At 50.3% G+C, this 141,990-nt stretch overlaps 3 protein-coding genes and 1 pseudogene across 6 annotated transcripts in view; 1 reads left to right on the forward strand and 3 right to left on the reverse strand.

The window, feature by feature from the left end:
* Nucleotides 1-19,803: 19,803 nt before the first annotated feature.
* Nucleotides 19,804-98,259, forward strand: ABCG1 (ATP binding cassette subfamily G member 1). 4 transcript variants are annotated; one of them, XM_010383190.2, is made up of 15 exons: nucleotides 19,804-19,973; nucleotides 26,327-26,570; nucleotides 65,782-65,899; nucleotides 68,064-68,196; nucleotides 71,682-71,732; nucleotides 77,234-77,379; nucleotides 79,113-79,236; nucleotides 80,262-80,376; nucleotides 82,251-82,435; nucleotides 82,572-82,673; nucleotides 84,422-84,590; nucleotides 85,464-85,564; nucleotides 86,120-86,278; nucleotides 88,468-88,586; nucleotides 90,124-98,259. In XM_010383190.2, exons 1-15 carry the CDS (start codon nucleotides 19,932-19,934, stop codon nucleotides 90,350-90,352), a joined length of 2,037 nt encoding a protein of 678 aa, XP_010381492.1. In that variant the 5' UTR covers nucleotides 19,804-19,931; the 3' UTR covers nucleotides 90,353-98,259. The 4 variants fall into 4 exon arrangements, with proteins under 4 accessions (XP_010381492.1, XP_010381493.1, XP_030770693.1 ...); XM_010383191.2 differs by having other exon boundaries at nucleotides 82,251-82,399; nucleotides 90,124-98,257; XM_030914833.1 differs by lacking the exons at nucleotides 19,804-19,973; nucleotides 26,327-26,570 and adding an exon at nucleotides 35,656-35,832.
* A 5,967-nt stretch (nucleotides 98,260-104,226) lies between these two features.
* LOC104678012 lies at nucleotides 104,227-104,970 on the reverse strand (annotated as a pseudogene).
* A 2,636-nt stretch (nucleotides 104,971-107,606) lies between these two features.
* Nucleotides 107,607-111,654, reverse strand: TFF3 (trefoil factor 3). Its single transcript, XM_010383189.2, is given in 4 exon segments — nucleotides 107,607-107,779; nucleotides 108,985-109,134; nucleotides 111,425-111,563; nucleotides 111,565-111,654. Coding segments are annotated over 4 exon segments (393 nt in total). The 3' UTR covers nucleotides 107,607-107,765.
* A 27,177-nt stretch (nucleotides 111,655-138,831) lies between these two features.
* TFF2 (trefoil factor 2) overlaps nucleotides 138,832-141,990 on the reverse strand; it is a 3,662-nt gene continuing 503 nt past the window's right edge. The window contains exons 2-4 of the mRNA XM_030915546.1: nucleotides 141,391-141,540; nucleotides 139,948-140,094; nucleotides 138,832-139,024 (exon numbers count right to left, since the gene is read on the reverse strand). Of these exons, the coding sequence (XP_030771406.1) occupies nucleotides 139,011-139,024; nucleotides 139,948-140,094; nucleotides 141,391-141,540 (311 nt within the window). The 3' untranslated portion in view covers nucleotides 138,832-139,010. The remainder of the gene's footprint in view (nucleotides 139,025-139,947; nucleotides 140,095-141,390; nucleotides 141,541-141,990) is intronic.

Genomic DNA, 141,990 nt, shown 5'->3' on the forward strand with positions numbered 1-141,990 from the left:
CTCAGCACAGAGCACCTAATACAGCCTCCATCCCATTCGTCCTTGCTTCCAGGTTTCCGCTAAACTCCCTTCCAGGACTGAGATCTCAGTGGCTTCACCAGCTCACTTTCCTCCACGTTGCTGCAATAATCATTGGCTAGAGGTATTGTGATAGGTCATTAAAGTTAATCTAGACAAAAATTTGATTTACCTATAACTATTACACTGTAGACCCAGAGGAATTTCAGTTTTTGCCATAATTGTTTTCAATGTGTGTTATAAAAAATAAATTCCACTGTGTTCACAAATGTAAAACGTATGATCTGACCAAAAGTGAGAGACGGGTAGACTTTCCTACTTGGGTCCCTCTGTAGACAGGCACTAGGTGCTGTTTTACGCCCAGTAACTTGGGAGGAAACAGAACTGCCCTTTAGTAACCCCGCTCACTTCCTGTTTTCTGCAGTAACAATTACATTAGGCAATATTATTACACATGGAATTGCATCATGGTGATTTTAAAACAATCCTCCCTGTAGCATTACACAGACACTGAATCATTTGTAGTTTGGGGGTTTTTACATGCCTGCAGTGGTGAAAACTGAAATTTTGTCCCACTTAGGGGAGTTTCTTCTTCCCTTTATTAATTGCAAAATAAATAAATGTCCCTTCAGAGGGCAGCAGCAGAACTACCTATGTTTGTGGGTGAGCCACTGACAAAATGCTTTCTAGTAAGAAAATATTTTTAAATATAAATGTATGGAAAAAGTGTAATTAACTAGATTTCCATTAAGAAAAATGTAAGCCACGTCTCCTAGTTCAGGCAGCAATCATTTGTGACTTAAACTGTGATGTAAAGTATCTGTGACCTAACCAGTCAGACAGCAAATATTGGTGAACTGCCTGGATTTGGGAGATGCAGTGAGAATAAGTCAGAGTCCAGGACATGAGAGGGAGAAAGGGGGACCCTGAGGACTTGGGCTCTGGTGTGAGGATCCTGCACTCGGTGTCTGTGAGGGTGGGTACAGAGGAGTCACAAGTTCAGGTGAGCCTGCGGCAGGGCTGCCCGTGGTCCCTGGTGAGCGTTTGCAGCCAGCTGGGCCATGGGGGTGAGGCCGGCTTGGTGGCTTGGATTGCCTCCTCCTCTGCAGGGTCCCAGCAGGTTTCTATATCCCTCCAGAGAAACCTCTGGGTACATCCCATGGCTTCCCAGCCTCCCCCTCTCAGCCAGTGGAGAAGAATTCTGATCAAGCATTAGGCATGAATACAGTCTTCCTGGGAAGTGTGGGGCTTCAATTTTCAACCGTTTTACCTGCAGTCTTCGTAGATCAATGACCCCCAAACTTTTTGGCACCAAGGACTGGTTTCATGGAAGACAATTTTTCCATGGTTTGGGGGGTGGGGTGGAGGGATACTTTCAGGATGATTCAAGTGCAATACTTTTATGTTGCCCTTTTTTTTTTTTTTTTAAAGACAGAGTCTCCCTCTGTCACGCTGGAGTGCAGTGGCGTGATCTCAGCTCACTGCAACCTCCGCCTTCTGGGTTCAAGTGATTCTCCTTCCTCAGCCTCCTGAGTAGCTGGGACTACAGGCATGCACCATGGTGCCTGGCTATCTTTGGTAGTTTTAGTAGAGATGGGGCTTCACCATGTTGGCCAGGCTGGTCTCGAACTCCTGACCTCAAGTGATCCACCTGTCTCGACCTCCCAAAGTGCTAGGATTACAGGCATGAGCCACCACGCCCTGCCTATGGTGCTTATTGTATTTTGTTTTATTTCTATTTTATTGTTTTTCACTTTTCTTAAGTCCCGAGGTACATGTGCAGGATATGCAGGTTTGTTACATAGGTAAACGTGTGCCATGGTGGTTTGCTGCATCTATCAATCCACCACCTAGGCACTAAGCCCAGCATATTGTGCTTTTTTTTTTCAACTCACTTGCCACTATAAAGCCTGCCACCAGATGCAGCTTAACTGTCACTTGCCACTCACTGATAGGGTTTTGATATGTGTCTGCAAGCAGTTGATTTATTATGGTTTCTGTGCAGTCAAACCTCTCTGCCAATGTTAATCTGTGTTTGCAGCTGCTCCCCTGCATGAGCACCACCACCTCAGCTCATTAGGCATTAGTTAGATTCTCATAAGAAGTGTGCAACCTAGATCCCTTGAGTGCTCAGTTCACAGGAGGGTTTTCACTCCTATGAGACTCTAATGCCACCACAGATCCGACAGGAGGCAGAGCTCAAGCCATAAAGCTTCCTCATCTGCCGCTCACCTCATGCTGTGCTGCCCCACTCCTAACAGGCCACGGACTGGTCTGCAGCCCTGGGGTTGGGGACTTGTCTTACATGACGGGGTGAGCTACCCTGAGTTAATCTGAGTGAACTCCATTCTGTGGACTTTCTTCCCCTCCACCACAGCGCTACACCAACCTGAACTTCGCTTCCTGAGACCTAAGATTCAGCCCTGTGCTCAGCAGACATTAGGGATCACCTACCCTCTGCCAGGAGCTGTTCTTGATGCTGGCAACGCAGGGGTGGACAAAACAGAGAGAGCCCTGCCCTCAAGTGTGGTCAGAAGAGACATGGAAGGATTTGGAAGCTAAAGCTCAGATCTAGGCTGGGCTTGTTTCAACTCGTTCCATGGGCCTGATGTAGTCTAGAGATGATTCTTGATGTGGGCTGTGGGAGCTCCCGCTGTGTAGTCTGGGGAAGGGCCAGCCCGAGGCAAATAGGGGACCCGCGTCTCCAGCCTTCAGCACGTCTGCCCTTCAGGGTCATCCCTCCAGGCACCCCACCCTGGGGACTTGAACTCTGCCCTTGTCCCCCTAACCACTTCATCCTGATGCTGTGGTTCTCCTGGTCCATGCATGGCGCGGAGTCCTGCTGAGTGTGCCGGTGCCTGTCCCTGCCATCTGCGATGTCAGCTCCACGCGGCAGCAGCGTTTACCCACGGATGGATCCCCACCCCCGAACCGTGCCTGGGGACAGGTTTTGTTCGGGTTGGTCCATTACTGAGTATAGGGGCCAGGGTTCTGCTCCAGGCTTCTCTGACTCCCTCACCAGGCTGTTCCCAGAGACTTGTAAGGGAAGTTGACAATCAATATGTAAATTCAGATGGGTTTCATGTTAGTGAAAACCTGAATATTGAAATATTACAAACCTAGGGTTGAAGATCTCAGGCTGGTGGGAGTGCCTTTGTGCATGCATCCACCTGCTTTTCCTTGCAGAACTTTCTACACAACAGTTCAGCACAGGAAGCATGGAGGAGTAAAGCCATCTGGGGAAAGATGAGCAGTGAAAACTGGGGCCAGCAGGTTAGAGGAGGGGTGTGATCTCAGGGTGCAACGCTGCTGAATGCATGCACGCCTCCCTCCCCCGATCCCTCTCTTGGCAGCTCCCAGGTAACTTAGCCACCCACATCTTAATTTCACTCAACAGCCACAACAGTCTCTCTCCCTTATTTTTTTCGTTTGAGACAAGGTCTCGCTCTGTCATCCAGGCTGAAGTGCAGTGGTGCGATCACAGCTCACTGCAACCTCTGCCTCCCAGGCTCGAGCGATCCTCCCACCTCAGCCACCTGAGTGGTTGAGACTACAGGTGCGCACCACCATGCCTGGCTAATCTTTAAAATTTTTTATAGAGATGAGGTTGCACCCTGTTGCTCAGGCTGGTCTTGAACTCCTGGGCTCAAGCGATCCTCCGGCCTCAGCCTCCCAAAGTGCTGGGATTACAGGTGTGAGCCACAGTGCCCAGACTTCAACAATCACAGCTATCTCTTGGCATAGACTGTTTGCTATTGGCAAAAGGACAGACACAAAGGCCAGTGGCACAGGATAGAAAACCCAGAATCACACCCACTCAAAGGTACAAAGCAAATCAGTGGAGGATGGACGGCTTTTCCAGCAAGCGCTGCTGACGCATTTGGGTATCCATGTGCAGAAAAAAAGAACCTGGACTTAAATGTTCTTGTACCAAAGTTAACTCAAAAATGCATCATAAATGTAGAATATTTGGGAATTTTGAGAGTTCTTCAGGCATTATGGATCCTAATCCTTTGTTGGACATGAGATTTGCAAATATTTTCTCCTGGTCTATTATTAATACTTACCTTTTCATCTTCTTAACAGGATCTTTCTCAGAGTCAACACTTTTCATTTTGATGTAGTCCCATTTATCAATTTTTCATTTTATGGGTCATGCTTTTGGAACTCTTTGGCTCTGGATCCTAAAGATATCCTCCTAATATTTTTTTCCCTGAAAGGTTATTTCACATCTATGATGCACTTTGAGTTAACTTTTATGTAAGAAAATTTAAGTCCAGGTTCATTTTTTCTGCCCATGGATACCCAAATGCGTCAGCAGCTCTTGCTGGAAAAGCTGTCCATCCTCCACTGATTTGCTTTGTACTTTTGAGTGGGTGTAATTCTGGGTTTTCCATTCTGTTCCATTGCTCTTTGTGTCTGTCCTTTTCCCAATAACAAACAGTCTGGATTATTGTAGCTGTAAAATAAGTCTTGACATCAGGTAGACTGATTTCTCCTCCTTTATTCTTCTTTTTCAAAATCGTTTTAACTCTTCTAATTCCTTGGCCTTTTCCTTAAATTTTAGACTACTCTTGTTTATATCTACAGAAAATTTTGCTGAGATTTTAATAACAATTACCTTAAACATGCACATTTTGGTGATCATTGATATATTTATGATGTTAAATCTTCCAGTCTATAAACAGTATTTCCCTCCTTTTTTCTTTAGTTCTTTTTTTACTTCTTTTATCAGGATTTTGTAGGTTTTAGCATACAAGTCCTGTACCTGTTTTGTTAGGTTTACACCTAAGTACTGAATTTTGTTTGAGCAGTTGTGAATGGTATCATGTTTTTAATTCTAGTATCCATATGTGCATTGACAGAGCATAGAAATAAAATTTATTTATGTATGTTTATCTTGTATCCTGCAACCTTGCTTGAACTCACTTATTGTTTCAGGAGTGCTTTTGTAGACAGATTGGGATTTCTTAGGTAGACAATCACGTCATTTGCAAATAGAAACAGTTTTGCTTTTTTTTTCCCTTTCCAACCTGTCTGCCATTTATTTCCTTTTCTTGCTTTACCACACTGGCTAGAAATTCCAGCACCATGTTGAATAAGAGTGGTGAAAGCAAACATCCTTGCATTATGTTTGATATTAAGGAGCAAGCCATTCAGTTTTTCACCATTAATTATATTATTAACTGTAGATTTCTTGTTAATGCTGTTTATCAAGTGGAACTTCTCTATTCCTATTTTTCTGAGTGTTTTAACCATGAATGGGTATAGAATTTTGTCAGGTGCTTTTTCTGTATCAATTGGCGTGATCATGTGACTTTTTCCTCTTTAGTCTGTTAATATGGTGTATTACATTGATTGACTTTCAAATATTGAAAGAGCCTTAACGTCTCTGGAATAAACCCCACTTGAATGCAGTATATAGTTTTAAAAATATATTTCTGAACTCTATCTACTAGCATTTTGTTTGGGTTTTCTGTGTTTATATTCATGAGGGCCATTGATCTGCAGTGCAGTAGTCTTGCTGTGTTGCCCAGGCTGGAGTGCAGTGGCTATTTACAGGCACGAAAATGGTGCACTAAGGCCTCCAACTCCTGGGTTCAAGCAACCCTCTTGCCTCAGCCTGTGATCAACTATAGTATTTTTAAAAAATATTATATTTGTCTGATTTTGATATCAGGGTATACTAACTAAATAAAATGAATTGAGAAGTGTTTCTTCCTCCTCTGTTTTCTGGAGGAGATTGCCTAGAATTGGTGTTAGTTATTTTAAATGTTTGCTAGAATTATCCAGTGATATCATCTGGGCCTGGAGAATTAGGTGTTTTTTGTTTTGTTTTGTTTTGTTTTGAGTTTTCAAAACTAAATTCAATGTTCTTAATAGTTATGAGACTATTAAAATAGTCTGTTTATATCCAGTGAGTTGTAGTTTGTGTCATGTGAGGAACTGGTTCATTTCTTCTAAGTTGTCAAATGCATGATTGCAGAGTTGTTTGTAGTGTTCCCTCATTGTCCTTTGGATGCCTGTGGGATCTGTAGTGATGTCCCTTGCTCCATCCCTAATATCAGTAATTTGTATCTTCTCTGTTTTTCCTTTGCTCATCTTGCTAGAGGTTTGTCAATTTGATTTATTGTGGCCAGGCAAGGTGGCTCACGCCTGTAATCCCAGCACTTTGGGAGGCCGAGGTAGGCAGATTACCTCAGGTCAGGAGTTTGAGACCAGCCTGGCCAACATGGTAAAATCCCGTCTCTACTAAAAATACAAAAATGGGCTGGGTGTGGTGGTGGGCACCTATCATCCCAGTGACTTGGGAAGCTGAAGCAGGAGAATCGCTTGAACCTGGGAGGCGGAGGTTGCAGTGAACCGAGATCGTGACACTGCACTCCACCCTGAGAGACAGAGCAAGACTCCATCTCAGAAAAGAAAAAGAAAGAAAGAAAAAAATGTATTGATTGCTTCGAGAACCAGCTTTGTGTTTCATTGATTTTCTCTACTGGCTTTCTCTTTTCAGTTTCACTGATTTCTGTGATTATCTTTACTATTCATTTTCTTTTCTGACTTTTCTCTCTTTTTTCTACATTCTTGAGGTAAGAGTTTCAGTTATCACTTTGAGAGTTTTCCTCATTTCCAACGTATATGAATTCAGTGCTATAAATTTCCCTCTCCTTACTGTTTTAGTTGTGTCCCACAAATTTTGATATTTTTATTTTCATGTATTTTTATTTTCATTTTCATTCAGGTAAATGTATTTTTATTGCCCTTCAGACACCCTCTTTGCCTCATAAATTATTTTAAAGTATATTGTTTGGATTCTAACTGTTCAGAAGTTTTTCTTATATCTTCCTGTTATTGATTTCTAATTTGATTCCACTTTGATCAGAAAGCACAGTCTGGTGCCAGGCATGGTGGCTCATGCATGTAATCCCAGCACTTTGGGAGGCTGAGGTGGGAGGATCACTTGATACCAGGAGTTAGAGACCAGCATGACAAAACCCCATCTCTATTAAAAGTGCAAGAATTAGCCAGACATGATGGCACAACACCTGTAATCCCAGCTACTCAGGAGGCTGAGACATGAGAATCACTTGAGCCCAGGAGGTTGAGGTTGCAGAGAGCTGAGATCATGCCCCTGCACTCCAGCCTGGGTGACAGAGGGAGACTCTGTCTCAAAAATAAATAAATAAATAAATAAATAAATAAATAAATGCAATCTGTACAATTTGAGTTTGTTGAGGTTTGCTTTGTGGCCCAGAATATGGTCTAACTTGGTATCTGTTTTATGGATACTTGAATGTGCATTCTTCTGTTGTCAGGTGGAGTGTTATATATATATATATAGATAGATTATATAGATTATATATATATTGATTATATATATTGATTATATATTGATATATATTGATTATATATTATATATTGATACGTATTGATTATAATATATATTATATATATTGATTATGATCCTATTGATTAATAGTATCCTTGAGTTCTTCTATATCCTGGTGCTACAGGCATGTGCCACCACATCTGGATAATTTTTAAATTTTTTGTAGACATGGGACCTCACTATGTTGCCCAGGCTGATCTCAAACTCCTGTGCTGAAGCAATTGTCCTGCCTCAGCCTCTCAAAGTGCTGTCCTTCTTGATGTTCAAAGCTTCATTCTTTTACCATTTTATTTATGTTTAAATAACTTCATTTCATCATTCTTTTAGGTTATGTCTACTAGTGACACATTTTCTTAGTTTTTCTTTATCTGAGAATATCTTGATCTCTGGGTGGCCAGTGTTGTTTTTTTTTTTTTTTCTTTCAGGAAATAAAAAATGTTTTGCTAATTCTGTCTTCTTCTATGTTTTCATTGAGAAATATGCTGTCATTTGAATTGCTTTTTCCCCTATGGGTAAGGTATTGTTTCTCTTTCATTCCCTTTACGATCTCTTCTTTGTCTTCAGTTTTCAGAAATTTGACTGTAATGTCTTGGTATAGTTTTATTTGTGTTTATTGTGTTTGGAGTTTGCTAAAGTTCTTGAATCTGTAGGTTTATGTCTTTTGCTAGGTTTGAGAAGTTTTTAGCTGTTATTTCTTTGATTATTTTTTAACCCCTCAGCCCCACTTCTGGGTTTCTGTTAGATCTTTATATACAGTTCTACAGGCCCCTTAAGCTGTATTCATTTTTTTGTTCAGCTTGTTTTTCTCTGTTGTTCAGATTCGATGATTTCTATTGTTCCATTTTCCAGTTTATTGATTCTTTCCTCTGTCCCCTCCATTCTGCTATTAAGCCTGTCTGCTGAGTTTTTAATTTTGGTGGTTTAATTTTTCAATTCTAAACTTTCTATTTTGTTCTTTTTACCTTCTATTTGTTTGGTAAGACTTTCTACTTTCTATTTTATTTTTTCAAATCTGCTCGTAATTGCTCACTGAAGCATTTTTATGATGCCTGTTTGTCAACACTTGTTGGATAATTCTAACACTGCTGTCATCTTTGCGTTGGCATGCATTGATTGGCATCCATCCATTAATTGGCTTATCTGACATCACTCTGGCAGGGGAAGGGGGCACAGCACTGCCACCTTACTACCAGGCAAGGGTACAAGTCCAGGTTCCCTGCTCAGCCTTTGTTGACACCCTAAAGAGGGGTTCCTCATTACTACTGGATGAGTGTTGAAGTTCTGGCTTCCCATTTGGCCTCTACTGATACCTCCCTAGCTGGGGGAGTTAGGAGACCTTACTTCTGTTCCCTACATGGTCTTCATGACATCACAGGGTGATGAGTATCCTTGTTACCCTGGGTGGTGGCGAAAGTCCTGACTCTACTGGGTCTCCTATCGCCACCCCAGCAAGGTGGACGAGGAGCTTCTCATTATTACCCAGTGGGAGCAGAAGTCCCGACTTCCTAATTGGCCTTCTCTGACACATATATTATGGCTAGAGAAGTAGGAGTTGGTTTATGTGCCTAATTACAGCCTGAGGAGGGTGGAAATCTAAGCTCCCCACTCTTTCTTTGCTGGCATGGGTGGACATTTGACCACAGTTTATTCTGGAATGTTTGGTTGAAGCAGAGAAGTTATTGTCGAAAAATTTTCTGTCCTCTAGGTTGCCCCTTTCCTGTTCTTTTGGGTAGAGAAAGCAGCCTTTTGTTGGGACTTTTTTTTTTTTTTTTTTTTTTTTTGGTGCTCATTTGCATTTCCAGGTTCTCAGCTTCTTCAACTCAAAATCTGGGATATATGATGCAAAACAAAAATCCAGGGACCTTACCACAGTGTGGCTCCTTGGGTCCCAAGATCCCTGGATGGTTTGCCTTCCTTTCCCCATCTTCTAGAGTCTCCTTATGTTTGTTTTGTGTAATATCCAAGGTTTTTAATTGTAATTAGAGGGAGGACTAGGGAAAAACATGTCTATTCCATCTTCCCACAAGCCTGTCTTATGACTTTCAACAGATTGAACTTGGGCTTCTTGTAGAAATCTGCCCGTTTGAAATAGGTTTTCCCTCTTCACCCAGTAAATACTTGACAGTAGTGAACACGTGGAAAGATACTTAGCCAGGTGCCAGGAGACCTGGGTCCTTGTCCGGGCTTTATGGCCCTAAGCAGGTTACAAACCTCATGGAGCCTCCATTTTCTTGTTTTCATGTGGCAGAATAATTTACCGAGACAATTTATTAATTTTCTCTGCTCTAGCAATTTTCCCCTCCCTTTAAAAAGTAGTCATGTCTTTTTTTCTTTTTTCTTTTTTTTAAAAGGAGTTGTTTTTCTCCTAAAGCCTTTAGAGAGTTGCAGAACCTGAGGCATAAGTTTCCAGGCATGCAGAAGATAATCTCTCTAATCAAGCCTTTGCTTTTGAAAGCTTAGGCTCCACAAGGTGACTGCCCCAGGCCCTCCTGGAAGAGAGGAATGCAGAGCTGGGGTTCTGGGGGAGGGAGGCAGAGGGGTCAGGAGAAATGTCTCAGAGCCTGGAAAGGGGAGCTATGGAGTCTGCAGCCACCAGGCGAGCTCAGAGGTCTCAGGGAGGCAAGAGGATTTCTGCTCAGGTGATCAGGGGGCTGAGTCCACTGACCACTTGAGCTGTGGCCTTTGGAGCCATGGAGAGTTGATCTGGGCCTGACCTGGGCATGGCATGGAGGAGCTGCTTCTGAGGCACCAGGCACAGATCATCTGACTGACAGAAATAACAAAATGTGGGCTGCCTGGTGACTGGTGTGAAAGTGTAAAACCCCTAGGGTCCAGCAATGGCATCTGCCCTCCTACCCCACAGGGCATTCTGAAGCAAAATGCAATCATGCACATGACAACATTTTCTAAAGCATTCGAGGTTGCCCAAACATAACTCATGGTTTTTATTAAGCACCTATTCCAGCTAGGCTCCATGCGGCGAATGATGTTGGAGCAAAGTAATATTAGTGAGATGCTGGAATTGATCATCTCTTTGGGGAGAAGATGCATGTACTGGGTGATGAAGAAGCTAAGGGTTAGAGGGTCGATCTAGAAACTACTTGTAAGGATTTTCTCATAGAGTGGCTTTGGGCCTCTGACTTTTAACTTCCTTGTCAAACTGATGATCATAACCAAGACTTTTTAGCTGCAAGTGACTGACATCTAATTCATACTAGTTCGGGGTCAGAAGGGAGAGGAGAAGATCCCGTGACAAAGAATAAGAATAAAGAGCACCAGCCTTTATAAGATGCACACTATGTGCCGGCCATGGCTGTCAAATGCTGACTCCTCTAATGCTTGAAACAGTCTTCTGAGGCCGAACAGGATTGATCATCAGCCCACTTAATAGCTGAGGTCACAGGGGCACTGAGAAGAACGAGCTTGTTTAAAGAGCCGCCATCTGGCTCTGGGGCCCAGCACTTATCAAAAGTTAAAAGTGGTTGCCCAGCTGCTTGGGAAGGGCCAACGATGGACAATGGGCGTGAACTCAGGAGGGCAGGATGTCGAGGTTCCAGCGATGAAAAGGCTGCTTAAAGGGCGTTGTCACTTCCTCCATCTCGGCTCTACTTCCCTGGGGGTGTTTACTTAATTCCTAGCCAGACAAACACTCTCCTTATGACTTGTCAATGCCAACAGGGAGCAGGGAAAGAAACCCTCTCCCTCTTAGGGTCCAGGAGGTCCCTGCTAGAACTCTGATGACCCCGCTGGGTTTGTGTGTCTTTTCCAGAACATCAGTAGTGGCCAGAGGGATGGAATGTTCTGGGTGGCTCCGCGGGGCGGGGGAGAGGGGTTGCGTTCTATGGTTGACTACGCGGAGTCAGGGATGGGAGGTTCCCTGGAGGAAACGTGGGGTACACAGTGGTTCCAGTTACTTCCTAGAAGGGATCTGTTATGGGAGTGATGGAAAGCTTTAAATTATTTGTGGGAAGGAGGCCTCTAGTAATATTCCGGTGTCTGTCTCTGAGACTTCTGTCCTAATCTTCAACTTTGAAGGTCATCCTGTGGCCAGATGTTATTTACTCTTTCTTCGTTTGAAGAAATGGTTTCCTAGGTCTTTACCAGCCGCTCTTGGTTCCATGCTAATGGAAGAAAACAAAAGGAATCTATCTGTAATACTTAACTTGTCTTGTCTTAACTAAATCTATGAAATATCTACTTGCAGTTTTTCCCCTGAAACCATCTCTCATCATCTGTCTTGCCACCGTAGCTTCCAGACGTCTGCTGCCCCCACTCCCTCCACCCTGCACCTCCCTCACCTCTTTGGCTTCCCTCATCTCACGGCCGCTCCTTTGCACTGACCTCCCACAGGCTGTGTGTGCTTGGTAAAGAAGGGGTCCTCTCTGGAGCTGGGCTGGCTCACCAGGAAGCAAAAGAGCATATCTGGACACTGGAGACAGAACACCACTGAGGTCAAGAGCACCGCAAAATAGGAAACAAACGGTGGAGATTAAGCATTCTCATTTCTGTTTTTAAAAATTTATTTTATTATTATGATTTTTTTGAGACGAAGTCTTCCCCTGTTGCCCAGACTGGAGTGCAGTGTCGCAATCTTGGCTCACTGCAAACTCTGCCTCCCAGCTTCATGCGATTCTCCTGCCTCAGCCTCTGGAGTAGCTGGGACTACAGGTGCCTACCACCAGACCTAGCTAATTTTTGTATTTTTAGTAGAGACGGGGTTTCACTGTGTTGGCCAGGATGGTCTCAATCTCTTGACCTTGTGATCCGCCTGCCTCGGCCTCCCAAAGTGCTGGGATTACAGGCGTGAGCCACCACGACCGGCCTCAGCATTCCCATTTCTTTCAAATGAACCAACACGCAAAGTTCCTATTTGGTGTATCCAACCAGCCTTACATTGCTGCCCTCCCTGATGACATGGTCTCTGTGTCTGACCCACTTTCCCAGGCTTCCCCTTGAAGGTCTAAGACGTGGTTTTCCTCTGCACCTGTTCTTCCTCCTTTATCCACTCACCTTTCCCTTCCTCCTTCCTTCCTCTCTCTGTCTCTACCTCTCTTCTTTCCTTCCTTTCATTCTCCCTGCTATGACCCAAATATTGGTATCCTCCCCAAATTCATATGTTAGAACCCAATACCCATCATGACAGCATTAAGAGATGCAGTCCTGGGCCCGGCGCGGTAGCTCACGTCTGTAATCCCAGCACTTTGGGAGGCCAAGGTGGGTGGATCACCTGAGGTCAGGAGTCCAAGACCAGACTGGCCAAGATGGCAAAGCCCCGTCTCTATGAAAAATACAAAAAAAAAAAAAAAATTAACTGGGCATGGTGGCATGCACCTGTAATCCCAGCTACCCAGGAGGCTGAGACAGGAGAATTGCTGGAACCTGAGCAACAGAAGCTGCAGTGAGCCGAGATTGTGCCACTGCACTCCAGCCTGGGTGACAGAGCAAGACTGTTAAAAAAATAAGTAAATGAAAACCAACAAAAAAAGAGAGATGTGGTCCTCGGGAAGTGATTAGGCCATGAGGAATGGGATTGACGAATTTATTAAATGGTTTGAAACAGGTTGAAAGGAGCCCCTTTCCTTTCTACCATGGGAGGACACAGAAGGCACATCTGTGAGGAACAGGCCTCCAGACACTGAATTTTCTGGTACCTTGAATTTGGACTTCCCAGCCTCTAGAACTGCGAATAAATTTTTGTTGTTTTTAAGTTACCTAGTCTAAGGTATTTTGTTATAGGAGTCCAAATGGACTGAGACAGAAATTGGTACCAAGAAGCAGAGTGCTGCAGAAACAAAGACCTGCAGATGTGGAAGAGGCTCTGGAACTGGGTAATGGGCAGAGGCTGGACGAGTTTGGAGGAGCAGGCTCAAAAGGCCTGGGCTGCCAAGAGTGAACATAAAGGGTGATCCTGGTGAGGTCTCAGAAGAAGAGATTATGTAAGTGGCTATGATTAGAATGCTGATAGAAGTATGGATGGTAAAGGCCACTCTGTTGAGGTGTCAGACAGAAATGAGGAATGTGTTACTGGAAACGGGAGGAAAGGCCATCCTTGTGACAGATGGCAAAGGACTTGGCTGAACTGTTTGTGTCCTCGTGTTCTGTGAAAGTCAGAGTGGTTGGGGATGAACTTGAATATTTGGTGGAAGAAACACTCTAAACCATGTCTTGAGGACACTGCATAGCTTCTCTCCACTGCTTATGGTAAAATGTGAGAAGGCAAGAAATCAATTAAAGACAGAATTTATAGCCAAAAGGGGAGGCAGAACTTACAGAATATTCTCAGCCTGGCCATACTGTAAAGAAAAAAAAGTATACCTGAAATCGAGGCTGTAGCCAAACTAGTGTTTCAGGCAGAGATTAGCATAGAGAGGCAGAAGCCAGGTGCTGTGCATGAAGATAGTGACGGCATAACGCTGAAGGCGTTTCAGAGGTTACCAGTGCTGCCCTCCCATCACAGGCCCAGAGTGCCGAGGTCTGGGGGAAAGAACTATGCCCACAGAGGCGCCTGGAGTGCCTGCAGAACCTTCGCACCTGCTGCAGTGTGTTCCCCTCAGAGGGCAAAATCAATAAACCTTGGGCATCTGTGCAGGGCCATCTCCATGGGTGTGTAGAGGGTAGGAGCTATGGAGGCATGGTTAACTCCATCTGGATTTCAGAGAATGCTTTGGAGAGCCTTGGGGTCCAGGCAGAGAACTGCCACAGGGGCAGAGCCACTGCAAAGAGCCCCCACCAGGACAATGCCCAGTGGAGCTGTGGGGGCAGGGCCACCTGAAGACCTCAGACTAGCAGAGCCACTGATGTGCACCTCCAGCCTGAGAGAGCCACAGGCAGGGGACTCCATCCCATGAGAGCTGCAGTGTGGGCTGTGCTCAACAAAGCCATGTAGGAGGTGCCACCCAGAGCCCTGGGGGCCCAAGTCCCTCCTTAGAGTGTTCAGAAGATGGGACCGTGGAGTCAAAGAAGATATGATGCTTTTTGCCCTGTTGGGTTTTGGACTTACTTGAGACCCGTTATCCTTTTCTTCTTTCCTATTTTTCTCTTTTTGGATGGAAATGTCTGTCCTGTGCCTGCCCCATCCTTGCATTTTGAAAGCACATAACTTGTTTGCCTTCACAAGTTCACCGCTGAAAGAATTTTCCCCAAGAGGACTTTTACCTTGAGTCCCACTCACATCTGATTTAAATGATGTGTAGCTGGGAATCTGGGCTTTAGACTTTTGATTTGGTGCCGGGAACAATTTAAGACTTTGGCACTATTGAGATGGAATGAACATATTTGGCATGTGAGAAGACTGTGAATTTTGGAGAGCCAGGGGTGGAATGCTATGGTCTGAATATTGGGGTTCCTCCTAAATTTATTTGTTGGGACCTAATGCCCAGTGTGATTAATACTCTGATAGTACTGAGGTGTAGCCTTTGGAAGGTGATTAGGTCATGAAGGCTTTGCCTCATGAATAGGGTGGAACTCTCATAAGACAGGTTGCAGGGACCATCTCTTCCTCTTCCATCATGTGAGGACACAGAGGCGCCATCTATGAGGAACAGGCCCTCACCCGACACTGGAGATGCTGGAGCTCTGACCTTGGACCTCCCAGCTTCTGGTACTGTGAACAATACATTTCTGTAGTTTACAGATTTCCCAGTCTAAGATGTTTGTTACAGCAGCCAGAATGGACTAAGACACACATACACTCTCTCCCTCCCTTGGTCAGAGAAGCCAATAGGGCCGGACCAGGCTGACCAGAAGGGAGGTCTCCAGGCCCAGCCCAGGGCAAGTTCGCCACAGGGATGCCTCTCGAGCATGATCTCCTGTTGTGTCATCTCGGCCCGGGATGCCAAGGGCACGGTGTTCATCCCTGTCTCTCCCTCCTTCACATCGCTCACCAGTGTCGGACAGGATAGCCACAAGCCCCTCTTTCCTGCTTACACTTGGGGCGGCATCTTCTGTTCTTAACTGGCTGGGAACTTTTATCTTCAGAGTCAGAGATTTGGGTTGTGAAAAGCAAGCAAGCAGACAAACACCTCTCTGCATCCTCCTCCCCCTTCTCCTACCCAGTTTCCAGACTTTGGGGGAAAAAAATCCCATAACCTGTCATACTTCATATTGCCAACAGGCAGCAGTGGGCATGGTACAGAGAAGAGCAGGGCAAAGGGGCAGAGGGACAGCCTCCTTTTTTTTTTTTCTGTTTTCCGCCACAAAATGGGGAGGTATGAAGTGAGCGAGATGTGCCCGGCCACACAGTGGAGCACAAAGCAGCCGAAGACACAGCAGGCAGGTCAGGTCTGTGTGCAAATTGGCAGGCTGCGTGCAGGCCGGCCTCGGCCCAGGTGGAGAAGCAGAGAGATCTGCACGGGAACCAGGGATTCAGAGACCTGTTGTTGGTATCCTGCAGAAGATGGGGCAATTTGAGTCACCAAGCCAGTCTCACCCCAGTGCCCGGCTGGTTGGAGAAACTCACCAGGGACAAGGGGTCGCCCCACCACAGGCCCACCTGGACATGTGACTCCCCTGCACCCACCCTCACAAGCACCAAGTGCAGGATCCTCATGCCAAAGACCAAGTCCTCAGGGTGCCCCTTTCTCCCCATGATGTTTGGCCTCAGCAGCTGGAAGTCCACAGAAATAAATCAGACACTCCTAAAATGGGACACCACAGGGAAGGCCAGATGGAATAGGAGTTCTCTTCCCACAGACCTAGACTTCCGTTGACTCCACTCAAAGTCAACTGGGTGATGCTGTTGGCTGCAAGTCAAGGCCAACATGGGCTGTGCTAATAGATGCAGACCCTCCAGAGGGAAGGAACATATCACTCTGGGCTGTTCTGTCCTGATCACACTGAGTAGGTGTTCTTTGGTGGGCTCTGAATTTCACAAGGAACACTGAGGAACTGGCACCCATCCTGAGAAGAGGAAAGTGGGACAAAAGGGTGTCTTCTAGGAAGCCACACTGGAGAGACTGGGGGCGTCTGGTCCAGACAACAAGGGTCTGGAAAGACTATTGGTGCCATCATTGGCTGGCCAGGGCCTACTCTGGGGAGTGACACCATGTTGCTGTGGCACACAGAGCAGTCAGGGTGACAGGGAGTCCGATCAGACACAGGTTCAGTTTGCTAGTGGTGACAACACTTAATAATGGAGTGGGTTGCCTGCTGTGGTAGTGACATGGTTTGGCTGTGTCCCCACCCAAATCTCATCTTGAATTGTAGCTCCCATAATTCCCGCATGTTGTAGGAAGGACCTGGTCACAGATCTTTGAATCATAGGGGCTGGTCTTTTCTGTGCTATTCTCATGATAGTGAATAAGTCTCATGAGCTCTGATGGCTTTATAAAGGGGAGTTTCCCTGCACATGCTCCGTCTCTTGTCTGCCGCCATGTGAGACATGCCTTTCACTTTCTGCCCTGATCATGAGGCTTCCCCAGCCATGTGGAACTGTGAGTCTGTTAAACCTCTTTCCTTTGTAAATTGCCCAGTCTCAGGTATGTCTTTATCAGCAGCGTGAAAACAGACTAATACAGACAGGAAGCGGCTCCCCACTGGAAATTATCGGGCCCAGTAGGACTCGCCTGTCAGCAATGTCTTAGCATAAATTTCTGTTGGGGTTGGGACTAAGCTGGTCCTGTTGAGAGCTCCCCTTGATCCTCAGGGTTCTACTTAGAATGCCTTGAATGGCCTTGGCTGGGCACCCACGCCCAGTCTTTCTGCATGGCCCCATTGGGGCTAACCTTCTCATTTCATCCCATGTGAACCAGGCCAGCCCTATTGGGTTTTGTCAACCTCCTGGTGCAGTGGTTGCTGCTACCTACGGGAGCAAGCGTGTAGCTGCTGGGGGACCATGTGGAGACAGCCTGCCAGAGGGAAGACCACCTGGGGAGGCCAGAGCCGTGGAAAGAGCAAGAGACCAGGGGCTGAGGACAGAGTAGTACAGGTCTTTGATCCCGGCAGGCCTGAAACCAGTGCACTCTGAACCTTTCTGTACTTAGCTTAAGCCACTTGGTGTTTCTGTCCTTTACAACCAAGAGCCTTGATAGGAGCGGCACAGATCTGTGCTGCACTACTGTTGGCTTCTTCCCTGATCAGGCGCTGGAGAGGAACACAGCAAGGACTAGAGTGGGATGCTTGCTCGGTGCTAGGCACGGTGGAAAGCGCTTGCCACACCTTATTTCCCACATGGTGGGGATTTTGACCCTACTGTACAGATGGATAAGTGAGGACCCTTTCACTTATCCTGCAATAGAAAATCCAGCAGCCAAAGCCAACAAGGGCCCGGCATAGTGTCTTCCCTCTCTGACTTCATCCTCATGCTCCACACACCGTCCCCCTGGCCATTCCCAGCAGCCCAGTAAGCACTGCCTCACACTTCCAGTTCTGGACCAGCCACGATGGTCGGGCTGGATGGGAGCCATCGACCAGCTGAAGCCAAATTGCCTATTCTCAAGCTGAAGGTCGATCAATCCCACATAAATCTTGGGGCAGAGAACTGGGGGGAGGTAGAGGAGGGGGAATGTCTAGAAGGAAATTCTGGGCACATTCCTGGAAGTGAGGAGGATGGATATTGGACAGAAATTATGTCGCTGCAGGCACCCAGGCATCCCTCGCTTGCCCTGGTCACATGGGCAGTTCCTCCCTGGTTGTGTTCCATGCCTCCTCTCCTGCTCCAGGGCCTGTCTGTTTCTGGAGCAAGGTGGGTCCCAGGGCTGGGCACCAGTCCCCATCTCCAGCCATGAGGCACCTTCCTCTCTGCATTTTGGCATAAACGCTCCCTAGGTTTGTGGATCTGAATCCTCTTCCCAGCACACTCAGGCTTTGCTGGCCTCCCTGTGGTGTATGTTTAAGGCACCACACAGCTTCCGAGGCCTGGCACCCGGGCAGTAGCACCTGGTAAACACAGCAGTCAGATTTCTTCATCTCAGCCAAGTGTAAAATCAAGGTAACAGATCGACTCTTTTTTTTTTTTTTTTTTGAAATGGAGTCTTGCTCTGTCACCCAGGCTGGAGTGCAGTGGCACCATCTCCACTCACTGCAAGCTCCGCCTCCCGTGTGCACACCATTCTTCTGCCTCAACGTCCCGAGCAGCTGGGACTACAGGCACCCGCCACCTCGCCCGGCTAGTTTTTTGTATTTTTAGTAGAGACGGGGTTTCACCGTGTTAGCCAGGATGGTCTTGATCTCCTGACCTTGTAATCGCCTCAGCCTCCCAAAGTGCTGGGATTACAGGCGTGAGCCACTGTGCTCAGCAGATCGATTATTGAGAAAACACCATTCAGACAAATGCAGGACCTCCCCTTAAACTCATAACCGCGTCTCCTAATTCTCCTCGGATTTGAGGGGCAGAATTTGGTTACCATCATCTGACCTGTGGGTGTGAAGTCCACCTACCTGCCTGGCATAAAAAGCTGTGCCTCCTTTCTAGGTGAGGAGAAAGACAGAGACCTGGCTCATCTGAGGTGTGGTTGGGAGGGGGGGACCCAGGTGTGCTGGAAATGAAAAGAAATGCATTCCTGTTTTTCGTCCCAACTGAACAAAAGCATTAGGGCCTGAGACTGGGAGTAAAGAATACCTTGTCACCATGGCTACCAGGAAATGGCCCCACTTATATATAATAAGGGCTTTAGAGATGCTGGACCATCTGATATTCCAGTCTGGGGCCACATGGGAGGGTGCCCTGGTGTCATTCCTTATACAGTTCCATGAACACGGCTATGGCCAGGTTCTGAACCCAGCTCTGGCAACACCTCTGTCTGTAGAAAATGAGCCTTCTTTTTCTTTGGGGGTGAGCAGAGGGCAGAGGCCTGGCCATCTTCACTCAGCATCCCTTTGTAACCCAGCACTTAGCACCATGGCTGACGCACAGCAATGTCACATGTGTTAGTGCACACCCTGCCTCACTGCCAGGGGTCACCCCATACCAGTGCTGTTGCGGGAGTTGGAGTGGTCATCTTTTCTTTAGTCCTCAAGCTCCTAACTGGCAGAGAGCTGCCCAGCACCGCGGGGGTGGGGGTAGGGGAAAAAGCAGCAGCAAGAAAGAAGCCCCCTTGCCCTCACCCTCCCTCTCTGGACTCTCCCTCTCTGGCCCCATCACGCAGCCGCTTGAGGCTTGGAGGCAGTGGATTTCCCAGCCTGGGAATCCCAGGGTCTGTCGGGTGTCCCGGCAGCCTCACTCGGGCAGTGCAGGCCCAGCCCCCACGAGTTCGGGACCCGGGGTTTCTGGGGTGGCAGGGGTGTCCCATGGCGCCTGCGAGGCCTCTGCTCCGGCGGCTCCCGGAACCTGCGCTTCAGGGGGCCTGGTCCGCGGCCCCCCGCAGGAGCAAAACAAGAGCACGCGCACCTGCCGGCCTGCCCGCCCCCTCGGTGCCAACCAATCGCGCGCGCGGGGCGGGGCCGGGCGCGCTGGAGCCAGAGCCCGAGCCGGATCCCAGCAGGAGCCCGAGCGCAGCCCGCACCCCGCGCAGCGGCCAAGCAGGGAGCCAGCGCAGCCTCGGCCCCGCAGCTCAAGCCTCGTCCCCGCCGCCGCCGCCGCCCCCGGGGCATGGCCTGTCTGATGGCCGCTTTCTCGGTCGGCACCGCCATGGTGAGTGAGCGCATCCTGCGCCCGCCGGGATCGGTTTTATTTTCAAGGAGAGCAGGAGACACACAAAGACTCGCACACTCGACCTGACACCCCTCCCTGGAGCGCGTCCTCTGGGCGCTGACCCAGGGCACCCTACAGAGGCGCCCGGCTCCAATCGCTATCCCCGCCCCTCCGCCTGGGCCACCTGGAGCCTCGGGATGCCCCTTGCACCGGCCGAGAGCACTGACAAGGCGGAGGGGCCGGGAGTGGGGCGAGGGCAGCGAGCAGCCCTACAAGTGGACCGATGGCCTTGACCTGATGGCCTCCGGGCGGGGGGCGGGGGGCGCTTGGGACCCGGAGTGCACTAGGGACTGGGGAAGGGCCGCAGCTTGGGCCGGAGGGAAGAGGGGCTTGAAGAGGGGGAGCCCCGCGCGCGCGGCTGTGGGCTTGGGGACCGCGGACTTCTTGGGCCATCCCCAGGAACGCTAGGCAAGGTCTGGGGGAACCAAAGAGGGAGCTGCCCCCAGAGAGCTGGAGCCTGCGACTGCACTCCCGGGGACAGCCTCTCCCGGACCCACTCGGGGAGGGGCGGCTAAGGCCCGGGGAGACCCGCGAGGGGCAAGCCCGGATTCTTGCCTGCCGCCTTTCTGCGCGCGCCGGAGAGAGAGACACGGTGGTGACAGGGACGCGCATCTCACTTCCCCCCAGCTCCGGAGAGGGATGGCGGGGTGTCGGCGAGTTCACTGCTGGACAGTTACTGTAAGCGCTGCTCCCAGGAGTGGTCAGGAATATCCCTTTCCGGTTTTCTGGCATTAGGAACAAACAACGAACCAATCATCAGGCCCCCAGCCACCCACCTCACCTTATCCTAGGGCCCTTCGTGTCTACGCCCAGCACACTAACAGCGTATAGGTAGCTAAAGTACAAATGGAAAGTCTTCCGTATTCCACGCCGTGTATCTGTGTAGTTACTACCCTGATATTACTCCCCGAGGCTGTAAGCCCACAGTGCATGGCACGCTCCGGGGCTCACCCCGCCACTCCCCTGTATTTCATTTTTAGCATCCTGTATTTGAAGTCAGCAGGGCTGAGCAGGATTTGACCGACAGTTACCTCTTGCCTTCAGCTCAAGAGGAAAAAAAAAAGTAGCCAGGTTTCTGCGCATGCTCCGCTGTGACAACTGCATCCTATGATTCCAAACAGGTTACTGTAGAACATACGGAGCCTCGCCAGCTCATTATATAATGATTTTGTGTAAACGATAGAATGGGGCCGCAGACACGGCCAGGCGGTGGGTGGAGGAGGGGAGAGCCCGGGCGGGAGAGCCCGGGCGGGAGACCCGCAGTCTGACTCCCCTCTCTGGGCTGCCCTGTCTTCCCTGCGTGGCTTCTATGTAGAAGAGGCAGTGAACAAAACGGAAAAGCCGTTTCCCTCGCGGTGACACTTGCTTTTTCTCTGGTTGAATCTTTGGGCAACACTTGGAAATTCTGCCTTTTGCACTTATTCATCTATTAGGATTCCTAAATGGGGTTGACCATGGAAAATGAAGGAGATTATTGATGTTAGTTGCAGGTAGAAAAAGTGATCGATCTTATATTAGATGCTAGGTAACTCCTGAATTCCTTTTGGAGCTGCAAAGGTGGCTTGGTGTGGGTTTTCCTATAATGGAGATGTAGAAAAATCATGAATCCGATGTTTTAAGGTACAGATTTTTAATGCCAAGATTTTTTTAAAAAATACTATATTATATTTGATACAGCCTCCAGAGCTCAACTCTTTTGTTATCACGTGGAGACAGTCATGGCTAGACTCATTGTTTTGGAGAACATTATTTTATTTTGAAAATTATTTTCCTCCCTGAAAACTTGGTACTTTAAAAAAAAGTTTAAACATTTCTATTCATGCACAGCTGTCCCACCCTGAAAGCACTAGTCTGATGGTAGAAGCTAAGCAGAGTTAGGCCCCAGCTAGTCCTTGTATGAAAGATCACCTGGGAATTCTGGGGGCTGTAGGGTTAAAAGAAAAATAAATTAAAAAGAAAATAAATTCTGGCCAAGTCATGAACAAAGAGCCCTTCAGAGATACCTGGGGTCTTACACTTTGCTTTTCCTTCACCTCCCTGCTCTGGGGTCCATCCTGGTGTGGATCCTCTGAGCTGTGAGTCAAAGGAGGTGCCTAGGGGTGAGCCAGGCACTCGGGGGAACATGCTGGAGTCCCTGAGTTCAGTGGGCAGGCAAGGGGTGGCAAGTGTTTCTAGTGGGAGGGTGGTATTTGGAGCTGTTCTGGGATTGCGAGTGACCCCCTCAAGCGTGATCTGGTCTCTGGTTCAGTTAAGGGTATGAAGCCTTGGGTGTTTTCTTCTGGGCAGTCTCCTTGAGGACTCTTGGTCAGCGCATTTTCCTCTTACATGCTTAGGATGCTTAGGTGGGTACCAAGGCTGGCAGCAGTGAACCAAAGAGAGAAGACAGACAGCTGCATGCTAACTGTCCTGCTGACTGGCTCCTCTTCCTGTTTCCCAACTTCCTCCTAACGCTGGGAGAAAAAGTTTCTATCTCTGTGTTCCTGGTGGAAATGGAGTGAATGCGGCTCACCATGGCCTGTGGGTGGCTTACTGACTGCTAAAGACGCTCCCCAGCTAAATAGGCATCTCTATCTGCCCAGGGTTCAAACTGTAATCACAGGCCACTCTGCTCAGCGCCCAGGAAAATTTCCCATGAACAGCAGCCAGGAACAATCCTAACAGGGTCTCTTTGGCATTCCACATTTATGAATGAACTTACTATGACTTACAATGTATTGTGCGGCACAAATCATATGTGGCCCGGTGCAGGGGTGGGGGAAGGTCAAAGACAATGCTTCAGTAGGATAGGGAAACAGAAGCGTGAAAGGAAAAAATGAAGAGAGAAGATGCATTTGTTTTAATTTTAATGAGCTCGGGAGGCTAAGGAGAAACTCGCTGTAACCTACATTGCCGGCAGCTCTCATCGGAGGATGTTTCCAGAGAGCTGGTCTATTTCAGACTGACAGGCCACTGCCTCGCATCACACAGTTTTCAAGATTTTATTAATTGGGTGAGGCTGTTAGATGCCATGGAGGGAAGGTGGTCAGCTGTATGCATTGCTTTGCTGTTGGTTTATTTGGGGGTGGGGCTGCATGATTTCCCTGGTGTGGGTTTTCCTATAACGGACAAGGGCTGAAAGATGCCAAAACACCCACAACTCACCCGTGGAAGGCTAAGCAACAGTCAAGGGCCATTACAGAGGCTTGTGGTCTCAGACTTGGAAGCCTCTCAGAGCAGGGCCCCAGCCTGGCCACGCCCTAATCACAGGGTCTTAAGCAAGTCAGACAATGTCTCTGCGCTTCCGATACTTCCTCCAAACTAGAGATGGTCATCCCAGCTCCCAGGGCCCCTGTCCCTGTTAGAGTTGTGGAGGTAATAAGAGGCATAAACTATATAGGCTAGAGTTTAATAGGCACATGGTAATTGCTGGATCAATAAACACTACTGTTTATAATCACTTACCTAGCATGCAAGTCATTATTAATACTTTACGTTGCAAGTACTTGATTCTGGCTTCTCTCTTTCTTACTCCAAAATCAGTTTAGTCACCCAGTTTTATCCTCCTGGCCTGTCCCCTTGCCTTCAGCCCCACTACCACCAGTGGATCCAGGCCACCATCACCCCACCTGGCTCACAGCAGGAGACTCTTCTGCAGTTCTGGTCCTGTTATTCCCTCAAGGCTCCCCAAAGATCTCTAGATAAAATGCAAAACCCTTAACCAAGTTGGCAAGCCCTTCCCCATGGGCACCTTGTTTACCCCTCTAGTCTCATCTTATCCTAAAGACCCCTGCTCTCCTGCCCCCACCCTACCAGCCCAAATCGACGTTCCAGCCCCCACGTTTCTTACAGGTCTCTGGACGCTTCACTGTCTTGTGCCGGTGGGACTTTGTCTATGCTGTTCCCTAGCAGAGGCCACCAGGAGCCAGCACCCCTCCATCTCACTTTGCTAAATTCAGCTAAGATTCCATTTCTGCAGAAAGACTTTGTCCTGCGTCTCCCCATCTCAGGGTCTGCGTTGCGTTAGAAATCCTTTCTGAGTTACCCATAGTATGCTCTCTGTCTGGCTCTCGCCTTGACCTGTTGTAATTAGTTGGTCTTCCTCAAAATGAAAGAAGAGGTTCATAGGCACACGTGGGGAAATGCACTGACCAAGAGTCCTCAAGGCGACTGCCCAGAGGACCAAGGCATCAAGAAGCACAGCTGAGCTTCTCAACAATCCGGAGGCACTTACGCTTTCCGCCTGGCTCTTGCCTTGACCTATTGTAATTAGTTGCCTGTTTTCTTGCCTGGGCCAGATCTTGAACTTGAGCTTGCCAGGTCAGGGGCCATGTCTGTCTGTCTGATTGCTGACCCTAGAGCTTTATCTGGTGCTCAATTTGTCCAGTGAATGAGGGAGTGAGAGAGTGAGTGGGTGAGCAGACAGTGAGTCTAGCAGAGAAAGTCCGGCCCTCATGATAATGTAGATGGCTGGTGTGGCGGCCATTCACCCTGTATGAGTGTGGGCTTCAGCCACAAGAAAGAAGCACCTGTCCCTGGGCTTCCGCAGGGGCTCCATACCTGCAATGGGTGCCTGGGGAGAGGGAGCAGATGGTGTGTGGCACTGGCCTCCTGGGTGGAGGTGGAGGGGGCCCACAATGGGAGAGGAGTTGCTCGAGCCCCCTAGGCCTTACCCTCAACTGCACACACAGCCATCGGGGGTTGCGGGGCAGAGCCCACATCTGCCAGCAGGATTGGGCAGAACCCAGCACGTTCTGTCTTTACTTGTGTGGCAAGGTGGGGATGGAAACGGACACGGGGAACCAGGCCTAGAGCCCTTTGTCTTTCTCCACAGCTTTGTCGACATGCCCCCTCCAAGGCCCAGACCTGGGGCTTTCGGGGCCCTATTGGAATCAAAGTGAGCTCTAAACACCTGGGGCAGCAGCATAGGAGCCCAGAAGGCAGGCTGAAGGGCATGGTGCAGCAGCTCCTCCAAGAGACCCTGCCACAGGGGCATCAGGACCAGCTGGGAGGAGGCTTTGGGGTCGCTCCCTCGGGGTCTGCATCTTATCATCACACCAGACCCCTGAGGAGTGCGGATCCCTTGTCAGACACACATACACCCTCCTAGCTCTGCTTGGGGATGCGGGAACCCACTTACACTGGCATCCGAGACATCCCGCATGCCCAGGACCAGCAGACCAAGCTCAGCTTTGTCAGAGTTTCACTCAGCACCTTTAGTTTTAGCCACACAGTATTATAGCCCAGGAGCTAAGTTTTGATTTCGTGAAGGACTTCAGAGGTAGAAGATGCCCGGGAGGGGGGTGTGTGTGTGCTTTTGGCACTGTGAGATGTTCTCTCTCGATTTGGAAGACAGCAAGAAAAAGCACAGCAATTTGCTTCCCCAGGGTTCCTCTGTGTTTTGAAGGTACCTGAAGCTTATTGATTTGCTCACGGTTGCCAGGCCATTAAAAAAGGATATTCCTTTCTTTGCATGGATACTTCTCGGTTCTTGGCAATCGGTGATACTTCATTTGACTCCCAGAGGAAGCTTTAAAAGCCAATGGTAGCTACCAACGATTAGGTACTCTCATGATGCAATGAAATGAATACCTATATATTTTTTTATGACTCAAATTCTGGGATAACTGCTGCTACTCACTCGATTGTGGGACCTGGAACACGGTCCTTACATTGTCTACATCTCCGTTTCCTTGTTTGTCTAACAGATTAAAAAATATTAACCATTCCGACTTTTCAGCGCTATTATGAAGAGGTAGCAAGAGAGTAGAGTTGTAAGTGACTTGGACATTTTAAATGCAAAATACAAAGGCCAGTCCCCACAAAACTCAGCAGCTCAGGTGATGTCATTTCTCCTGAGACATTTTTATGAGATTACGCGAGAGAGGCACAAAACAGCTCAGTGTAAATAAAACTTTCTCGGTTATTTATGTCTTAGGCGCCTGGTGTGTCTTTATGGAGGTTTTTAAAATGAGGGACTGTAAACAGATCATTGCTTATGGTGGCCAGTGTTTTCTTCTTTGAGGCAATGGATGATTCATCGAGTATAGTTTTACGATGAGATTTTATGATTCCAAAGTAAGACTTGTAGATCAGCGTAACACTTTACCTTAAGCACTTTTTAATAAAAGAAAATGTGACAGAGATGACAAATTCCTGTAGGTAGGCACGTTTCTCCTGGGGCCAAAGGCGCTCCTGCAGTGGAAAAAGTGTTGCTATTCATAATCAATGACCCTGAGCCTCATGGTGAGTCTCTTCATGTTCTTTCTCTTGATGCAGCTTGTAACAGGTCTTGTTGCTTCCTCTGGTTTTTCTAGAATGCCAGCAGTTACTCTGCAGAGATGACGGAGCCCAAGTCGGTGTGTGTCTCGGTGGATGAGGTGGTGTCCAGCAGCATGGAGACCGCTGAGACGGACCTGCTGAATGGGCATCTGAAAAAAGTAGATAACAACCTCACGGAAGCCCAGCGCTTCTCCTCCTTGCCTCGGAGGGCAGCTGTGAACATTGAATTCAGGGACCTTTCCTACTCGGTTCCTGAAGGACCCTGGTGGAGGAAGAAAGGTAGGGAGGGCGGCTGTTTTGTGTATCAAGCTGGGAGGAGCCTCTGAAGGAGGCAACAGGTTGTTTGGGCAAAGCTGGGGTCTGGAAGTCGGGAAGCTGAGCTTCTCTTCCCGACGCTGTCACTGCGGTGGTCAATTTATTCTATTGCTTTCTGCCTGAATTTTCCTCACCTATAAAATGAACAGGTTGGATTTGGTGATCTCAAAGTTCGTGGTTGCTCTGAAATTCTGCGATGTCATTATGGAGAATTTCACAAAGATTGATGGGTGTCAAAGTGTGCTTGTTTCTGGCACATGCTCAGAGAGTCCTCTTTTGTGGATGCTGTTCATGTCCATCTTTCAAGATGGAACTGTTTTTCAACCACCCAGAGCAAAATGGGAGACAGGTGCCCCCTCCCAAGCGTGAAGTGTTAAAAAGTGGCCAGCGACCTAGACTGACCTCTCCAGAGAGCCATCTTGAAAGGATTCTTTTGTGGGTGGTCGTGGTGGGCTAGAAAGAAAAATAAACTGTTGAAATGAGCAGTATACTTAAAAATAGGAAAAACAGAGAGGATGGAGCTCAGCTCCGGAGGTGTCTGGAACGCCACACAATGCAGGAGTTTGCCACCAGCTTGTTGCATGTTACAGGGAATTGATGAGTGGTAGTTTGAGTTTTCTCAGCAATCTTTCCTGGCTCTAGAGTTTCAGAGTCTGTGGAGTTAATGCCACCCTGGGTTGGTGTGTTTTTTTCCAGCCTGATCTGTTTCTTCTTGTGGAATTTATCCTTTATCTCCTTCTGCTCCATGCACCCATTGTCTGTTCCTAAGTGGATCAGACAGGTGGGTTGGGGGAGCTGACAGGCAGAGGAGGTGTCAGACTTCATCAAGAAACCGTGGTCCCTAGTTTCTACCGAATCATGGAAAGCAACTTGAAAATCTGGGAGGACTTTGGAATAATACAAATGACTCAGGTACCCCTGGAATATTCTAATATTTTAGGACTTTGAACTTAAAATTGGATTCAGCACTTCTTTCATTTTGAAGAAGACCAACCAAGACTCACAGATAAAATTTTTAGCTGTCTTTCTTCTTTTCCTTATTATCTTCTTTTTGTTTTTCTACCCTCTTGAAACTAAGTCTTTGAGACCCTTGGCACTGGCAGTCCTGTCTTCATTGCGATCACAATTTTAGAGCTTTGACAGATTGGTCCCTGGGACCTGCAAGCCCAGTTGGTGGCTGGGTAACTGTATGTCTATGTTTGCACAACCAGAAACAGATTCAGTACCTTCTCAACAGACAACTGTATAGCACTGTGATGTGATACTTGCATTTTCAGAGCATGCCAGCCTGTTCTGGTAAGAAAGCAGCTCTGTGGCAGGCTCAGATGTGAGCCCACTCCTTTGATCCTGTTGAAATTTCAACATAGGGTTCTAGCCTTCTCCTTCTCAACTTGAAGAAAGATTTTATAGAAAAATGTATCAAGAAACCAGGACACTATGTCATGTTTTGGCCTCATTTGTCCATATAGACAAATTGTGGCAAAGCAGTGAGCAACATAGAGTGATTCCTGTCCGTCTGTTATGTGTGGCCTTGGAAGTGTTATCATGATGGTAGAAAATGTTGGGAACGGTGTCTTGTAAAGTGAAGATGGGCTGTAATGCAGAAATGTAGACATCTGAAACCTGGTGGCATCTGGGTTTGAAATGTCTTGGCATAAGCCTGGCACACAGCTGTAGCCAGTGTTTGCAAGTGAAGAGTATCGCTCCCCTACCCCGTGTGTTTGTCCGTTTTCACACTGCTATAAAGAACTACCTGAGACTGGGTCATTTTTAAAGAAAGGAGGTTTAATTGACCCACAGTTCTGCATGGCTGGGGAGGGCTCAGGAAACTTACAATCATAGTAGAAGGTGAAGGGGAAGCAAGGCATGTCTTACATGGTGGCATGAGAGAGAGACAGAGAGAGAGCAAAAGAACCCACACGCATTTAGATCATTAGATCCCATGAGAACTCCCTCACTATCATGAGAACAGCATGGGGGAAACCGCCCCCATGATCCAATCACCTCTCACCCAGTCCCTCCTTTGACACATGGGGATTACAATTCAAGATGAGATTTGGGTGGGGACACAGAGCCAAACCACATCACCCAGTATGTGACTCGTCACCCCTATATTCTCTAAGTGTTTAAACTGATCACATGAATCATCACAGTTAGCCAGCTGGTAATGGCTCTTAGTGAGGGAGGAGCCCCAACTGTCCATTCTTAGAAGCGCAACCTGGGTGGGGTGGCCACCAGATAGAGACTTGCCCTACAGTAACCTTGTGGGCTCAGGCAGGGGAAGAACCCAAATGGGCTCCCGAGGGACCTCCCCATGAGTCAGAAATGGGTGGAGCCAGAGAGGTTGACAGACAGGATGTGTCTGGTGTGTTCCAGCTGCTGGTTTCTTCCGGGGGGGTCCAAGGGTAGTTTTGCTGTCTGGCTTCCTCCCCACTGCCCTCCCCAGCCACAGCAGCACCTGTGTCTGTCTTCCCTCTCCCTGCTCCTCCTCCCCTGCGTGCCCCATCCTTTCCTTCGTTCCTGGTGCCTGCAATTCAGAGTCTAGATGGCTTATCACTCCAGCACACAGAATAGAAAGGAAACTGAGGCAAAGGTGGTTAAGGGACTTGCCCATACTCCTGGGCTCAAGAGAGGCAGGCCTGGGATGAGGGCAGCAACTTCTAGCTCTGTGCACTCCGACACAGTGGCCACGCCTTACCTAGCACAGGGCCTTATGGGGTGCCAGGGTCCATGCAGCCAGAAAGGAAGCAGAGCTCTTCCTGGAGGCTCTGGTGCCCATAGGGTTTCCTGCTGTTGGTGGTTTGATTGTCATTGCTGAAGAGTTTTTCCTGCCAAAGGGTGCTAGCTGCAGAAGCCCTCTCTGTGCCCACTGTTCTCCCAACACCAGCCTGCTCCTGGGTGCTGCATCCAGTTGGCTCCAACTTGGGTACCATATTTCCCCAACTAAAAGCCAGGACAATCAATAACAGTGCACATTAAATGTGGATCTTGTGTGGGGCTGCAGGAGGAGCTGCATCCCACTGGACCTCACCCACACGGGTCGCCACCCTCCTGGTCAGCCTCTGTGCCTGTTGGTCCTCCAAGTCGGCCTCTTTTGCTCCTCCCATAGATGGGTTCCTCCCTCTCCTGTTTTTGTCCCTCTGATTGCTAGTGGTGGTCTCAGTCCCAGCCATGCTTAGGTTAGGCCGAGAAGTCAGAGCCTAGCCTTGCTCTGCATTTCTCTCTTCTCACAGTGGCGGAGTTTGTATTTGGCATCATCTCTGTGCGACCCCAAGTGTGACGCTGGGTCAGGGGCTACTTCTCTGACTGCTCTCAGTGTATTCATTTTGCTGTCTGTATCAAGTCCATTGTTTTCACCTTTTAAAAATTCAGTTTGATGCATTGAGCAAATTGTAATGATCACGCTGAGGCTGGATGTCCTGGCATTGCTGGGGAGATGTCTCCGAAGATAAGAAGTGAAGGAGTTTTGAAAGTACCTGGTTTCGGCCGGGTGCAGTGGCTCACGCCTGTAATCCCAGCACTTTGGGAGGCCTAGGTGGGTGGACCATAAGGTCAGGAGTTCGAGACCAGACTGGCCAACATAGTGAAACCCTGTCTCTAGTAAAAATACAAAAAAATTAGCCAGGCGTGGTGGCAGGCACCTGTAATCCCAGCTACTCAGGAGGCTGAGGCAAGGGAATTGCTTGAACCCAGGAGGTGGAGGTTGCAGTGAGCCGGGATCGTGCCATTGCACTCCAGCCTGGGGGACAGAGTAAGACTCCATTTCAAAAAAAAAAAAAGAAAGAAAGTGCCTGGTTCCAAGCTTCACAGTAGGACAAAGGAAACAGGAGCTCAGGTACAGAGCTGATTCGCTCAAAGGCAGAGCCAGGCTGGGACCCAGCTGTTCTGACTCACAGTCCAAGTTCCTTCCCATTACAAAGACACTGGACCACTCCAGTTGTTCCCAGGAAAGACTTTTTCTCACGTGATTTCACCCAAAACATGGTGCTGCGATACAAACTCAACATAGAATGCCATAGCAAAGTTCGGCATTGTGACCAGAATAACTTTATGAAGTCCTACATAATTATTTTAAAGAAGGAGAACTTTACAATTCTTACAAGAAAGGCTATGTGGGAAACAGTAGTGGTATTTTTAAGAAGGAGATGCCAGGCACTGATTCTTTAAAATTTTCGAGCTTGACGATTACTAAGCATTGAATATGGCATTTTAACAAAACATCTTGTATTTTCAATTGTAGTTACATTTTCACCGTATGATTAATGATGTCTTTGGAGGGAAAACTAGATCATATAATAGATTCCTAGCAAAGAACATAATTGTGAGAGGAACTATTCTCAGGAGAGAGGAGTACACCCCAGGGATAATTTCCCCGGCTTCGGATACAGTAATTACTCTCCCTCAAGGAATTCACTCACGTAGGGTGTGCCAATGGGACAAATGGCTCGGAACAATACCATCTTTGGTGTTGTCACACAAACTGTGTTGGGGACAGATCAGAGTGATCTGGTTTAGTTGTTCCTCCTCACCCTTAGCGGCCTTTGCTTCCTACAGAGTAGACACTATGCTGAGAATATTTAGGAATGTGGTTAAGAATAAATTCACAGAATAAAATTCTTCTAGGTAAAGAGGATGGGGATGAGCAGATCTTATTGTAAGCTGTTTTCAGAGCCCATTCACACAAGGATCTCATTTGATTAGGGTGTGACTGGCCACAGTGAACAAATGGAATGCTTGGGTACTCGTATACTGCCCATCTCCCAGGAGATCCCGGCGGTTTCCAGGCATAGTTGACTGAATGAGAGCTGTTCTTCAATCCACTTGGCTCACGGAGCCACTTCAGGAAGGATCTGCGTATTCTCCCTGTGGAAAACTGTGACATGAGGCTCAGAGATGTGACCAATGTCATAGGACTGGGGAGGAAGGAACTCAGAACCAGGTCTGTGTTATTTCGGGCCAAAAAGGAGCATGGCAAGTGCTTAGCCCTGACGTGGGCACAAGACTGGAAGACCAAGGCACAGCTGTGCCCTGCCCCATGTTATGAAATGGTTTGGGGTTGTCTTGGCTGTAAACTGATGTATTTTCCTTTTAATTGGCCTGCTTGGATGTCAGTGGCCGTTGGCCCTTTATAGGGATTTCCTGTCCCTCTGGAAAGGCTCCAGCTTCCCTCTCCTCACCAGGAAGGGGAGGTTGATTTGCATGGCGTGCTTTCTCTCCAACAGGTGAAGCGATTCTCAGAAATCAAATTCACCTCCCAAGATTACCTGGAGGCGAAGTTCAGGTTGAGAACAAACGTAGTCATATCTGGGGCTTTAGAACATTTTCTTTCCTATCTGCAGTCAGGCCGTGGCCTCCACATGGTGATGCTCTGATGGAACGCCATGTCACCTCATGCTTTGAAACCCAACCCTCCAGCCTCATCCTTGCCAAAAACCAGAAGGCGTTAAATACTCCGGGCAGCGCCAAGTCAGATTATCTGTATTGGTTTGCTCCTAAGCTATAAAAATGCATTTGGACACCTTTCTCAAATTCAGGGTTGCTTTCTCATAATTTCCATAGCCATTTCACAAGGCCTGTAATGACGGACCATCTAAAGTGCATGGAAGGCACCATTAAGAAATCCTTTCAGGAATTCCATTAAGGGAAGACTGGATTCCGACCAAGTGCTGGTGACTTGATCCAACATGCTAGAACAGGGAGGGGAGGCAGCCCAGTTAAAGGCAGAGTGTGGAGATCCTGTCGCTAGGGGATTTCAGAGGGGCAGGTGCTCAAGCTGAAGGAGGACTGATAGTTCCCTAGCATGAGTGAGTTACTTTTGTCCTTCTTCGAGGCTGTTATGCTAAGGTGGGCTTTCTTGTGGGTCCACAGGACATTTCTTTTAGTCCTTCACCTTTATTGGAGGCTACAGCTGATTCCTGGTGCGGTGTGGTGGCCCCAGGCCACTTGCAGGGATGGCTTGCTTGAGGCTGGGGCATTGACAAAGAGGAGCCCAATGCCTGCGTCTGCCTTGGGGAATTCAGAGGACTGGAAAACCCTTCTTTTCCCCGCAGGGGCCAGTTCCTAGGTTCTTAGTGGCCCCCAGGGTGGGTAGGCGGGCTACCACTCAGGCCCTGAGGGGTAGCATTCCTTTGGTGATGAGGTCTTCTGGCACAGTTCTGACCCCTCTGCCTTACAGGGTCCCAAAGAGGCTTTGAAAAAATGTTGAGAATGGACCAACTCTCACAGCAGATTCATATGAGATGAATGTTTAGCCACTATGTGCAAGACCAAAGGGGTTTGCTACTTTCTTGGACAGGTTTCACATCCAAGGGGCCTAGATGCTCCCCTCCAGCCTGCACATTGTCTCCCTATGAGCATGTTGCATGGGAAACCAAACCCTCACCAGCTGGAACCCGGGATCTGGGTGTGTGACTCCTTAGTGTGGCATTGTTAGCTGTGGCAGCCTCCCTGGACAAGGCTCAGATGGCTCTGCCAACATTGGCCTTGGGGTCTCCTTTTCTCTTTGCCACCCTCGGATTGGCAGGTTCTTTATTTGGGCACGTTAATACTTTGTCATTTTCCCGGAGAGTGCTCGTATTCTGGAACCATCTGGCCCCTTCAGTGCGACTCTGTAGGACTGTGCCCTGCTCCATGGGGGTTGGCGTCACTGTTTAACTGTTGAAGGATGTTCTTACCACAATCATTTTCACCTGCATGGTGGGTGCCCCCCTGCCTTCCTCTACCGCCTTGCATAGGCTTGTATCTTGAAAAGTTCACATTCTCAAATGGAGGCCCTCCTTATAAACCAGAACCTAATCCACCAGTCCAAGAAATAACCAAAGGTGACATTTTGCTGAACACGACACCGTTTCTTTTGTTTATAAATTGGCAGGAAAAAAATGTTTAGAACCATACACCTGCTCTTTCTGAGTTCAGTTCTAGAATCAACAGATTAGCGATGAACAAAGAAAACCATGTAGGTCAGATTAAATATATCTTGAAGGACTAAACTGTAAAACTAGGGATTTGTCATGGAGGTGCATTCTCCATCAAACTCATGTTGATGAAGTTCTGACACCTGCGTGGGAAAGCTTACTCTCAAATAAAATGTACCCAGTGCCGACTGTTTTTGCTCACATTGTGAGAAAAGGCAACAAGATGGGTTTTCAGTCATGAGTGGTGGCGAGTGGGCCTGCAAGGATCCAGTCTGACCTGCAGCCAAGAGTTTTACTTCCCACTTTGTCAGCTGTGTGCTGTTTTGTCACCTTCGTGCTCTGTGGGGTAAATGGCACTTGGTGTCGAAAGTAAGACACACCAGGGTGACTTCAGGGCTGTGATTACATCCAGCTGAGACCTATATTTAGAGTCCAAATCTTGGAGCCAAAAGGAGTTGTGCTGCCGTAGCCTGCCCTCCTGCCCCGTGGAGGGAGCCTTCTTTCACCATTCCTGACAAGGGACAGCCAGCTTCTGTCTGAGCACTTCCAGCAACCAGGAACTGACACCTCCCAGGCAGCCGGACTATGTTTGCACAACTCTCATTCTTAGAAAATGCTTCTGTCTGTTGAGCTGAAATCTGTATCTGGGCAATGTTCATTTGTGGATCCAGGTTCTGTTTTTTGAAACTCTGCAGACCAAGTTAATCTTGGTCTTGAAATGAGCTCACAAGTTAAGGGGAAAAGCCCAGCCAAGTACAGAACAATAACCAAATACATTACAATCCAGGCTACCTCAAGAGGAGGAAATAAGAAGTACATGGCCCTTGCAGGAAATGAGATCAGAGTCCTGCTTCGGGAGGTGGGCATCACAGCAGCATCCGCAGGGGGCAGGGCAGTAGGTAGGTGCCCCTGCTGGAGGGTTCTTGCTGTCTATAAACTGATAGGGATGGAACTTGCTGGAAGGGCAGAACCTGAGTCATGTTCTTTCTGTTTCTTTTACTGTTACAAGGCAACTTGGTGCCTTCCAACCAAAAAAGTCCCCCTCTCTGATATCTCAACTGCTTATCTTGAAAGTGAACCTTTTGGCAGGAGTTTTGTGGGATTTCTCAGTTGTTATTTCTCTCCTCCCACAGTTTTGGGAGAAGGTTTTTTGTTTGTTTTTATTTTTATTTTTATTTTTTTTTAGATAACTGGTGTTTACTGAGCAAATCGTGTTTGCTTTATTTGGCGATTTGCCTCATTAAGCCTTAGGGGAGTGGCATGGGACACACATCAGTATGGGCATCTTCTCCAGAAGGGAAGGAGGGTGGAGGGGGGACAAGGGCCTGCCCAGGACCGCTGGCAGGTAGGCAGCAGGTCCAGCACTGGACTTAACACCTGGAGTCCCAACTCCCTGCCTCTATAAGTGCCACTGAGAACTCATCTCTTTGCAATCGCTCAGACCCAGGTAATAAAATTAGCTGTGTTGAGTTTTCCTTACCCAAGACATAAACCCCAAAGCCTGCTGACAATGAGGGGCTACAAAAGGCCTCTCCTCCTCCTGGGGGACGTGTTCCGGGAATTCTTTCATAGATGCAGGTATGGGGGCATCTTTGGCCTCTGTCCTTTGTCCCGAGCTCCCCGCACGTGGCTGGGGGCTGCACTGGACACCTCTGCCCACCCTGGCCCTGGGGTTATCAGGCCACCTGGCCTCCACCCAGACGTTCCCTCCCAGGGCGGGATTCATCCTGGCCCGTGGTGATGTGTAGGCTCCTGGAAGGCCGGGCTCTGCCCACTGAGTGGCAGCTCTAACGCAGGCTCTCCATACTGAGTAAAAGCCCGTCCTTTCTCTGGCTGGTGCAGGTGCTGACTCTGCAGGCCTGTGGACGCAGGCTGACGTTCGCGCCTTTGCCGGAGCTCAATGCCCGGGAGAAAATAGCGCTGCCGGAGCCCCTCGCTCGCGCAGGTGCGGGCGGGGCGGGTGCGCGCCGCCGCGCGTGCGCAGTGCCCGCCCGTCCGCCGCCGCCGCCGCCCGCGCCAGGGTTACTCCCGGTCAACGCTCGCTAGTAACCTCCGCGGCTGAGCGGCGGCGCTCCGCGCGATTGGCTGCCGGCGCCCAGCGCTGTTGCCAAGCGGGAGGAGGCAGCTGCAGCCCTGAGTAGGGGTCGCAGCCTCCCTGGGACAGGGCCGGCCCCATGCATAGGGAATCAACCGGGCAGTGCCAATCCCAGCGCCCCACACGTCCTCGTGTTCCCCTCCCTGGGTCCAGGAACACCGGGCCAGGAAGCCCGAGAGCCCTGGTAGTACGAAGAGTCGCCAGTGTGGACCTGACGGTGAGGTGTTGCCACCTGGGGCGGCCTGCGGTCCCTTCAGGCTTGAGCAGTGACTGGGAGACCCCGGGAATGGAAATGACGCGCAAATGCTGGTGTGGCGTCCGCAGGGGAACGGCCCGCCGGTGTGTGGGGTCTGCGCCTCTGTGGCTTCAGCAGCATCGGGGAACTGCGGGAATCTTCCAGATTCCTGTTTAAATCAGAGAGGTCTGTCCACGAAAAGAGTCAAACTAAAACATTTAAAGAGATTTATCCTGAGAGATCATGGCCCGTGACACAGCCTCAGGAGATCCTGAGAACACATGCCCAAAAGGGTCGGGAACAGCTTGGTTTCATGCTTTTAGGGAGAGGTGAGGCAGTGATCAGTACTTTAAGATGTACATTGGTTCCGTCCAGAGAGATGGGACAGCCCAAAGGGGGCCTTCCGGGTTATAAGTAAATTTAAAATTTTTTCTAATTGGTTATTATCGATAAAAACGGATGTCTGGATTACGATAGGGGGCTGTGGGGACCTAGGTTGTATCATGCGGATGAGGCCTCCAGGCAGCAGGCTTGAGAGAGAACAGACTGTAAATGCTTCATATCAGACTTAAGGTATGTGTTGATGTTAATGTTATAGGGTATGATAAGGCATGTCGGACGGACCCCCACTTCCTGTCATGTCCTGAAGCAGTCTTTCAGGTGAAATTTTAGAGTGCCATGGCCAAGGAGGGAGTCTATCCCCATGGTTGCAGGGGATGGTTGCCTTTGAATTTTATTTTTGATTTACAGGTCTTCAGGTGGCACAATTTTCCTAGGAGACAGGTGATTTTTGATTCCTTATAAAACGTGCTGGTTTTGGTTTCAGCTGACAGTGTGGGGTGGAGCTGTAAGGGAGCCAGGGCCTCCTGGGGTGGGTCCGAGCATGTGTGAGGCTTCTCTGGGGTCAGCACTGAAAAATGGCCAGGATGGGGTTTGGAACCTTGGAATTGCCCTTGGGAATCTGCAGCGTTGGCTCCGCTAAGCCTGCTGGAATCCGGAGATCATGCTGCAAGGTCACGTTTCCCGGCTGCCTGGCGAGTCACTTCCACCCTGGGCAGGTTAGAGGCAAGGACAGATCACAGCTGAGCTTTACGGAGTGTTTTCCAGGGCATCTATTACAGTTTTTTGTGTGTGAACCCTTAAGTGTGATAACAGACATCGTTTCCACCAGCTGTACTCTGTTTGAGTAACTGGAAGGCCTGGGGCCACCTGGGTGGATTTGGAGGTGCCACGCTTTGCTGTCTCTGGAGACCAGGGCCTTCTCTAGACACCCAGTGGGACTAGTTCCCTTGGGCATAATTTAGGTGTTTTGTGAAATGTTAAACATCATCTTTCAGATGCTTTGCTCAACCTTTTGGGCTCCTGACCAAATGCAAAGAGACCCAAGGGCTTGCTTTTCCTTGCAGTCTTGGGTTTTCGTTGCCTGCTTGCTTATTCGATTTTGTGACTGTGGAGCTCACATTTCTGTAAGCCCATATAGAAATTACAGTTTCCAAGCCAAAACCCACTAAGCCAATGGGGGAACACAGGAAACCAGAGATGGTGGTGGATGAAAATCTTTGCAACAAGAAGGAAGGGTACATCTACAATAACTATGGTGTTACAGTAAGGATGTGTGTCACTAACATGAGAATGGACTCTACACAAAAGTCTGTTGAAAAAGGGAGGAGCCCTTTCACTAAGTTTCATATTTATCAACGCTCACATTAAGAATTACAGCAGAAGCTGCAGGTTTCCTGTTTCTGAAGATCTGCAAATGAGTTTGTCCAGAAAATGGCTGTGTCCTGAATGGTGTGAGCAGGAGGCCATCCAGCCTTGTGCCTCTAGGCCTCCTCCCCTTCCGTTGTCATAAATGTGCCATGTGCCCTGGCCCAAACCCAGCAGCCTTTCTCTGAATTTCATCTGGTTTAGAGAGGAAAATGGGCAGCGCCAATTCATCACCTTCTCTCTTCCCAGGGGCGTTCTGTGCTTCTTGAGAACTACCCCTGAATCTCTGAGTTGGCTAAGTCTCTAGAATATGAATTTCAAAGAACTTAACCTGGCCAGCTCCCTTGGAGCTCTTTTTTCTCTCCCAGCTTTGCGTCTCTGCAGCCACTCCCCATGGGCTGGCCAGGCTGAACTGCCTGTCATTCTAGCATTTGTGCTTTCTTTGGGACACACCCTCTACCGAGAACCCACCTCATCTCCCCAGGCTAGGGGAAGCCTTCCTTCATTCACCCTTACCCCCGTGGCCAGGAGAGTCTTTCCTGGTTATGATCGTACTCCTCTGCCCCTATGATCGTGGGTTTATGGCGCTCACCGTGGGATTTTGTGCTTCTCTTCTGAGCTTCCAAAGTTACCCCTGCATCTCAGCTGCCCAGCCAGCACCTGGCTCAGAGCTGGTGTGCAAATGAATGAATGGAATCACAAAAATCTAAATCACAGTAGAAGAGCATATACTTTTACCCTTAAAGACAGCTTGGTAGAGAGGAGAAGTGGAGAGGAAAAACAAGAGCCTGGAGATGCTGGGCTGTTTTGGTCTTCCCTTACTGTGTCAAACCCATGAGCCACCTCTGACTAAGCTTCATGCAGGTGGTTTCTGAGGGCTGTTTCTTTGGCCTCACTTACAGCACAGTGGATAGGCGGATGGGCGGTTGGGGAATGGTAAGAGCCTGGATTCTGGGTCAAGCAGCCTGCTCTTGAATACCAGCTCCACCTCTTCTTAACCATGTGACCCTGGGCCTCAGTTTTTTCATCTACAGAACAGGGCTGTTCCAAGTGCCAAAATGAGAGGATTGGAGTGAGGATAGCAGAGGTCATCAGTACAGCCAGGGCTGGCACACAATAGTGCTCAAGGCATTTTAATGTTACAGGTCAAATTTTGCTAAAAATTGTTTTTTTGTGTTGTTGGTTTCATGAAGCCAAACACTTCTCCTTCTAGTAATAATAGTATTAGCTTGGTATTTATTAGTCTGTGAGCAGTAACTTACTCTGTCTTCACAGCAACCCTGCAGTCAGGTTTTCTCCCCATTCCCTTTGAGGGAGGAAGATGCTGTGGCCGGGAGCAGTGAGGGCCTTTGCCCAGGCAGCACGGAAAGTGCCATCTCTTACACAAAATGGGGATTTCAAGTCTCAACACCCTGAGCTCTCTGCTTTTTCCCAAGACGGGCTACATGCTCCCTGGAGTTGTCCTCCGAGAGAATTTTTGTATGGTTCCTTTTCTGAGACTTCTCCTGGTTTCTTACTCATGGCTCATATTGTGACTAATTTCAGACATGTTAAATCCCTCTGTCTTGAAACTTGTGTACTTGAATGTACAAGACAGGTAAGTCTTATTATTTCTGAGAGCTCTCTCAAGTACTTTCAGATCGCTGGATGACAAGCTTTGCATCTTTGAACTATTTATATTTCAGTTTCTACATTTGTGAGTTACTGGATGGAAATTTCCACCATTGAAACAAAGCTTGGCAAGCAATGTTACACTTCAGAATTTGGCTCATTGGCACGGTTGATGCAGGTTATCTTAGGAGGATGTGAGATGTTATCAGCTCCTGTGTGTTTTAGTCTTGTGGCTAGATCATCATGACTGAAAATTGAGGATGTCGTGCCCACTGCTCTGGTTTTCAGCTCGTGGCAGGGACAGGTGGCAGCAGCGCTGGGGTTGGTGGGAGCCACTGTCTCACACCCATTGGCAGGGTGTGAACGTTGTTCTTGGATTTGCAAATATTTAATGTAAATCCATTAATGTTGTAGCTTTATAGAAAATGCACTTACTCTCCTTTGCGGTAATACTAAATTAATATATAACAAGGAGGTTAAGATGAATTGAACTATATGTGGAGCTTAGTTAAAATTTTCTTTCTCCCCCTATTTATTTCAATAAAATGATTTCAGGTGTAGCACTTTTTAGCAAAATGCCATCAGTAAAGGAGGAGGCAGTATAGGACAGAGCTTGGGAATATGGGCTCCACGGTAAGAGAGTCTGGGTTCAGAACTGGCTCCACCACCCACTAGCAGGGCAACTGGTGACTTATCCCTCCTGTAAAAAGGAAATATTAATAATAAAAATATCCATCATTAGATCAAATAGCTTGATACCTATGAAGCACTGTGATCAGCATGTGGCACTTAATAAACCATGGCTACCCTTCTTATATGTGATGTAATAAAATCATAATATCTTAGAATCATTAAGATGGATCAAAGCCTTTTAGTTCTCATTCTAAATGTTAAGTGTGGCTTGATACCTTAGGCTTTAGAAATGAAAGGGAAAGAGCAAGGATATACTTGGTGGCCACTGTTGACTTAGCATTTCCTAGGCACTGGGCTGTGTGCTCAGAGCCTCACACCTACGGGCTCCCATGAGCCTCATTGCTGCCCTTTGAGAGGGGAGGGGCGAGGGCAGGTGGAGGGGCCTTGTCCGGGGTCACAGGGCTATAAGTAGCAGAGCTAAGAGGTGACGCAGGTAGCTGCTTCCAGAGCCCCACACTGGTCCCCTGACTGGGCTACATCTTGCCTTTGTGTGTCTTTGGGTGACCCATGCTCCTAGAGCCAGCTTCCAGTTGGGGCAGAAGACCTTCCGGGGCCTGGCCTCTGACTAATACGATGGCTACTGCTCATCTACTCTGTGTCATAGATGCTCACACCACTTGGGTGATGAGCCTTTGTCACGTGGCCTCTTCAGAATCAGCGAGCTGGGCAAGGGGCCTAAGCTCCAGAAGGTTCCCCTTTGGTCATTTTTGGGTGTCTGCTGATTGCCAGGCTTCCAGTATCTCACCACTCAAATTGGAGCCCCAGAAAAGGATCATGATGTCATTTCATCCCCTGGGCCGTGGTTGTGGGAGCCCATGGTGCCTTCTGCAGGGCCCCAGAGAACGCTGTGTGCTCATCTTGGGACAGGCAGGAGAGGAGGGCAGGTGGCAGGATGAGAGCGCCTGCGGCCTCCAGGTCACACAGTGTTATGCCAGGCCATGGTGCCTGCCATGCTGAGTCTCCAAAAGCCACACGAGGTGCTGCTTCCGTGTTATCAGCGAGGAAACCGTGGCCTGGAGACAGGTGGATGATGAGTTCAAGTTCCTGCTGCCAACAGGTGGACCCCAGGACCAAGCCTAGCCCAACTGACACCTGGCTCCTCCTGTTTGCTCTTCGAGATCATATGAAACAGCCAGTGACTGCCTAGGGCCATAGTCCTTTCCATGAACTTGAAACATTAAAATGTTTACTGCCTTCACACTTATGGCTTAAAAAGTCGTTTGTGTTTTCTTTGAGGTGGAGTCTCGCTTTGTCACCCAGTCTGGAGTGCAGTGGCACGATCTCAGCTCACTGCAACCTCCGCCTCATGGATTCAAGTGATTCTCCTGCCTCAGCCTCCCACGTAGCTGGGATTACAGGCACCCACCACACCCAGCTAATTTTTGTGTTTTTAGTAGAGACGGGGTTTTGCCATGTTGGCCAGGCCAGTCTCAAACTCCTGACCTCAGGTTATCCACCCACCTTGGCCTCCCCAAAAGCTGGGATTATAGGCGTGAGCCACCACGCCCAGCCAAAAAGTTAATTTTAATGAGAATGAAGCCACGTTGTTGAAAAGTCTGATGAGCTTGGGAGGTTGTCTAATGGTGGAGACTACCAGCCAGTTCTCATGGCCTGGACCAGATTAAGCCCTATTGTCTGTCTTCTGGGAGAGTAAACGGCATGACCAGCACAGGCCACGCTTGGTCACACCCACCAGATGTGTGTTCCCGTACCACGCAGGGGACTGAGGGCACTCAGGTGGGGACTTAGGAGGGAATTCAGGGCGTGGGCAGACCCTCTGAAGGACTTCAGGAGGCTTGGGATCTGGAATGGATACTCGAGCCTGACGGTCAGCAGTCCTGGTGAATAGCATGTTGGTCTCCGGGAGTCTTATCCTTCTGACTGTCACAGACACGTAGTGAGAGCCCTGGCCACGTCCAGACATGACTGCCTCTTGGGATTCTGATGGAGATGACCCTGGCTGGGCCGCCAGCTTTCAGCATCCATTTATCATAAAAACCAGGTGCACAGCGGAGATGCTTTTTCCCTCATGACATCTGTGAGCTCACCGTAAATGGAGAGGGAGAAATGTGTCAGAGTGTGTTTCTGTGGGGAGTTTAAAAATCCATAGGGCAGTCATCCCAGCGGTTTGGGAGGCTGAAGCGGGTGAATTACTTGAGGTTGGGAGTTCGAGACTAGCCTGGCCAACATGGTGAAACCCCATCTCTACTAAAAATACAAAAATTAGCTGGGCGTGATGGTGCACGCCTATAATCCCAGCTACTCAGGAGGCCGAGGCACGAAAATCACTTGAACCCGAGAGGCAGAGGTTGCAGTGAGCTGAGATCATACCACTACACTCACAGCCTGGGCAACAGAGTGAGACCCTGTCTCAAAAAAAAAGAAAAAAATAATCCATAGGGTGTTTATAATTTCATACTGTTTCCTAAGAGATTCTCTTGTATTAAAAATGCCCTGCTAGGTGCAGTAGCTCACACCTATAATCCCAGCACTTTGGGGGCTGAGGCAGGAGGATTTCTTGAGGGCAGGAGGTTGAGACCAGCCTGGGCATCAGAGACCCTATCTCTATTTAAAAAAAAAAAAAAATAGCGAGGCATGGTGCATGCCTGTGGCCCCAGTTACTTGGGAGGCTGACGTGGGAGGATCACTTGAGGCCAGGAGGTTGAGGCTGCAGTGAGTCATTATCATGTGACTGCACTCCAGCCTGGACAACAGGGCAAGACCCTGTCTCAAAAAAAAAAAAAAAAAAAAAGAACTCCCCATGATGTTTTTGGTTACTTGTTTTACAAACATGCTTGCCATTGAAAGCACAAAATAATGAAATCCCTTTCTAAAGCTCATGGGACCAGCCACAAAGTAGACTCCAATACATTTATTTTAAGCAAAGTTACAAAGCACTTGCAGTTCTTACTACTGTATTTTGATTTTCTGAGTTTCCTTTAGGAAATATTGGCTTTTTAAAAAGACTATACAATGGGCCTGGCACAGTGGCTCAGGCCTATAATCCCAGTGCTTTGGGAGGCCAAGGCAGGAGGACTGCTTGAGCCCAGGAGTCCAAGACCAGCCTCAGCAACATAGCGAGATGCTGTCTCTACAGAAAATTAGATTAGCAGAGCATAGCAGTGTGCACCTGTAGTCCCAGGCACTGAGGAGGCTTTGCAGGGAGGATTGCTTGAGCCTAGGAGTTCAAGGCTGCAGTGAGCTATGATAGCACTGCTGCATACTATCAGCAGTGCTGATAGCAGAGACCCTGTCCCTAAAAACAAAACAAAAACTCAAACTGTACAATGAGAGAGGAGGCGGGAGCTGTATTATAGGTGTGTGGTATTTGGAACCAAGCGGTGACGCTGAGGAGGGCGGAAGGAGCATGATGAGAGGTGGCCGGGTGACTTGGCTGCTGGAGAACGCTGGCTGTTAAGGGACATTCATTCTGCTCCGGCTCTTGTGTTATTTCACACTTTCCACATCCCAGTCCTTCAGAGCAGACCATGAACCGGAGCAGTGACCCATAGAGTTCTTTGTTGTGTCTTTTGGTTTTTGTGTCTTCAGAGGCTGAAGTGCAATGAGGCAATCAAGTGAGCTCCACCATGGCCCTGAGGGCTTGTGAAAATGCTGGTGGCTGGGCCACACCCGGGGGGGTCTGAGTGAGCAGGTTTGGGGTGGGCAGGGTTCCATGTCTAATAAGTACGGGGTGATGCTGCTGTTGCTGGTCCAGGGATCCCACTTTGAGAACTGCTGAATTAGAGTAAAGAGGAGTTGATGGCCACGTGGCAGCCACCCTGAGCCCTGGGAAAGTTGGAACAGGAGGTGGCGTCATCCACATTTGCACTGCAGGCAGAAGTGAGGGGCCTGCTCTCCCGCAGTCAGGTGGCCTCAGCATCTCACCACTCCCAGGCCTTCAAAGTCAGCTTTCCTTGTGAACCTGGGTGGTCAGACAGAGATGCAGACAGCAGGGCCAGGTGGTGTCTCACGAGTCGCACTATGAATTTGGGGAGCCTGTCGGCCCCTTTCCTCTGCAGGAATGGGAGTAAAAGCTCATGTCCTCCAGGGTACCTCCTTATGGGTGGTGGACTGTTGCACACCAGGGAACAGGGCAGAAGTGCCTGGATTCAGCAATTTATATTATTATTTAAGAGGTGCAGATTTTATTTTTATCTTAATCTGTTTCACAGAACCGAATTTTAATACCGTGTGTGTGTGTGTGTGTGTGTGTGTATGTTGGTTTGCAATATCACCTGGGTGGGATAAAGAAGATTAGGTTTCTTTCTGCTTATTTGTAAAACCTGTTTAAGCTGCAGTAAGATTGTCATGATCTCCATCATCATCTGATTTATCCCCCAGCCAGTTCCTCTGTAAAATCTGGAAAGACAGCAGTTGCTAAGGGGCTGCAATAGAGGATGGGCGTGACAGTGGAGAGGTGTCTGTTGCAGGATTCATGAGGCCCTGTCCAGATAGCGGTGGTGGAGAGAAGCAAAGAGAAGTGCAGTTCTATCTAACCTAGATAACCCTGGAGCAAGGAAGACCGTGAGACACCACCCGTGGGGGTGCAGGGGCAGCCGCCACAGACGTCGTTTGGCTTCATGAAGCTGAGTTGAAGATGGGTACCCTCTGTGGCCCAGCACTTTCGCTTCGACCTGAATACAGTGCTCTCAGCAGCACTGTTTATAACAACAACAAGACTGGATACGACCCAAATGTATCCAGAAGAGTGAATAAGCCGGGCAGGTGCGGTGGCTCACGCCTATAATTCCAGAACTTTAGGAGGCTGAATAAGGTGAACTGTTTGAGCCCGGGAGTTCAAGAGCAGCCTGGGCAACATGGCAAAACCCTGCCTCTACAAAATAAAAAAAAATCTAAAAATTTTTAAAAAACTACCTGGGCGTGGTGGTGCAACCTGTAGTCCCAGCTACTTGGGAGGCTGAGGGAGGATTTTTTGAGCCAGGGAGATTGAGGTTGCAGTGAGCCATGATTGTACCACTGCACTCTGGCCTGGGTGACAGAGCAAGACCCGTCTCAAAAATTAAAAAATGGAAAAAAGAAGAGTGAAGAAACAAACTGTGATGGGTCCCACAGTGGAATATTACAGAGCCCAGAAAATAAATGAAGCACAATTACAGGCGTCAGCAAGAACAGATCTAATGGACAAGATAATGTGGAGGGAGAAAAAGCAATTCCTAGAACACATGCTGTGTGATGCCATTTCTAAAAACTTCAAAACATTCAAAAGTCACCAAAATTGTTAAAGGATAAATATGAACATGGTGCAAGATAGAGAAAAACAAGGATATAATACCATTCAAGAGAGTGGGGATATCCGGTGAAGGGCAGGGACTGGGATGAGGGAGGGGCACCAGGGCTGGGGAGTGTTGCTGAAATTACCACTTGGGTGGCTTGTGGGCACATTTATTTGTCATTGATTTATTCATTTATTTTTCTTCCTCGCATCTCACAAGCAAGTGATCTGCACAGAGAGTAAGTGTCATGTTGTGTGTGGACTCTGGAGCCAGACCACTCAGTTTAGGTTCTGTTTCTGGTCAGTGTTGATTCTGCTTACTAGCTATGGTTCTTGGGGAAGGTTATTTTAGGTCTCTGGTGCCTCAATTTTCTCATCTGGGTGTATTGAAATATGGACCTTGCAGCGTTCTGGTGAGAATTAACTGAGTTATGTATTGATAATTAAGTGAGTTAATGTATGTGAAAGTTTAGAATCGTGCCTGAGGCATGGTGGATCTATATAAGCATCAGCTATTGTCATCATCAGCATCATCATTTTGTAAATGTAAGGCAGTTTGAAATCAAAAAAGTAAAAAGACAGTATGGAGCTGTAAAGAAGTGAGAGGGAGGGCCAGGCACGGTGGCTCACGCCTGTAATCCTGGCACTTTGGGAGGCTGAGGCAGGCAGATTGTCAGGTCAGGAGTTTGAGACCAGCCTGGCCAGCACGATGAAACCCCGTCTCTACTGAAAATACAAAAATTAGCCAGGCATGGTGGTGCGTACCTGTAGTCCCAGCTACTTGGGAGGCTGAGGCAGGACAATCACTTGAATCCATGAGGCGGAGGTTGCAGTGAGCTGAGATCGCGCCACTGCACTCCAGCCTGGGCGACAGAGTGAGACTCCATCTCAAAAAAAAAAAAAAAAAAAGGCTGGGCGCAGTGGCTCACGCCTGTAATCCCAGCACTTTGGGAGGCCGAAGCAGGCAGATCACAAGGTCAGGAGATCGAGACCATCGTGGCTAACAGGGTGAAACCCTGTCTCTACTAAAACTACAAAAAAAGTTAGCCGGGCATGGTGGCGGGCACCTGTATTCCCAGCTACTCGGGAGGCTGAGGCAAGAGAATGGCGTGAACCTGGGAGGCAGTACCCTCCATGTGGACTATTCCTGAGTCTCATTTTCACTGATCGGAACATAACACAAACGTGCTTGTCTCTCTTGCACTTACCCCTTTCTTCCCTGGCATGCTGTGCTGCTGGGATGGAGGCTGGGTCAGGAGCCTAACAAGGGGTGTGTGCAGGGTATAGTAAGGTGGTCCCCAGACCCCGGAGGGATCAGCTTGGGAGAGATGCACCAGACACATGAAGGGAAGCAACAGCAGCGCTAAGTGGCATTGCTGGCAGGAACGGCAGGATCACAACACAAGGGCAACAACAGAAACGAACACAGGGGCAGCTCAGCGCCCAGCAGACGTGAACTTGCCTGACCATAGCCCTGTGAGGAGCTCGGGCTGTCACTGTCTCCTCTGGGTAACAGAGGCCCATGTCGGTGACCTACCCAGGAGGGAAGCAGGATTCGGATCTGACTAGTTTGCCTCCAGGCCCTACTGCTTTGACTCTCCTGATGGTAAAATGATGAGTCTGCAAATTGAACAAATAGATGTGAGTGGCCCTGGTGCTTGGAGGAAGGAGGTTTGCTTTAGGTTTGGGCAGGAAAGGGAGGGCCTGTATTCATGGAGGCCCAACCAGGTGGCAAATGCTTCACAGTCCTAATCTCATTTTGTCTCCCCAGCAGTGCCAGGTAGAAGGAGGTATGTATTGTTACCCCAGTTTACAAATGAGATAACGGAGGCTCAGCGAGATATGCTAAGTTGCCTTGAGTCCAAAGATGACTAAGGACTCGATGTAGGATTTAAGCTGTGGCCAGCCACCCTGTGAAGTTTACTTGCTTCTTGGGGCCACAAAACTGGCTTGAGGAGCGGGCAGGACAAGGTTGGGATGAGGATAGGGTAGTCCTTCTCAATGGGATGAATGGCAGCGGCCAGCACATGTTTGGGAGACTCCAACCAGACCAGCCTGATGTGGGGGAGGTGGAGGCGAGGCGGGGGGAATGGGAGACGGGTCTGGAAGGGCCCAGTTGTGGAAAGACGGCCTTGAAGCCCAGGCCTAGGCACAGTCAGTCCTGGAGGGAGACAGTGGGGGCCACCCAGAGAGAGCTGGCGGTCTGTCAGAATCCACTGGAGCCCCTACCATTCCCAAGCAGGCCACGCCAGCACTGGCCTTGGGCATGGGAGGGCCTCCCAAGTCATGAGTGGGCCCAGAGTCCTTGCTTTACTTTACAAGACAAGTGCAGAGCTGAGGCCCAAGGCTTGCATGTGGCATTGTCTCAGTGTCCGTCGAATCCGAAAGGACCAGGGAAGCTCAGGAAGCTGGGTTCAGAGTCATCCTTCTGCTTGGCGGCCACCCTGGCCATGCCACTGGGTTGCTGGAAACCCCAGCGGTGGAAACGGAACCGCTGCCTCTCAAGCTCTCCCCACAATGCTTCTTGGATGTGGCCTTGCACGGGGGCAAGTGTTTGATGAGAGCATCTCCGGCTCTGTGCCATCACCTGGACGAGAAGGAGCTGTTGGCCGCCATTCTCTCCAGAAATCTCAGTAATGTAAATGTTCAGGGATAGCAATAAGACCTCGCAGTTGTCAGCTAACTCCTGCTTCTGGAAGCTTTCCAGATCTCCCTGCGCCTACCATTGTGCCTGTGCTGGATTTCTGCTCGTTTTTCCTTTTTCTTTCAGAGTTTGAACTTGGGTTTGGGAGGATGGTAATTTGATATATTAGAGCAGCAATAATGGCTGTCATTAAGCAGAACCCAGCTCCTTACTGTCTGTGTATGGATGGGCCGAGTGCGAGCCAGTGTGTGGGGCTGGGATGCCTGAGAGCACCGAGAAACACAAAGCCAGGGCTGCTGGGCAGCTGGGGCAGGTTAGGGACCCTTCTTTCGTTGTCCTGTTCGAGACTCAGCCGTGGCAGCTTTGGAGGGTCTCTGGCTTCTGGTTGACTTTGGACTATGATTTTTCTTTAGTGGGGTTGACTCTGATGTCATTCAGTTTGGAGATGTGTCCCAAATAAACCTTTAATCACAGAAAAGGTGTTTGGAAGGACAAGCGGCACCTTCCTGGCCCGGTGACTGCAGGTTAGGGGGTCACCCTCCCGTTGCCTGGCCTTCCCTCCTACTTCCCAAGCAACCACCTCTGGGGTTTGGCATTTTGAGGGTTCCCCACTTGGATTTTAACCCCCGTTGACAGCAGGTTTAGGAAAGCCAGCAGAGGGAAGCCCTCTTCCCTGATGTCATCTCAGTCCAGGTGGTGTTGGGGTGAGTGAGGTTCTGGTGCCTGGGGAAGCTGTTGCTTGAGGATAGCAGTGGAAAGAAGTTTCGTGGCTGCTGCCTGTGTGTTCCGCAGAGCACCTGGCAGGAGAGACTCACCTTCCCAGCCCCAGCACGCCTGGATGCTGCATTAGCACGCCGGGACGGACATGGTCGGAACTTCAGGATGCAGTGGGCGAGATGTCTAAGATCCAGATTGCCAGCCTTGGAGCAGCTGGTGGGACAAAGGCTGTTCCCAGGGATTACACCTGCCTGGGCCTGCATCTAGAGAGGATCCTTTCAGCTGGAGATGCAGGAAGTTGGCAGAGCTGGGGTAAAGGGCAGAAACATAAAAACCTGGTCAGTAACAGCTGCAGCTAAGGCGGATGCCCAGAGCAGCTCAGAGAACAAGACCAGAGATGAGCCAGCACTGGTGTCAGTGGGGGGATCATCCCAGCCATCATGTGGTTTGAGGGGAAGCTAGGACCCTGCTTGGTACAATTCAGCAAGGTACAGAAGAATGTGCATTCCATCATGTGGGTTCTGCTTCTCTCCTGAAGCCTCTGTCAAGAGCCGCTTTGGATCTTGGTATGGAGAAACGCCTTTATTTGGCCAGACCCATCTGGCAGAGGCAGTCACGATGCCATTGGACCCCCAGGCAAGCAGTCCCTCCTAGAGAGAGAGGGTCTTGGAAGGCCTGTTGTGACCCCCATGATACTCTGGTTCCTAGGGAACCCTAAAGGGAAACGGCAGGTGAATATGGATTTCTGTCCTTTCTGCCTGCCAGGTTCCTGAGGGACACCTGACGTCACCGTGCCACTGCGCCCCTTGTCTGCAGGGTAACTTGGCTTTGAAGGAGCATCATGGGACCCTCTGTAGGATTGGAGGTGAGATCAATGGACCTGCCAGCTGTTACTGTTGGGATTACAGGGAAGTGAGGAGGTTGTGTGTGCCTCCTTGGGGTCTGAGTGCCTCCTTGGGGTGCCTAAGGGAGACTGAACATCATTTTGGTGATATTTATTGATGTCCCTACTCCCTTTGCACGGTATTTATTGCTGTGATTACTCCCATCACTTGTGGGATGCTGACCTGTGCATAGCACAGTTCAAAATACTCAATCCGAGCAGACAGGAAGGAGACAGCTGCTGTTCCTTAGAATTAGGGGCAGGGATGAAACCCATGAGATGAGGAGGCTGGTGAAGGAAAGGGACTGGGGGCAGTGGAGGGATGGAGAAATGGACAGAAGGATGGATGGGGAATGCTGAATGTGAGGGAGACCCCAGAACCAGGATGACTCAAGAAAACAACCCTTGGCTGTGGCCAGGTAACCATGTTAAGGCCATTAAAGTCATGCTTGGAGAAACCACATAGATGCTTGCAGCTTTGCCTGTCATCCAGTCGACTTCAGAGCACAGCATCGGTTCGAAATCCAGCGGCAGATTTTCATAGTCTGACAAATTAAATCAGCTGTTCTCCTGGCGCCAGAGAGGGCTTCCTGCCCCACACTCACTGGGGGGGTGGTAGGGAGGGGTGGCCTGTTCTTTGCACACTAGTGGGCAAATGATACTGTCTTCATTTTATGAGCAGTTCTTGCTCCCTGTGACTTAGAATCCCTCATGTGTGTTTTCAGATCCATTTTGATGTTATTAAGCCCAACTTCCCAGACTTTCTTCCTGTTCTCGTTGTTGGCACAAAAGCCCCCTTCCTGTTTCAGAAGGTGCAAAAAGCAAGAAGAGGATTGATCAGTGCATGGCTTTGCCACATGATCACAAAAATGGAGGCGGTTGATGAGAAGGCCCTTGGGCATTAGGGGGAAGATACAAGTAGGATAAAAAGGAAATGTCACTGGATGTCGTAGAATGTGGATTTCTGTCCTTTCTGCCTTGGGCTTGCTCTTGGGGAGGGAGGAAGAGGGGTCTGGGAGAACAAGACAGTCCGTTTGAGAAGGAGCCCCTTTCAGCTCAGGGCTGAGATGAATGGGGAGTGAGGGGGAGGGGAGGGAGTGCAGCGCAGCTGGGCTCATCCCATCAATGTTGGCATCCAGAGAAAAATCACGGCTTTGGGTGGGGAAACTGGGTCCTGCTGTGTAGTTTTCAGATTGAGGTTGATGTGAGACTTGGCGACCTTATTGGTGCTATTGACATAATTTAAATAATGGGAAGAATTTTATTCTTAATAGTTCCAGCCAGGTTTAGAAGCCTGGAAAAAGACCAGTTCTGCTTTTAGAAGTATAAAAATACCGCAGGGATGGAAAATGCTTCATGCCTGACAGGCAGATGTAAATGATTTCCAGTTATATTTCAGTACCTGCGCAGGGGCAGGGCCCCGTTGCTAGTGATCTGATGAACTAGTCAGCCTGTGGGGTGCGGTGTGCGGGGGGCGTGTATGTGCACACAGGATGTGTGTACATGGTGTGTCCGTGTCAGCATATGATTGTGCGTGCATGGTGTGTGTGCACGTGATGTGCATGTGTGTGTATGGGTGGATGTGTATGTGTGACTGCATGGTATGAGTGCACACGTGTCCGTGTGTGGGTGTGTGCATGCGCATGTGCCTATGTGCACATGGTGTGTGCATGGCGTGGGTGTGTATCATGGTGTGTGCGCGCACTGTGTGTACAGGGCAGACGCACTGAGGGCCCCTTCAGTTGTAATAGGCAGGAGGAAACACCAGTGAGAATTTCAGCTGTGAGCTCTTCTCTTCCCCACTTGGGGCTGGGATGTTTTTACAGAAATCACAGAGCAGCTCTCAGAGACCACACTCATTGTTTCTTCTGGTTTTATGTGTGTTGGCTTTGCCTTTAATCCATGCTCAAGCGCCCCACCTGTTTAGAGGGGACGTGGCCCTACTTTCAACGAAAATCTCCCCAGTTCTCCTGCTGCGGCCTCTCGGGCTCCCGGGGAACAGCGCCCTGAGCCCTTCTCCTCAACTGGTGAGTTCTACAGGGAATGGGGCTATGGTTGATAGTGTAGTCTTTGGGAACTTTTGTTATTAGACAAAGGTCCACTTTGTTTTCTAGCCCATCTCTTTGTGTCCCCAAGGTGATCCAGCTGGAGCCAGGGGGCCCTAGAGCAGTAGCAGCCATTGAGGGGAGCCACTGGGAGTCAGGTGCCTTGACTTGGATCCAGGTGTGCACACTTTCTTTCCAGGGGTCTCTGGGCGAGCCCTGTAGCCTTCCCAAGCCTCCGCCTGTCTTGTGAAACCTGCATGTGATATACCTCCCTCTTAGGGCTGCTGCAATCATTTAGGCAGATTAATTACACAGGCACAGGGCTTAACCCTGAAAGGCCCCGTAAGTGGTTTCCCATACAAGAAAGATGCTAGCAGTGTAACAGGCAGAACACTTACCTGCCTGCCCTCCCTCCAGGAAGTGGTCTTCCAGCTGCTGCCCAGTTTACAGAGGATGGGCCCTCTCTGATGGGGCTCCGGGGCATGGTCAAGAGAGGCTGGTCTGTACCACCATTCTCTTGGCCAGACTGTAGTGTCTGCACCTGGTCCCTACTCACACCTTCCTGCCAGTGTATCCAGAGTACCCGGAGTATCCATACCCTGGCTGGGTGTACTGGCTACAGATGACTATGGCTCCAGGTCACCTGTGTGCCTGGGTGATGAGAAATAATGTCACAACAAATATCCCATCTGCATTCTCTGGGACACTGACCCATGAAGAGAAAGCAGTTCTCCCAGTTTTTACAGGCACAGGTCAGCTCTTGGAGTGCCGGGGACAGGATTGCCACCAGGCAGCCCTATCTGCTCCTCCCAGAGGCTGACGGCTTCTTTGCATTCAGAAGGATCTGGGAGCATTGCAGGAACAGGCTCTGGCTCTTCAGAAATGATCACGAGCTTAAGGATCCGGGTCTGCAATGTTAAGCCTTAGGTTCACTCTCCTTGGTGGGAGCGCGTGCCCTCCCCAGGCTCCAGGACCCAGTCAGGATTCTTAATTCACGTGGCTGTGTCCGCGCAGCTGTCACTCCTTGAAATGAAGAGCGACCCCTCTTGCCATCATTCTCACATTGCTTGCGTTTTCCAGCATGCCTTTTGTTGTGATGTTTTGTCTCTAATTACAACTCCAGCAGCCAGTGTTTATTAAACACTTGTAATATGCTGGACTCAATATGAGGCATTTCACACACATTCTCTTGTTTGGTCTTCACAGACACCCTTAAGGTTAAGTACTCATTCATGCCCATTACCAGATGAAGAAAACACATTTTAAAAACTCAAGGAACTTGCCCAAAGTCACACGGCTAATTAGAGGCAGAACTCTAGAGCCCATTTGGAAATTTCAGGGCCCATTGGAATCACCTGGGTCATGCCCCAGGCCTGTTCCATCAGAAGTGTTTCTCGGAGCTCCCCAGGAGATTCCAGTCAATCAATGTGCAGACAACGTTTTGGGAACCCAGCTGGGCTGGAGTCTATGTGGAATATCCATGGCACCCGCAGCCTCTGCAGCATCTGGCCTGAGTTTTTCTTCCCATTGCCTGGTCCTATAATAAAGATACAGGACTGGTGAATACAAACAGCGTTAGCAGGATGTACTTGGAGCTCATTTGGCAGTGGGAGTGGACGTGCTGGGGGCCATCCCCCCTCCACCTGAAGCGTTCTTGTCCTAAAGCATATTGCTGAGACAGCTGTGTAGGGCACGGCGGTGACCCTGGGGAAGTGCCGTGCTGAGAGCTCCAGACTCCAGCCAGCCTCCTTACTTTGGACACATTTGCATGATGCTTACCGCCTTCCACAGTGGATGAAATATTCCAGAAATCAGAATGTGTTGAAATGTGTGGCAAAGAAGATAGTCATACTTGAAGATGTGCTTACACTGGACACTGAACTGCATACACAGTCCCAAGAGGTCTCCCTGCACTGCAAGGCCCGTGCTAGAAAAGGTATTCTTCAGGAACAGAGTGAGGCTTCATGAAGATCCTTCCCTCCATCCATCCCTCCATTAATCCTCCCCTCCACTCATCCCTCCACTCACCCCTTCATCCACTCCCTCCATCCTTCCACCCATTTCCCCATCCACTCCATCAGCCTCTCCATCCATCCCTCCACTCATCCCTCTACTTACTCCATCCATCCTTCCTCCCATTTCCCCATCTATTCCATCAGACTCTCCAACCATCACTCTATCTATTCCTCCATTAATTCTTCCCTCCACCCATCCCCCATCCCTCCCTTTGTCTCTCTATTTCTCTCTCCATCCCTCCCTTCATATCTTCCTCTATCCTTCCTCCACCCCTCCCTCCATCCCTCTTTCCATCTTTCCCTCCATCCCTCCTTCCATCCCTCCTTCCATATCCCCCCATCCCTCCCTCCATATCTTCCTCCATCCCTCCCTCCATCCCTCAATGCCTCCCTCTCTCCGTCCAGAGTTCACCACATCCCGAATCCCCAGTGCTGCACTCCTGAAACTCACTCTGGGATTTGCAGTTGGGGGTTGCCTTGAACATGTTCCTAGTGTACCTGATTGAAGTTTGGAAACACCCATATCTCCATCCACTCCATCCGTCCCTCCTTGCATCCCTCCATCCATCCACTCCATCAGCCTCTCCATCCATCCCTCCATTAGTCCTCCTCTAGAGCATTCTACTAGAGAACAGCCAAGGTCAGCCTTCTTCTGCCTCTCAGGGGAGCAGGGCGCCTGCTGGCAGCTGCTCCAAGACTCAGGATGAGGTCTGCCCCCTGCAGGTGGCTCTGAAGGCTGCAGCTCTGGGTGGTAACCCCAGCAGCAGCTTTGTTCCCTAATTAGGAGGGCACAGTGGGTGTCTAGGAGCACCCGGGAGAGAGCTGCTCCAGAGCTTTCTTTATCAGCTGACAAATCAGCCTTCTCATGTGAGGGGAGTTTGAATCGTTCACTCCAGAATTCTGGAGAACCGTAGGATTCAGAGCTCCTTGAGGGCATCGTCAGTCCTTTCCCTTGTTCCTGGTGGTGATCCAAGCTTGCCTTTCTCTCAGACCCGCCTCAGTTGTCCTGTTCTCATACTCTGTCTTTCCCCCAAGAGCACAGGGTGCATCCCCAGCCTTAGCTGGGTTTTCTTCCACCTTGCACATGCCCCTGCCTGGGAGACATGACTTGGTGTGAGAGAGACGACATCACGTTCACAGATGTCGCTGGTGCTGGGCTCAGCTCCAGAGTTCTGGAGCAAAGTCAGCAAAACACAGCCTGGAGATGAGATCTGTGCTCTGCTTGAGTTTGTAAGTGAAGTTTCATTGCAGTAGCCACCGCCATGCACATGCACGTGGCTGCTTTAGCTTCTGCTAAACTGGAGAGCTCAGTGTTTATGACAGACGGTGTGTCCTGCAAAACCTAAAATATCTGCAATTCGGCTCTTTAGGGAAAAGGGGTCTGATGTCTGGCCTAGAGGGCTCAAGCCTTGTCATCATGCCCCCATCCAACCGTCCACTCAAGGTGCATTAACTGAGGCTCCTTGTCTGGAGTCGTCCTGTGGGCCCTCAGACTATGGAGGCAAATCGAGTGGCATTGCTTCTGAGGAGCTGGCCATTACCTTGTTTACTAAGTGTCACTCATTTGATAAAAACTGGCAGGATTGCTAAAGCCATGTGTTTGTAACCCAGTGGGCATTTGCACGTGCATTTAATTCACGCAGTTACTCGGTGATGGGTGTTTACCTGAGGGCAAGCAGCTTACGGATTTGCCACTTGCCGCAGTTCACAGTTTAGGAAGAGGCAGAGTTGGGGTGTTTTCTCATTAGCCCATTGCCTCCTCCCTTTGGATGGAAGAAAGGAAGAGAGCAGGGGAGAGAGAGGTCTATGGCAAAGGGGCACAGCAGGAGAAAGAAGACCCCTCATATCTTCCTCCCAGGCTTGAGCGGCCCTGAAGCTCAGCAGCTGTGGGTTGGACCGTGGCCTGGTCTTCCCCTTCCCTGCTGGCTTCTTCAGGGCAGTGCGGCATCCTACATGTGGTCAGTCCAAGTCCAGGGAGGGCCACATCACCTGGGAGTGGTCTCTGTCAGTGGCAAAGTCTTATCAGCGACTCATGGGGTAGGAAGGGCCAATGGTTGGGGTTTTCCTGGCGATCCCACGGAGGAAGGTGAGGATGTGTTGTGTTGCTTCTCGAGTGAAACTGGCCACAGGGCCCTAAAGGCATTCAGAGTAGATGCTCACTTCAACCCTGCAGGTGGCATTGGGCGCTGGGCGTTTCTAGGACCCAGCTTCCACCATGGAGCTGAATGGTGGCCAGGCTGGGGCCAGGGCTCCTCTCAAGGGGTCCTGAGATGCTGAGATCTGTGACGCTGCTGCTCCTGCCAGGGGCTCATCACCTGTGAAAACGGAGAGCCTGAGCGTGGGCCAGTCTTCCTTCCCAGCATTCCCTCTCCAGGATTTTGTTTGGGTTCTTTTGCAGTTGAAAAGATTTTCAAAAGAGCTCACCAGAGTGTCTGAAACCATGTTATTTAAGGAGGAGAAGAGCCATGTCAGAGGGCCCAAACTCCCCAGTGACCCCTCCACCAAACACACACCAACTGGTGGCATTAGATGTCACAGTGGAGCAGGATGGACTTCTTACTTCCCCTCTCAGTCTTTGCACTCAGCCCCACCCAGCTGCTGCCCGGGAGCCAAGGAGAGAAAAATATCCTTTAGCAGGAAGGAAAGAAAATAGAGGCATCCCAGAAACTGAACAAGGACCCAGAAAGCAAACCCCACCTCTGTTCCCCCATGAGCTACCCACTTTTCCCCACAGCCCCACAGCTGTGCACCTCCCTCTCTCCCGTTTTCTGCCCTCTAGTACAGGAGTGCTCTTGCCCCCCGCCCCGCCACCCTGGGCAGCTCTGGAGTCCTGCTGGCTGCATGTTTACTAAACAGAGCCATTTGTGAGGGGATTTCAGATACCCTGCTGTGCTCAGGCCAGGGTGACAGTGTTTTGATGTTTGCGGTTGGAAAGCTGACCTCCTGGATGTGGGGCGATGGGAGCGGCCGGTGGGAACAGTACTGTCTGCACGGCGTCTTCTCCCATGAGAGAGGATGACTCCTGAGAAAACAGACAGGCAGGATAGGAAACTCCGTTGCAGACTCCCTGGCCTGGCTGAAGGGGCACAGAATCCACGGGCGCCTGGGGAAGCTTGGGCAGCTCCCCGCCCCCTCTCTCCACTGAAACCCCGAGTGTCCCTCTGTATATCAGGGACCGCCCGCTTGTGAGGAGACGCATTGCCTTGCCCTGACTTGGAAGAAGAATGTCCTGCCTGCCCCGGCCCCCTCGGGAAGCTGGCGGGTGAGTGAACAAGACAAGGATGGCGAAACACGCTGCGACCTCGGCTGCAGAGCTCCGTAAACACAGGATGGCCTCTTGTCCCTGCTGTTTATCCACAGTTATGTTTATGGCGTACTTAACTCGCGGAGAGGTCAGAACGCTGAGCTATCAGAGTGACATTTGACATTTGGACAACCACAAAGCAAGGCCCTGATTCTCTGCGGGTACCCACTTCACCTGGTCCCAGCCCAGCCCAGTGCAGGTGGACAACACGCCTTTGTTGGTGCTGCTGGGAAACAAAACCCAATGACCGATCTTCCCCAGGGTCTCTTGAGAAGCAGCAGGCCCCTTTCCAAACCGCAACTCATTCAGTGAAACCTGAGTGAGCCAGTCACTTGCTTATTATTTTCTGCAGGTAACCAGGACTGGGGGCCTAATGGTTCCCAAGGGGCTCAGATCGCTTGGTTGCTGGGCAGGTGGCAGGAGAGGTTTTTCTCACACGAAGGTCTGGGGAGCGTGCATTTGGCTTGGGGAAGCATGTTTCCTAGCAGGGGCTGCAAGGAGTACTTCATGTAAGCAGGGCTCGAGTCCTCCCTGAAGGACAGGAGACTTTCCCACACCCTGGCAACAATTCTCCTTTTTTCTGAGGATGTTTTGTAGGATGAAAACTAAATTGAAAGATAAAGGTCAGTTGCACAAGTGAAGATCCTTTGAATGGGCATAGGAGTTCTTATGGCCGTAGCTTTCAGAGCGTCTCACTGCACCAGCGCTGCGAGTCACCCTGCCCACACCTGGGTGGTATTCTTAGCCTCAGGTGACCCACAGGGTTTCTTCTTTATGAGGGGAAAGGCCTGAAATTCCTTCTCATCCTCTGTTCAATATTTCTTGCGATATCAGACTAAATGCACAATTCTGGATTGAGCTGACCCTATTGATTCAATGGGAACGTGCCCACTCGGAGGAGGAGGGAGAGAGGAGGGGAAGGGCCAGGAACCGCTCTGCGGGGCCTGGCAAAGGCACTCGTGGCCCTGGGCGCAAGAGCCGCCTCTGGATTTGGCAGAAGGGATTGGAATCTTGCATCCTCTGCTGACCTACCGCGTGGCCTTGGGCAGGTCATTAACCCTCTCCAAGCCCTTGAATGTCACCTGTAAAAGATGGAGCAGGATGCAGCACTCACTGCTGTGAGGCCTAAGCAGAGTGACAGGAGCAAGGCTGGCACCATGCCTACCCCAGTGAGCTCTGGCCCGGTGAGGCCCATTCTGTGACTCATGGCCTCTGCCCGGGGACTGGGTTGGCCCTGCCTGTGCCTCCTTCAAGGGCACATTTCTGCAGAGGAAAGGTCTCCCAGCCCCCAGCGATGCTGCTGTGTCCCGTGACTCTTCCTAGGTTTTCACAGTTGACAGGTATCAGTGTCTTTGTGAAGCACTGTTAGCTAATGTAGGAAATGTAAACATTCAGTGCCTTCCTGAAATTCCTTCTAGGCCGGAGTCACCTTGTCCCAGGGGCTGTCTGGCAAGCGGTGTATCCTGGCCACTGCAGCTAACAGGGCTTGTGGGATTGCTGGGGGCAATCTCCATCTCAGAAAGGTGCCTTGATTTTTTCATGGGCAAAGGGATGTTGCCTTCATTTCCAAGGGAGGAAACAGTCCTTTTTATTGTTTGTTCTGGAAAAGTTGTATTTCTTTGTTTAAAAATCAACACCTTTGGGGGTTTACTTTAGATTTAAAAGCAGTTATCCCTGAAATGACAGGAAGGGGGTGAGAGGGAGCTCCTAGGAGCCGGCCACGTCCCGGTTCTGATCTGGGGGCTGGGACCCCGTTGTGTTCGATCTGGAAAAGCGCATGAAGCTATGTGTTTACGGTCTGCACACTTCTCTGTGTTTTCTACACCTCAGCAACGTTTATAGCAAAACATAATTACTCAGAAGTGAACACAGCAGGCATGTTTCCATGGCCATTGTCTACGGGCTTCCTGATGATTTCTGTCCCATCCACTGGGGAGGGGTTTGTGCTTACGTAACACAAGACAGAGGGAGCCAGTGACCCTATAAAAATGCCTGAAGTAGGTTGATCCTGCCGTTACACTCTGGGGAGGGGCCAGGCAGCTGGGCCTGCAGTGGCCTCTGGACATTGCCTGATGGCTCTGGTCCCAAAGGGGTCTGTCCTCTCAGAAGGGAGGTGTAGGAAGAGACAACAAGGCCATGGTGTTGCCTGAGACGGGATGTTGCTCGAGGTTCACTTGCGCCAAGAGCCCTTCCTGTCTTGTGAGCTCCACGAGCATTTCCTTCCAGTAACCACTGTGCAGGCTCCATTCCAGGCTCATGGAGTGTGATAATCAAGAAGCTGGTCTTGCTCACATCCTCATGGAGCTGACATTCTCAGGGTCTCGAGGGCAGTGACAGAGCCGGAAGCAGAAGAAGACGTGCGTCATACGGCGGCTGTGGGATCCCCGGCTCTCTGGGGTGCCTGGTTTGGGGTTGGTGGGCTGGCTTTTAGGAGGAGCGGCTTCATTCCAACGTTGTCTCCTTATACTCATGATCACTGGAATTCGGGACGTGTGCACAGGCTGTCTCTGAATCTCTAATGTGCTAAAAGTGGCTCATTCTGAGGGAGGGGATAACTCAGGAAACTCTTTAGTATTCACTTAATTTTAAACATTACTGAATGCTTCATCTGCATGGTTTTTAAACATCTGTTCATCCATCCATCCGTCTGTCCGTCCGTCCATCCATCCATTCATCCATCCTTCCATCCTTCTATCCTTCCATCTGTCAATCCAGCTATCCATTCATTCATCTATTCATCCATCTGTCTGTCCATCTATCCATCCATTCATCCATCCATCCACCCACCCACCCACCCACCCACTCATCTGCCCATCCATCCATCCATCCATCCATCCATCCATCCATCCATCCAACTGTTCATCCATTCATCCATTCATCCATCCATTCAGCGACACTTGAGTATCTGCACTGGGCCAGGGCTGAATGTTTAGAGATGGAAAGGTGAGGTTCCTACTTCTCAGAGGATGCTGGCAAAGGAAAGGTGAAGGGTGAGAGAGAGAAGGTGGGGAGAAAGAGAGAGAGAGGGAGAGACAGAGAGGAGAGAGAGGGAGACAGAGGAGAGAGGGAAGGAGGTGGGAGACAGAAGGCCACATGGGGGAAGGGGAAGGACCGAGAGAGGTGGGATAGAGGAGCGCTCTTTGGGGTGCTGGTTGGTGTGCTCTGGGGAGCTCTCTCAGGGTCTTGACTGGGGGCATGTGCACAGGGAGGGTTGGGTCTCGGGAAGCCTTGACAACACCAGGAACTCCATCTCTGGCCTTGAGGCCACTAGCTCTCGTGATTTTTGCCTGAGGTGGCAGACAGTAGGTGGGAGGGTGCCATGCTCCCCGGCCAGCCTGGGCTCACACCCCTCTCCTTGAGTACAGTCAGGTCTGAGCGGGCTCCTCAGAGCCACATTCTTCTGGAGTCACTGTGTGAGGAACTTTGGGGGCCCACCTCTTGAGCCCTTTGGCTGAGCTCCTTGGGACCAGAGTCAGCTTGTTGGCACTCGCTCGTGCTGGCCCCCCATCCCCACATGGAACAGCTTCATACCATCTTTCCAAGTGTGCACAGGAATTCTTAGGAGCTGCAGCCATGCTCGGGCAGGGTTGCACCCCTGATAACACAGTCCAGAGTGCTCAGGCCCTCACGGCCCTCATTCCGGCACCCACAGCTCCGTTTCCTCCTGGAGGCTGCATCCAGTGCCACAGCCCCGGGTGGCGCTTTCTCTCTAGCATTGTGCTCTGCCGTGGGTTGAACTGTGTCCCCAAAATAGATATGTTGAAGTTCTAACCCCTGCTCCCTAAGAATGTGGCCTTACTTGAAACAGAGTCACTGCAGATGGCATTAGTTAAGATGAGGTCATGCTGAAGTAGGGTGGATCCCTGATCCCATATGACAGCTGTCCGGATAAGAAGATGGGAATTTGGATGCAGAGTCACAGACACACAGGGGAGAGGCCCATGTGCAGACAGAGGAGAGATCAAAGGGAGGCAGCCACAAATCAAGGAACACCTGGAGCACCAGCAGCTGGTAGAGGCAGGGGAGGTCCTCCCCTAGCACCTGCAGCGGGAGCACAGCCCTGAGGACACTTCCAGTGAGGACTTCCAGCCTCCAGGGCTGTGAGAGGATGAGCCCTGGAAAGGGGTCAGCTCTAATATACTGCAGGGTGGCCTGACCACTGTTGACTTCTTAGGCTTTCCAGATGTGCACCTGTGGTCCACTACACCAGACTGTGAGCTGGCTCAGGACCGCAAGCTGGGATGGCCTGGAGACATTTTTCTCCACCTCTACAGTCAGTGGCGTCCTGCCAGCCCTGGCCACCCCCTTAGCGAGGCAGCCCCCTAGTGCACTGCCATAGCTTGCCCCTCATGGCTTGAGAGATTCATCTTCAGGCCTCCCCTTCCTGGATAGCGTTCTTCTCTCTTCAGCCTGGGTAAGTGGGCTTGCTCTTGGTTTTGCTTTGACAGTGGCCTTGTGAATTGCAATATGAGCCCGGGCGCGGTGGCTCATGTCTGTAATCCCAGCACTTTGGGAGGCTGAGGCAGGCGGATCATAAGGTCAGGAGATCGAGACCATCCTGGCTAACACAGTGAAACCCTGTCTCTACTAAAAATACAAAAAATTAGCCTGGCATGGTGGTGGACACCTGTAGTCCCAGCTACTTGGAAGGCTGAGGCAGGAGAATCACTTGAACCCAGGAGGTGGAGTTTGCAGTGTGCCGAGATCACGCCACTACATTCCAGCCTGGGTGACAGAGTGAGAGTCTGTCTCAAAAAAACTAAAAAATAAATAAATAGTAAATAAAATAAAATAAAAGAATTGCAATATGAAATTCAGCCAAGGTGAGTCTGATTAGGAGGGTCTGGGATCACGGGGCTTCCACTGCTCCTTTTATAGTGAGTAGCTCCGAAGGACCAGCATGCTCTGTCCCCGTCTCTCCCAAGTATGCATCCTCTTAGTGAACAAACCGTAAAAGGGGCAGAGATAGACTCCATGGGTTGTCTTTGGAATATCCCAAGGGATTTGCTCCTCTCTGATGATGTAGGTCTGCGGCTCCAAGGACAGTCCATCACCACCTTATCTGGAGCATTCTTCTGTCATCCTCCCATCTCTGTCCTCGGGCGATGACCACAGCCCCGGGCACTGCTAATTGTGCCCCTTGCTAAGCTCCCACATTTTATGTTAAGGAGCAAGGATTTTCACAGGCTCATAGAGCATTTGCTTCCTTTCTAGGGTAATTAAGACACTAGAAACCATCTTGTCCAGTTCCCTGTTTTTAAAGACGTTGATGTTAGGGTCCCAAGAAGAAACGTAGACTGCCAGTGTCACTTAAGGAATTAATTCCTGAGCAGGTGTCTGGCGCCTGGGGCCCTGCTCAGACCCCATTCTCTCCTCTGGTTCTCGATGGCCCTCGCCTCCCATTTCTTTCCATTTCCCAGAGAAGTCTGGTTGAACTTATGGCTTGTTTTTGCCTTAATTGACTATGAATTTATGTCCCTTAAAAAAGAGATTAAGCTGCATCACTTCTTCTTAGCGTGCAGTGCTCAGAGACAATCCAGCAATTGATAAAGACTTTAGGGTTAGTCCAGGGATGCGGGGGAAACAGGTACTGACTGGAATAAATGGGGAGCGGAGCCCTCCTCCCACCCAGGCTCACAGAGGCCAGCCCTGCCCTGCCTAGCGCTCTCATGGGTTCTGGTCTGCAGTTTTTATCTGAGTTCCATTTAGTTTCTGATCTGAGGCTCTGGTCTGGCCTGGGTTCTGTCTGGGTTCTGTCTAGGTCTAATCTGGGTTCTCTCTAGACCTGGTCTGGGTTCTATCTGGGTGTGGTCTGGGTTCTGTCTGGGTCTCATCTGGGTTTTGTCTGGGTCTTGTCTGGGTTCTGTCTGGGTCTGATCTGAGTTCTGTCTGGGTCTGGTCTGGGTTCTGTCTGGGTCTGATCTGAGTTCTGTCTGGGTCTGGTCTAGGTTCTGTCTGGGTCTGGTCTAGGTTCTGTCTGGGTCTGGTCTGAGTTCTGTCTGGGTCTGGTCTGGGTTCTGTCTGGGTCTGGTCTGGGTTCTGTCTGGGTCTGGTCTGGGTTCTGTCTGAGTCTGGTCTGGGTTCTCTCTGGTCTGGTCTGGGTTCTATCTGGTCTGGTCTGGGTTCTGTCTGGGTCTGGTCTGGGTTCTGTCTGAGTCTGGTCTGGGTTCTATCTGGTCTAGTCTGGGTCCTATCTGGTCTGATCTGGGTTCTCTGTGAGTCTGGTCTGGGTTCTCTCTGGATTCTCTTTGGGTCTGATTTGAGTTCTTTCTGAGTCTGGTCTGGGTTCTAAGTTCTGGTCTGGCTGTTCTGGTCTGCGGCTCTGGTCTGGTCTGGGTTGTGTCTAAACTCTGGTCTGGGCTAGCATCTGGCTGTTTCAAACACTGAACCTGGGCATCCTGCACGGGGCTGATGGGCCTTCAGTGGGCCTGGCTCTGGCAGTCTCCACACTTGTCATCCTGGGCGTTTATCCCAGCCAGAAAAACAGTGGAAGACTGCGTGCGCTGTGAACCAGAGCCCACATGGACAGGGAGGCAGGCGCATGTCCATTATGCCAAGAAGTGGGCTGAGCAGAGCTCAGGGTGGGTAAGTAGGGCAGGCGGGGCAGGATGGTCCCATCTTCACTTTATATTTCTATAAGAGGAACCAAATGCAGGGCTCTGCGGGGAGGGTGATTTCCTTACATAAATAGAGAGGGGTGTGTGTGTGTGTGTGTGCATGCATGCGTGTGTGCATGCGTGTGTGTGCTGGATACTCAGGAAACCCGACTATGACAGGAAGCCTCTGACTGGTGTTTCCTGGGCCCCTCAGCTCGGGACTCTCTTTTAGACCTGCACAGGGTCGCTGTTGCACCCGGGCTGTCCCACAGCAGGGCAGACTAATGTTGACTGGACTTTGCTTCCAGAGCCACTTTTAAGATTCTCCAATCCCAAAGGCATGACTTTTTTAAAAAAAGAAAGAAAGAAAAACAGGTTTCTAATATTAGAGAAGTACAGCCCTGAGTTGGGCCTTGTGTCCACTGCTGGACCCCATGAGGACCAGGTGGAGAGGATGCCTGCAGCCCCAGTTGTGTGCACTCTCTGTTCGCTGTATATTCTTGCAATTCCAGTCTGGTGGTTCTCAATAGCATGACCAGCCTGAGACCACCTGTCCTGCTTTTCCCATGAGAGGGCCGAATGCTCCCGCCTCCACACCCTGTCCTGTTCCTGGGGTCCTGGGGGTCATCGCAGCCTGTGTGTGCTTCCTCCAGCCAGGGTGACCATCCGGTACCCCAGCCCTGAGGGTCAGCCCCAGGCACTGTCACAGGTGAGAGCTCAGAGGCTATGCCCAGCAGGAGACGTGGGCCCTGCCAGCCCTGGACGGAGGGAGAGAGGCTTCTCAGAGCCTGAGGCATGAGCCCTCAGCTGTGTCATGGGCATGGTCAGATGATGGCTGCTGGTGAGCTCAGTGACCGGGCGTCTTCAGGCAGCTCGTAACTTTGAGAGGACACAGCCTAAGGGAGGTTTGGTGGGGAGCAGCCTCACTTCCACCCTGAATAGACAAGAGGCAGTAATTAGCAGGTACCCAGCATATAGTGCTTTCTCAGTGATATCACGTGAGTCCCCAGGGGCCTGGGTACTCCGTGGTGCAGGGAGCTTGCTCCCGTGGAGGAAGGGTCTCTGTGGTCCCCAGCTCTTCCGTCTGCCTGTCCACCGAGTGGTACCCGTAGCTCAGCATAAGGGCTGTTCTCGGGGTTCCTGGTCCTCCTCCAGCCCTGCTCATCTGTTTAGGCCTCAAGTGCTGTGTGTTTGTAAGCATTGTTATTCATGGTCCTGCTGTACAAGCTGGTTCACCTGCAGTTCTGAGCTGCTCTCCGGCCCCTGCCCTTTCTTCCTGTGCCCCTACCCCCGCTGGGATGACTCTCCTGGCCCTCCCTGGGGCGACAACCGCCCTCTCTGTCATGAGTGGCAGTCCCAAGCTTCCTGACTGGCTTCCGCAGCTCTCTGACTCCCCTAAACAAGGCCTCAGGGACTCCACATCCAAATTAAGGCGGTACCTGGTGACAGGTTGGCATTTTCCAGTGTCCTGTCTACGAAAGACAGGAAGACAGCAGGAAGCAAACTCCCCTGGGCCAGACTCATGGAAACATACAGGCGTGGGTGCCCAGCTGGGGACCGGGAGAAAGTCGAAAACCCGGGATTGGGCCAAGGACCCCACGGGTCCCTGTCTCATTAGGTCCCCTGAAATGTGTGGGAGCTGAAGTTGCATTCACATGATTCTTGATCATTTAACGGTGGATTCTGATCTGGTACTACACTGAGAAGTGCCCCTGGATTGGGAGTCATTATCTATGCCTCCAGTTGCTTTTGTTTGATTATTTACAGCACTTTTAAACAGTCTAGCTGAAAAAAATTAATGTGGCTTTGCTTGGGATGTATAGCATTTCCCCTTTTATAAAGCTCTGAGGTGGAGACCTGGCAGAAATTTCAAAGCACTTTGGTGTGGCTGCAAAATGACAAACTTTCTTAATTATTAATCAAGAGATTAATAATATATTGATTTAATTATATGTTGATTATTTCTAAATAAATCGTATATACATAATTTATACTTACATAAATATATAAAACATAAATAATTTGTACATGCAGTAAGTGAATTATTAATTAATACAGACACATGCATAGCATATCGGGGTAGGAGCAAGCTGGTAGTGCTACAGCCCAGAGCTGGGTTCTGCCCACACTGGCCGAGGGCCTGGGCAAGTCACCTGGGCCCACTGGACATCACTTCCTCACTCTGAGACAGGAACGGTGGATTACTTATAGACTAGACAATGAGTGGGAAAGTGCTTTGTAAGCTCTAAAGCATTACATGTGTGCTGGTTATCATCATTATTATAACCCGTGAAATGCAATTGAAGACGTAGACCAGGGAATTCAAAAGACACGAAGTTCATGTTCTTCCCTGGAATGCAGCCTTTTCTACCATGCATGTCAAAGGTTGCCTTCAGCCTCAGTCGTGTGTACTTGAACATCTGCATATTGCATTAGAGATAAAACAAAATGAAACGAACATGAATATGATCTGGTTTTTGCAGGATACAAGACCCTTCTGAAAGGAATTTCCGGAAAGTTCAATAGTGGTGAGCTGGTGGCCATTATGGGTCCTTCCGGGGCCGGGAAGTCCACGCTGATGAACATCCTGGCTGGATACAGGTGAGCAGCCCTGCCCTGGTGTCAGGCCAGCAATGGGGATAGTGGAGCTCCTTCCGTCAGCCCCATCACCTGGAGCAGGCTGTGGTCTACAGCAGTAACTTCTTAACGTTCTGTACACACAGGCTCCAGCAGAGCACAAGGTGGGTTTCGGATCAGAAAGCTCTGGAATCTGTGAAGGAAACTGGGTCCAAGGGAGAGAGTGACCTTGAGGGGTTGCACTCGCCAGGGGCCACGTGATGGGTGGAGACCCACACTCAGAGAGGGGTCCCTGGGCACAGTGGCCACAGCAGCACCCTGGATGAGCTCAGCCCAGCCAAAGGGACGGGAAGAGGTAGGAAGGTCAAGGTCAGGGAGAGGGGTGGCCAGAAAACTTGGAGAGAACAGGAGTGAATGCAAGTTGAAGAGAGACAAGGCATTTTCGGAAGAGGATGAGAACTGTTTGGCTGAGGCTTGTAGTGGTCTTAGTTGTTTAGAAGTTTGAGCTGGGTGTGGTGGCTCGCACCTATAATCACAGCACTTTGGGAGGCCGAAGTGAGTGGATCACCTGAGGTCAGGAGTTCAAGACCAGCCTGGCCAACATGATGAAACCCCATCTCTACTAAAAATACAGAAAAAGTAGCTGGGCATGGTAGCAGGTGCCAGCTATTTAGGAGGCTGAGGTAGGAGAATCGCTTGAACCCAGGAGGCAGAAGGTTGCAGTGAGCCGTGATCGTGCCACTGCCCTCCAGCCTGGGTGACAAGAGCGAGACTCCATCTCAAAAACACACAAACAACAACAACAACAAAGAAGTTCGGCGACCGTTGTGTCCAATGTCATCCATTTGGGGATGATTAGAAAACTGAGATTAGAATCTTTAGAAGTGTTTAGAAAATGCTCTATTAAAGTTAGTTATTTTCGTGTCTGATTGGTTTTATTTACTAACTTTGGCAAATAGTAATAATAGTAACAATTTCATTTACTGAAAAAATGGCAAATATCACCCTTTTCCTTAGGGCTTCTGAATTACACCTTAATGCCAGAAATTGGGATTTGAAAAAATCTCACTTATGGCAAATTCCTGCCTGTGACAGTCACATCTAAAGGTTAAAGCTGAATTCTCAGAGTGATGCAGGGCCAGAGGGGAGTGGAGTATTCCCGCAGGCGCGGCGGTTTCTCAGTTCATCAATACACCCACAGCTCTTGGCAGCCTGTATGGGTGCTTGGCATCCCAGACCTGTGGAGGCCACTCAGGACAGGGCCTTCAGACCTGGGGATCCAGGGGAAGCCAGTTGACCCCAGCCTGTGCCCAGAGGAGAGAAGGGACCTGGCCACAGACCCACAGTCATAGTAACAAACTGAGTAAAGTTGGAAGCTAGACATGCTTTCATTAGTCTCCACAGATTTGCGTCTGTTTTATTCTCCATAACATCTAGGAAATAGGGCTGGAACGACTGGATCCTCAGAAGCATAGTGTGTAGACTGCCTGTGGCATGCACCGGCTCCCGAGCTGCACTGATGCTCCCAGAATGGCAGGTGGCAGAGGCGCACAGTAGGTCTGCAGTGAGCCGATGAACCAGCTAGTGAATGAGTGTGCCTGGTGAGGCACCGCCCGCCTCACATGAGCACCTGGGAGGTGCTCAGCTTGCTCAGCAGAGAAAATTCTCCCTGGTGAAGAAGGGCCATGCACTCGGCTGAACCAGTCCAGGCCCCTCTCTGCTCGTGCTCCTTCCCAGGCCTGAAGTCTGCAGAGGTCTGGCCTTTGGGCAGTTGGGTGCAGCCTGAGCTACACACAGAATTGTTCAGAAGCCAATGTTACAAACCCCCACAAATCCAGGGGCTGTACATCCCGACCTCACGGTTGCATAGAGGACCATCCCTGCGTATCTTTGTTTGGTAGGTCAAGACAGTGCTGCCGTTTACCCTAGTATAAACATGCCATCCCAGAGGCCTGTGTGCAGCTTTCTCTTCCCACCGGGTGCTTTCTCTGTGGAATTTCTTCCTCCTGATTGCTGCAGTGCTAGTGAGGTCCGGTCCCTTTCTGCCGCTCGGGGTCCCTGTGGCCAGTGGTTCAGCTGGGAAGATGCTGGGAGGCAAGCCCCCCTCTCTGGCTCCCCTCTCCTGCCCCGGGAGGTGGAGGAGGAGCAGGAGCCCAGCTGACGGCTTCTCCTGTCCTTGGCTCTGCAGGGAGACGGGCATGAAGGGGGCCGTCCTCATCAACGGCCTGCCCCGGGACCTGCGCTGCTTCCGGAAGGTGTCCTGCTACATCATGCAGGATGACATGCTGCTGCCACACCTCACTGTGCAGGAAGCCATGATGGTGAGCTCCGCCCCGCTCCGCCTCTGCCACCTGCCCCCAGTCCACACATTAGACACAGCACTGGCCAAGTGCCCAGGGGCGAGGGACCCACGGGTTCTGCCACACAGCCTGCATGGGATCAGCACCCTCCCTGTAGTGGAGTTCTAACACCAGACTTACTATTGGGACAGGTAGCGTCGTCCCAAAACCCCCCAAGACTGTGAGTTCAATGGACCTTGTTTGGCAGGGTTGGGGTCAAGTTTCTCAGAAGGTTATTAACCTGGCTGGCTTGGGTGATCTTATCCAGGGCAGCCACCATCCTATTTCCCCTGCAGGCCAGAGCTTGGGATTCTCCTTCCTGTCAGCCATCCTTGAGCTCTGTGTCTTTGGCCCAAGCACCCACATACCTGGTGCCTTGCTCAGGACCCCAAGGGTCTATTCCTCTGACTCACCTGCCTCCTAGGTGGGAAAATGAAACCAGCAATGGCCAAGCATCTCCTGGGTCCCAGGCCCCGAGCGCATAGCTCTACACACACCAGATAGGTCATCCCAAGAAAGTGGGTGGGAAATGGAGCTTCCCCCAATCAAGCCAGGAGCCCAGGGTCACAAGGCTGCTGATGGCCACACGTGGCCAGAGCTGTCTGCCTCCAAAGGCGCACCTTTAATTGCCAACTCGGCTTCCTTGCTGTGCACCTGCTTTACCCTCACAGCCTCAGTGTCCTCATCTGCAAGACCGTAAGGGGTTGGTGTAAATATTGAAAGGAAAAATACAGGGAAGGTGGAGTAGAATTATGGCATACAGTTGGTGCCTAATCAATTCAACTTGGTCACTGTTTCTTTTCACTGCTAGCAAGCCTCCCCATAGTGTCTTCACTTATGTCCTCTGTGGATAAGTCCAGTATCTGGGGAAGTTTAAAAATACCTTTCCCTCTTGGGGCCACAGAAGTGTCCAGGGGATATCCTCTGCCTGGGTTTCTGGAATAGCTGGTTGTGCTCCTTGGACAGACCATGACCCAGCCAAGTGCCGTGCCTCTGGGCTTCCAGGGCATTTTTTTTTTTTTTTTTTTTTTTTTTTTGAGACAGAGTCTCACTCAGTCACCCAGGCTGGAATGTAGTAGCATGATCTCGGCTCACTGCAACCTCCACCTCCCAGGTTCAAGTGATTCTTCTGCCTCAGGCCTCCCAAGTAGCTGGGACTACAGGCGTCCACCACCATGCCTGGCTAATTTTTGTATTTTTAGTAGAGATGGGGTTTCACTACGTTGGCCAGGCTGGTCTTGAACTCCTGACCTCGTGATCTGCCCACCTCGGCCTCCCAAAGTGCTGGGATTACAGGTGTGAGCCACCGCTCCCGGCGGGGGCCTTTTTTTTTTTAAGGGCCTAACTCATGGTGACTGATACTGCACGGACCTAATTATGAGCAGAGGCAGCCACAAGAATCCTCCCATTAAGAGGAGATTGAAAATCAGTGTGCAGCTCCGGTTGCCAATCATGGCTGGCTTTGTGTGGGGGACTGTTTATATTTCTGCTTCCTCCTTGTTCGCTGCAAAAAAAGAGTCCTCAGCCCTCATGTCTCTCCTGCTACCCTAGGAGGACATCCTCGGCTTGGTCTGCTCTGTGCTTTGGTCAGTAGATGGGGATTCGCCTTGGTTTTCCACTTGGAGAGACCCTGACTTGGGTTAGGCATTCCTGACTTGGGTTGGGCAAAGCTTTCTCCCCATGGTGTCTGAGAGTGGCAGCTGCCCAGCGTATCATGTAAAGGGCAATACCAAGGGGTTCTTAACTCAGCAAAGAGAAGCAGGTTACATTTGCAGACACATGATCTGCTCCCTAAGCTTCTTTGTGGGGAAACAGAAAGAGGAGAACCTGTGGGACTGTTCCCAATCACGTTCCCTGGTCCTGCGTGTTCTGTGGGTAAGCGGACGCCATTCCCCTGGGTCCAGCCTCCCTGGGTGGTGTGTGCCCCGTGGAGCCCTGACTGTTGATCTGGCTTCCAAATGGACGTTCAGGTGGGGCACAGAGGATCTCTGAGGAGTTGGCAAACAGCTGCAAAGCAGCCATGAAGTTGTTCTTGACCCTAATGTTCACTTTTCCATGTATGCCTTAAGTGCAAGCTCCATGCACACTCTACTGATTCCTGAGCAGCTCCTGCATCTTAGGTAGCCCGAGTTTGGCTTCTCAGTGAGTTCTTGAGTGAACCCCATGGCCACGTGCTCGAGACTCTTCGCTGGGACCCCAGCTGAATGGCTGTATTCTCCGCACATGCGACTAGGGACTCCCGCCGTCCTCTCCCAACCTCGCCACTGAACCTGCTGTGAAATGATCTATTTTCAGAATCAAATTCAGTTCGATTTTGATTCTGAGAATTTCTTGAGGCCCTGGAGAAATACTTTGAGGCTATGGTACGTGTTACCACTCAAGGTCCTGTCTCACACGGAGGAGACATTGGCCACCTGTTGTGGAGTCCCAATCCCACATCAGACACAGTTGTGCATTTTTATGCTTTTCACCCTCACCACCAGGCAGACTGAGAAATGGCAGACAGTGGCACATGGCAGGCAGCTGGCCCTGCCCAGGAGCGCGGGCCTGACCTGGTCCAACTCTGGGGCCTGAGACCTCTTTGCCACCCGCCGCCCCCTCTACCACCCTGCATCTCACCCTCTCCTCTGATCCTCACAGCAACTTTGCTAGCTAATGAGGTGGAGAGAGCTTCACCTCACTATTGTGCCTGTGAGGAAACGGAGGCTGCATGTTTGCCCGTGGCCACAGGAGGCAGAAGGGTGGAAGCAAGGCCAGTCCTGTGCGTGGCGATCTACTCTAGGTTTTCCCAAGCAGGGCCAGGAGCCCAGTGCTGTGTTAGCAAATGGGATCTCAAAAAACACAACAACAAAATGCGGCATCCTGGTGTGTCGCCCTCGTAAATTCCTGTGTTGTAAAGACTCTCCCTGTGGATAAGTTCAAGCCTCAGCAGTTTAACAGGTGGTTTGTGGAATTCCTAATTCGCAGCACTGGTTCTGCCCAGGCTGTTCACCAAGCCCCTGATGCCTGGGGCTTTCTTACCTCTGAATGGCCCACATCTGACTTCTCTCCTGGGTACAGCAGAGAATTCAACTGAGACAGCAGGAAGCATGCACATGAACTGCTCTCCTGCGATCCTACCATTATGAAAGCAGGGGGCATTGGAAGCCAAGAACTCCTGGGTTTTCCATGGTGATCAGCTAGTTGCACCATGGCTAGTTGCACTGTGGCTAGTGGCACCATGGCTAGCTGCACTGTGGCTAGCAGCACCGCGTCTAGCTGCACTGTGGCTAGCGGCATTGTGACTAGCTTCACTGTGGCTAGCTGCACTGGGGCTAGCTGCACTGTAGGTAACTGCACCGTGGCTGGTGGCACCATGGCTAGCTGCATCTTGGCTAGCTGCACCGTGGCCTGCAGTGCGCGCTTGAGGCTCACAATGCCGGTGGCCATCTGTTCTGCTTCTACACTGTTGTCCTTGTCCCCTGCAGGTGTCGGCACATCTGAAGCTTCAGGAGAAGGATGAAGGCAGAAGGGAGATGGTAAGTGGGTTGTTCGGGGCCCACAGTGGTCCAGAAAGTGCAAGAAGTGCATGTGGACGGTGCGCCTGCCGGGGCATTTTGGCACGGGCTTTTCTTTGTTGATTTGTTTTGCCTTCCATATGTGAGACAGGTGACATTTCAGGGAGTGCTATGGCCTGTGGCAGCCAGAGGCCAAAAGAGGCAGATCTGGTGCACACGTTCATGGCTTTGATTCTCAGATGCAGGAGTCAGAATGTAACGTGAGGAACAACAACCTTGGCTCTCATGGGGCCAGAAGATGCCAGCTTCAGGGTTAGACTAAGAGTGCTGCCCCTTTTAGTGTTTAATATGATCGATATTAGATTTTTTTATAAGACAGTAACAATGAAGAAGATGAAGTTAGTCATTCGTTTAAAAATAACCACCCTCCACCCACCTACACTTGCAAGAAGAAATTTAGTTCTTACGTGTTATTAACCGGCCTCTTAAAAAAGAAAATAAATATGTTTCCAGGATGGTGAAGACTTTCTAATCCCTTTAGCCAATTTTTTTTTTTTTTTTTTGGCTTCCTAAACCCAGGGAGCAGGGACAGGTGCAGGTGGGCAGAGCCAGGTGGAGCAGTAGAAAGCCACACAGAGGAAGAGGCAGCCTGGACTCTCACACCCTCCACAGGAAACCCACTGTCTTACTCTCTACTGTGGCCAGTGCTGGTGGGATTTTCAGCGTGAGATGGAATTTGGGGAAACCCCCCTTCTATAAGATTATCTTTCTCCCCTAACACCCTTAAAGGACCATAGTCTGGCAGCTGAGAGTGGGGTTTGCTGGGTTAGTGCCAATGGCTCTACATGGCCCTTTGTGTTGTGGTATAAAATGGAGTGATTGATGGGATAGAGTCAAACATGCTGAGAAACAGTCACAGCAATTCTATTTCAGGCATTTCCCCCTCTCCTGTCATCTGTAATAGCTAATATTAAGTAAATGTAAACCACTTTGCTATGGAAAAAAGAGCTGGATAACCTTAATGCTCCTCCTCCCCCAGCAACTGTGCCCTTCGAAACTCAGGATTCAGCCCATGTCATCAGGGCTGGGGGGTGAAATGCCCGGTGCAGGTAGAAGGAGCCCAGTGTCTGAGAGAAGGAAAACAATTCTTTGTTGCTACAGAAAACATTTTGTGTGGAATTCTTTTATTCTGCGATGGAGAAGAAAATGGATGAACAGAACCCAAAAGAGAGAAAATGTGGAAATTACATGTGTTCCTGGCCCTTCATGGGGGCAGAAGACCCAGCCTTGTGAGTTTATTTTCTAGGCTGAAAAGCGAGAGCCCTCTCTGGACAGTGTTTTCTAACCAGTGTAACATAGACACACACCCCACACACACACCACCTCCCACGCCCGAGTGTTACTTATACCAAGTTATGGAAGATGAGTGTTATGGCCTGTGTCCCCCCAAAAAGATGATATGTTAAAGCCTATGCCCCAGAAACCCAGAACTGGCTGTATTTGAAGATCAGGTCCTTACAGAGGTAATGAAGTTAAAACAGGGTCATATGGGTGGGCCTCAGTCCAGTCTGACTGTGTCCTTGTAAGAAGAGGAGAAGAGAACCCAGACACACACCGAGGGACGACTCCATGAGGACGCAGGGAGGAGGCGGCATCTGCCAGCCCAGGAGAGGGGCCTCAGGAACCAGCCCTGCTGCCCTCAATCTCAGACTTTGGCCTCCAGAATTGAGACAGGAATTTCTGTTGTGGAAGCCGCCCAGTGTGGGAGACTTTGTTATAGCAGCTCATGCTGACTGAGACGGCAGTGAGCGTAACAAATGAAAGCCTTAGTTCCAGGCACACAGAAGAACACGGAGAAAAGCAGGTGTCACAGTTGAGTCTTGGCGGTCTCCCATGGGAGATGAACCCAAATCAACAGAACGGGGCCCTGGGCTTGAGCCAGGGTGACCTCCACTCTCCCTGTCTGAGGTCAGCTTTGCCACCCCCCAGTCCTGGGCCCTCCTTCCCATCAGCTGCATGACAAGAGAGGCCAGCAAGAGTGTGCAGCACCCCACGAAGCAGAGGCTTTTCCATCCGGAGACTCAAGAAGCTGCTCCTCCCGAAGCCTGGAGGACGGCAGTGCCCCTGGGACCGCCTCTCGGGGCCCTCCTTCCCATCCCCCAGCCTCCTGGCTTTCATGGGGTGTCAGAAACACAATCCAATTTCTTTGCCTCGGATAGCCCTCCATCAAGGTCCCGAAGACCCCTCCAGACACTGGCCTGCAAGCTGAGGGGCAGCTGTGGGGTCTCCAAGAAGAGACGGTGGAAGTGGTCACTGATGCTCAGCGTGGAGGAGAAGCTGAGAGCTCTGGAGGGGAAGGCACTGGAGAGAGGGAATTCTGTCTCGATGACCCAAACCAAAGGCCCAAGGACAGAGAAGACGGTGGAGAGGCTCTCCGGGATCACTGGAGGCAGGGGGAGCAGACGCAGGAGGCAGAGGGTGGGGAGACTTGCTAACACGGAGAGGCCCTGGGGTGAAGCGGAGCTGAGCACACAGGGGAGCCCTCCACCCTGGCCTCCTGGAACCCACTGGATGGCCTTGGGCCACTGCCTGTGGTGCCCCGAGCCGAGCTTTGCCTATAATGTAGGGACAGGAAACCAGGCCCCACCTGCCTTTTGGGGCAGTGCAACCTGAACTGAATGGATTCTTTAAGGTCAATGAGCTCGATGGAGCCCATGTGATCCATATGAGAGGAGCAGTGGGATTGCTTCCCTGCAGCACAAGGCAACAGCCACCAGCCTCTTCTGGCATAGCTGGCAAAAGTTGCCCTCCCCGAGGGCTGGGTGCACAGTGAGTGCTGCTCAGCAGGCTCCATGCCAAGGACACAGCAAGCCAGGCCCTTGGACTGCCAGAGCCGGAAGACCCAGAACAAGCCGGCATCTCGGTGGAGAATGGAGGTGCCTCCCAGGAGTAGCTACACGAGGCCCGAAGGCAGATGGCACCCATAGGTGTGTGTCCTCGTGGTGCCTGGGCCCTGCCTAAGACACAGCCCGGATAAGAGCCTCCAGCTATTTTCAACTGGGTTTACAAGGGCAAAAATATCAACTCACATGGCTGAATCATCCCTGAGGAGTGAGCCCCTGGCGCCGTTCTCAGATTCCTCTTCGGCTGGATGGAACAACACAGAGAGCCCTCCCCGCAGGACCTGGAGGCCACACTGCATCCTGCACATGCTTCTCACCAGCAGACCCAGCTGTTCCTCAGCCATGGTGCAGGTGCCTCTCTGACGGGCCCACCATGGTGCAGGTGCACGCCTCCCTGACGGGCCCACCATCAGGAGTGCTTCAGAACACGGCAGCAACTTCATGCCTTCACTCACTTGCCTCCAACCCCCAATGTGCACCTAGGTCGACGGTCTTTGTGTCTCATGGAAACAAAATGGAATGGAATGTTCTAGAAGATCGTGGAATTTTGCTGTGTTGTTCACGGCCTTCCTTGATCCTCAGCAAAGCACCCTCAATCCCCCAGAGCCCTCCAGCAAGGCCACTTCCTCAGGAGTGAGGTCTCCAGGAGCACCCTGGGCCGCCGAGACCCTCCTTGGAGCGCGCACTGGGAAGCCCCAGGGGGGCTGAAGCTACAAGCAGCCTTGCAATTTTTTTGTTGGTTTGTTTAGGAAAAATGTATAAATGACTGAGGTCATTGTTAGTTCTTTCTGACTAGTCTTTAAAACAGAACCCATCTGGGTGGCATCACTCCTGAGAGGACACTGGAGAAAGTGGAGTGGGCCCAGCTCATGGGCAGGGGCGCGGAGGGAAAGGCACCCTTAACAGCCTCCGCTTCCAGCATCCCCTCTGTGAGGGTAGAGAGAGAGAAGACGTGCCGCATGTGTGGGGCCTCCACAGTGAGCCTGGAAGCACCAGAGCCATTCAGTCAGCCAGCAGCGTCGCCCAGTGGTTCCAGAAGACCTGGAGGCCTCGTCCTGGGAAGACCAGCAGTCGATGCCGGCCGGGAAGAGGGCCTTGCCCACCTTGCACGCCCCCCACCCACCAGCCTTTTCCAGACAGCCTCCCAGAAGCTGTTTCTGGGTTGGCGGCCCTCAGAGTCAGGCATCCAGGGGAGGCACCAGGGCTGGGGTGAGGGCATCTGCAAGGAGGCTCAGGACAGGGCTGGAGCCCAGGTCAGCTGACCCTGTACTGCCACCTGCCCCAGCCTGTCCGGCAGCCATGCCCTGGTTCTTTCTGTCACCAAAGCTGTACTTTGTACTGACTATGCATAAATAATTCAAAAGCTCAGAGTGGAAATTTTCTTCCTTGAGAGTTCTTCCTCCCTTCAGATGACTTCATCTCCCTGGAGGAGCTGCGGAGTAGGGTCCACTTGCTATGGCCACCAGGGGCCGGCCACCACAGGGCTGCCCTGGCAGGGTGGGGACAATAGCTGGGTGAATGCTGGAGGGAGCTACAGGCAGGCTGTCCCCAGGGTAGGGAGGCAGGGATGGCAGTGGCTGACCCAGGGCCTGCTTCTGAGATGATGCAGAGGCTGAAAGCAACACCAAACCGGCACAGAAATCTGCTGACCTTTGTGTTCCCTGAGTCGATACAGGATCAATAATCTGGAGCAGACAGGGAGGGCTCCATGCACAGTGCCCTGCTCATGTCCTGGCGTGCAGCCTGCTTCCCGGAGCCCACGCCATGGTGTGGCTACCGTGGGTCATAACTGCTTTGAGGGGCACTGCAGATCTGTGTTGTTGCTTTCCTGGCACCTCAGAGACCTTGTTTTCAAGTCAAACCTATTTACAAGAACAAAAGTGACTCTGTCCCCCTTCCCGAGAGCCCTGGTGTGTGTGACTGTGTTCCTGCCCTTAACGCCTTCCTCAGCGATGACGGGAGTGCTGGGAACAGCCCCCACGGACTTCATGCTGCCCCCCGTGGACTCCACCCGTCCCCCCCCCGCACACTCCACGTTGCCCCCCAATGAACTCCACGCTGCCCCCTTGCACTCCACACTGCCACCCGCAGACTCCATGCTGCCCCCCGCACTCTGCATTCACTCTTTCAAGTAACCGTCACAGCGACCCTCCCCTTCGTTCTGGGCAGAAACCACCAGAAATCATGCATCCTCTCATGTGTCCATTCATCAGCTACTGACTGGACACTTCCTCCGTATGGGGCACTGGGCTAGGCTTAGCAGTGAGGAACGTGCCCTGGGCACCTGCCAGAGTGCCAGAGGCCATATGACTGATGAGGATGCAGGCTCTCGTGTCTGACCCCAGCACTGTTGCACAGCCTCTGGGCAGTGCAGAGCCTCTGGGCAGTGCAGAGCCTCTGGGCAGTCTCTGTCCCTCATAAGGACTGCTGACGTAGAAATGGCACCTGCCCCACTTGGCACTGGGCAGCCTGGGGTGGGCTCGACTTCCGTGGCCTCCATGTGGACCAGGCACTGTGTGTCCAGCAGGCTGAGGGCGGCCGTCCGGTCTTCCTGTGTGGGCCGTGGAGGTGGTGAGCTTTGGCGGGCAGCTCCCAATGTCTCTGGTTCTGTTGCCCCAGGTCAAGGAGATACTGACAGCACTGGGCTTGCTGTCTTGTGCCAACACGCGAACCGGGAGCCTGTCAGGTGGTCAGCGCAAGCGCTTGGCCATCGCGCTGGAGCTGGTGAACAACCCTCCAGTCATGTTCTTCGATGAGCCCACCAGGTAAGTCAGGAGCATCTGGGCTGATGTCCAGGGACAGGAACAACCCCCTCTATTCAGCAGTTCTTCCAGGTGACCCTGAGATCCTGATGTAGCCTCAGAGGGGGTGAGCTCACCCAGCGGTTCCTCCTTCCATCTGGGACCACTGGGTAGAAGAGCTGACTTACGCCCCCTCCCTCACTCACTCAGAGACATCCCTGTGCTCAGGCCTGCACGGTATGTGTTGACCCTGGGGGTATGGCTTTGGGAGGAACTTCACAACTGTCCAGGCAGGACAGAGGTCAGGGGGGTCCCCAGTCCTCTGGGCAGCAGGGAACATCCTTTCACGATGCATGTCTTTTCCATGACACCAAGTTCCTCATGGCTCAGCCACTCTGAAGGCCAAGGTCATGGGACACCCTGGGAAACGGTCTGTCCTCAGGTGTGTTCTGGAAATGCCCTGCAGTTTAGCACATCAGAGGCTCAGAGATGCCTGCAGGACAGAATCCTGCCTCGGTTGCTCACCAGCTCTCTATACCCACGGGCACTCTGACCCCTGTCCTGGGTGACGCCCTTTATGTTCGGGGCTCCCCTGTGGAATTGCTGCTCTGGAGTCCTGGCTCCGGTGCCCCGGCCGCAGGTTGAGCTCGTCTGACTCCTGCATGTGTCCTGTTCAGTTGTCCCGGGGAGGATGGGTGGCCAGGAATGAGGCTGCTCCTAAAATGACTTAAGCCAGACTTTCCATTGTCTCATTTCTGCCCCTCACTCACCTCTCCAAAGTCCGGCTAGATTTGACAGCAGCGTGACCGTGACCTTCTGGGGGTCAGGAGGGGAGGCTCACCTGTTTTCTTCTCTTGGGCCTGCACAGCAGCAGCCCACGGTGTCTGTCAGATACTTCAGGAAAACAGACCACAGTGAACCCTTGAATAGCATCTTGCAGGCTGAATGCCCTGAATGCTCTGAGATGGGCGGGCTCGGGGACTGCCCAGCACACACTGTCCCCTGGGCCTGTCACTTCAGAGTTGAGGGGATGGGAGCAGGAGTAGATATGAGAAGCCAGGAAAGGAGAAGAGAGAAGAGAGGTCCCCCCAAGGACCCTACTGTACGGTGAATTACCTGCCGGAGTAAAGCCCACCTGGGCTGCACCAAGGCTGCTTTCTATGGGGTGACACCCCCATTGCCAGCCCCATAGATGGGAGGTGGGGAGTGGGGGGTGGTGACTGTGGAGCACTAGACCACCTGAGGCACAGCTGCCTTCCTGGACAGTTGTGAAGTCCCCTCTGCCCAGATGAGTGGGGACCCCCCCACCTCTGTCCTGCCTGGACAGTTGTGAAGTTCTCCTGATGCCCAGATGAGTGGGCCCCCCCACCTCTGTCCTGCCTGGACAGTTGTGAAGTCCCTCCACTGCCTAGATGAGTGGGGACCCCCACCTCTCTCCTGCTTGGACAGTTGTGAAGTCCCCCCCCCACCCAGATGAGTGGGGACCCCCCCAGTCCTGAACTCTGGCAAGAAGGCTCGCTGGGGTCCCTCCATTCTTGCTAGGAATAAAGTGTAACATGCAAAGCGCCACTGTGTGCCCCGACACTAAGCAGCAAAACAAACAGCAAGAGCAGAGCCCTGCCTGGGACGGGGCAGCTGCAGCTACAGGCCCCTGATGCCAAGCCCTCTGGGACAGGAGCTCCCTGGGCCCCTGGGACCTGGAGCAGTGGCTTGTTCCTGCCACCCACGGGCGTCTCACAATGCCCCTTGACTTGCAGCGGCCTGGACAGCGCCTCCTGCTTCCAGGTGGTCTCGCTGATGAAAGGGCTCGCTCAAGGGGGGCGCTCCATCATCTGCACCATCCACCAGCCCAGCGCCAAACTCTTCGAGCTGTTCGACCAGGTACGCGGGCCCCGGGCCCTCCCCACCAGATCACCACTGCACTCAGGTCAGCCTGAATGACACCTAACCCTGGGTACCCTCGGTCTTCTGTTAGCTCGTGGGGCATCTTCATTTTTGAGAGCGTTTAAGTGCCAGGTTTTGTGAGACTTGTGGAACCACATGCAGCAAAGGGGGTGGGGAGTGGAAGTTGCTGAGCAGCGTCCTCTCTCGGTCCTGGTGGTCGGTCGTGGGATCCTGGGTGTCACCAGCATTGTAGAACTTCATCACCTCCCCTGTTAAAAAGTGGGAGGGGGGACACTTGTTTTCCAGAATTAATAACGGGTTACAGCATTTGCACAGTATCATTTGGTTTATAAATCTCAGGTTTTGGCCAGGCACGGTGGCTCTCCCCTGTAATCCCAGCACTTTGGGAGGCTGAGGTGGGTGGATCACTTGAGCTCGGGAGTTGAAGAACAGCCTGAGCAACATGGTAAAACCCTGTCTCTACAAAAGAAAAAAAAAGTACAAAAATTATCCAGGTGTGGTGGCATACTCCTACAGTCCCAGCTACTCAGGAGGCTGATGTGGAAGGATCACCCGAGCCCAGGAGGTGGAGGTTGCACTGAGCCAAGATCGTGCCACTGCACTCCAGCCTGGGCAATAGAGCAAGACCCTGTATCAAAAACAAAACGAAACAAAGCAAACAACAACAAATCTTAGGTTTTGATATTAGTCTGAGCAAAAATAGTCACAAAGGGATAAAATGTGTATAGCTCCAAATTTTTTTCTGAGCAGGGGGTTAGCATGAAAAATAAAAAGCAAGCAATATAATCAAATCATCCCTGGCCGTGGATCTTCTTCCCTGGCTTTTCACGGCTTTCCCTTCACATGCTAATAGGACCCTTGGGGGTGATGTGAAGCTCTCAGGAGAGGAAGTGGCTGAGCGTTTGGGCTGACCGATTGAGTGGTTGGTTGATTGATTGAGAGCTCGGTTACTTTCTGTGGAAGGCAGGGCTTGATCCCTTTCTCTCCTTCCTTTTTTCCAGCTTTACGTCCTGAGTCAAGGACAATGTGTGTACCGGGGAAAAGTCTGCAATCTTGTGCCATATTTGAGGGATTTGGGTCTGAACTGCCCAACCTACCACAACCCAGCAGATTTCGGTAAGCAGAGCCCTGAGCAGCTCAGGGGACGGGAAGGGGATTTTCCTCCTCTGTAGGTTTCACTTTTAGTGAAAAGTGCAGATGCCCCCAACTCAGAAACCACTTGACTATTCCACAAATGGCTCAAGTGTCATCCAGTGATAAAACTTTTAAAGAACAAATAAAAAAAAGATGCCCTTTCCTCTAGACTCTAGGTAAAACCATCTGGCCAGCCCATCTCTGCCTCTCTCCTCTCTCTGTGTCCTAATCGCCTCCTCTCCTGAGGACAGCAGTCATTGGGTTCAGGGCCCGCCCTAGGTCCAGGATGATTCATCTCAAGATCCTAATTACCTCTGCAAAGACCCTTTTTCAAATAAGGGTGCCTGGTGACGGTCCAGGTGGACTTCCCTCCTCCTTCGCCTTCTAGCCATCAGCCTTAATCTGTCATTTTTCTTTAAAATATTTGATTCGTGCAATTCCCAGGACTCGTATTTTCTACCACACTATTTCCCAAATTGTGTTCCATGAGACACCGTTCACGGGAAGTGCCTCTCACTCATAAGGAGTAGGCTGTGATGGAGAGGAGAGAGGGAGAGGGGTGCAGGGAGTGCGGTTTAAGGGGGGATGGGACCTGGGAGGGCTGTGGTTCTGGCTTTGCGCTTGCTCACAAGGGAGAGTAACAGATCAGTAACGGGTCAGTAACGGGTGCTGCTGAGTGGGCAGGGAGGAGAGGTCTGAAGCCTGCATGGAGGTGAGAACCTGGAGGGAAGGGTGGGCAGGAAGGAGAGGAAACATGGCATATGGGGATGCGGAGAGATCCTGGAGAGATGACGGTGTTCTGGGGATTCCATTTCCTCAATGTCATCTGACCAGAGAGTGGGAGGTGAGCGGAGTATGACCCACTGTGGCGGGTGTGGGTGACCAGAGGGGTCTGGAAACGTTGCCTGGCAGTGCTGTGGGCTCATTTAGATCCCTTGAGGATGATTTTCTGGTAGGGCCAATGTGTCCTGGTTTGTGGCTTGATCTAGGGGGTGTGGTGGCCTCCGTACCAGCTGGGAGGAAGCAAGTAGCAGAGGGAAGTGCGGGAAAGGGAAGGGCGTTGAGGAGCTTTGGGCCTTAGCAAGATCGTTACTGGAGTGGGAAGCGAGGCATTGCACAGGAGGACACAGAGGCAGGAGAGGGCAGAGGGGTTGGGAGAAAGCAGAGGTAGGCCGAGGGAAGGAGGCCAGTCTTCACGGGAGTGTGGAAGGAGTTGCAGGCTGCAGAGGAAGTCGAGGTGGAGAGTGACCTTAGGGGAGCAAGTCCGCAGGCAGAGCCGGGAGGTGACGCTTGGGATGTGGGAGGAAGGAGCAGGTGGGGAGAGCCTGTGCAGGAGACACTCACCGGGATCTGAGAGGTGCAGGTGGAGAGTCCTAGGACCTCCAAGTCCCCAGGGTGCCAGCCACTCGTATGGCGATGGGCACGTCCTTCTCTGCTGTCTTGGCTCTCATCACACCCTGCCAAACCACAAGCTCCTCAAGGAGGAGTCCCTCAAGGAGGAGTCCTTTGTTCTGCTCCCCTCCCCAGCCCCACCTTGGAGGCTGGCCCAGAGCAGGCATTCAGTAAGTACCGGCTGGATGAGCAGTCGGTAGATGCAGGAGCTCATTACTTCTCAGACCACCGACAGCACGTGTGTTTGCGTTTCCAGTCTCCTGACATGATAAAGGGCCTTGCTGGGGGGTTTGAGAGCCGCACGCTGGTTGATAAATGACTTTGACATCATGCCATTAGCACCACCAGGCAGCACCTATGGAATCACTTTAAAACATTCCCACTTGAATAACGACTTTCGCATTTGGGTGATTGGGCCGTCCTTCCTGGAACCTGGGCTGACCCTGCGTCTGTGTCTCCTGCAGTCATGGAGGTTGCATCCGGCGAATATGGTGATCAGAACAGTCGCCTGGTGAGAGCGGTTCGGGAGGGCATGTGTGACTCCGACCACAAGAGAGACCTCGGGGGTGATGCCGAGGTGAACCCTTTTCTTTGGCACCGGCCCTCTGAAGAGGTAAAGCAGACAAAACGATTAAAGGGGTTGAGAAAGGTAATGCAAATCCTGAAGCCCCCTGGGGAAGGCTGCATGTGGCACTGTGCACCGCTGCATGAGAGCTCTTTCCGAGCAAGAAGGAGCGGCCGCTCTGACTGGCTTTCACCAGTTCCCCTCTTGCGTGTCTCCTCAGGACTCCTCGTCCATGGAAGGCTGCCACAGCTTCTCTGCCAGCTGCCTCACGCAGTTCTGCATCCTCTTCAAGAGGACCTTCCTCAGCATCATGAGGGACTCGGTAAGGCTGCCCCACATCTTCTCCCATGGCTAGGGAAGTCGTGTGTCATTTTCTCCTAGACTCATCCTGACGGAATGTGTTTGTTCATTCTCATATTGCTATAAAGAAATGTCTGAGGCCGGGTGTACTGGCTTACGCCTGTAGCCCCAGCACTTGGGGAGGCCAAGGCAGGCAGATCACTTGAGGCCAGGAGTTCAGACCAGCCTGGCCAACGTGGGGAAACCCCATCTCTACTAAAAATACAAAAATTAGCCGGGCCTGGTAGCGCATGCCTGTAATCCCAGCTACTCAGGAGGCTGAGGCAGAAGAACTGCTCGAACCCAGGGAGCAGAGGTTGCAGTGAACCAAGAACGCACCACTGCACTCCAGCCTGGGTGACAGAGCCAGACTCCCATCTGAAAGGAAGGGAGGGAGCGAGGGAAGGCGGGAGGAAGGAAGGGAGGGAGGGAGGAAGGAGGGAAAGAAGGCAGGCAGGCAGGAAGGCAGGCAGGCAGGTCTGAGCCTGGGGAATTTATAAAGAAAAGAGGTTTAATTGGCTCGTTGTTCTGCAGGCTGTATAGGAAGCATGGCCGGGGAGGCCTCAGGAAACTTTCAATCATGGTGGAAGGCAGGGGAGGGGCAGGCATTCCCCTGGGAAGGGGAATGGAGCGCTACACACTTTTAAACATCCAGATCTCACAATAATTCACCCACTGTCACAAGCACAGCACCAAAGAAGTCCACCCCCATGATCCAATCAGGCCCCATTTCCAACACTGGGGATTACAATTTGACATGAGATTTGGGCAGGGACACAGACCCAAACCATACCACCAAACTTTCAAATTACTTTTCTTCCATTTGCAATAGTCAGCATTCACTGTAATGCTGCAGTAACAAACACTCCCGTCATGTACGTGTCTCCCTCCACTGATATTTGTGTCCTGCTTGTGTTAGGGGTGGCAATGGTGGCTTGTGTCATGGCTCCGTCCCATAAGTCTTCTCATCCTGGGACAGCTCCTATCTGGACATGCGTTTCTGCAGCATGTCAAAGGAAAAGTGCAGGAGAGAAACCAAATGACAGCCCTTAAAACTTCCAGTTGGAGGCGGCAAATTGTCACTTGCACTCACATGTCGTTGGCCTAAACAAGTCACATGGCCGAGCCTGAAACCAGGGCTGTAGGCAAGTCCATTTCTCCTTCAGGAAAGCACTGTGAATTACGAGGATTGGGGTGGGGGGCTGGACAATTCCTTATAGGGAAGGAGGTGATGAATACACGGGAACCATAGTTCCACCAGAGAAGTGGACAATCTGGCTACCAGCTTAGGAGCGGCTGAATGCCTGGCATGGCTTCTGGGACCTAATTTGAAAGACAGAGAGGCTCACCGCAGCCCATGCCAGAGTTCTTGGAGCCTCTGATATGGCCACTTCTCCCTCACCGTTGTTTTTACCTTTCCTCTCTTCTGAGGGTAGACTTCGTTTGTTCTCCATTTTTAAATCTTTAACAAAGGATAGTAATTATGTCTGTTTTAACACAACAAAAGCCTGACATGTGTGCATATGTGTGTGCAAGCATGCGTGTGTGTGTGTGTGTGTGTGAGTTGCTTTAGGGTTTGGCTTGTTTTTCTGGAGGAGAAGAGAGGATAAAGTCCAAGAACTGCTGTCACAGAGTTCAGGGTCCCATGCTTCCAAAGGCCGCAGCCGGGTTGTTCTCTGGGCTGAGGACAGCTTTGCGCATGCACCGGGTAAGACGCGGGTCTGCCCCCAGGTCCTGACGCATCTGCGCATCACCTCGCACATTGGGATCGGCCTCCTCATTGGCCTGCTGTACTTGGGGATCGGGAACGAAGCCAAGAAGGTCTTGAGCAACTCCGGCTTCCTCTTCTTCTCCATGCTGTTCCTCATGTTCGCGGCCCTCATGCCCACTGTTCTGACATGTGAGTGACAGGCCACGGACCCCTTCTTCCTTATTTTCAATTCCTACCCAAGCTTGGGGGCCTGAGGTCATGCCTTGACCAACAGATGAATTTTCTAAACACAATGTTTTTGTTTTTTAAAATATCATCTTCTTTGTTGACAGATCAAGTTGTATTGTATTTGCTGGTAAATAAGAAAATACAATACTTAAGCGAAAGGAATGAATCCCGAATGGAAGACTTTTAAGCATGGTGGAAGGCTGATGGGAGGGGGATTTCTCAAAGATCCACTGATTAGGAGCCCCCCAAGTCTACTACTTAAGCGTTACCTAGTTCAATTGTTAAGACAGCTCTGCACAGCCCACTTCAGGAGCAGAGAAGCTCTCTTAGATGGATCTCCACACAATTCCAGTTTGTTCACAAGGAGGCTGCCCTTGGTCACTTTGGGCGACAGTGAACACAGCTGCTGCTTCTCTGGAACTTCAGCATAAACAGCCCCTCCCTAGGTACCTCCTCCCCAAGCTGCCCCTGATTTCCAAGAGCAGCTCGTAGCTTTGCTCATGGGAAGGCACCACGCTGATGCGGAGTTTCAGAAGAGGCTGACTCAGGAAGAGTAAGGCCAGGCACCAATCCTTGCATTCATCACTAAGATGATGCTTTGTGTTCACAGACACGCTCCCCACCCTGATTCTCCACCCGGTGACTCTTCAGGTTATCCACATGGGTGGCGAGTTTTCCAGGCTAGCAAAACACGTCCTGTACTTGTTCAGTCTCTCAGTGCCCTAGACCGGAGCTGGGTTATGAGCCGCTCAGCTCGAGGTCACCGGTTGGGATGTTAAACAGACTCGCTGCGCATGGTCGCTGACCCTTCTTTCTCGCTTTTCTATCTCCTAGTTCCCCTGGAGATGGGAGTCTTTCTTCGGGAACACCTGAACTACTGGTACAGCCTGAAGGCCTACTACCTAGCCAAGACCATGGCGGACGTGCCCTTTCAGGTGTGTTAGCCAGGGGCTGGAATAGGAAACGGGGGCAAGAGTTCTCCTGTACACCCTTTATATTGAGTAAGAGGGCCTGCCAGGGATGCAGGGTGGCGTGGCCCGACGTCGGGAGCTCTGGCAGGAGCTGTGGGGAGTGGGGAAGGACCCGACTTCGGGAGCTCTGGTGGGAGCTCTGGCAGGAGCTGTGGGGAGTGGAGAAGGACCCGACTTCGGGAGCTCTGGTGGGAGCTCTGGCAGGAGCTGTGGGGAGTGGGGAAGGATCCAACTTCGGGAGCTCTGGTGGGAGCTCTGGCAGGAGCTGTGGGGAGTGGGGAATGACCCGACTTCGGGAGCTCTGGTGGGAGCTCTGGCAGGAGCTGTGGGGAGTGGGGAATGACCCAACTTCGGGAGCTCTGGTGGGAGCTCTGGCAGGAGCTGTGGGGAGTGGGGAAGGACCCGACTTCGGGAGCTCTGGCGGGAGCTGCGGGGAAGGGCTGGCTGCCCAGGAGCTTTGCTGTTGGCCTGCGGTCGTGAGAAGCAGCTGAGCCTGAGGCTGATGGCCCTTGTTTCCAGATCATGTTCCCAGTGGCCTACTGCAGCATCGTGTACTGGATGACGTCGCAGCCATCCGACGCCGTGCGCTTCGTGCTGTTTGCTGCGCTGGGCACCATGACCTCGCTGGTGGCACAGTCCCTGGGCCTGCTGATCGGAGCTGCCTCCACGTCCCTGCAGGTGCCAGCCCAGGAGGCGCTGAGTGAGGGCATGAGGGCTGGGCTTCCCTGCGCCATCTTGGCCTGAGCTAGGGGGCTCTGCCACCCCTCCCCCTACATCTGCCCTGACCCTCCTAGATGGGGCCGTTCCCACGGGAAGGGCCCGCATTGTCGAGGGTCAGGATCGGCTAGCTTCCACAGTGCGCAGAGCGGGCAGCCTCACGTGTGCTGACTGCCTGCTGGGCGCCCTTCCCAGCCTTTCCCAAACCTGAGCTCCTGTAGCCCCAAGCACAGGCATGCTTAGGTTAGCCATGCTTAGGTGCTGTGCTGGCCCCATTTTACACAGGGGGGCACTGAGGCCCAGAAGGCAAAGTGATTTGTCAGGGGGTCACACAGCTGTCTCAGGAGCCAAGCTCTCAACACCTACACATTGCTGCCTCTGCGGGGACCCTTGGCCTCTCCATGGGCCCCTTCCTCCTCCCGTCGCCCACCCTGCCCCCCGACCTGCCACCCACATGCACCTGCAGGTTCTCTACCTCTGTGGCTTCGGGACACTCGGCCTGAGCCTGTCCTTCCAGACAAAAGCACTGCTCTCGAGGCCCTCAGGGTCCCATGCTGGGTGCAGTGTATTCCTGGGTCGTCTCCAGTCCACCACGAGCCGGCTGCCTGGCCCCCAGGGCCCGGGTGCCCTCACCCTAGATGAGGACAGCCACGGAGCCCGGCTCACAAGGCTGCCATGGACCAAAGATGACACGGCAGGAAGGTGCCAGGCCCACACCAGCTGCAGCAACCCATGTCCCCCAAGGCCAGCCCCAGCGCACCTGCTCAGCCACCGCCAGGCCTCCTGCCTAGGGCGCTCAGGCTCCGCAGGGGTCACTAATCAGAGCAGGACTGGGATGCCCCTGTCTGCATGGTTACACACAGCACACATGCACACAGACACTACACACTACACACACCACACCACACACTACACACCACACACACTACACACCACACAATACAAACACACCACACTACACACTGCAGACACACCACACTACACACACCACACTATACACTACACACCACGCACTACACACACATCACACTGCAGACACACCACACTACACACAAATACTACATACACACCACAGTACATACCACACACCACACCCCACACACACACCACACACCACACACTACACACCACACACACTACACACCGCACAATACAAACACACCACACTACACACTGCAGTCACACCACACTACACACACCACACACCACACACACTACACACCACGCACTACACACACATCACACTGCACACTGCAGACACACCACACTACACACTGCAGACACACCACACTACACACACCACACTACACACTACACACCACGCACTACACAATCACACTGCACACTGCAGACACACCACACTACATACACCACACTGTACACCACACACCACACACACTACACATCACACACTACACACACATCACACTGCACACTGCAGACACACCACACTACACACAAATACTACATACACACCACAGTACATACCACATACCACATCCCCCATACACACCACACACTACACACTACACACCACACCACACACTACAGACATCACACACCACACAGCAGACACTGCACACACCACACACACTCCACACAACCTCCTAACCCCCATACACTCACAGCGCCCTGGCTGGACCTGTGCTCACTGTGAACCCTGAGTCACAGCGGTTTGTTCCGTCTCTGGGCTGCTCTCCCGGAGGGGCCGACAGGCAGGCGCCCATCCGGCCTATGGAGGCTGCAGTCCTTCCACTGGGCCCTGACCGTGGGGGTGCCCGCCACACACCTGCCACGGGCCAGGCACTGGCCTTAGCCCCCCGGGGACAGCTGTGGAGAAGCAGGCAGCAGCCTTTGAGGAGGTGTGTCCCCATCTGTCTGGCCTGGGCACGTCCACCGGGTCCCAGCTCATCCTGGGCTGTAGGGGGCTCTGGGGCTGCCATGTCACAGCAGGGCAGCTGGGGGATCCTCAGAGATGGTGACCCCACACCTTGGGGACGCTGCACCCTCTGCCCCATTAAGGACCCTCATTACCATGCCCAGAAGGTGCCCTGGCCCTGCCCCAGGGGAAGCTGGGGCGGGTGAGCCTCCTCTGCAGGAGGCCAGGCTACAGGTTCTGCTACATCTGTCCCCTGTGCCCCCAACTCCAGGTGGCCACCTTTGTGGGCCCGGTGACAGCCATCCCCGTGCTCCTGTTCTCGGGGTTCTTCGTCAGCTTCGACACCATCCCCACGTACCTGCAGTGGATGTCCTACATCTCCTATGTCAGGTAGCGGGCGCGGGGCACGCATGGCATGGGGACCGAGGGTGACGAGGGAAGAACTGCCTCCAACGGCGTGAGGGGCTCACAAAAGCCACCCTGGGCTGCTGGCCAAGTGCAGATCACACATCTGAGGATCCAGGCCTTCCATCTTCCTGCTAGTTCCACCTGCTTCTCCCCAACACACACACACTAAACAAGGAGGCCACACAAACCAGCGCTTGGCACCCCAAGGGCCATGGCAGGCCCAAGTGTTCTGGGCATTTCCAAGAGCTGCCTTTGGTGGAAGCGCTTCCATTTTTTAGAAACGTTTTTCCTCCCTGAAGTGCACAGTGCTCCTAACAGGTGATGACTGTAAAACCTTTATAAGAAATCTGGTGGGGGCTGGGTGTGGTGGCTCATGTCTGTAATCCCAGCACTTTGGGAGGCCAAGGCAGTCAGATAGTTTGAGGTCAGGAGTTCGATACCAGCCTGGCTAACATGGTAAAACCCAGTCTCCACTAAAAACTCAAAACAATTAGCTGGGCATGGTGGCACGCAACTGTAATTCCAGCTACTCCGGAGGCTGAAGCGGGAGAATCTCTTGAACCTGGGAGGCAGAGATTGCAGTGAGCTGACATTGTGCCATTGCACCTAGGTGACAGAGCGAGACAGAGAGAGAGAGAGAAAGGAGGAAGGGAGGGAGGGAGGGAGGGAAGGAAGGAAGGAAGGAAGGAAGGAAGGAAGGAAGGAAGGAAGGAAGGAAGGAAGGAAATCTGGTGGGAAACAAGTCATTTTTAAACAACTTTTTAAACATCCTAATATCTTGGAACAAGAATGCCCAGTGCCTCGGGTCCTTAGTTACAGGGTTTCGTGCCCTCTGCGGAGCGGGGTGTTGGCACGCTGGCCCCACCAGGGGCAGCACCCATCTTCTGAGCTGCAGAAGTTCCACGTGACACAAAGATCCAAAGTTTGGAACAAGCTCTTCTTTTCTAGAATGTCAGTTCAGACTCAGGTATATTGTTCAAGAAAACAGAATGAAAACAAAGCCCTTGTACAGAGTTTCAACAATCTGTGTGTGCTCCAACACCACGGAATCAGAAACCGACGTCTTTCTTCTCAAAATGAGTGCTTTTGTTCTGACAGGGTGGGGCTGGAGCAGAGGGAGAGAGGGGGCAGGAATGTTTCGTATAAATCTTCTCAAGTCCTTGCAAGTTGGCCAGCCCATGTTTCCCTCCAACCGATAGAAAGCACGTAACCTCGGAAGTGAACCAAAGATTTCTCAGTGCATTTCACCAGTGAATGAATATGTACTGTTCATTCAACTTGGTTTTTTGCTCGGGGCCCTGGAGGAAACAAAATTGGAAGAAAAACATAGTGGAGCTGTTGCCCGTGTTTATCTTAAGAAGATGGTGGGCGGTGAGGAAGTATTCTGGGGAAGGCAGCCCTTTGGGAAGGGAGGACAGCCAGGGTGGGAATCGCAGGGAGGGTGAACAACATTGACCTTCAGGCAACAGTGTGGTTGGCTGGGAGAGCGCCCTCCCTCATGCCCGTCCTTTCCTCCTAGGTATGGGTTCGAAGGGGTCATCCTCTCCATCTACGGCTTAGACCGAGAAGATCTGCACTGTGACATCGACGAGACGTGCCATTTCCAGAAGTCGGAGGCCATCCTGCGGGAGCTGGACGTGGAAAACGCCAAGCTGTACCTGGACTTCATTGTACTCGGGATTTTCTTCATCTCCCTGCGCCTCATTGCCTATTTTGTCCTCAGGTACAAAATCCGGGCAGAGAGGTAAAACACCCGAATGCCAGGAAAGAGGAAGATTAGACACTGTGGCTGAGGGCACGTCTAGAATCGAGGAAGCGAGCCTGTGCCCGACCGACGACGCAGAGACTCTTCTGATCCAACCCCTAGAACCGCGTTGGGTTTGTGGGTGTCTCATGTTCAGCCGCTCCGTCCAGCTGGGCTGGATTCTCTCCATTCCCCTTTCTAGCTTTAACTAGGAAGATGTAGGAAGGTCGGTGGTTTTTTTTTTTACATACAGAATTTTAAATACCACAACTGGGGCAGAATTTAAAACTGTAACACAGCTGGCGACGAGAGGCTTCCTCAGTCCAGTTGCTCCTTAGTACCAGGCACCGTGGGTGCTGGATGGGGAACCGCAAGCAGCCTCTTGGCTGATGGCTGCACAGTCAGATGTCTCGGGGCAGAGGGGCCGAGCACGGAGCGATTCCATTTTATGACTGTTGTTTTTCATAGTCTCATCTTTCTAAGGTGTGTCTCTTTTCCAATGAGAACTCATTTTTGCAAGCCAAAAGTTAATCAATTGCATTCATTTTAAGAAACTGAACCTTTTTAGTACATGTTGAAGAATGATTCGGGGTAAATCCCGTACTTTGTTTAGAGAGGCAAGGGGTTTAACCGAATCACCTAGCTGGTCTCATACGCAGACAGCACTTGTGAAGGATTGAAATGCAGGTTCCAGGTGGAGGGAAGACGTGGGCACCATCTCTACTGAGCCATGCAGAAATTTTTAAAAGCTATACGAAACATTGTAAGAAGACATTGGCCAACTCTTTCAAAGTCTTTTATTTTCCACGTGCTTCTTATTTTAAGCAAAATATATTGTTTGTTTCTTCCTAACTTTCTGACTACCTTAATTTTGCCTAGGTTGATTTAAACAAACAAACAAACAAACAGCATCCCTTTCCTCCTGTATCACCTCAGCTACCTCCACTGAACCTGGAAGAGCAGGGCTTAGGGAAATTCAGGCACGACCTTTGAGGGTTGTCTCTGCAGGAGCAGCCAGCAGAGAAAGATGGGCTAACTGTGCAACAGGGGAGGAGGCCAACAAGATGGCATCAGAATCCAAGGGCTTAGGGCAAAGTCAGTAGACTTCAGTGTGTGGAGGCATTTGAAACTTGATCAAACAATGCATATCGAGTGGTGGGGGATTTCATCTCTGGTTTTGGTGATCTCACAGCCACATCACCGCCTCCGTGTTAGGCTTGTGTAAACTTCGCGTATTGGAAACCACTTCTTTCTTACGACTGAATCACATAGGTCAGATCCCACTAGGGCAGGAACAGGTGCCTATCTGGAGGTCAAGTGGCCTTTGAATTCATAACAAGGGCTGCCTGTGTGCTTGTCAGCTCTCAGAGGCAGTTTAACTACACGCAGAGAAGGTGATTCTGGCCAAAGAAGTCCATCTTTAGGACAATGCCATTGTTTCCTCCTTCTAGAATATCATTCTCCAGGAATCCGGGCTTCCGATGGAAAGGCTGTGTTTTTGTGGGCAAATCAGTGAAACTTTCTGAGCTACATTTTTCCTCATCTGTAAATAGTTACAGTAAATCATGCCCACGGCCGTGCCAGCTCAAAGGGGGTCAAAGGGCGTGGGATTCCTTGGTGATGTCCCTGAAGCTCTTATTTCCCACTTTGAAAGAACGAAAAGGGTCTGAATTTTATTTACCCATGGATTGAGTTTGCAAATTCTTAGAGATTCCTTTTTTACTGCTAGATCTTTTTGCGTAAACACAATTGAGATAGGTATTAAAGTGTAATTTTAAGTGTGCTTGTTCTATACAAATATGGCATTGCCTTCCAGATTAAGTTTTTAACCAGAGTCAAACTTAGCCTTTATAAAAAGTCCTCATTTAATTTCAAAACAGATCTTCTTGTAAGACATCGCACATAGGGAAGACCTACGTAGGAATAGCTGGGTGACATGCACAATTGGAAAAAGGCAAAAGTCCTTGCTCATGGCTCAGAACTACATCGAGTGAGGTCGGTGTTGAAAACGCCCGTTCCCTCCAGGTGAGCCTTTCCCATTGTGGATTAGTGTTGGGGGTTCATGGCCCTAATACGGGTGTGTCTGCCAGGAACTGCACTGCATGGACCCACAGCCCTGCCCCAGAAGCAGCTTGGTCTCGTTTGCTGAGACCGCTTGCTGTACCTCATCAATTTCAGGAGGAAACAGTGAGATGCCTCTAGATTTAAAATCTGGTTTCGGAGAGCACCTAAGCCCTCTGACAGAATGACTCCCGTAGGAATTTGACGGAGGTACTTCTACGGGGAAGGGCTTGGGAACCGTGAGGGCTGTTAGGCTGCAAGAAGGGAATGGATATATGAGATCACGTGGGTTTATTTTTTGAAGGGTGAACTGAAGTAGGTGAGGATTCTGCAGTCGATGGTGCAGGATGGCTTTGCTCAGCCCTCCCCTGTATACTGGAGGAAAGCCTACCGCAAAAGGAGGAGAGGATGCGTCTGTCCTAGGCGCAGCCGGCCTCCCTCTTCCAGGTTCAGCAAGGGCCCCTGGTTGGGCATTTTCCTCGTAACCTTTGGCAGCATTGACTCAAATGCCATTGTTTAGCTTTCCAGATATTTCCCCGCTGCTTTTTGTGTTAAGGTAGTTTGGTAAAATGCCTTATTCCAATGACCTAAGATAACATCAAGCAACTCATTGATTTACTTTTCTAACTAGCTGTGATTAAGAGGCACACGGCAACATGCTGTCTTTCACATGTTGAACGTTAAACCCAGACCAACTCCCCAAATCTAATTTGTTTCAGTAATTCCTGAATGCAATGACCCAGATATTCCTTTCATCTCTGATTGAGTTTCTTCCATTAGAAGGAAGGATTAAACCTTGGATAAAAGATTCGCAGCTGCCCCAGTGGTTAATAGAGGTGAAAATGGAAGTTTCAGTGAAACTGCTGGGGCCTTTTGCCTTTGTCCCCATCCAAAAAGTTTTGTCATTTTGTGCCTCTCTTTCTTCTCCTCTGGCTGAATATCCACTGGAGATTGAATTCTCCGAAACTCCCTGCTTGGGTGAAGTGGGAAGCTGTCTCCAGGAAGGGGAGTGACTGTGCAAAGTTTTACATAGTTGATGCTAGAATTGGATTACATCACCTGGGGGAGCCGCCTTCAGGACCAGGAAATAGGACATGGAGCTTTGAGGTGAAAACTTATCTTAGAAACTCACAAAAAGTCATTTCCCCAGCCCGACATCAGGGACAGACCACACTCATGGGGGAGAAACTGGGCTTGGTTGTTGGAGTGAGAAGAGAAGGCACGACTCTGGTGCACCGAGCACCTTTCCTTGTGGCTGTTTCCAGGCACTGGGCTGAATGCCCTCAGAATCCCCTGTCCCCTGCCCACTCCTCAAACCCTTACTGACCCACCCCTCTCGCCTGGTCCTGTCCCAGGCCCTGGGAGTGAGAGGGAGGGGACTCCAACGTGGGTTTGCCCTCCAGTGTGGTGGGAGGGACCCACGTGGCCACTTGGCTTAGCCCTGCTCATGGTGCAGACGTGGAACGCGGAGGCGGGGAGAGGCTCCGTGACGTCCCCGGGGCCCCAGAACGAGGAAGGAGCAGAGTTGGGATTCCAGCCCAGTTGGACCCCGAAGTCACTGTTTTGTTTACTGCCTCCTGTTCATGGCGTATGAATGTATCTGAGATGCTTTGTAAGGCATAAAGTGCAATACTAGTTTAGTGGCTGATTGTTCAGTGATTCCTTCTGTCACCAAACAGATGGCTGAGATGAGAGGGAAACCCAAGCCTAATGCCCTTCAGTGGCCTTGCATCGGAGTGCCCGTGACAGGTACCTCTGCATAGAGAGAGGCTGTCCTCGCCCTTGCCTGCTCCTTCTATTGCAACAGTCCTGTGGACTAGCTCAGGCTCCAGAGGGGCTGGTGTGTGTGTGTGTGTGTGTGTGTGTATGGTGCGTGTGTGTCTACATACAAGCACATGTGCACACATGCACACACACATACATGCACGCACGCACATGCACACATACATGCCGGTGTGCAGACTTGGCTCCAGGCGTGTGTCTGATAGTATTATTCTATGATATTTCCCTCATCTCCATAGAATACCAGCTTCTGAATCCTCAATCAGCCTTTACTTCAAGAAGAGAAGAAAAACCTCTCTCCTTCCAGGTCTGTGGTGCAGATGGGAAAAGTGTAGTCAAAACCCATGAAGGCTTTAGTCAAATGCCAGCTGAATTAGAACGTGACGAACGTTAGACAAAACAACCCGACTGTGCAGGCGGGGGAGGCGCAGAGTGTATAAATATAAAGCTAGATACTTTTAAGGAATAAAGACTCTAATAAAATATTTTATATAAAACTTTTTACCTGTGTTCGGCCTCAGATGCTTTACGTGATTGGCTTGCATTTTCTAAGTCGATGGATTCTTAGGCTGTGTCTGGAATGCATTTGTTGTTCCTCTGGGAAGAGCACTGATTTGTCACTTATGTTCTGGTCCAAGACCTGGCTGTAGATGAGCCCGTTCTCAATGATGTTCATGTTTTATGTTGAATTGTCTTAAAGTTTTGTGTTTCCTGTTCTCCCAGAATCCTCACCCATATCCTCCTGCCTCGTGGTATTGGCCATGACCTCGAAATATGGCTGGAGGAGGCTCGTGGCAGGGCTAGCAGGAGGGCTCTGGACCACACCTTCCCTTTGGTCCTCTCCACCCTTGCAGGGGCTCCCTCAACCCGGGCTCTGGGGTGGTAGCTCGGGCAGGGCGATATCACTTCTTCCTTACTCTGCTTTGCTGGAAACCCATTTCCCAGGCTCAGCTCTGTAGAGCCGGCTACTAGTGGGGAAAGCAGCCCCTCTAGAGGTTTTGGTCCCGAAGTTGAGGTGAGCAGGGCCTAGAAGTTGCTCGGTGTTATGTGCTGCATTAGCCCATGGCTCCCTGAGCTCCGGCCAGGCAGTGACCCTCAGAGTGAGGACTTCCTGGGACAGCAGTGGCTTAGAACTGGGCTTTCAGGTTCAGTTTCCCTCCCACCTCCGGGATGCAAAGTAGAGAGCTGGGCTGGGTGAGGTCGCAGAATCGACCCACAGTGGCCCTGCACTCCTCTCATGGCGGGCAAGCACAATCGGAGGCTGCCCCAGGCGTGCACATAAGCTCACAATGCACACTTTGCTTCCCCCTCAGTAACCCCTGCCTCTCTGGACTGCCTGGCCGCCCTGGATCCCAGTAACGTTAAAGTCATGATCCTTTCCGAGCCACTGTGCTTGGCCTGTCCCATTGGGGAGATTCCCCCAAGATAATCGCCCCCTGCAAAGACAGGGGCTTCTGATGTCCACGTGTGGGGCTGGCCTTTTTAGGGAACCTCCCTGGGACCAGAAGCAAGGAAGAAATAGGAGACCCTGCATCCCCATGGCACAGTCTAATTTTCACTTACAAGCTCAATTCAGGCTGTCCTTAAAATCCACGTGTCCTGGGCAGGAAGGAAATGGGATGGGCACACACACACATCCTTCTGCTGTGCTGGCCTAAAGTTCCTAATAACTATCCTACATCCTGCCTGTTTCCTTTTTCCATATTTGAGGAAACAGAAGGGTTTAGCCTTAGCCCAGTTTTTTATGTTATCTCTGAACAGGCCAACCTGGAACCACCCCTCACACAGACACGTGTGGCCTGCCCCAGTGTGCCCGAGGCCCACCCTGCTTTGCCTGGGGTTGATGTGAATGACACACATGTGAGTGGAGGCTGGGATTAGGACCCTGAGGCTTCCCTGTTCTCAGAAATAGTCTCCTGGCATCAAAAGGAGAAAACGGGCCATGCCACTGGCTACCACATTCCAGCCTGGCAAGGGTTACTGTTTATAGAGGCACCATTTGGAGGCTTTTCCATGTAGAATGACCATTGTAAAGCTGAAGAGAAAGGAACAGAAGCACAAAAGCACCTTGATTCATCGCAAACAGGCAGGGGCTGCCGGCTGGAGGAGAGCTCTGCATTTTGAGGGCATGCTGGACTGGACTCGCTGAGGGCTCCTCTACAGCTGTGGGCTAAGCTTGCCCAAGCCACTCCCCTTTTCCAGAAAGCCACTCCCATGGCCACCGGCCTTTCAGGTCCAGGTTGAGGACACAGCCACGGGCACATATGTGTTTGTTTCACTGGGGTTCATGGTTTTGGGGACAGTCTTCTAGCCCCCAAGATCTCGGGAAAGGCATGAGCTCGAGCCACATACCTAAAAAGTAGCAAACTCAAAATTATTACATTCAGCTGTTTTCTGTCAATAAAGCACCACCATCCTCTGTGTGTCTGCACTGAACAAACATACGAGAGAATCTGGATGATCACTTTGGGTGCCTTTGACCTAAACTTTGCACATGACTTTAAACATGGCCCTGACACTGCACACAGTAAGAAATGCTTTTTATTTTATGGTTCTTAAGGTTCCAAGATCCGATCTCTGGAAACGTGTAAGCCACCTGCTGTTACCTCTGACTCATGTGGTCCATTACCATGAGAGCCGGTGAGTGGGGCAGAGATGCTGAGGCCTGGGTGGTGAGCCCCCGTGCAGTGAGGCAGGACCCTCCCTGGTGGCCTGTGGGGGGGGGGCTAGTCCTCTAGTCCCCCAGACAAATCTCCCTTTAAGGAGGCTTCTGAAGCTCTGAGTGCCGGCACTCAGAATTAAGTTGACTCCTCACTGCTCACTGCACTTGCCTACGAGCCTCTGGAAAACAGTTTGCCCAATGAGAGTGTTGCAGCTGAGGCAGAAGCAGACTTGTCTGTTTCTGGGGAAGTTACCCAAACAATCTCCCCTCTTAGGGGGCCCTAATGTGCCCCCTCCTATGGGTTGAAATGCATCTGGCCTTGAAAGAGAAGGCTAGGAAGTTAAGAAGTACGTGGGTTTAGGGTTGACAGCCCCATATTCATGGACTCCTGGCGATCCCTGAATGCCACCTAATCTGAGTGGTAACACAGTTTGGTTTGTCTGAAAATATAATAGTAACCATGGCAACGATTTCATTTTTACACCTTTGCATTTTTACATGTCTGTCAGTGTGCATCTTGGGGTCTCTCTTCCGTGACCTACCAACTTCCCAAGCTTAATAATCAATATCTCACTATTATGTCATTGGCCAACTAAAAACAGTAGCAAAACACCCAAATTGATATTATCATCCAAATTGATAATAAAATAGACCAACACACCCACACACTGGGGGCTTCCCATTTTTATAGTCTTGTCCCCCCACCTGCAGGGTGTGAGTGGGGATCAGTTTTTCAATAGAACATGTATGTTTGGTAAGTTAATATGTATAGCTGACCCCTTTGCCTTTGTTTTTATGTATTTATATTTTTCCTTTGTAGACATATTGATGCAATACCTGTTCATAGTTGAATCTGTTATGAATTGTTACCTTTTATTTGATGAAGAAGTATTTAAAGATTTTCCTTTGTTATTTCTTCTAAAGCAAAAGTCAATGCAAGTAACTCTAATCAGCGTGCAAACGCCTGCATATATCTGTATATCTGCTATGTAATTATATAATGTTTTTATAATGCTGTGTGGATAACTTTACACTGATTTAGTTACTTGACTGTAGGAAACACTGTTGCTTTGCACGCTGTGAGAGGTTTGCACTGTTACAGACGAAGGCAACATATTTACATATGTACATGTGTATACATATATATATTCAAAAATAACATCGGCTCTTTGGGGTGTCTGTTTCCTTGGTTGTTTCACACCACTGGAACATTGAACCTGGACAGACCCTAGAATGTGAGGTTCCTGACTCCACCTTACAGGCCAAATAGCCACGTGTCTATTTCTGTAGACCCATCTCCTGAGATTTGTACATGCGTTTTTTGCAGACTTACACTTTGTTTTCTGAAATTAGATGCCATTTATGATGATGTAATGTCAGTCAAATAAAGCATCATTATTTTCAGATTTCTGCTTCTCTTTCCTTTTGCTTTCAACAGTCCCAGCTCTCAGACCTGCTGGGGGAGGTAGTTCTGGCAGAGCATCTAGCATTTTCCCCCTACCCGCCCTTGCTCTCAATGGAGCAGTTCTCTCTTCAGTGTCATGATGGATTCCAGTGAGGAAGACAAATAAGAGTGATGGTAAGAATGCCTGCAGCTCCAGATTCCATGGAGCACCGCGTAGTGGCACTGTACCCTACCTTTCCATGTGCAATCTCATCAAACCGTCGTCATGTCATCAGAGCTGGAGAGTCACAACTGGCCCCATTGTTCAGGTTAAAAACACCGAGGCTCAGGGAGATCACACAACTTCCCAAAGCCACAGAGCTGGTCGGTGGTGCACACAGAAGTGAGACCCTGGCCATCCTGCTAGGGAGCCAGGGCTCCTGGCCACTCCGTGGCTCTCCCTTCCTCGGGGAGAGGCATTTAGGAATTGAGACTGCACAGGAGAATCCACATGGTGCAGGAAGTGGTGTGGCAGGTCTGACCCTCATGACCAGTGGAAACTTCTCCTCCCAGACACATCGATCCCAGATGATGTACCAGCATCTCCAGGGCTCGGCCTTGAGGTCCATGTGCTGTCAAGGCCCCTGTGAGTCAGCGCTGGGGCCTGAGTCCAGGTGTCATCTGGGACCATCACCTGGGACATGGCCCTACTGGGCCCTACTTGTAGGCGAGGAGGAAGGTGTACATGTGTGGGTAGGAACGGGACAGTGCGAAAAGTCGCTGCCTGGTGACCCAGCATGCAGACTCGGCCCTCCCACCTGCACGGTGATCCACTGAAGATAACAGCTGCCTCTGTACTCACAGTCCCCCACACTCCCCTCCTTCCCGCCCTGGTTTCTCCATCCCTAGATGCCATCCCATGCCCCAAACCCATCCACCAAGCCCAATAACCTCGCCCCCACCCACCCCATGAAGTCACTCAAGTTGACAACCAGATAACAGTTTTTGTTTTGTTTTGTTTTGTTTTTGAGACAGAGTCTTGCTCTGTTGCCCAGGCTGGAGTGCAGTGGTGTTATCTTGGCTTACCACAACCTCCGCCTCCTGGGTTCAAGAGATTCTTCTGCCTCGGCGTCCTGAGTAGCTGGGACCACAGACGCATGCCATCATTCTCAGCTAACTTTTGTATTTTCAGTAGAGACAGGGTTTCATTATTTTGGCCAGGCTGGTCTCGAACTCCTGACCTTGTGATCTGCCTGCCTCAGCCTCTCAAAGTGCAGGGATTACAGGCACGAGCCACTGCGCCCAATAACAATTTGTTGACCCATCCGCTCCACTGCTGGGAAAGGACTGGGCACCGCCCACACTCCATACAGCTCTCCTTCCCTGGCTCGGAATCACTGCAGGCGCTGCAGACCAGAGGCACACTGTTCCCCACTCCTGCTTATCGGTTGCGCGGCATCCCCTTGTCAGAGCCCTCCAGCATCCATGCAGCCTCGCAGCACCCCATCATCGGAGCACTCTAGAATCCATGCACAGGGCATCACCCCACATCCAGAGCGCACCAGACACCGTGAAGCACGCGGCACTCCCTCATGGCAGTGCTCCAGAATCCCTGAAGCGTGCAGCACCCCTTAGTCGGAGTGCTCTAGAACCCGTGCAGCGAGCAGCACCCCACACCGAGAGCGCTCCAGAATCCACGCAGTGCCTGGCCCATCGTTATCTGAGCGCTGCAGAATCTATGCAGCCAGAGTCCTCCAAAGGACTCTGAGATCATTTCTGCCAAAGGCCATGCCTTCGTAAATCTGAAAATTTGGAAAACATCCTTCTATTTATATCCGTACAACCCACCATTCAAGCTGTAGAAGCCTTTTTGGAAACCCAAGCAGAAGAATATCCAAAATGTAAAAATGGTGGGGCCTGAAATCCCACGGAGCACCCCCCACTCTCACCGTGCCCAGGTGGTCCCACTCAGCACCGACATTCTGCCTCCAGTCCTGCGGCCTCTGGGTTTTACAAAAAGAGGTGACTCTTGGGGACGTCAGGTGCGTGGGGTGCCATGAACCCTCCCAAGGCTGCAGCCTCTTGGACAAGGAGTCCACAGTACTGTTGCCAGCCAAATTGACTGCACCCCCGCATGAGGGGCCGATCTTCCCCCACCACCACTGTGGCTGGCATTGCAGTAGGTGCCACTTGTTAACAACTTCATTCTACAGAGAGATGGTGAAGTCAGACGCAGGTAAACCTGTGGCAGGGCACTCTTCCTGAAGAACCAACAGATCCCCTCGTGCCGGCCCCGCTATTTTATTTCCCTTCTCTGCCCTTTCCCCAGTGCAAGCAGCTGTCGGTCTGTGCTTCCTGCTGCTCTGCTCTGCAGACACTAATGAAGCCACAACCAGGGGGCCAGATGGTCACAGCGGGGACCACAGCCGGGCAACCTATAAGTTCTGTGACCTTGGGAGCTCTGGGACCTCATTCTCCCTAATGTCCCCATCTGTAAATAGCCAGGTTGCCATAGTTGAGAGCAGGTGTCAGAGGGAAATGGGACCTCACCACACCCCAGGACTGAGACAATTCCTCTGGCTGGTGAGGGCTGGGGCTAGGGTGGGAGGCTCAGAGCAGTGAACGAATGAATGTGGGTGTCAGACGCTTCCTCCAGGAGGCCTGCCCACCTGCCCCTGTGGAGGACAGAGGCCAGGGAGACAGGTCGGTGGGATGGGGGAGCAGAGGGAGTCGGCTGCACCCCACAAAACCCAAGAGGGAAAGGCTGCAGTGCTCAGGCCAACAGGGGCAAAGACAGCTGCACAGCGAGGAGCAGTGAATGATTCCTGTGCCTGAGTGTGGTCTTGGAATGGTGGAGAGAACCCTTGAGCCTGGGAGCCACCTGGACGGGAACTAGGCCGCCTGGCATCCACCTGGCAGGACCCATTGAAGATCAGACGTGCCAGCCACACCTAGGTGCTCGGTATGGCCTTGGCAATAAACTCTCAATTCTCAGGGCAAAAAGTCAGGCCTTGTCTAAATGGGCAAATCAACAGAGGTATCAGCACATGTATAGATGTGTGCTTAATCGAGATATTATTCGCATGCCATAGAATTGACTTTTTTAAAGGACACATCTCAGTGGGTTTTAGTATTGTTTTAGTAAAGTGTATGATTTGGTTGTTTTTAGTATCTAATATGCACAGAATTGTGCAGCCAGTACCATAGGCCACTCCAGAACGTTTCCATCACCCCAAAAGGAAACCCCTTCCCCATGAGCCGCCACTCCCCATCCCTACCCCTACCCAGCAACTATGAAACACCGTCTGTCTCTGTGGGTTTCCCTATTCTGCACGTTTCATATAAATGGAATCACACAACATGTGGCTTTTTGTGATCAGCTTCTTTCGCTTAGCATAAAACACACTTCAGTGTTGTTGAAAACAAAATAATAGAACCTAAGGAAGAAAGGGAGCATGAACTCTAAATGCACTAGAAAACAATGGCCAACCGAGGAGTGCGGCTCTGAGCTCACACAGGAATGAGCTTTCTCAGCCTACACCTTCCTTCCGCAGCCATCAGTAACCCTCCAACACAGCCACTGCAATTGTCCCATTTTGCTGATAGGAAATCTGAAGCCCGGGGGTCTCTAACTCTTTCCAATACATGACGTGCCTCTCGAGCCCTCACGAAGGAGGACTGAGGGGAGAATTTCCAACCTCCACAGCTGTGTCACAGCCCAGGGCACTGCAGGGCCTCAGAGCAAAAACCTAGTGAGCAGGGAGGCTTCTTGGCCGCCTGGAGATGCGCCTACCACTCTGCTGTCCCTCAGAGAGGACCTGCTGCAGGGACCCAGGTCACCGGCAGCCCTGCGTCCAGCATGGCATCCACGCCAGGCCAACGTCCCTGGGGCTGCTCCCAACCAGGACATTCCCACCAGACACAGGGTCCCTTGAGGGGCACTCTGCTTTGGGGACTCCCCATCAGCCTGCTGGAGGCTCTTCCTCCCCAGTGCTTCCCCCACTCAGTTCGGAGGCATCAGACCCACACAAAGGCCTGCAACTTCTCAGCCTGTTCTTCCTCCCTAAGGGGTTCCCCAGTACGTCTGCTACTTATGGAAGCCTGCATGGGTATCTCCGCTTGAAGCCAAAATCCTCACCATTGGAAATTTAGGAATCCTTGGAATACAGTGATAAATACAAGTGAATATCCAATGTATTATGGAACAATGTAGAACTTTCCAGCAGACTCTGGAGGAACTGTGGAAAAGTGCCACAGCCACACCCTTCACCAACTCAAGAGGAGGGAGAAGGTGTGCGCATGCCACGGAAAACCATCATGGGGTGTAATGGCTGCAGTGTGGTGAGAAGTCCAGTTTTTCTCTCCCCTTTCCACCAGCAGCACATGCCAGCAGCAAAGGAGCCCAGTCCTGTTCTGGCTTCTTCTGGCAATCAAAGTGTTCATTCTGGAAGGCTCTGGAAACATGGACCATTTCCAAGTCAGTGATGAAGGTATTTGACATAAAAATGGTTCCTGGGTCCTATAGGTCACAATTCATCATTTGAATTCACCTGAGCCACTGACAGATGTCTGTTTCAGATGTACCCAGACCAGGAGGTGGGAAGGCCCAGCAGGTGGCATTAAGGCCACTAGGGCTCTGGACAGCTGTGGTCAACTGATGCCCAGTGATGGAAATTAAATATGCATGAGGCCCTATGAAAATATAAGAAATAAAAGGAGAGTAATGTTTGGTACACTCCTGTTCAGTGCATCGTGCTCCCCATGTCCACACCAGAGGACAGGATGAAGGAGACCAGGGCTTGAATTCCCCTGGATTGGCCACCCACGAACACAGGCAGCCTCAGCACTGACATGCTTGAAATGAACGACTCGGCTAACGCTGCAGACCAAACAAATGCAGTCTTTTCTTGATTTACATGACACACACTCCTGGAAAATTCAGGTATGTTCAAGCCATTTGAAACAAAAAACAACAACCAAAACAACCGTGTTAAGATGTGACACAGAAGTAGTCTCTGGGCTTCAGTCGTCATGAATAGGTTTGCAGCCACCATGAGTGTCCAACAGGACGCTAGGACGTCCATCGGGTGGAGGCAGTGGTCTGTTCAGGACACCTGGGAACATCACAGGGTGCTGCCATGTCTGGCCTGTGTCCACTCAACACCCCCGTTCATATGATTCATGAACACGCCCACAGATTCCCAAACATCCCCGTGGCAGCAGCCTCCACTGGGAACCCTCGGCTTAGATCACGTGTCCTGGGGCCCAGATCCTCCTCACCAACAGGAAGCCCAGGGTAATTCTGGGGCTGGGTATCTTTTTTTTTTTTTTAAATAAAAATAAGAGTGGTTTTATTGATTACACACAATTTTAGCTATATTAATATATATTATAAATTTTAAGAATTAGAAATAAGTGACTTTTATTTTTTAACCAAGAATAATCTAAGTGATGGCAGCATGTTCAATGAAAATTATTTAAGTCCGGCACAGTTTTTCTATATCTGTTTCTCAGGTAATCAGGAACATCATCCAAGCATAATGACCCTCATGACGTAAGTTCCATTAAGTAGAAATGAAGCATCGTATGTTTTCTTTTTTAGGAAAGACTCCCCCTTTGGTCGTATGGACATATCCCTAATAATCTTACTCTACTGTACAAATAACTTTTCACCCACAAGAGTTGCCTCAAATAACTTTCATTTTGGAAAGTTGTCAAGGCGTGAAACAGAGTAGCAAAATGCCACTCTGGCCTTTGCCTCTTGGAGTTTCAATTTTGCTTTAGGATTTAGACTCCAGCTTACAATTAAAACCTAATCATTCCCACATTATTATACTTATGTAGGAAAGCCTTGCCATGTCCACTCTTAACACAAAGATAGAAAATGTCAACTCATTTGAGCAAGTATTTGGCAGATCACAGACATGAAACAGTGCTGTCGGAAACAAAAACCCTTTAGTGTTTTTAGAGGTGAAGAGATTGATGGGTGTCATTCGAATTTCTCATCTCCTTCTTCCACATCTTTCAAATTGAGACTTCCAAAGAACCTTTGCCTTTGGTTTCCTTTTTTATTAGCTCATCAATTTCTCGGGAGCGGCCCGGGTCAATCAGACATACGATTTCTAACTGTTGGCCATAATCTTCACTTTCTATGACCTTGATCCGTGGCTTGAGCTTTTCTTTCAGCTTCTTGCCTTCATTCACTGGAAGGATGAAGCGAAGCCTGGTGGGCACGTTCTATCTTCATTTTCTCTTTTAACTGCTTTATCACTTCCAAAGCCTGCTGTTTTGTACTGTTGTTGGTTTTCACTGAATAGTGGATGCCCTTCATGGCTCTCTCAATAAGGATCACGTGTATGGTCTGTTTCAGGATTCACACATTTGTCTGCCACAATAGTTGCAATGTCCCTAAACATCCGCTCCAGTTGTGTGCGTCTTTCTTTATCTGATACTTGAACTTCTCCTTTAGTCAACATCTGCTTACAGATTACAGTTTGGTCATCTGTTCCAAACGCACTGATGAGATCTTCCTTCTTGGCAACCTGACCTTTAGAAACATTTACAAACACTGAATGGGTCTGCGGAACTTCGTCAAGGTCTTTTTCCACGCCGCTCCGCCAGCCGACGACCTTGTTTTGCAGCAGGCGATTTCGAAGCGCTTCCCGGCGCGCTTCATCCTTACCAGGGCCACATCGGTTAGGCGGGTCTGGTTGGTGGGGGTGAAGATCGACATCGCAGCTGTTCAAAGACCAAGGAGCCGGCGAACCGGGGCAGACCCGCACCCACCAGCCTGAAGGCCACCAGCGGCGCGCGGCCGTGACCCCGGGACTGGGTATCTTTTTTTTTTTTTTTTTTGAGATGGAGTCTTGCTCTGCTGCCCAGGCTGGAGTGCAGTGGCCGGCTCTCAGCTCACTGCAAGCTCCGCCTCCCGGGTTCACGCCATTCTCCTGTCTCAGCCTCCCGCGTAGCTGGGACTACAGGCGCCCGCCTCGTCGCCCGGCTAGTTTTTTGTATTTTTTAGTAGAGACGGGGTTTCACCGTATTAGCCAGGATGGTCTCGATCTCCTGACCTCGTGATCCGCCCGTCTCGGCCTCCCAAAGTGCTTGGATTACAGGCGTGAGCCACCGCGCCCGGCCGGGTATCTTAATTTGTATCTGGAAGTGGCCGGGCTCCGCGGATTGGTGGCGAGCCGCAGTGACTCCAGTGGTCAGCAGAGGGCGCTGTTTAGTCACTTTGTGTTTGGCCCGGGTTTCCGTTCTGCCGCCGCGCTGCGGGGTGGAGGGGCTGCTTTGGGTCTTGCTCCCTCATTGGTGTCTGTGATCTCTTAGGAGAATGTCACAGCCCCCAGGTGGGTGCTGTCAGGGGCGGTGCGCTCTTTCTCATAGCACAAACCCCACCCGGGGTTCTGAGAGCCCCCATACCCTGCCTGGGGCTCCCGAGGAAGGCAGGGAGCTTCCAAGGTCCCCATAGCAACCGAAGCCGAAGCGAGGGAGAGGCAGAGACAGACAGAGGCAGGACCCTGGAGACGGAGAAGGACGGGGGTCCCCTCCAGCTCATTCCAGGACCCCAGCCCTCCTCAGCCCCTTGTCTTTCCTCACTGGAGCCTGCCCTGCACAGCTGAGTTATGGCGGTTCTCTGTCCTGCCAGCTGATCTCTCCACCTGATGCTGCTTCATTTGATGGAAGCGACCTTGATCCCCGCCCCCCGACAAGGACAGCAGGAGTTAATGATGAAGCTTCTAGAATGTGCATGAAACATTGTCCTATCTGAGGAAGGCACAGGCTCGGGCTGGAGACAGGGAGCAACTCTGTGGTGGGTGAAGGAGGGGTCCCACCTGGCTCAGATTTGGGGGGAGCCCTCCCTCTCAGGGGCATAGCAGGAAGGAGTCTGGGAGGGGGTACCGCAGTGTGGGAGGTGTTGACTGCAGAAGGCAATGCCGGGAACGGAGGGGGGGGGCAAGTCAAGAAATTCTTTGGAAATGCAGGTGGGTGGTGCCCATGAGTGAGGTCCCGGGCAAGGAGGCAGCAGAGCCCTGTCCCCGGGGAGAGGGCACCAGGCAGGGTAGGAGGAAAATGGAGTTGGTCATCCAGCCAGCAGTGAGGTGGCCTGAGGCTGAGGCCAGGGGGCCTGGGGCCAGCCTTTCCATCCCCTGTAGCCCTTAAAGAGTGGGCATGGTCTGTGAGGGAGAGGGATGCAGAGCCCCGCCCAGAAGGATGTCCAGGCCAGAGCAGCTCTCAGTAGCAGAGCCCCGGAGCGGGGAGGCCACGCTTGGCGTGTGTTCTGAGGTCTGGGATAGTCCTGGAAGTTTCACTCCAGGGAGGGCAGCTGATGCTTCGGGGCATTGGGAGGAACACCCAGGGCTTCAGATTCAGAGACCAGGATATCCTGACAGTGTCCCCTCTCCGCAGGGACTTTTGGACAAGCTACTTCACGAAAATCTCTTTCCATATCTGTAAGACAAGGGCAGCACTACCTCACTTCTTGGGATGTTGTGAGCGCTAGGGACCAGGCCCCACGTGCAAGCTGAAAAACAAAGCCTGCTGTTTTAAAGGAGCAGTTGTCTCTTTTCGAATGGGAAGAAATAGCTCAGAACAAGAACCCCACCGCTGTGACCGCAGTGCAGTGGAACTGTGGATCTGGCCCCTAAGAGAGCCCCAGCAGTGGGAGCAGCACGGGAGGCCCAGCCAGGCAGCACTCACTGGCCTTTGTGCATCCAAAACCGTCTTGGTGGGAGTGGAGAGCTGCCATGTCCCAGGTCAGTGCGGTGGGGAGAGAACCACACTCAGGTCTAGAGGTGGATAAGGCTTCATGAGGACATGAGATGGAATCGCCACTGTCACCAGCTCATTCATTCCTAGAGCTGCATCCTTTTTTTTAAAAAAAAAGAAAAGGCCACCCAATGTGTCACAGATGTTTAAACTTAATTAGCAAACAAATACAAAACAGTGCCAGTTTAATTTACTGGACAAAGAAACAAGAACCCAGGAACAGTGAGTATCAAACAGCAGCGAGAGCGGGTGTGAAATAAAGGACCACTTTGGAAGATCGTTTTATTGGCTTGCTGTCTTCACCAAGAAAGACATTTGTGATTTTTGAAAACTTCTACTTGAAATGTATTTTTTCTGCTTTCCCGAGGAAGCGGCACTACGTGTTCCTAGGCTTTCCTGTGACGTGGGTGCCAGTCTGGGATTGAAAACATCCTTGCATGCACTGCGGCTCCTTAGGGAGTCTGTTCCTGCCCTTGAGGCCTGGGCAGACCCTCCCTTGACACCCTCCCACCGTCTCCCACGACGCAGCAGAAATAAAACACAACTGCGGAAAGTCTCAGGCACCAAGAACTGTCCTCGTGTGGAGCATGGGACCTTTATTCGTTAAGACATCAGGCTCCAGACATGAACTTTCAGCAGAAGCACTTGCCAGGAGCAAATGGACAGAAAAGCTGGGATGAACAGCGCCCGGCAGCAATCACGGCCGGGCAAGGGTGCTCGGAGCTTTGCATCCCCTGGCCGGGGGCAGCTGGAGGTGCCTCAGAATGAGCATTCTGCAAACAGAGCAAAGGCCTGTGTGAACAGTCTCTCTCCACCCACGCTGCCCAGCTTCCCAAGGTCAAGGCAGGCTCCAAGGCCAGTGCCTAGTGCTGCCTCCTACCCTGAGTCACCAGGGAGTGTTGAGTCCCCACCACATGGGGGAATAGCCAAGATTCCCACCTTGGGTTACTAAGCGAGATAGTGGGACCCAGGGGTCAGGCAGATAACAAGTGAGATGGGCCTTGGCAGGGCCGTGGCTGGCACTCAGAGAGGAGAGTGTAGTTCCGGGATGAGGAGCTGAAGGAACAGGACCGGCAGTGGACAGTCGACAGACCCCTCTCTCTCCTGGCCTTCTCTGGACCCCCACCCCCACCCTGGACTTGCTGGGGAGGGTGGAGGGAGGCCCTGGGCAGGGCAGGGCAGTGGTCCATCATTGATCAGGCAGTCAGTGCCAGCAGGACTCAGCCTCCCGCGTTTCACCCTGGGACAATGGGCAAGAGAGGCCCCCTGGATGCTGGTTCCAGGAAGGTGCCTCACGCAGGTGTGGCCTTCGTGGGGCCTGAGCTGGCACTTGGACACGGCAGATGGCTTATAGCCGATCGCCCCACCCATGACATGGGGCAGCTGAGCCTGGTGGATCCAGGGCCATCTGTTACCTGTACAGCACACAGGCTCTCCGCCCTTGGGGAGGGAACCCCCAGGGTGGTTGCCCTGCACCTGCCCTCCACCATGGCAGAGAGAGGGAGAGGAGATGGCCCTTGTGGGGGGCAGAGTGGGGGAAGTGGGGTGTGGCACCGAGGCCCGAAGCCCAGGGCTGGCACTGCCTGCCATCTGTGGAGGGGACGCCACAAATGACAAGACTCTGGTGGGGGTCCGGTTTGCAAAAACAGCCTGAAAGTCAGCCTGGCTTTCCACATCTATGTGTTTCCGCTTCTCTCAAGAATAGTTATTAAATTAGTTTCCTCTACATAATGCCATTATTTTGAACACCTTTTTGAAATGATTGCTTTTATGTTTTACACAAAGGGGACAGAAGAGGACAGCCCCTGGCCATGGCTGCCCTGGGCTTGAAGCCTCTACGCTGAGGCCTTGGTGCAGGTGTGTGTGGCTTCCCGGGGACCTCGTGCCTCCATCTCCAGCCCAGAGAGGACAGGGAGGCCCTGAGACCCCTGCCTTATGGCGCCAGGCCCAGACCGCGATGCTGTCACTCAGGCCTTACCTCCTTGTTCCTGCAGGGGTTTGAAACACCAAGGTACTCCAGGGATGCTGGAGTCAAAGCAGCAGCCCCGGTTGTTGCACTGCTCGGGGGTGACCTGGGGGTAGCCGCAGTCCACCCTGTCCTTGGCCGGCACGGCACACTGGTTTGCAGCTGTCCCAAACAAAGCCCTGTCAGCTGTCAGAGCCCTTACTGGGCTGCAGTGAGTGTGTTTGCTTCACTTTGCAAGCTTGCATCCTCCCGCTCCCACCTCCAGAGTTCAACCACTGCTGAAACCCTCACTCCTAGGAAGATGGGCTTTCCCTGTGAATATTTGCATCCTCCTGCTCCCACCTCCTGAGTTCAACCACAGCTGAAACCCTCACTCCTAGGAAGATGGGCTTTCCCTGTGAATATTTGCATCCTCCTGCTCCCACCTCCTGAGTTCAACCACAGCTGAAACCCTCACTCCTAGGAAGATGGGCTTTCCCTGTGAATATTTGCATCCTCCTGCTCCCACCTCCTGAGTTCAACCACTGCTGAAACCCTCACTCCAATGAAGACAGGCTTTCCCTGTGAACATTTGCATCCTCCTGCTGCCCCTCCTGAGTTCAACCACAGCTGAAACCCTTGCCTTTAGGAAGATGGGCTTGCCCTGTGAATATTTAAAGAGAAGCAGTCTGTTAAATGCTGAACTTGGGGACTCTGGCCATTTGCCTACGCGTCTCTCTCCTTGGCACGCTCTTATCTTCTCAGGAAGTCACATACGGACCTGGGTCCCTTCCAGCTGGTAGGAACCCCTGGGGAATCCAGGGTCCCCTGAACCTGGAAACAAAGTTCCCCTTCCCTGTTTGACCAACAAAACCTTGCCCCTTTGTTTTAAGTGAAAAACGTGATGGGAGACACACACGCCATAGAGATCACTGCAACGCATGCTGCCTGCTTTTCATTTTTTTCTGCATCTCCCTTCCCCAAATTGTTGAGCATGTCCCACCATCCCTGGACATCCTTCAGTCCCCAATATTTTCATTTTTCAGGCAAGCCTCTATGTCTGTGTGTGCAGCAGAAGTTCACCTCGTTTCATTAATGAACTGGGTATTTTCTTAGGAAAATAGAAATCATGTGGTCTCTTAAATTCCCTTCTATTGCTCTCAGTCTGTAATTGCTTATCCTCACGGTGTCCAAATTTCGCTCACACTGGAATCAGCTGCAGAGCTTTAGAAATGACTGACGTTGGCTGGGCGTGGTGGCTTATGCCTCTAATTCCAGCACTTTGGGAGGCCAAGGCAGGAGGATCACTTGAGGCCAGGAGTTTAAGACCAGCTTGGTCAACATAGCGAAACTCCGTCTCTACTAAAGATACAAAAAATTAGCTGGGCATGGTGGTGCATGCCTGTAATCCCAGCTGCTCGAAGCCTAGGAACAAGAATTGCTTGAACCTGGGAGGCAGAGGTTGCAGTGAGCTGAGATTGTGCCACTGCACTCCAGCCTGAGTGACAAAGCGTGGCTGTATCGAAAGAAACAACTGAGGCCTGGCTCTCACCCGCAGATGACCTGATGTAACTGGTGTGCCCCAGGCATTAGGATTTTTTTTTTTTTTTTTGAGACGGAATCTCACTCTGTCTCCTGGGCTGGAGTGCAGTGGCCGGATCTCAGCTCACTGCAAGCTCCACCTCCCGGGTTTACGCCATTCTCCTGCCTCAGCCTCCCGAGTAGCTGGGACTATAGGCGCCCGCCACCTCGCCCGGCTAGTATTTTTTTGTATTTTTTTAGTAGAGACGGGGTTTCACCGTGTTCGCCAGGATGGTCTCGATCTCCTGACCTTGTGATCCGCCCGTCTCGGCCTCCCAAAGTGCTGGGATTACAGGCTTGAGCCACCGCGCCCGGCCGGCTTTAGGATTTTTAAAGCTCTCCAGGTGATGCTAATGGGCTGCAAGTTCAGGAACCCCTGCCTTTGACCCTACTCAGAAGACACCCGGATAAAAGCCATACCCTCATTCCTTCAAACTTGGGTTAAAGGAGCAGCCACGCCCCCGCCGCAGGGTTGCTATGCAATAGCTAAATGAACCTTGTGCCTGTAGGTATTGACAGTGTTCTGAAGTCAGGGTTTTTTTCCTGCATCTTCTTCTTTGTAAATGTGGAAACAATGCATAAAGACCTATATTGTAATTTAGAAATCTCCGGCAAAGATGGCTATGGGGTCATAGGGGATGGGCTCAGGCTCAAAGCCTGATTTCAACACAGACTGGGCAGAGCTGCCTTAGATAAGTTGTTAACTTTCTCTGAGCCTCGATTTCCTTGTCTGTGAAATGGTGACAATAAACACCCACTTCATAGGACTAGCGCAGGAAAAAGTCTATATGTGACAGGTGGCCATTATTACATGAATGCAGAATCCCCCCTTATCCTGGATCCCTTCCCTTCCTGCCCACCCTGCTACCGGGGCAGTCAGAGCGGTACTCACACAGGCCCACGTACTCAGCAGAGCTGGAGGACACCAAGGCCAAGACCAGCCCCAGCATGCAGAGCGCTCTGGCCGCCATGACTACCATAGGCTCCGGGATGCAGCTCAGGACACACTTCATGGTCCAGGAGGCCTCATTTTATGCCCCAGTGTTTGCACAGCAGCTCTGGATTGTTTGCTTGGGGAGGGCTCTCCCTCCTGGCTCTGGCTGCTCCTGTACTCTCCTGCATGCCTTTGTCAAGCTCCCAGACAGTTCTTCTCTCTCAAAGGGGAGAGGTCAGTTCAGCCTCCACTGTTTTGGCAGCAAGCAGTGAGGGCGGATTCCAGTTCTGGTTACGGGTCCTCTGCTGGGGAGCAGACGTGTGTTAATCACCCTCCTAGCCTGGCCTGGTGCAGGGTGTGGGAGCCATGTGGGGCTGCAGGACCAGGACGTGGTGTCCATCTCAGCCTCCCAGCCAGGAGCCCTCAGAACACCCCTGGTCCCACGACAAGAGAGCCCCAGGCTGCTCCATCCCAGATCAGCCTTGGAGACAGGCACTCTGAGTGAGTCAGGACCCTACAGCTCTCTCACAACTCCTGAAACGCAGGGATTTCTTGTCTTTCTTTTTTGCTTTCTCCCCTAAAAATTATTAACCACATTTTAATAAGTGGATGAAATGAATTGATTGAAAATATGTTAATAAGAACATGGCACATGTAATTGATTTTTAAAATCAAATAATTCAAAACAGCCTCTCCTATTCAGAGGCATCTATTGTGAACACTTTCTTAAATATCCTTCCAGAAATTTTCTCTCTGGATCTAAGCACTTTTTGTTGGGGGAGGCCGGGGGGAGACAGGGTCTTGCTCTGTTACCCAGGCTGGAGTGCAGTGGTGCAATCTCAACTCACTGAGACCCCTGTCCCCATGGGACTCAAGTGATCCTCCCACCTCAGCCTCCTAAGTAGCTGGGCCACAGGCGTGTGTCCAGCTAATTTTTCATAGTTATTTTAGAGACCAGCTGTCGCCATGTTGGCCAGACTGGTCTCAAACTCCTGGAGTCAAATGATCTGCCTTCCTTGGCCTCCCAAAGTGTCAGGATTACAGGCGTGAGCCACTGCACCCGGCCACATTTTTAACACAAACAGGAACTGCCTCTCCATCTTTGCCCAGCGTGCTCTTTTAGAAACTAAGGACTACATCTGAAGAATTGTTTTATAACAACATATCAGATGAGACAGCGATGATTATATCCATTTTCCAGAGGAAGAAACTAAGACTCAACATTTCCGGTGCCTGTCAGAGGTTACTCCAGTATCCCTGCTATCGCCGGTATTTAACCCACTCCCAGGACCCTAAGCCTCCGCCCTTGGCATCCGCAGCACCCCCCAACCCCCAACCTCCTACAGTGCACTGGCTGGTTGTGGGCAAGAGACTAATCTCATTCCAGGAAAACGGGTTCCTAGATTTTGTGTTCTCCATGTTTCTTTTTCAGGGAGGCATTTTGATGACCCCCACTGACCCTTCCAGGAGCCTCTGTCTGAAGGGTGGCCTTGGTTTATCACACCGAGAAATGGGAGCGCCTGGCCGCTCGGATTTAGCCTCCAACTGGGGTCCCTGGTGGTGTGTGCAGGGAGGCTCTGCGCTGCCAAGGGTGCGTCCACAAACTACCCTTCCCCGAGTGACCCATGGGAGCCCGAAGGCGCATGTGCTGGGCACCAGGATGTGTCCCACCCTGTGACTCCCAGGTCCCGCCTTGTGTTCAGCAAGCCCTTTGTGGATGGATTTGAGGGCCCCTCACCTCTGGTGTGCCACTCCTGCTGAGACCAGTGAAGGAGGAAGAAGGAAAAAGCATTGTCTGCCTTGTTTTCAGGGCACTCACTTTTTCTGGGAGACAGTGAACCCAGGTTCATCCATGGACAGCAGGATTTTCATGTTATTAAAAGGGTCATTGTAGGGGACATCCTGGGGTATCTGGTGAGAGCTCTCTGCCTTCCCACTGCTCATAATACCCAGAGGCCAGGCCAGGCCGTGGTGCAGGGCTGAGTTCCAGGAGGGTGCAAACACCCCAGGAACAGACTGCTGTCCCTCCGGCCCATGATCTGGCAGGGAAGGACCCCTGCAAGGGGCTTCTGCAGTGCTGTGGTCTCCACCTGCTGCACTCAAAATTGCCTGGAGTGGGGAGAATATCAATGCCTGGGCCCTGCCCCAAAGGGTGGTTCTGCCGCCTGTGATTCTTCTCTGCGGCCAGCACCGAGAACCGTTCTGGGCTTTGCTTCGGTTTAACTCCGTAAATGTTGACTGAGCCCCTACTGCCCACACCCAGGGTTTAGGGCTCGGGAAGGAATAACAAAGGTGACACATTCTTGTCCTTGAAAAGTCGTCCCTGCAAAGGGAGACGGGATCATGTCAGAGTTAAGATGGTGAAGCTGAGACTGGGTCCCAAGTCCTGCACTGCCTGACCTCGGGCAAGTGACTTCCCATCTGTACCTCAGTTTCCCTACCTGTCGCAGGGTGCTCACCCCACAGAACAGCATGAAGTGGTGCTGCACAGCCCAGTCAGGTGCCTGCGACACACACTGACCACCTGCTGGGTGTGCTGGATCAGCCACGACGTCAGAGGAGCGGATTCCTGGTAGGAGCAACCGCTATGGCGAGGGGGCCAGAGCTGGGTCCCGGCAGGTGGAGACGCACAGGCTTCTCAGAGAAGGGGGATTTGAGCTGGGCCTCTGGAAGGGGGATGGGGAGGCCCGTGTGTGTCCCCTCTCTCTGTTCTAGGAGACCCCTCCCCAGGAGCCCTGGGCTGTGTACAGGAACAGAGGATGGCACGGGAGAGCCCACCCTGCCTTCCAGAGCCTGCATTCCTGTCGCCTTCCCCAGCCTCCCTGTTCGCCTGGGGGAGTTCAAGTTCCAGAGACAAAGGAGAGCTATTGTCAGAGCTGTAGGCCGTGGGACACTGGGCGTCGGGCCCCACCCAGACAGGTGGCTGCCCTGGACAGCCCAAGACCTGGGGGTGAGCAGGACTCTCCCTTTCCTCCCTGGGAGCTGCATCCCGCATCCCTGTAGCAGCCTCTTCAGCCATGTGTGGTGTGGGCCGTCCTGAGAGCCCTGCAAATCCCTCTGGCCCTGGGCTTTGTGCACTGGTGTCTGAAGGAAGGGCAGGGGCTCCTGGATGGGTCCAAGAAGAAGACAGTCTGGTCCCCCGTGCCGGGGCTGCAACCTTTCACCTCCTGGACACACGGTCATTGTCACGTGCATGGAAGGAGCACAAGCTGAGCCTGGGTCCCAGGTCAGGCACTCGGCCTGCAGATGCGGGAGCCCCAGAATATCAGGCAGAGCCCCTGCCCTCAGACCTCACAGGCTGGCGAGGAGGAACAAGCCTTCAAGCTTGAATTGTGGTGCAGTATGATTACAGCTGGCAGAGTGGGCTGAAATCTAACTAGGTCTTGAGGAATGAGTACAAGTTCACCAAATGGGAGGGGTGAAGGTCAGCACATTTTGTTTTGTTTTATTTTATTTTATTTTATTTTTTTATTTTGAGGCAGTTTCACTCCTGTCACCCAGGCTGGAGTACAGTGGTGCCACCTCAGCTCATTACAACCTACACCTCCCAGCCTCAAGAGATCCTCTTGCCTCAGCCTCCCGAGTAGCTGGGATTACAGGTGCATGCCACTACACTTGGCTAATTTTTGTATTTTTAGTAGATACAGGGTTTCACCATGTTGGCCAAGCTGGTCTCGAACTCCTGACTTCAGGTGACCCGTCGGTCTTGGCCTTCCAAAGTGCTGGGATTACAGGCGCACGCCAGCACACCTGGCTAAGTTCTGTATTTTTAGTAGGACCGGGGTTTCACCATATTGACCAGGCTGGTCTCGAACTCCTAACCTCAAGTGATTCGCCCGCCTCAGCCTCCCAAAGTGCAAAGGGGCAGGTAAGGCCATAACACAGACTACTTTGCACTACTAACTCACTGCCCCACAGGGAACTCAGAGTTGATGTGGCATGTGCAGGTTATAGGGTCTGCATCACTGCTCGGTTTTCTGGTATTGTCACTCAGTTACTCACGCAGCAGACAGTCCGATGGAGGAAGGAGGTAGGAAGTCGTGCTAATCAGCACCCCTGGGTGGCCCCGGGCCGCACGCCTCCCAGGTGCCCAGCTGTCTCTCGGTCTGCAGCTGCCGCGGGTGCCGCCCTCCCTCTGCACAGAACTTCCTCCTGCCTCCCCGAGAGAGGCTCGCAGACCCTTCCTGAGTCATCACGACCTGAATGTAGGTGCTTTGGGGAGGCAAACGCAGTGACCTCTGTACAGGAACAGAGGATGGCACAGGAGGCCCACACTGCCTTCCAGGGTGTCTTGACCCACAGTACATTGAGGACAAATGGGGGTGGGGGACCAGGAGCAGCGCAAATCCCACCACCAAGTGTGGAACAGGAAGGTGAGAACACAGAGCGGCCCAGTGGGCTTGGGAGGGGGCATGGGCTCCAGGGTTCCCTTGCGCAGCTCAAGGAGCACTTGGTGATGTTTCAGCCACTCGTCTTGAGAAGGAGTCACTCAAAACCCAGAGCGTCTGTGGGGTTGGGACCATTGCATCAGCCCCACGTGCAAGGGACAGGAAAGGTTCCCAGAAAGGCGTGGACCGATGGCCAGAAATAACTCAGCTGACCGCCATGGACAGGAGCGCCTCCTCACCCACAGTCCCACGTGCTGGACCCAGACGGTCCCTTCCTGGGCAGCCAGACCTGCTCAACCAGGAAGCAGAGCCCGGGAGGAAGGTGCAAGGCCCTCGCTCAGGCACCAGAGGCACAGTGTCACCTCACCTTCCGTGCGATGCACTCCAGTCTGCAGTCCTGCACTGAGCCAGTCCTGGGCTGACAGCTGGGAGCCCCTCTTGTACCAGACCAGGGCTGATGGCATGCAGTTCTCACAGACAGTCCCTGAATGCATTGGTGCCAGCAGCCAAGTTCAACAGCCCCAGACAGTACAGGAGACCCCGTGGGGATCCAGGTCCTCCCACCACCAGGCTGGGAAGCCACAGCCGCTCTCGGCCTTCAGACTTGGCTCATACCTGTGAGCCAAGCCTTTGCCACCAAGTGATCCCCAAGTACACTGAGTTGAAGGGTGTCCTCCCCAAAATTCATGTCCCTCCTGAAACCTCGGAATGTAACCTTATTTGGAAATAAGGTTTTTGCAGTTGTAATTAAACTAAGATAAGGTCTAGATCAAGCTTGTTCAATGTGAGGTCTGTCTGCCACATGCAGCCCAGGAGGGCTTTGAAGATGGCCCAACACAAATCCATAGACTTTCTTAAAATGTTATGAGATTTTTTGCAATTTTTTTTTTTTTTTTTTTTGGCTCATCAACTATCATTAGTGCATTTGATGTGTGGCCCAAGACAATTCTTCTTCTGGTATGACCCAGGGAAGCCAGAAGACTGGACACCTGGGTCTAGATGGATCTGCTTGCCATCTGGCCTGGTCTAGATGGAGTAGGGTGGGCCCTAAATCCAACCTCACTAGTGTCGTTATAAGAGGAGAAGAAACACTGAGACACAGGGGTGAAGATGTGAGCACAGACGCGGGGGGAGGCCACGTGGCAATGGCAACTGATGTGCCTGCAAGGTAAGGAGGCCAGGGATTGCGGCACCCCCAGAAGCTGGAAGAGGCAGGCAGGACCCTTCCCTGGAGCCCTCAGAGGGAGGAGGCCCTGTGACACTTTGACCTAGGACTCCTGGCCTCCAGATCTGGGAGAGAATAAACAAGAATAAACGTCTGTTGTTTAAACCACCCAGCTTGCAGTGTTGGTTATGGTGGCCCAGGACCCTCACACACAAGGGGCACCTGGCAGCAGGGTCTGTTCAGCTTGTGCTTTCTGGGGTGAGGGGAGGGGGAGAGTAAGGACACGTTGAAAGATCCCAATGGTTTGTCTCACGATGACCTCTCCCTTCCTGCCCTGGCCTGGCTCCCTGGGGCCCTGGACGAGCTCTGCCCGGGTGTTCAGTGTCCCCCGCAACCAGGACCATGGGTCCACTCGGCCACCTGGATGCCTTTGACCCCACACATCGCCAGGCCTCGGCCTTTGTCCTTTCCGGCACCCATCCGATTGCTGGTCTCCACGAGTCCCTGGCTATCATCAATCCCCAGACATGTACTGGATCCCTTCCCAAACTCCCCTGTCACCAGAATTATTCCCAGTGGAGTCTTTTGTTCCCATTTCCTTGTCTCAGAGGAGGCTAAGACAACACTGGCTGGTGAGGGCTGAGGGACTCTCACTTCCTGGTGGGGCCTGGACTGGGCTCTGCCCAGTGGAGGGCAGGGCATGTGGCAGCTCAGGGCAGAGCCGAACAGAGAGGCGGCCCTGGGAGAGGTTGTCAAAGGCAGGACACTTTTGAGACGAGTGAGTGGGGGTGCTGTGAACAATGGTGCCAGGACAACAGGTGTGAAGGCAGTGTCCCTGGCAAGCTGGGACCAGTACCACCTGCCAAGAGGGCATTCCACAAGCCCCCCACTGGGCTGCAGTCATTTCCAGAGATGTGAACACTGTGGGACTAGGGCAGAGAGAGGAACAGGCACTCCCCCAGCTTTGGAGACAGAGACACCGTCAGGTGATCCCAACAAACGTGTGGCATAGCGTCATGCCCTGACATATGTGGTCGTGCACAGACGGGGAAGGTACGTGGATGCATGTGTGTGCACCTGGCCCTGCAGTGGGCTGGGGAGCCGAGGAGCCACACAGCACTCACAGGGCCAACAGCGGCACTGAGTGTCTTTATTTTTGTCTCCTATTCAGTGGGGATTGGACCCTTCTCTTTTGGAAAGAAAAGTCAGATAATCTTATGGTCTCCAAAGTCACAAAACACAGTTGCCATTTAGGAGTTGACATGTCCAGTCCCATATGACAATCAGAATTCTGAACTTGACTTAAGATTAGATGTTTTCATTTGATGCAATAAAGGAATTAGTGATCATTATTAGCATAGGGTGGATCTTTGAGTGTGTATCTCTACGTATATGACACACACACGGATATAAATATTTACATGTATCAGTATCTCTTCAAGGTACAGACTGAAATATTACATATAATGTGTGGGATTGCCTTCAAAATAATTCAGGAAGGATAATTAGAGGTAGTAAGTATAGATAAAACAAGATTGGCCGTAAGTTGATACTTGTTGAAACTCGTTGATGGGGGTTCATCATACTATTATCTCTACTTTAGTATATGTTTGCAATTTGCCATAATTAATAAGTTGAACCCTCTCCCTCTCCCTGCCTGCTGCTCCAGGGGTAGGAACAGTGGCTGGGGCAGGGGCAGGGCAGGGGGGAGTAAGGGGAACAGGGAATGGAAGCTCTTCCTGTATTGGACTGGTGTTTTCCTGGCTGGCTCCACTTTCTCTGGACGCATCAGGTGCTTGAAACAAACGCCTTATCTCATGTGCTACTTCCGGGGGCTCTTCGGGGATTCCTCATCTGCAGATCCTTTAATGCTGGGGATGCACTTTCCACTAGCTCATCAATTCCCGTCCCCAGGAATGTGGTGCTGTCTTTAGCTTCTCTGAGAAGATGTCTGCTCTCACCTCAAGTGACTCTCTTTTACAAAATCTAGGATGACGGACACAGTTCTCTTGAGCTCCATAGCTTACCTGTGGTTCACTGGACACATTCATGCATCCTTCACCCCAACACACTCCTGGATGCAGGCAGAACCCAACGGTTCGTCCTGTTCCTTACTAGTCCCCAGGAGTCAGACACTGGTGTCCTGTAGCCTCCAACCATGATGGACACACACCAAGCTCTCTTGGTGGTCCCACTAAGACCTCATTCCTAAGACCTGAGTCTAGAGACGGGCACACCCCACCCTCACCCCTTGGGGCAAGATGACAGTGAGAGAGACTCACAGCATATCAGCAACTCCTTAAAAATTCTCACACATAGCATTTTCTACAAAATTCCCTTCCCTTAAACCTTTTGTAGCATCAGTAGAGGCAAAATACTGAAGAGTCATCTAACAATTCTCAACCACATTGTTTTTGATATGTCATGGTCTATCGTCTCACTTTGAAACATGACATCTACTGTTTCTTGATGTCTCAGCTAAACCTCCACTCCAACACCCAGAACACCAAGAGCTCTCACTGTATTTGTTCATCGTGTTACAGGAAAGGGTCCCGATCCAGACCCCAAGAGAGGGTTCTTACATCTCGGGCAAGAAAGAATTCACGGCAAGTCCACAATGCAAAGTGAAGGTAAGTTTATTAAGGAAGTAGAGGAATAAGAGAGTGGCTACTCCATAGACTGAGCAGCCCTGAGGGTTGCTGATTGCCCATATTTTATGGTTATTCTTGATGATATGCTAAACAAGGGGTGGATTATTCATGCCTCCCCTTTTTAGATCGTCTAGGGTAACTTCCTGACATTACCATGGCGTTTGTAAACGGTCATGGTGCTGATGGGAGTGTAGCAGTGAGGATGACCACAGGTCAGTCTCGTGGCCGTCTTTCTTGGTTTGGGTGGGTTTTGTCCCACTCCTTCACTGCAACCTGTTTTATCAGCAAGGCCTTTATGACCTGTGTTTTGTGCTGACCTCCTATCTCATCCCGTGACTTAGAATGTCTTCACCGTCTGTGAATGCAGCCCTGTAGGTTTCAGCCTTATTTTACCCAGCTCCTATTTAAGATGGAGTTGCTCTGGTTCGCATGCCTCTGACAATTAGATTCTGTATTTAGATATAAAACCCAAAGACAGGGGTCTAAATTTGTTTCTTGAGGGCTCCTACTGGGCAGATAACTGTGACAGACTCTGGTGAGAGAGAACAAAGCCAAAAAATGTGTAGCTCCTTCCCCTGAGAGACTTGGGAGTACAAGGGAAGACTAGATGTACAGACAAGTTGTGGACTTTACTAAAGGACCTGAAAGAAGAACTGAGGAAGCAGAGACGTGCCTATTCATGGATGAGAAGACCGTGGATTCTAAAGGTGGTAATTTTCTCAAAATAAACTACATATTCAACTTATTTTCTATCAAAGTCTCAAAGGGAGATTGTGATTAAATGTCACAAACTGACTTTAGGATTTAAATGAAAAGATAAAGCACCAAAAATACCTAGTAAAAGTTTAAAGAACAGTTCATAGGAAGAGGAAAAGAAGAATCAGAAGATGTCTGTCCTATCTGACATTGAGACTGATTACAAAACTACTGTGTTTAAAGCAGGGCAGTACGGGCGCAGGGATAAAATCAGACAACTGGAACAGAACAGAAAGGTCAGAAATAGATCCACACACATAAGAAAATGTGGATAATATATTTGATATCAATGGGGAAACAGGACAATTGAATAAATGGTAACACGACAGTTATCCGTATTTTAAAAAGACAAATTTAGATTTGTCACCTAATGATGCTAAGCTATTTTTAATTATCTACATTGAGAAAGTTAAATTTAGAACCACAATTTAAGAATCCCTTAACAAGTTTTCCTCTCTGCCCTGGCCTGGCTTCCTGGGGAGCTGGACGAGCTCTGCCTGGGTGCTCAGCGCCCCCCAGCCAGGACACTTAGTACTGCGGTCGGTCCCGTTTGTGCTGTGTGGCTGCTCAGCTTCCTGACCCATTGCAGGGCCAGATGCACACACATGCATTCATGTATGTGCATGACCATCTGTGCATGACCACGTATGTCAGAGCATGACAATATGCCACATTTGTGTTGGGATTGCCTGTCTGTGTTTCCATGCCCAAAACTGGGAGAGTGCCTGTTCCTCCCCTCTGCGGGAGCACCTGTTCCTCCGTCTGGGGGGGGCGCCTGTTCCTCCCTCTGGGGGAGCGCCTGTTCCTCCATCTCGGGGGGCACCTATTCTTCCATCTGGGGGGGCTCCTGTTCCTCCCTCTGGGGGAACGCCTGTTCCTCCGTCTAGGGGAGCGCCTGTTCCTCCCTCTGTCCAAGTCCCACAGTGTTCAAAGTGAATTAAAGGCCCAAAGGGAAAAGTAAAAGTGGAGATGGTCAACAGCTCGTACTAGACCATGTCCTTCTTGATGTAACAAGGAAAACTCTGAAAAAGCACAAAGCAAGGGCCTGATGGCGCCGGAGAGTGAGAAAAACAAACCAAGCACAGCTGTCTGAGCTCCTGGAGGGGAGCTGACCCTGGGAGAAGGAGAAGGAATGCTGCAAATTTACTTCTGTGTGGGGTTTTGCCTGAAGGTAGGTTACAGTGGATGTTGTATAGTTGCGGGTAAAATAACACCAATGGAAACCTGCAGTCCTTCTAGGCTGCAGAATCACTGTACTGAAAAAAGCGCAAACCCAGCTGCAGGAAAGCGGAGGAATCCCAGAAACGAGAAAGCCAGAGAGGAGAAGCTCCGAATTCTGTGTGAAAACCATTCCCCTGTCTCTGTCTGACCCGTGAACAATCCACATACAGGACAGACTCTGGCTGAAGATGAAGAAACGGAAGTTCGAGTGACACCCAAGAAGCAGAGCTTGATATTTGAATCCAACGGAGACGTTGTCCTGTTCAAACAAACATACAAAACAAATATACGAGCAAACACAACTATCTTCAGAGGAACAGAACAGAATCTGCATTCCCCACAACATAACAATACAATGTCCTGGCCACAATCCAAAATGACCAAACGCACAACAAACAGGAATGTGTCAAATGTGTCATGCGTTCTGAAGAGAAAAAAAAAAGGCATCAACCTGAGATGACCCAGACATTGCAGTGATCAGATAAAGATTTTAAAACAATTAGTAAAAGTATGCTTGAGGAAATGAAGAACTATGTGCTTATAGTGTATGTAAAAATAGAAAATCCCAGAAAAAGAAAATTTAAAAACTGTATAAAAATAACCAGGTAGAAAGTATAGAACTGAGGGGGGTCAGGTGTGGTGACTCATGCCTGTAATCCCAGCACTTTGGGAGGCTGAGCCGGGTGGATTACCTGAGGTCAGGAGTTGTATATTAACTTTGTTTCCTGTAACCTTGTTTTAAATAATTTTTCATAGATTTTTTAAAGGATGTTCTAACATAGCACAAATCATGAAGGTGCAGTGGATAAATCTGACTCAATTACAATTAAGGATATCTATTCATCAAGACATGACCGAGGAGTAAAAAAAAGTCGAGTCATGAACTAGGAAAAGATATTTGAAACCCATATAACTGACAAAGGATTGCTATACAGGATAGGTAAAGAACTCCTTCAAACCAGTGAGAAAAAGACGAGTAACATGATTTTTAAAATACACAAATAGGATTGCCACTGAAAAGAAAAGCTAGGTAGTCAATAAGGATATGGAAAGAAGCTCAACCTCACAAAAAGTCAGGGAATTACAAATAAACCGATGTTAAAATATCACTTTACTTAACATCAGATTGCGCTGATCACCAAATGTCTACAAATTGTGGAGAAATAGGAACTCTTATGCAAATCTGGCAAAAGGGTAATTGACACACCTTCTTTGGCAAGCATTTTGACAACATCCAGTAAATTGAAGAAGTCCATATTGTTTTGATAGAAAGAAATTGGCAACAGTATACCTAGTTGCCTATCAATAGGGGACTGAATCCCATGGAATATTATACACATGTCAGAATGAATGAAGCAGATCTATTTGTATTAATGCAAATACATTTCAAAAGTTAAAAATAAGATATAAGTTGAAAAGGTTGCATACAGGATGCCATTTCTGATTATTTAAAAAAACAACAAAATAATACCATGTATGGTTTATGGGTATGCACGGGAATAAAGCCCACTGACTTGGGAAGAGTGGCTAATTCTGGGGAGGGAGGAAAAGGATGGATTAAGGGAGCACTTTTATGATTTTATTTCTTTTTAAAATGAGAGGCATTTTTAAAGTGAGAGGCATCAAGGCGAGAATAACTGACAAGTTGATGAGTCTGGGTAGCACGTATATAGATGACACTACATTAGATACCATTCAAGGACAGGCGTTTGACATATGACTGTTTACATTTTTCTTTAAAGAAATCCAAATAACGCAGATGATGTGGGCAACAAGTCCCAGCTGCTGGGTGTGAGAGACGCTGGCAGAAGCCAGCCCTGAGGCTGGGACTGGCATATGAGTCCTGGTCTAGGGGCTGTTCTCATGCTTCATCCCGGTTGCTTGGCCAATACCCCAGGGGTTTATCTGGCCAGGGATGGGGAAGGGACCACTGATAGGGCAGGAGCATCACTGTCTTGGACAAGCACTGCCATTTTAAAGTTCACCTTGATCAAAAACTGCCTAATGGTTAAGGCTAAGGTTAGCATGACCATAAACCACAAATGACATCTTCAACCAGACACTTTCCAACCATAAGAAATATACCTCTCCCCGACCAGAGGCACCTCCCTTCCAGCCAGAGACAGTCCAACCCCGCCATAAACTTGTCCTCGACACAGAAACATTCCAAGCTTGTGATAAGCTCTCTCTCATCCTAAAACCAATAAATACTCTTAGTCTGTAAGACAGAACACTCCTGACAGAAAATATCCAGAAGCCCCTCTTTATTTTGGAGAATAAACCTGTCTTTGACTGTTGAGCCACTTTTTGCATTTCTTTCATCTTTCTTTAACTCTTACAACCACTTTTAAATCCCAGCAGCATCCAACTTGATGGCAAATAAAAGTCTTAAGTCCTTTCACATTTTAAAATTTTAATTCCCAAGTCTTTGGACCCCTGCAGTGCAATCTCAGCTTTCTCTCTGTATTAGCAGAGCCGACAGATCCACCTGAGGGTAAGTGCCTGACTGTGCCCAGGGCAAGCAGGGGCTCGAACTAGAGAGGGAATTAGCATCCCAGTGGGGAAGCACTAGAAAGAGTCGATGTTTAATGCAAGTAATCCCTGGATCAAATGTGCCATGGGTGTGTCACTCATGCCGTGCCCCAGCTCATCCCTCCCTCAAAGTATGTCAGAGAACATAAACTAAAGATTATTTTTCTGACTTCTGGAAAATGACCATTACTTTATTCAAAGAGAAGAAGGGTCATTGTTGGCTGCTCACTGCTAGAGGAGAAGAAATGGTCTCTTCGATTTTTCATGGGAATGTAGAAATAGAATGGTCAGAATTGAAAGTACCTTACGTCTCATAAAATGCAACCATAGCTGGTGCCTAATCCCACCACATTCTCTGCAGTTGTTAGCCTAGATGACTAGAGAGTAGTTTCTAGGGAATTCAAAAGAAATTGAAAGCAGGGCCCACCCTTAAGAAATATGTTGTCTACCGGCCGGGCGCAGTGGCTCAAGCCTGTAATCCCAGCACTTTGGGAGGCCGAGATGGGTGGATCACGAGGTCAGGAGATCGAGACCATCCTGGCTAACATGGTGAAACCCCGTCTCTATTAAAAAAATACAACAAAACTAGCCGGGCGAGGTGGCGGGCGCCTGTAGTCCCAGCTACTCAGGAGGCTGAGGCAGGAGAATGGCGTAAACCCAGGAGGCGGAGCTTGCAGTGAGCTGAGATCCGGCCACTGCACTCCAGCCTGGGCGACAGAGCGAGACTCTGTCTCAAAAAAAAAGAAATATGTTGTCTACCAAAACAAAAACATGGTGGGACTGTCAGAACTGCAAACTGACTGTATAAGATGGCCCAGATGAAAACCACACATGACTTCTGGAACCTCACTCTGGGGCTCCCCTGTTTGTGCAGAGAAAAGGATGATTTCCCTGTGTGGAGGAGGAGCCCCTCACAGTCGGCCACCTTTCCAGGGCTGGTGTCCACAGGACTCTGGGTGGTTTGTGCTAAGGGTGCCCTGTGGACATTTCTTGGGTTTGTGGCAGGCATGCCTCTCACTTGACTCTTCCTACTCACCATCAGCTCCATGTTTTAAAGGATGCTTTTTCCCTGCTGTAATGTATTCACCTCATTAACTGTTTACTCCATCCGGGAACTGAAAGCAAAGTGTGAGATCACAAAGTATGGCAACATCTTCAGGCAAGAGCCTGCCTTAATTGCCAATGCCTCCCCTTGGCTCTTCATGATAGAGGCAGCCCATGTTCTCAAGACTCATAATAGCCCTGTTGTGCATATCAAATGGCAGAAAGCTAAATACCAATTCTCATTAATACGTTATTCCTACTTCCGTGGCACTCACGTGATATCTTGTTTTTCAATGTCTTAAGGAGTTTTACCAAAGAGTTAAAATTTGTTGAGTTCCTGTAGCTATAAATATTATTGAACAAAGAATATCAGTCAATATTTATTTAACATCCACTGTGTGCACAGCCTTCAGTCCAGGTGCTGTGGGAGGTTACAATAGAAGAAGATGATATGATCGGTGTTGATAAGAAAACTGCGGTCATGGAGGCATCATAAACTCCAACTCAGCCTCCAGCATTATGAAATCCATGGAGCATTCATATCGATATGGCATGTCCTCTAGCAGCTCAACGTATTAACAGGGGTTGAGAAGGTAAATATGGTCATTTAAAAAATTAATTCACAGATACACGTACAGTCAACAGGGAGGAAAAAATATGTGGTGTTTAGGCCTCAAAGTTAGCACAATACTCCTCCTAGCAGAAGAAGTCTTAAAGGGAAAGGAGACTCTGAACTGGCAGAGGCCAGGTAGAGTCTCTGCCAGGCTCTGCCAGGCAGAGGTGATCTGACGGAGTCCATGGAGATGTGTTACTTGAGAGGTGAGAAAGAGGATAATAAATGGAGATGCAACAAGAAAATGCCTTTCTCCAGGGCAGCAGGGCAGGGCCAGACAGTCCTGAGATTCAGAGTAGAAATGGTGGATGATGCCCTGGACAGCCCCTGGGCAGAAGAGTACTTGGCTTCCAGATAGCAGCTGCTCAAGAACCCAAGGCACAGTGGCCATGACCTGGGCTCTTCACTTTCCTCTGCCCTCTTAGGTTCTTCAGCTGGAGTCTGCAAATTAAACTTGTTAAAAAGGAAGATTAACAGGAGAAACAGAAAACAAACTTGATTTGATATTGATATTTTAATTTTTATATGCATAGAGACCTTCATAGAAAAGAAGTGAAGATCCCAAGAAGTGGTGAGACCTAGGGGTTTATATACCATTTTAACAAAAGGTAATAAATTATGGAGAAGTGATAAGGTGAAGGGAAAGACATTTTGACTCCTAGAAGTGGGAAATTGTGGGAAGGTAAATATCTGAGGGAAACTAATGAAGATGAGGGTTATTTTAGTAAAGTTCATTTGTGCAGGCCCATTGCAGTGCCAACTTTCAGTCTCCTGGTAGGGGAGAAAGGAAGAAACACCTTCACAAAGGGGAATTTATGTCCTGCTTTGAGGCAGATTAAGGAGGGCAAAGTGCTCTTTCTTCATTTGATGCTTCTTCATTGCCTTCATCTCAAAACAATTCTTATTACAAACTGGCATATCTTGGAGGTAGCAATTCTGATCCCCTTCGCTTTCATCTCTGCTGAGGTGCAGGAAGACTGACAGGTGATACCCCATAGGGTCTAGAGACAGAAAAGTGGAATTCAAGTTTCATGGGTGTCATTGGACATCCAGCCATAGTTTCCTGCTGGATAATAATGATGCCTTCCTTGCCCACCCTCCCAAGGTAGGTGGGAGGCTCAAGCAATGGTAGGCAGTGCAACCTGAAGGGTTAAGCACTGTCCCCCTGCTATTAGCAGATGTCATTGCTGTCATAAGAGGTCAACACACAATGACTACTTTATTGTGGTTGTGACCGTCTCAAGATGCAAACTCTGAAGACATATTCAGTCAGTCCCTCATGATTCTGTTCAGTTTGACTTGATCTAACTCACTGACCAGCCTCCTGGGCTGTCTCCCCCTTGGGGTTTCATGACCTGAGTGACTGTTCACTCCTGGAGCAGATCCTTGCCTTCACCATCACTTCCAGCTCTTCTCTCCAGCTCCTCTGCTTGGGTGGGAGTGGCTCTCAGCTCAGCTCCCTGCTACCCCAGCTATAGAAGGATGGAAGTCATTGATTGCAGTAGGGTGTGTGTGAAAGTAGGATGGGTAAATGAAGACAATAAACTATCTTGACCTGGCCTGAAGCTCACAGGTTTGGAGCCTTGGAGTGCAGTGCTGACCTCTGAGACCAGAAGTCAGTTTTCCAGCAAATTGCATGGCTCTGGTGGCTGAATGATTAAAAACCTTCAGCAGAGGAGGCTGAATGCCTGCTGATCATTAGACTTTTATAGATTCCAGGTAAAGCAAAGGTAAGAAGAGAGGCAGGGACCCTGGGCTTATTTATTTGCCATAATGAGGGTTATTTGGTCATAATTCAATACACTCAGTGCCAAGGTACAGTTTGCAAAAGAACACAGCCATAAAGCAGGTGAGTTCAGAGAAATCCTGAGCTAATACAAAGCTCATGGGGTTATTGTGAGTGACAAGGAATGCAGAAGCAAGCACTGGGGTCGTGGATCCCAATCCCCCCGCCCCACATCCTTTTTTTCTGAGGCAGAGTCTCACTCTGTTGCCCAGACTGGAGTGCAGTGGCATGATCTTGGCTCACTGCAACCTCCACCTCCAGGGTTCAAGTAATTCTCCTGCCTCAGCCTCCTGAGTAGCTGGGATTACAGGTGTGCACCACCACACCCAGCTAATTTTTGTGTTTTTAGCAGAGACGGGGTTTCGCCATGTTGGCCAGGCTGGTCTTGAACTCGCGACCTCAAGTGATTCATCCACCTCAGCCTCCCAAAGTGCTGGGATTACAGGCATGAGCCACCGCGCCCAGCCCCCAACCTTTTTTGATTTGTGAACACATTTCACAGGGAAAAGAAACCCATCTTACCCATCTTGTTTGGAGTTTTACAAAAACTTATTTGCAGTAAACCTTGTCTGGCATAAGATAAGGTGAACTGATATAAAACTATTTTATTTTAGAGAAGCATTTCATCAAAAATGCAATAATTCAGATTATGGTCATATATTTTTCCTTTTTAACCTTATTTTTAATTCTAGAGAAACTTTGATGTGTTCTATAAGACTTTTAAACCAATCTATCAGATAACTTACCTATTGAAAAACATAAGATGAATTGACACTATTGTCATTTTTATTATTCTTTTATCCTCTTCCTCATTAGCACCTCTCTTCTCTTCTGTTTCCCTCCCTTCCTTCCCTTTTCTTTCTCTTTCTTTCTTTCTTTCTTTCTTTCTTTCTTTCTTTCTTTCTTTCTTTCTTTCTCTCTCTCTCTCTCTCTCTCTCTCTTTCTTTCTTTCTTTTCCTCTCTCTTTCTGTCTCTCTCTCGCTTTCTTTCTTCTTTCTTTCTTTCCTTCTTTTTTGACAGAGTTTCACTTTTGTCCCCTAGGCTGGAGTCCAATGGCACAATCCCAGCTCCCTGCAACCCCTGCCTCCCAGGTTCAAGTGATTCTCCTGCCTCAGTCTCCTGAATAACTGGGATTATAGGCGCCTATAACTTTGCCTGGCTAATTTTTGTATTTTTAGTAGAGACAGGGTTTCAACATGTTGGCCAGGCTGGTCTTGAACTCCAGACCTCAAGTGATCCATCCACTTTAGCCTCCCTAAATGCTAGGATTACAGGTGTGAGCCATCACGCCCAGCCCCTTACATTTCTTGGCTGGTATTTCTTTTCCTTTCTGCTGTTAACCAACAGCTATTCTGATGAAAAATTAATCAATATATTGCTAAAACCATAGAGTTCTGATCACTTGATGATCAAAACTGATGTAACTACTAGGACTTTGAGCTATGAGCAGGGGCTGCAATCTCAACATCAGACAAAATAGAATTCAGGCCAGCGGGCATCAAACATGATGAAGACGACACTTGGCAGGTCACAGTTCACAATGAAGCAATAACAGTTATAAATACTTTTGTACCAAGAAAGGGATAGGAAAAGTATATTTATTTTATAAGCCAGATGCAAGCAGAAATAGGCAAAACCAATAACTGGTCATGAGAACATCATTCTGTGGATAAGACAAGTCAAGTGAACAAAGAAAAAAGTCAGTAAAAAAATAGAACTTAAGGAATATAATTAATAAGGCAGATCTTATGAATAGACATATACACTGTGTATGTATATATACATATGTGTATGTCAAAATTTAATTCCCAATATTAATACAACTTTTTCTCAAGCGCACATGAAATATTCACGAAATTTAATGGTAAATTTATATGCAACAAAGCAATAAGTTCCATAAAGGAAAAGTATTGGCTGGGTGCCATGGCTCATGCCTCTAATTCCAGCACTTTGGGAGGCCAAGGAGGGATAACTTCAGGCCAGGAGTTCAAGACTAGCCTGGGCAACATGGCAAAACCCTGTCTCTACTAAAAATACCCAAAAAAATTAGCCAGGTGTGGGGGTGCATGCCTTTAATCCCGGCTACTTGGGAGACTGAAGCTTGAGAGTCATTTGAACTTGGAAGGCAGAGGCTGCAGTGAGCCAAGATCATGCCACTGCACTCCAGCATGGGTAACAGAGTGACACTCTGTCTCAGAAACAGAAAAGTGAAAATGTTATAATCACTATGATCAGGTGCAACAAAACTAAAAATCTGTTTTTTTTTTTTTTTTTTTTTTTTTTTTTTTGAGACGGAGTCTCGCTCTGTCACCCAGGCTGGAGTGCAGTGGCCGGTTCTCAGCTCACTGCAAGCTCCGCCTCCCGGGTTTACACCATTCTCCTGCCTCAGCCTCTGAGTAGCTGGGACTACAGGCGCCCGCCACCTCACCCGGCTAGTTTTTTTTTTTTGTATTTTTTAGTAGAGACGGGGTTTCACCGTGTTAGCCAGGATGGTCTCGATCTCCTGACCTCGTGATCCGCGCGTCTCGGCCTCCCAAAGTGCTGGGATTACAGGCTTGAGCCACCGCGCCCAGGAAAAATAAAAATCTTAACAACATTATTGCACATGGAAATGGAAATATCTTCTAATCTTAACAACATTATTGCACATGGAAATGGAAATATCTTCTATTAAACACTTGTGGCTAAAAGATAAATTACTAACCAAAATTATAGAATATTTTAGAAATTATGATAACAAAAACACCACGTTTTTGAACCTGTGGGCAATATTTAAAATGGTAATTAGAGGAAAGTGTGTAGCTTTAAACACACACCATTAATCCATACATTGAATTCCCAAACCAGAAAACTAGGAAAAGAATAGCTTGTTGAAAAAAGGCTGAAAGTAAGCAAAGGGAAAGAAATCAATGAAGTACAGAAGAGACAAAGAGTGGAATTAAGTCACAAATTCAATCCCAGTTCTTTCAAAAAATTAAACAAAATATGCAAACCATTGGCTAACCCAATCCAAAAAAACGAAAAAAGAATCCGCAAATATCCAAAATAAGAACTGACAATGAAGGAAATAACTGTTGAAACAGAAGAGACTTTCAAAGCGGTAAGAGCTACCCTGAATAACTTTGTGCAACTAATTTTTAACATCTCGATGAAACGCGTAAGTTCCCAGGAAAATAACAGTTTAACAAAACGGGTCCAATAGAGACATGGGGCTGAAATAAGCCATAGAAGAAATGAAAAACGTTATCAAGGGGCTGCCAACAAAATCACTACAAAGGATTCTGCATTTTTTTTTTTTAAAGAAAGAGACTTTATTCCAGTAAATATTTTGCAAACCAGGAAGACACCCATCGGGGCAAAACAAAGGTGCGATATGAGACAACAAAGAGAGGGGTTGTCTTTTTTTTTTTTTTTTTTCTTTTTGAGACGGATTCTCTGTCGCCCAGGATGGAGTACGGTGGTGCGATCTCGGTTCACTGCAACATCTACATCCCGGGTTCAAGCGGTTCTCCTGCCTCAGCCTCTGGAGTAGCTGGGACTACAGGTGCCTGCCACCACGCCCGGCTAATTTTTTTATAGAGACGGGGTTTGGGGTTTCACCGTGTGAGCCAGGATGATTTCGATCTCCTGACCTCTTGATCCGCCAGCCTCAGCCTCCCAAAGTGCTGGGATTACAGGTGTGAGCCACCGCGCCCGGCCGAGGGGCTGTCTTTTAAAGAGAAAGTTCCCCCTGGGTTCCCCTCTGGTCTGCTATGCAAATGGGGGTGCAGACTTGCTTAGCTGTGATTGGTTGACGCTTGTTTAGTTCTGACTGCTCGATGTGGGCCCCATTTTCCTGGTGAGCTCCGGGGGCGAGGCGAGGCTTTCCAGCAACCCTTGATACAGGCGTGAGCAGGGACAGCTGTGAAGGTCCTAGAGGGAAGCAAAGGTGTGGGTTTCCAGGAATGCAGAGTACGTGTGCGACGTCTGGGCAGCAAATAGCCACTAGGCTCTATTTTGAATTTAGCCCCAGCTGGCTCCCCGGGATCCACCTTGAAGGACTGGTTCTTTCGGGGTTCACAGAAAAAAAAGCCGTAAGAATCTCCATGTCCAGATAATCTCACAGGGAAATTCTAGCCAAGCGTCAAGTACCTAACAGACCCAATGCTGCAAAAATTGTTTCAGAGACTTAAAAACAAAGGAAAATGCACAAATTTATACAAAAGTATTACCTGAAAATGTGACATAGACAAAAGCATAAGCACTAAAGTTATAAAACTCCTAGAACAGAATATAATAAAAAATGTCCGTGGCCTTGAATTAGGCAAAGACTTTTAGGTAGGACACATAAAGTTTGAATCATAAAAGAAAAATTGGATTCCATCAAAATTAAAAATATTTTCTCTTTGAAAAATATTCTTAAGAAAATGAGCCAAAAGGTAAGTCACAGGCTAGGAGAAAATATTTGCACAAAATATATCTAATAAAAGGCTTGTATGCAAAATATATAAAGAATTTTACAAGTCATTACTAAGAAGAAAAAAGCACCTAACTTAAAACGTGTTAAAGATTTAGACAGATATTTTACCTGAGAAGATGTGTGAAAAGCCCGTAAAAGATGTTCAACATCCTTAGTTATTAGTAAAATGTAAATTAAAATGAAAACAGGATACCACATTCCATACACCAAAATGGCTAAAATATGAAAGACTAAGAAACCAAAGGTGTAGTAAGCATTTGGAATTCTCCTCCATTGTTGCTGGGGAGGCAAAATGGTCCAATACTTTGGAAACAATTTTTCAGATTCTTATGAAGTTAAACATTAACACTGTACTACCCAGAAATCTGCTCATAGCTACACATCCAAGAAAAAAGGCATTTCCCCAAGCATTTACCCAAATCCCTTCACATACATGTGCATAATTGTTCATAGTAACTTTATCCATAATAGTAAAAAGCGGGGAGTAATCAAGATGTCATCACCTGGTGAATGGGTAAGTGAATTGCAGTGTGTCCTGCTGTGGAATACTACTCAGCGATGAAAAAGGAACAAACTACCCTTCCGTGCAACAACCTGGAAGAATCTCAAAGAAAGTTGTGTGCTGAGGGAAAGAAAACAGACTCCAAACACTGTGCACTATGTGCCCTGTGTGATTAAACTTACTCGAAATTCTAGAAGAAATTAAACTAAAGTGAAAGAATGTAGATTCTTGCTTTTCTGGCGCTAGGGAGAGGCTATTGACAGCAAAGGGCACAAGGGGATTTTCCTGGAGGGAATGAATGTTCTACATCTTGATTGTGGTAGTGTTTACACAATTGTATACATATGTCAAAACTCAACGAACTGATTCACTTAAAATGGGTGAGTTTTATTGTATGTGAATTATACCTCCGAGAAACGAATTTTTTAAAAATCTCAAGGCGTGAGCATTGCCATCATCAGCATTACTAATGTGAAGACAGTGAATTGATGAAATGACGGGGCAATTTGCAACGTGTGATAGGCACTGGTCTCTCTCCAGACATTAGGAAGCTGCGTGTTATCAGATGCCAAAGCTGAACCCACTTGCCCATTAGGCTGCAGGAAGCCTGCGAGTCTGTCCCCAGCATGGACAGCAGAGGGCGCTGCGGGGCATCATTGACCTGTAAGATTCTTCACCCGGAAACACCTTAAATTAATGAGCCCTGCGCGCTCAGAAGGTTGAGTAGACGGCCCTTCCTTCCTCTAAGCCGCATTTCTGGTTGCGCCACATTCAGTCACAATTATTAAGTGCTGAGCAGTCTTTGGATCACAGAAAACAAACACAGAGGCTGCAGCCACTGGGCCCTGTGGAAAGCTGGCGGCCGTCCTGCGATGGTGTCCGCGCTGCTGGAGGCGTGGCCGGAGCTGAGATCAGAGCCCTTCAGCGGGAGTGGGGCGACTCCTCCCTCCCCTGGTTTCCCTGGAAGCTGAGGAAGTTCCCAGGAAAGTGCCGAAAACCTCTCACCACTCTACACAGACCTGGTAGGGGGCTGAGGTGGGGGAAGCACTGTTGCAGAGACGGGCTGACTCGGGGAATGGGCCAGCAGGGAGGGACAGACGGGGGAGGGACAGATGGCGGGGGGGGGGACAGATGGGGCGTCAGAGGAGACAGGCTGTCAGGGAGCTGCGGTCCTGCACACGGGAACCAGCCCTGGCCCAGCCTTCCTGGAGGTCGCTGGGCCTCTGCTAGTTACTGAGAGGGCACCACTGTGCCCAGGCTGCACCTCCCTGTGGCCTGGTCCCTCCACAAGCTGGAGGAAGGAGGGGGCTGCTCCCTCCCAGCCAGTGCTGAGTGACTGCATACCATACCCAGAAGCCACACGCTGTATATTCCTGCATGCATGCCCCTGAAACGGTGGCCTTGTGGGTTGCAGAGTGCCTGCTGCTTCCACAAGGAAGAGACAGCTGCTTGCTCCACACCCGGGGGCCCCAAGGCTCGGGCATCCCTGCCGTGGCCCACCCAGCCAAGTGCAGCAAGAGAGAAGGCACCACCCCTACCTATTTCACTGGCGAGGGCAGACCCCCAGGGCTTTCCGGGAGAGGTGCAATAGCAGAGTTCCAGCTTGGGGTGGGGAGGCTATGTGTCAGGATCACAGCATTAGCCAGGGTCACAGGGAAGCGAGGCAGAGCCCCTGGGAAAGGTGCCCCCATGTGCTCATGGAGGGGGCTTGGTAGGCGCTGGCCTCCTGTGTGAGCAGGTGGAGTGCTGAGGGTCTAATAGCCGGGTGCCCTCCACTGGGACAGTCACTGTGAGACAACCAGGACCACGTGCGTCTACCCGGATGAATGGGCCTGGGATATCGGGATGTGCGTGTATGAACAATCACAGCAAGAACAGTTCTAAGCACATCCTGATTCAACTCATGAACCCTCATCACAAGCCCAGAAGGGAAGATGTTATGAATATCTGTACTTGGCATGTGAGTAAAACTAGGGTCAAAAAGTCTAAGTAACTTGTCCAAGGCCACACAGTGACCCTGAGAGAGAAATTGCTGTAGAGCAGAAGTGCAATAGGTATTTTTGAGATCTGATTCACATGCCCTCATTGCAGTCCCCTGACTCCAATTAACTGCCCAGTATCCCACAGGGGGATCAGATTGGGCTTCTAAGACTGGGTGGGTTGAGGGGGACATCACACCAGGGCTGGCCCCCGAAGCAATAGCTAGAGAAATTTACGTGTGTACCACAACTCCAAACTAAAGATAATGAATATAAAATGCATGTAATGAATATGCAGTCTATTCTCATTACATATTCTCTATTTGCAAATTTACCTACTCACTAAAATTTATTTGTAAGCTTTAAATCAATACTTGGGGTGCTTTCAAGGTCATTTGCAGAAATGTACAAAGTGGTGACAAATTTGGGTTGCAGGCATGCACATTCCCAGCTGAAGTCACACAAGGCCTTTTTCTTGCTTGCTTGCTTGCTTTTTCTTTTTTTGGAGACAGAGTCTCGCTCTTGTCATCCAGGTGAGTGCAATGAGCGATCTCAGCTCGCCGCTACGTCTACCTCCCAGGTTCAAGTGATTCTCCTGCCTCAGCCTCCTAAGTAGCTGGGATTACAGGCACCTGCCACCACACCCGGCTAATTTTTGTATTTTTAGTTGGCCAGGCTGGTCTCGAACTCCTGACCTCAGGTGATCTGCCCACCTCAGCCTCCCAAAGTGCTGGGATTACCGGTGTGAGCCACTGCACCCAGCCACACATGGCCTTCTTGCCTCAATCCATAGTGTGAACAAGTGTCCTTTTCTTGGTCTATGTAGTGCCACGTTTTTATGCCTGTTATTGGTGATTTCCCATTTAAAATGCCCCCATGTGCCGTGGTGAGGAACTGTCTGGTGTCCTGAGCGTGAGGCGATATGGATACGGGGAAAACACCAGGGTCAGGGCAGCCTCACTGGGACTGGGAGACAGGATGTCGGCCTGGAATTCAGTGTTAATGCAACCACCCTGTGCACTCCGCCAGGTGTCTACAGGAAACATACTCGAGCCTGGCTACGTATGGCTGGTTGATGAAATGCTTCCAGAAGCTCGCAGAAGCCTGACCCTGTACTTCCTCAGGAGCAAGCGTTCCAGATTCACTAGGTCAGTACTGGCAGTGACTTCATAGAGCTTAACTACATGAATGCCAGAACAGACTGTATAGATACCCACTATAAATCAGCACTAAAGTGCCTGTACACACACAGCCATGCAGCACTGAACGACAGGGAAATGTTACGAGAAACGCGTCATGAGGGGTTTTGTTGTGTGAACATGGTAGAGTGTGCTTAACGCACAGCTGGAGGGCAGCGCCTGCTGCATACCCAGGCTGCACGGTTGGCTCCCAGGCTGCAAACCTGTGCAGAGAGTGACTGGACTGAACATGGAACTGAACACTGGAACTATTGTAATGCAGTGGTAAGCATTTGTGTATCTAAACATAGAAAGGTACAGCCAAGGCCGGGTACGGTGACTTACGCCTGTAATCCCAGCACTTTGGGAGGCCGAGATGAGCAGATCATGAGGTCAGGAGTTTGAGACCAGCCTGACCAACACGGTGAAACCCCATCTCTAGTAAAAGTACAAAAATTAACCGGGTGTGGTGGCGAGTGCCTGTAATCCCAGCTACTTGGGAAATTGAGGCAGGAGAATCACTTGAACCCGGGAGGCAGAGGTTGCAGTGAGCCAAGATGGTACCATTGCACTCCAGCCTGGGCAACAGGGTGAGACTCCTTTCCAAAACAAAAGAAAAAAGAAAAGATACAGTCAAAACATGGTGTGAAAGATAAAGAATGGGACGGTGAGTAGGCGCTGACCACGAAGGGAGGTGGCAGGACCCGGCGAGTCAGGGAGGGAGTGGGGAGTGAATTCGAAGGCCCAGGACACGCTCGTCATGCCACAGACTTTATAAACACACGACCTTTATAAAAAATACTGTTCTTTCTTCAATAATAAAATTATCCTCAACTTACTGTAACATTTTTACTTTATATTTTTTTAATTTTTAAAAATTCTGACTCTTTTCTTTTTTTTTTTTTTTTTTAGACAGAGTCTCGCTCTGTGGCCCAGGCTAGAGTGCAGTACTGTGATCACAACTCACTGCAGCCTTGACTTCCCTGGGTTCAAGCAATCCTCCCACCTCAGCCTCCTGAGTAGCTGGGACTAAAGGTGTGCCCGGCTACTTTTTGTATTTTTTGTAGAGATGGGGGTCTCACCATGTTGCCCAGGCTGGTCTCGAACTTCTGGGCTCAAGGAATCCTCCTCCCTTGGCCTCCCAAAGTGCTGGGATTATAGGCCTGAGCCAGCATGCCCAGCCACAAACATTATTTTTAATTCTCACCAGAATCCTGCTAGGGAAGTAATCATTACTCATATTTTACAAACAGAAAGCCTGAGAATCTGAGGGATTTTTAAAAACCTCCACACGGTGACCCACCTGGGCCATCAACCCACACACATGGTAACAACTCCTGGTGTTCCCACCCCCAGCAAGCTGACCAACCCCTCTCCTATAATCCTATCTCCTAATACTCCCATCTTCCAATAGGAAGCTAGTGGCACTGACCCCACCCCACCCTGGAGGGCCAAGGCCTTGGACTTTTTAGGGCGACAGGAGTGGGCTATTGGGTGACACATTTGCTAAGCCAGTCGGCTTGGGGTGGGAGAGGGATGTGGGGGAAAGCAACAGAAAGGCTGGCCTAGCATCATCCACTCTGCACTCCCACCACCAAGCTAAATGACACCAGGACCCCTTAAAGGAGACGCAAAAGAATCTTTCCACTAAACGTAGAGCCACTATTCAATGCAGCAATCCCTACTGGGTATCTATCCAAAGGAAATGAAATCATTCAATCAAAAAGATACCTGTTCTTATACATTTATCGCAGCACTATTCACAATAGCAAAGCTATGGAATCAAGCTAAGTGTCCGTCAACAGGTAAATGGATTTTAAAAGTGGTATATACACACAATGAAATCATATTCAGCCATAAAAAGAAGTAAATCATGTCTTCTGCAGTAGCATGGATGGAACTGGAGGTCATTATCTTAAGTGAAACAGACTAGACACAGAAAGTCAAATATCACCTGTTCTCATTTGTAAGTGGATGCTAAAAATGTGTCCACATGCACACAGGAATGGTGGACAATGGACATGTGGATGGCTGACGGGGATGGGGGGTGGATGATGAGAAGTTAGTTAACAGGTACAGTATACATGATTCAGTTGGTGGACACACTAAAAGCTCTGACTTGACTATTATGCAAACCACACATGTAACAAAACTGCACATGTACCCTGTAAATTGGTATGATAATAATAATTAGTAAATAAGAATCTTTCACACGGTGATCTCCCCATGGTCGGCATTGCCTTAATGAAACGCTGTGAACGTCCTCCCTTGAGTATCCTCAAATGTTAGCACATTACCAAAGCTACCCTCAGGCAGAGGCCAGAAAACACAGAAGCAAAGAGTTGAGAGAGAATCTTCTGGCTTACCTGGTCCAAGGCCCCTCCCTGCTTGCCTTAGAAATAGGAGACAACCGGCTGCCGCACACCCATCTCAAAAGCAAGGGGTCTGAGATGCATTTGGTCAAAGAGAAAGGATTTTGCAATTGCAATCTGAAGTCATGTATCACTCCAAGAGGGTTTTAGGGCTAGTCATTTGAGTTTTCATAAAAAGGACAGAGAATTGGAGGTACAAAGTGATTGTGAATTCTGAAATGTACTTATGTGCAATACTTTTTTTATTGCTTTTAGAGAAACCTAAATGTATTTGATGAATTTTTTCTCTTAGAAAAACTGAAGGGACGTTAAAACTGCCAGGCGTGGTGGCTCACACCTATAATCCCAGCACTTTGGGAGGCCGAGGCAGGTGGATCACTTGAGGTCAGGAGTTCAAGACCAGCCTGGCCAACATGGTAAAACCCCATCTCTACTAAAAATACAAAAATTAGCCAGTGTGATGGTGTGCGCCTGTAATCCCGGCTACTCGGGAGGCTGAGGCAGGAGGATAGCTTGAACCTGGGAAGGGGAGATTATAGCGAGCCAAGATCGCACCATTGCACTCTAGCCTGGGCGACAGAGCAAGACTCTGTCTCAAAACAAAAAACCCCTGCACATACACTCACACATGTACACATTCACATGTATACACACACTCATACATGTGTACACATGCACACCACCATCACCACCTCTGCGTTAATGAAACCAGAATGAAATTTAGCAGATTTTAAGGGTTTTATTTAAAGAAATGGTATGTTAAACCATTGAAAATGATAAAAAGATGATTAAGAAAACCCAGGATTTCAGGAAACACGAAGCTGACAAGGAGCTGAAGTTTCTTCTTTGGTTTTGGAACACCCAGTGAGCCAGATGCATCCTCTGGAAGCAGCCTCTCTTAGTAATGGCAGTCTAGAAATTTAAACGCAAGATGGTTGGTAAGAGAACCCCAGAAATGGGGGCGCCTAGGCTGCGAAGCTGGGGTGGGCCCACGTCACTTTGCTCAGGAGCTTCCTACTGAAGAAGGAGCCCCTTTGCCGGGGAGGGGACGTAAAGGGATCAAATCCCCCCACCCCAGGCTAGAGTTTCCTCTGTGGGGCGCATTCTCCCCAGACCTTTTTTATGACCTTTAGGTCACATAAGAAAATCACTCGGAAAATCCTGAACATGAAATATTTTGCTCTTTGAAATACTTTGATATCCTAAGAAAAGGCATCCTTCAAGGACCAGCACGCTCTTTCCCCATTTTCCTGGATCTGCTTAGTCTTTTTTTTGTATCTTGTTACACTCTGTGTTAAGAACACACTGTCACTAAGTGGCTGGGAGAAGTGGACCCGTTCCCCTCTGTGGGCGGGACCCTCCCAGGACTGCCCAGAGCAGGACGTTGTGGGGGACGTTTGTCACTCGGGGTCATGTGGGGGAGAACGGGGAGGCCACGGGAGGAGGAGGGGCCAGGTCTGCTTGAATTGGGCCCTCTCTGGTACCCAGCACAGCACAAGACACTCAGTTGCCTCCAAACACAGATCAGATTGCAATAAAATAGGCAATGCCCCTGAACGTTGCAACACCTGGGGAGGCGACAGGGATGAGCTGCTGTTTCTGGAACCATCAGAGATGACGCAGTGGCAATGCCGGAGGTTATGAACTTATTGAAAAGACGCTGTCTTTGCCAAGAACATTCTGGAATTGCCTTCAGAATCCCATAGGAGGCAAGGGCCCTGGCCTCGATGGCGTTGAGGCAGCGAGGCAGCTGCCCTCCCCGCACCCCACCTCTAGGGACGGAGGAGGAATCATGGTGTCCAGGAACCAGATGGCGCGTCCCACAGCCACGTTACCTTCCACAGACTTCGGGAAGAAGCACCAGGGTACTTCAAAGATGAGGTTGGAGAAGCAGCAGTTCCGAGAGGTGCATTCCTCGGGGCTGATGCCCGGGTAGCCACAGTCTTTTCGGGCTGAGACCTCCATGACGCACTGCTCCGACTCTGCCATGGGACAGGCACGACACCGAGACCCAGTCAGGCCTGCTGTGTCCTGGAAAGCTCCACCCCTTCCTCCTCCGAGAGCAGCGCTGGTTTGCAGCCTCCGTGGATCCTGAGGTGCTGCCGGGGGCAGCATCCCCTGGGACCGCCTCCCCCGGGGACTGTGGAAGTGTCGGCCCCAGGGACGCTTGGTTGGCCTGTCCTCCCCAAAGGTGGGGCCCATGTGGGGTGGTCACAGTCAGAAGCTCTGGAGTCCCCCACCTTGGGGAAATCATTTTGCCTCTCAGAACTCAGTGTTACCCTCTTTAAATGGGGTGTCTCCCCTGACCAAGATGAGAAAAGGTTTGTGGGCACCTTGGAATGATGGAAAGCATTTGGACACGGTATTGATACCCAAAGACACTGCCATTCATTGGGCGCTTGTGAACAATCCACCATCTGCCTGGTTTACCCGCTGGGCCCAGCAAGCCTCCCAGCAACAATCTGGGGGAAGAATCGCCCTTCTCCAGAGGACGTGCCCGGTTCCACACACACAGGTGCACGGCACACATGCAATCTTCCTTTGAGCACTCCTCGGCGGTTACGACTTGGGTCCTGATCTCTTGCGCTGACATGAAACTCACTCCCAAAGAACTCTAGAAGGCTTCACTTCCTTCCCTAACATCTGAGGTCTGTCAGCCCTTACGTTACTACTGTCCTATTAAATAACCTTTTTTCCCCATGGAAGCTTCCTCAGAAGTCACACTTCAAAAGCTACAGGAGACCTATTATTGTTTTTTTTCTTTTTCTTAACTAAAATAAAACTGATGGCTCCACACATACATGTCTGCTGAAGGAAATAATGGTGTAGAAACGGGGTAGGTGGAACATTTTCATCTCACTGTTGGCTGACCTGAGCTACCCTCTAGACTAACAGTCCAGGCTAGTCCCAGACTAACCAACCTAGGCTACCTCGAGACTGACAGTCCAGGCTAGTTCCAGACTAATCAACCTGGGCTACCTCGAGACTGACAGTCCAGGCTAGTTCCAGACTAACAAACCTGGGCTACCTCTAGACTAACCGGCCTACGCTAGCCCCAGACTAACCAACCTGGGCTAACCCCAGACTAACTAACCTGGACTAGCCCCAGACTAACCGACCTGGGCTAACCCCAGACCAACCAACCAGGGCTAGCCCCAGACTAACCCACCCAGGCTAACCCTAGACTAGCAACTGGGCCTCCTCCAGCCCCTGCTCTGATCTCTGCCTGTGAAGCTATGGCACCCCAGGAAGAGGGTGTGGCTTCCCTGGAAGATTACCTTGCTTTGGGAGGGGTTCGAAACACCAGGGGACCCCAGCGACACTGGAGTCGAAACAGCATCCTTTGTCAAAGCACTGCTCGCTGGTGATGCCAGGGAAGCCGCAGTTCTTCCTGTTTTGGGGGCTCAGCCTCGAGCACTGGCAGGCGGCTGTGGAAAGACCCTCGGTCAGCCCCGCCCTGGTACCCCAGACCACACTGCTCCTTCTCAGGGATTTTAGGGGATGTCTCTACTGTCTTGCTGCCACATAGAGAAACACAAAGTCTTATCTTGCCCATATTTAAGCAATGCCGTTTCCTCCTGAGAAACTGATAGGGCTTTGCTGAAATTGTTATATTAGTTTAAAAGAAAAAAAAAAAAAAAAGCCAAGCATGGTGGTTCATACCTATAATCCCAGCACTTTAGGAAGCCGAGACGGGCAGATTGCTTGAGCTCAGGAGTTCAAGACCATCCTGGGCAATATGTCAAAACCCCATTTCTACAAACAATACAAAAAAAAATGGGCCAGGCATGGTGGTCCACACCTGTGGTCTCAGCTACTCAGGAGGCTGAGGTGGGAGGATCACTTGAGCCCGGGAGGCAGAGGTTGCAGTGAGCCAA

Source organism: Rhinopithecus roxellana, chromosome 13 (assembly GCF_007565055.1).
Source record: "Rhinopithecus roxellana isolate Shanxi Qingling chromosome 13, ASM756505v1, whole genome shotgun sequence".
NCBI classification, from domain to species: domain Eukaryota; kingdom Metazoa; phylum Chordata; class Mammalia; order Primates; family Cercopithecidae; genus Rhinopithecus; species Rhinopithecus roxellana.

Coding starts and splice junctions, on each gene's coding strand:
- ABCG1 (XM_010383190.2), top strand. CDS start 19,932: ATGGCCTGTCTGATGGCCGCTTTCTCGGTCGGCACCGCCATG. Junction 68,197..71,681: donor CTGTGCAGGAAGCCATGATG/GTGAGCTCCGCC, acceptor TGTCCCCTGCAG/GTGTCGGCACATCTGAAGCT. Junction 80,377..82,250: donor CCACAACCCAGCAGATTTCG/GTAAGCAGAGCC, acceptor TGTCTCCTGCAG/TCATGGAGGTTGCATCCGGC.